The sequence below is a fragment of the Caretta caretta genome, chromosome 6, assembly GCF_965140235.1.
Source record: "Caretta caretta isolate rCarCar2 chromosome 6, rCarCar1.hap1, whole genome shotgun sequence".
In the NCBI taxonomy this organism is placed as follows: domain Eukaryota; kingdom Metazoa; phylum Chordata; order Testudines; family Cheloniidae; genus Caretta; species Caretta caretta.
Window position 1 is genome coordinate 1,737,056 of NC_134211.1, and position 139,874 is coordinate 1,876,929.

A 139,874-nucleotide genomic window follows, 5' to 3' on the forward strand; every position below is an offset into this window, starting at 1 on the left:
CGGGAATAGCCGATGGGCCAGCCCAGCGGCAGTCTGGGTAACTGAGAGGCAGCAGAGCAAAGGAGCAGCTGGATTCAGCCTTATCCCACAGGGTCTGGTGCGGGAGGAGCCATGGGAGAGCCGTTGCACGTACTACAGCGGGAGCAGAGGAACTCACAGCAGCCGAGCGACTGGTGAAGCCTCCCTGTCCTAGCTGCTGCAACCACTATCACAGGGCAGGGGGTAGAGCCCCGGAGCTGCCAACAGACCAGAGACCCTGACTTTCCTGATCTCCTGGAACCCCAAACTGTGGACAAGGAAGTTGGGGAGACATGAGGGGAGGGGAGGGGGGGGGCAGAACAAACTGTGTTCAGGGTCCCATTTGTTTGGGACTGTGACTGATGCAGCCTGAGGTACACAGCGGTGGAAGGCGTAAAACCGTAAATATACGTCCCCAGTTCGACCCGGCCCTTCCCTTTTCTCTCCTGCCCCCAGCAAAGTTCATCCCTTCAAACCTCAGTGCTGGCAAGTGGGTGCAGACTTGCCTGGCAAAGGCCCCCAGAGTGGCTACAGCTTCCCAGACGAGAGTGAGAACAATCGACACCTTCCCGCCCGGCCCGGCCCCGCATTTACAGGCAGGACCAGCCGCAGGCCTGCGCATGGACAAAGGAAAAAGCACCCAGGGAAAGACTCTGAGTCAGGACCCTTGGGGCTCAGCTGAAGTGAATGCCCTGGACCTGAGCAGTCTGAGCCTGTATAAGAGAAGAAAAAGGGGCCCAAGATGGGATCTGTCATGGTCGGAGGTGATGCTCTGCCTGTGGGAGGGTCTCATGAGAAGTGGGTACCAGCCCTCTGCCCTGGCCAGCCACTGCACGGACTGGCCGCGGGCGGCGGGATCCCTTATTAGACAGGAAAGGAGCTGGGTAATACAGGAGGCTCAGGATTGCAGTTTATGTTTGTCGGTACCCTGGTGTTCCCAGCCCTTCTCTTGGACTCTTTGCATCTCTGTCTCCAGCTCTGTGAAATAAACCTCTGTTTGGTTTTACCGTGGCCACATCTAAGTGTCGGGTGTGAAGGAGAGCGTGGAACTGAGGCAACGCCCATCACCTGTGGGGGGCGCCGCTGGGAGTCAGCGGATCAGGGGGCACTGCAGGTGTCCAGAGAATGAGAGATGGGGCACGTTAGTGCAGCAGAGAGGGGTGTGTGGCAGGGGAAAGCGCAGGGCTTGGGGAGCCCAGAGCGGAGAGTAAGTGCTGTCAGTATCTGGGAGTTAACGGTGAATTTCCCCCAACTGGCCCCAGGCTCGTCTCTCCCACACTGTGAGCAGGGGATAGTGGTTCACCCTGGACACCTTGGGTAAACTCACAGTGTCACAGGCAGATCCCACCTCTCCGAGCGATGGGCTCAGGCTCTCTGCAGACTCAGGCAGTGACGCTGTGTCAGTTACACTGGGTGCAGTTCACACCTCTCTGAGCTGCGGTTTTGGGCTCTCTGCAGACACAGGCAGACATTCCTGCTCTGATCGCCCTTGAAGGAGAAAAAGGAGCAGGATACTGGTCAAGTGACCAGTGAACTGGAGCAGTTTCGTACCCAATAGCAGGGAAAAGCCCGAAAAAGGAAATGCTCCTGGAGCCCTCTACAGCTGTCAGCTTCAGAACAACCTCTCGTGACAGCAATGTCCTCACTGAGAAAACCGCCGTGTGACTCTGCAGCTGTCACCCAGCCACTGCACGCCAGCATCCGCTCAGTGCTGGTTGTACGTCCCCTGAGAAACATTGCAACGGGGCAGGGCTTTTTGAGGGCTTTGCTTGCTCTCTTCTTTTGCAGACAGTATGAATTCTGCTAACCCGCTTGTTTCTCGGAAAGAGCAGTTCCCACACTGCTTTCGGTTTCCACCTGCGGGAGACAGGAAACAGACCCGGTGGAGGGTGTGACAACCAGCTACTGATAAACAACATCTAAACCTGACAGCTCTCACCGATGGCTCTGCAGCTCTTCCTAGCATGATCGCTGCCCTCTGGCCTCGAAGCCTGGGATCCACAGCGAAGACATTGGGATGTTGAGAAGTGAGATGCCCTTAGCAGGGATCAGAGTTAGCACCACGTTCTGGATTGGGGCCAGCTTGCTCCCCTCTCAGAGCTGATGGGCCAGGCTCTCTGCAAACCCAGGGGAGTTTAAGGAGTGGTCCAGCCTGCATTGAAAGCACATTAAACACAGGGAGACACGATTCCCTGGCGTCGCCCTGGGGTAACAGTCCCATGCAGAGCGAGCCAGGGAGCTCAGCGTGGGGCATCCGGACCGGCGGCAGATGAAGCCAGGATGAGCTGTTAGCCCTTCCCTGCCCAGACGTCATTGCCAGCGTGTCCCTAAGGAGTGCCAGGTCGGCAGGGCCGCTCTGAGAACCCCACTCTGGGCAGGGACCCTTCATTCCTCGGCTCCCCCCACGGGCCCTTTGGCCGGGTCTGGTGGAAACGCATGTGCTTTAATGGGCACTGGAAGTGCTGGAGTTGTGACTCCCCTGGACCTAAACAGTTTGGCCAGAGCCCTAGCGGAGAGAAAGCTCCTCGTCAGCTCGACACCTTCAGGGAGTCACCACTACTTCTCCCTCCAGAGACCACACCCCAGCAGCTGCCTCTTCTCAGAAACGTGGGATTTCTGGAACTGAAACAAAAACCCTCAGCAAATATTCAACTCTCCCAGAGCTGGGTAACAGTCACCCAGCTCCCGGGGCGGAGATGCAGCCACTTCTGGGGCAGGGCAGGTGGGGTGCAGCCATGAATAATGTTGCACAGGGATGGCTCACCCAGCACTGAGCTGCAGCCACCTCTGGGATAGAGCAGCTGGGGAACAGCCGCACATAACACCACACCGTGAGGGCTCACAACTGTGAAAATGTAAATCAGTAAAAACTGAGAGAAAATATAGATTCATAGATATTAAGGAGAGAAGGGACCATTCTGATCATCTAGTCTGACCTCCTGCACAACGCAGGCCAAAGAATCTCACCCACCCACTCCTACAAAAAATCTCTCACCTATGTCTGAGCTATTGAAGTCCTCAAATCGTGGTTTAAAGACTTCAAGGAGCAGAGAATCCTCCAGCAAGTGACCCGTGCCCCATGCTACAGAGGAAGGTGAAAAACCTCCAGGGCTTCTTCCAATCTGCCCTGGAGGAAAATTCCTTCCCGACCCCAAATATAGTGATCAGCTGAACCCTGAGCACATGGGCAAGATTCACCAGCCAGATACCCAGGAAAGAATTTTCTGTAGTAACTCAGATCCCACCCCATCTAACATCCCATTGCAGGCCATTGGGCCTATTTACCATGAATATTTAAAGATCAATTAATTACCAAAATCATGTTATCCCATCATACCATCTCCTCCATACACTTATTGAGTTTAATCTTAAAGCCAGATAGGTCTTTTGCCCCCACTGCTTCCCTTGGAAGGCTATTCCAGAACTTCACTCCTCTGATGGTTAAAAACCTTCATCTAATTTCAAGTCTAAACTTCCCAATGACCAGATTATATTAATTAAAATATGCTTCAAAATCCATCAGAATTATAAGACAAGTAAAAATTGGATTCTGCCAAACTGTGCCAGGCCTTGCCACGGTGGCTTTTCCCAACAGACACGTGCCGGGACGTCGACTCGTCGTTCCAACGGTCACTGTTTTCTGATACGTTCGGGAGGCAAATGTCACAGTCTGGAAAAATCCCGGTTTCCAGTCCAGAAACCACTTGGATGGGAAATTTCTGCCCCGCCCCCTCACTGCCTGTTTTGCAGCTCATCTGAGCTTGGAGCCGGGCAGTGAGGACAGGTGCAAGGTGCTGTGAGTAGCGCCTTGTTTGGGGGTCTCCAGTGGGTGGTTCCAGCTGTGTAAGGAGTTCTGGGGGTGTCACCAATTTCCCCTTCCCCAGGTCAACCCCCGATACACCAGTGCTGAGGGGAGAGGCCCTGGGCAAGAGTCCAGGGAATGTGCCCAGGCTCGGCCCATGTGCCAAACTTAGTGGGGGTTTTAGCTGTCCCTGTCCCAAAAGAAAGGGGAAGGATTGAAGAGAAAGTACCAATGGGGAGAGGCCAAAGCTCCCAGTCAGCCTGATTGACAGGGCAGGCGGGCCAATGAGGGAGTCAGGAGCCCAGAGGCCTGTTCTCTGTGTGAGCTGGAGCTGCCTGAGCCAGAAGAGGGCAGAGTTAAGGGGAAAGCAGCAGCCTGAGCTGGGCTGGAGGCTGAGCTGTGGCTGTGCAGAGCCGGGAGCTGGGACAGCGGAGACCAGGGATACAGGGTCGACCTGCAGGAGGAGCCGTGGGGCCAGAGTCGGGATACCGGACGCTGGCCGTGCCCCATGTAACACTGCAGCTGAGCCTGGTGAGTGGCTGGGGAGAGCGGGGTGGTGGGGGGCTGGGCAGGGAGACGTCGCCTGATGAGGGGCCTCACTGGCCATACTCGGAGGACATGAACTCACCAGGCGGACCAATGCTGGGGAGAAGGGTTCCTGCCCCCCTAGAGCCTGAGGGCATAGGTGCCGAATTTCTAATCTGCCAAGGGGGGCTCTGCCCATGCCCCACCCCCACTCCACCCCTTCCCCCAATGTCCCATCCCTGCCCTGCTTTTTCCCACTCCTGCTCTGCCCCTGCCCCTTCTTCCTGCCCCTCCCCTGAGTGCGCTGGGCCCTCGCGCCTCCCCCCAGTGCCACGGAACAGCTGATCCGTGGCAGGGGGAGCTGCTGGGAGGCAGGAGGCGCTGGGAGGAGGGAGAGGAGCTGATGGGGGGCTGCCGGCGGGTGCCTAAGCCTGAGGACGTGTGGGCACCGCCAGAGCAAAGGTCTGACCCGTGGTAAGACTGCAGCGCAACCAGGGCCTGGGCAGGAGGCCTGGGACATGTGAGGAGCAGACTGTGAACTTTCCTTCCAGCCCCATAGATGGTTGTTTCTAGTCTCCCGGGGCCCTTTGGGTGGGGCCCCTTGTTCCTTGAACTGTGCCCATTTTCCCCTCTGGGTCAAGGGATCTGGTGCCAGGACTCAGATCCGTTCGCCGTCCAGTGCTACTGGGGGCCTGCAGAACCAAACCGGTCTAGGGAGCCGCCCCAAGAGCCCGGCCTCGCTCATGGCTCCGGGTTACAAAACTAGAGAGTGAAAGTGGAACTGAGCAGGCAGCGGCCAGCCGGGCTCTGTGCAGAGCCAGACACGCAGAGAGCCAGGGAGGCGGTGGGGGACACCCAGAGACAACCGGAGAAACTGAATTAACCGCAGGGTCTGCGCTGGAGTCTGCTCACCAGGGTGAGCTACAGGGGAAGAGGGAGCCCAGGGCTGGGCTAGGTGGGGGCTGCGGGTCGGGAGTGAGGGGCACCGGCAGGGCTGGGGGGGGCAGTGCTGGGCTCACAGGGGGCTAAGGGTCGGGAGTGAGGGGCACCGGCAGAGCTGGGGGGCAGGGCTGGGCTAGCAGGGGGCTGCAGGTCGGGAGTGAGGGGCACCGGCAGAGCTGGGGTGGGGGGGCAGGGCTGGGCTAGCAGAGGCTGTGGGTCAGACATCAGGGGCACTGGCATGGTTTGCTCTGGCCAGATGCCATTTATCCAGAAGCCCCAGTGCCCTGTAAGCAGGGGTGGGGGGCGGATTCAGGAGGCCCAAAACAGCCCCCCTCTAATAAGAACTGGACCAACTGCAGCTGGCGTTTCCGAGGCCCCTTGGCCGGCTCGTACAATCTCACCCCACAGCTGAACCCACATCCTGGCGGGTCGGGTGCTTCTAGCGGGCTGAACTGGGAGGTGGGGGGGCAGCAATGGCTGTATCATTCCCTGAACTCCCAGGGCCCCCAGGAATCCCAAAACCCCAGAAGCAGAGAGACACTTGCCAGCCCTGCCCCAAAATGGGAGTGGCCAGCGCACAACAGCCGAATGGAAACTTACCCAGCCAAGTGGTGAAAACTAACAATAGAGCCCGGGAGTCCTGGCTCCCAGCCCCTCTGCGGTAGCATCTTAGCCCCGGTGTTCCCATGTGCTAGCTCTTGACCCAGTGGATCTCCCCAGGCCTGTGGGGTCAGGGGGATGGAGCAACTCTGGGAGGACGTCACCTGCTCCATCTGCTGGAACGTGTTCAGCGACCCCGTCTCCATCGAGTGCGGCCACAACTTCTGCCGGGGCTGCCTCTCGACTCACTGGAGCCAGATCTCAGCCCAGGGGCACCGCTGCCCGGAGTGCCGGGCTCCCTTCTCCAGGGACAGGATGATCCCAGACACACGTGTCAGAAACCTGGTGGAGAAAATCACCAAGCCTCAGCAGGAAGAGCCGGAGCCGGTGAGACCAGACGGGCCGGATAAGGGGAAAAGGAGCTTTCTCTTGTAGGGGATTCTGGGCCCAATCCAGCCCCAGGGCAGGGACTGCCTGGCTCAGGGGAGCAGGGAATGGGACGTAGGGCCTGTCCCCTTTAGAGGGAGCCAGTCCTGATCTGGCCCCAGAGTGGGGACTGGCTGGCTCAGGGGGTGGGGAAGGGGACACACAGACTCAGACTTGTAGGCCAGAAGGGACCATCATGATCATCTAGTCTGACCTCCTGCAAGCTGCAGGGCACAGAACCTCACTCACCCTCTCCTGTAATAGACCCATAACCTCTGGCTAGTCACTGACATCATCCAGTCGTGGTTAAAGGACTTCAAGTTACAGAGACTCCACCATTTATACTAGATCAAACCTGCAAATGACCCGTGCCCCATGCTGCAGAGGAAGGCGAAAACCCCCCAGGTCTCTGCCAGTCTGAGCTGGGGGAAATTCCTTCCCAACCTCAACTATGACGATCAGTTAGACCCTCAGCATGTGGGCAAGACCCACCAGCCGGACACCTGGGTGTCTCTAGTAACACAGAGCCCTTCCCATCTAGTGTCCCATCACTGCCCGTTGTGGGATATTTGCTACTGGCACTCGCATTTGGGCTACATGCCATCGTAGGCAGTCTCATCAGACCATCCCCTCCATAAACTTACCAAACTCAGTCGAGAAGCCTCCAGAGCCGGGTGGCTGGAGAGCGGCGGCTGCTGGCCAGGATCCCAGCTCTGAAGGCAGAGCCACCGCCAGCAGCAGCGCAGAATAAGGGTGGCCTGGTACGGTATTTCCACCCCTACTTCCACGCTGCTGCTGGCGGGATGCCGCCTTCAGAGCTGGGATCCCAGCCACCAGCCGCCGCTCTCCAGCCGCCCAGCTCTGGAGGCAGTGCAGAATTAAGGGTGGCAATACTGTGACCCACCGAAAATAACCTTGAGACCCCGCTCCTCCCCCTGCAACTCCCTTTTGGGTTAGGACTCCCAATTTGGGAAATGCTGTTTTGCCCATGAAATCTGTATAGTTTAGGGTAAAAGCACACAAAATAACAGATTTCCCAGGTGAAGACCAGATTTCACCATCTGGGAGGCATTTTTCATGGCTGTGAATTTGGTAGGACCCTAGATATTACCCTTGACTTTTGCAGATTAATTAGAAATCCTTGCTATTGGGCTTGCAATTTCATGTGCTAATTTCCTTAATATTCGAGGATGGAAATGATCCAGGTCCCCCAGTTTGCTCCCATTAAGTTGTTTGACTCTGGTTTCCGTTTCAACCAATTCAGTGACAATTTCTACTCCCGTATTCTTGTTCTCATTAGCTATCTGGCCACAAGCTTCTCCTTATGCTTCTTAAAAACTGAGGCCATGCCCATATCTTTAGGTGTTGGCCCATGCAGCCTGTATCTTTTATCTCCACCCCATCCTCAGCGCTTAGTGGTCCCACTTCTTCTTTCCTTGTTTTCTTTTTCTTTATGAGGCTAAAGAACGTTTTCCTGTTGGTTTTAATTTTTTTGCAAGTTCAAATTCTGCTTGGCCTTTGGCAGTTCTCATTTTATCCCGACATGGATTCCTCCCAGTTTCCATTCCTCAGAGGCTTTCTGCTTTCTCTTAATCACCTCTTTGAAATCCTGGTTCACCCAGTTTGCTCAGCAACCCTTCCCTATGGGCTTTTTCCTGGATGCAGACTGCAGAGAGTTCCTGCATCTTTGACAAACCCTGTCCACATCCAGATGTGCAGGCCAGGTCACTTCCCTGCCTAATTCCCTTAATTTTTTGCAATCCAGGATCTTCAGCTGCCGACCTGTTTTCGTTTATCCTTCCATTTAGTTAAATGGAATTAGCTCATGGCCACTTGAACCAAGGCTGTCCTCTACAGCCAGTTCTTCAGTGCGGTCCTCGCTACTTACCAATACCAAATCTAAACTGGCATCACCTCTTGTTGCTTTGGTCACTGATGAAAAAACCTCTCAGCTGTCTCACCTCCAGGATTATCTGGGCCCTGCCATGATGAGCAGCACTTCTCCAATCTCTGTCACAAAAATTAAAGTCTCCCATGATCACACAATTCCCAGTGGTATTTATTTCATTCAAGCTATGAAAGGGGTCTCCATCCATATCCAAACCAGATCCTGGGGGTCTGTAGCAGACCCAAGACACTCTCCCAGGGGAGCCCCTGGTACCTTTCTTCCCCACAGTGATCTTGACCCAAAAAGATTCTGTTTCACCCATTTCATCCCTTCTCATTTCTTTCCACTCCACCTCTTCATTAACACACAATGCTACTCCGCAACCTCTGCCTTTTGTCTTTCTTCCCTGTACCCCGGTCATGGCTGCTACTGCACCATGTGTCTGGTTTCCTGTCCCACACCCGTAGTTTTAGTTCCTTCCCTTTTGTCACCCGGGCTCATCCCGTTGCTGGGCAGACACCTCACTGCTTCCACTTGGCTTTGCTGCCGGTATCGGCCACCTGACTCTCAGCGTTGGTGCTCTTGGCACTATCGTTCCTCTTCTCATCTCTTCTCCTGCCCTCTGTCGTTCCTTTCTCCGTTGCTCCTACCCTCTCCTCCTGCCTCCTGCTCGGTGTGAGAATCAGGCCTGGAGGTTCCATGAGCATCTCCCAGAGTTCCTAGTTTAAAGCCCTTTTCATCAGCTGTGCCAACCTCCACCCCGGAAGTGTATCCCCCACCCTGTTCAGGTGGCGTCCGTCCCATGAGACCAGTCCTCTGTCCGTGAACGCCTCCCCGTGACCGAACATCCCCACGCCCACCTTAGCCCCACTGCCTGAGCCACCTGTTGATCATCAGCGTCTTGTCTCACCTTTGCTCTTCTCCAGGGACAGGTAGAATCCCACTGAAGATCCCCTCCAGGGAGTGCTGCCCCTGATCCAGCCCCAGGGCAGGGGACTGGCTGGCTCAGGGGGTAGAATGGGGCACAGGGCTCTGATCCAGCAGGGAGCAGGGGACTGGCTGGCTCAGGGGGTAGAATGGGGCACAGGGCTCTGATCCAGCAGGGAGCAGGGGACTGGCTGGCTCAGGGGTGGGGTCGCAGCTCTGACGCTGCTCTCTCCCTGCAGCAGGGGCCGGGGGCTCAGCCGGAGCCGGGCCACCCGGTGCAGCTGGTGCGTCTGGATGAGGAAGAGAACCTGATCCTGGACAAGAAGGCCCTGAGCCGCTGCCTGGAGCAGGGTGGGGCGGGGGACGCCCCCGTCTGCGTGGTGTCCATCGTCGGGGGGCAGCGCCGGGGCAAATCCTTCCTGCTGAACTACCTGCTGCGCCGGCTCCGGAGCCCGGTGGGTGTGAACGGGAACAGGAGTGAGATGGGGTGTGAGCAGCCCCATCCTGCCTCCTGCTGGAGGGCTCAGAGTTGCACATGTGTGTGGGAGTACACACACCTCATTGCATGTCGGTCAGCCTGTCTGCCTGGGACTCTGTCTGGTAATATTGTCTGTCTGTCTGTCTATCTGTCTGAACCCGAGCAAGTCTGTCTTTCTGTCTGTGTGTCTGTCTGGAATGCAGCGTGTCTCTGTGTCTCTGACTGTTTATCTGTCAGAATCTGAGCACGCCCATCGCCCTGTGTTCCTCCCCGCCCCACCCTAGTAAATTAACCCCCAGCCCTCTCCCAGGGCTTACAGTCTGGAGGTGTGGGGGGACCAGTCACTCTTCTCCTCCACCCTGCACTGACCCCTCTCCCTGCATGTTCCTTTCCGGCAGGACGCGAGGGACGGGTCGTGGATGGGCCAGGAGGATGAGCCCCTGGAGGGGTTCGAGTGGCGCGCCGACATGCAGCAAGTCACCAACGGGGTGTGGATTTGGAGTCAGCCCATCTGGGTCCCCACCCAGGGCGGGAAGGTGAGTGGGGGCACTGGGGGTGCATAGGAAAGGGGGAAGGAGACATGGGGATGCTGGGAGAAGGGAAAGGGGGAAAGGGCTGGGAACAAAGGCAATGGGGAAATAGGGAAGGATGGAGACATGGGGAAGGAGGCCCCAGGGGAATCTGATGGAGTCATAACGGGGGGGGGAATGGAGAGGAGCAAGAGGAGGGAGCTAACACTGGGGTGGGCAAAAATGAGATGCCAGGGGCCATGGGGGCGGAGCAGGGGGCAGGCTCTGGGGGCGGAGGGGCCGTGGGTGGCTGAACAAAGCCGGAAACTGACCTGGGGCTCTCCCTCTTGGCCCCCAGGTGGCCGTGCTGCTGGTCGACACCGAGGGCTCCATGGGCATTGAAAGGAAGAAGGAGACCAGCATCAAACTCTCCGCCTTCTCCATGCTGCTCAGCTCCTATCAGGTTGGGGGTCCCCGGGGGGGCGCTGTGCTGCAGAGCACAGTCTGGGGGCTCCGCAGGGGACATTTCCCCCAGCAGTCCGGGCTGGCCCCAATGTCTCACTGGGGCACTAGGGGGCGCTGTGCTGCAGGGAGTGGGGCAGGGGCTCAGCAGGGGGCGCTCTCCCCTGGCAGGCCGGGGTGGCCCCGATGCCCCCTGCGGCACTAGGGGGCGCTGTGCTCGGGGCGGGTGACGTGGCTGGGAAGGGGCCTGGGGTGGCCGTCCCTGCTCGTTGCTGTAGCTCTGTCTGTCTCCTGGCTATCTGCAGATACTGAATATTTCGAATGAGGTGAACGACACGGATCTTGAATACCTGGAGGTGAGGCCAGGCAGCCTGACACAGAACGTGGCTGGGCCAGGTTCTCCCATTTGCCCCACAGGGTTATTATCCCTCCCCATAGCTCCTGTGGGGAAACTGAGGCCCAGATAAAGAAACCGACTCTCCCACGGTCACGTGGGCTTCTGGATTCAGCACTGTCACCCTTAGCCCAGCCTGGCTGTCTGCTTCCAGGTGTCCGGCGTGGGCCCCTGGGTCAAAGTTAGGACCCCTCCCTCCCCTCCAGCCCAGCTCCACAGTCAGTGGGAAGTCTGCTGGGGCCAAGTCCTTGGGCGGTTGTTCTGCCCCCTGATCTGCTCTGCTCTTACCCAGCCCCAGCCCCGCCGGGTCGAGCCCCTGGCCGTCACACCCTTAGTGACATCTCTGCCACCTGCGACATACTGCGTGTCCTGCCCCTTTACTGCACCCCAGGGGGGATTCTCTGTGGGGGGGAGGGGTTGGCTCTGGGAGGGTTTTTATCTGTCCACACGGCCCTGGGTCCAGTGGGGGGCAGAAACCTGGTTAACGTGGAGCTAGAGCAGTCCAGGGAGAGCTCGAGTAATCGCCACGTGGCCGAGATTGTTGGAGGCGCGAGCAGAGCCGTGGTGTCACCCCCGGGGCTGGGCAAACAGTGCTGGTGGCGTCTGTCAGCCGGAGGCAATGGGGCTCTGTGGGTTGGAGGGTTCATCTCAGGAACCCCTCAGGGAAAAGACCTCACATTGGGCTCACTGACCCACCCCCCACCTCCACGGGGCGCCCTGGAGTGAAGGAGGGAACCCTGGAACAAGACTGGCTCCTCTGTGGGGCATAGGATCCCACAGCCGCCCCCACCACCCTCTTGGCTGGGTGCATCCCACTTCTCTTTCCACCCCGTGGAAAATATCTCCATCTCTCTCCAGCTTCGTTTTGCACTCGCTGGGCCTCGCTCTCTGCGATGGGCGGAGGGAGCGGCTCAGATGGGGATGGGGGGCAGCGATCAGGCCCCTTTCTGTTCACCTGCAGGATGACCCCGCAGTGTAAATGCCTCCCATGCCCCAGACTCGTCCCCCACCCCTGTTCTCTTTGCTCTACAGATGTTTGTGCGTGTGGCCGAAGAGGTGGGAAAAGCGTACGGACTGAAGCCTGTTCAGGTGAGACGGCTTCCGCCATCCTCACCCGCCCTGCCCCATGTATCCCCACATGGCACCCCCTCCCCTGCGGGCATTGGGATAGGGACGTTATGGGTAACTCCGCTGCTGCGGCTGACAATACTTATAGACACAGCACCACCCCGTATTCACCATGAGGGGGCCTCCGTCATGCCGCTGGCCAAGATCCGTGAGAACAGCGACCTGCCTTTGTACACAGGCCTCTTCAGCTCCCTGCCAGCCCCCCTGTCTTGTAGACTCCCTTCAGGGTCATTTCCGCCACTACAGGACATGACAGTGCAATCGCCTCGGTGCAACGAGTGGTCAGCGATGACCGTCATTAATCACTGACCCCACCATTGGTCCACCACATTTCGAGCTGCCAAGGCACCTGGGCTGGTTCCTAACAGGACAGGGCAATTGTGCAGCCCGTCTCTTCAGATGGGGTTTCTCTGATGACCAGGGATGTAGCTGTGGTCAACTTCAGCCTATGTCGCATATCCTTGACGAGTGCCCACGGACTTCGAGGGTGGGCTACTGGCTCTGCACCTGGCTGATGACTATGCTGTCAGATGGCTGGGGACTTTGAGCATATGCTGAAGACCCCTCCCCCACTCCACAGCCTGCTCCAGCCCCATGCACCCTCTGCCCCATTCCCTCGGGGCTGAGGTCTTCCCTCCAGACATCAACCTTCTCCCCAACCCAGCATCCCCCCACCCCCAGAGACCCTCACTCCCCTCCTGTCTCCCCTGCAGCATCTAGACCTGCTGGTGCGGGATTGGAGCAGCTCCCCGGACCTTGGAGCCGAGGGTGGGGAGCAGCATCTGAGATACATCCAAGAGGTGACTGTGGGACTCAGAGAATGGAGGAATGGGACATGGGGCCTTTCCCCTCGAAGGGATGATGGCTCCAGTGTTTCCAACCTGGGGGAGGTGGGACCGCAGGGAGGTTGTGTGAAGGGTGGTGGGGGGGGGGTCCCAAGTGCAGGGCTGGAGTTAGGGTGTGGCAAGCAGAATATTTGTCCAGGGCCCTGCACCATAGGGGACCCTGCAAAGCTAAATTACTTGCTTCAGCCCTGGATGTCCGGGCCTCAGGCATCAGCTTCAGCCCACAGCGGCCGGAGCTGAAGTTGAAGTCCAAGTTTAAGGTGGAAGTCACCATTTTTTTTCAAGTACAGGGGTCCAGATTGTCTATTAAGGCCAAAGGGAGTCACCAGCACAACCAGGCTGAGAAACACTGGGCGTGAGTTTAGCTGATGACGTCTCCAAAGAATCCATCCGCATGGAACAACCTCCAGCCGGTGGCTGCAGATGCAAAGCTGGACTTTCCCTGCAATTGCTTCTCCAGGCCGGGCACCTGTTGCTGCCCTACGCTCAATGAGCCCAGGCAGCGTGGAGGGGGAAGCAGCTTGATTGCAAAGGGGAGAGGAGAAAAACCAGGCCAGGGGGAGTGAAAGGAGCAGGGTGGGACAAGAAGTCTGCAGAGACTGGGACCTGGGGTGGGGAGACAGGGGCTTGGAGCGGGGAGACTGGGACTGACGGACACTCCTTTCGCTTCCTGCCATCCCCTGCCTTGTTCACTGCCCCCCTTCCAACATCTACCACAAATGAGGCCGGGCCCCTCCAAACCCTCTCTGACTGCCTGGCAGGTCTGGCTAATGTTAACACAGGTGTTTGTGTGTTAATGTAACCATTGCCCCTGGCTCTGGCAGATTCTGGAGGCGAGGAACCCTTGCAAACACCCCAAGGCCCTGGAAGCGCTGAAGAGAAGCAGCAGCCGCTGTTACCTGATGCCCTTCCCTGGCAGAGGGATCACGATGGGGAGCGAGGGAAGGCTGAGAGGTAACGGACCCAGGACAGCAGCTCTAAGCCCCCTGCCCTGTGCAGAGCAATGTGACTGGGGCGCTGATCATGCCCGTGCGTGGTAGGTAGAGAGAAGGGGGATCAGACAGGCCCTGTATTCCCCCACCATCGTCCATCTCTCTCCCCTTTGCAGACATGGATGATGATTTCCGGGGGAGCCTGAGGGACTACGTCACCGCCCTGGTGAGCTCGGCTGGTCAACACATCCGGATGGACCAGCATGGGGAGATGCTCACTGGGACACAGCTCGCTGCCAAGATAAAGGTGGGGACTGGCCAGCTGTGCTGGAGGGAGCAGGAAGGGGATGCTCTCTCCTGCAGTCAGTGATGACCCCAATACCCCCTATTCCCCAGCTGCCCCACCCCAGAGGTGGTTGCATCTCAGCTCCAGGTGAGCTGTCCCCATGTTCCCAGCCTTTCTAAGCCCTGTGGAGTCTGTGACGTGATGATTTGTTTTGGTTCCTTTGCAGAATTTATCTGATGTGATGAAGAACCATCGCTCCGGCTTCTCCTCTCCCTGTCAGGTACCGTCTCTGTCTCTGACCTGATCATGGGGTGTGTCCCCTCACCCGTCCACGTCAGGGTTGGGGCAATGTTGGGATCTGGGTCCATGCTGCGGGAGGTGACTGGGAAAGAGTCTGGGTGAAATCTTATTTTCTTGGACTCCAGGGTAGAAGAATTTCACTAGCCTGGAGAGCTGCTGGTGCTAGAGTGTTCATCCCACCTACAGACACGTCTCCACTCCTTGAGACCCATAGCACCAAACCCTGTTTTTCCCCAGGCAACTCCTGTTGGTGTTTAAATGAGAGGAGTTTTTTAGAGCAGGTCTGAAAATGGGGGTGTTTTTCCTGCAGAAAACTTGGAGTTTCCAGCAAAACCCCAAAATATCTCTTGTGTGGAAAGGCCATTGCCACAGCTCTTGGGAATTGTAGGTCTTGTGCCTCACGCTCTCCATTCTCCTCTACGGGTTGGGCACCTGGTGGAACTACTCATCCCATGATGCACTGCAGGTACCAGACACCATCACTCCCCTCCGCAAGAGATAATCATTCTCCTCTGTGGGTTGGTCTTGCAGCTTGCACCACACCTCCCATGAGACCAGCCCACAGAGAAGAATGGGAGGCTAAGGCAACCAAACTACATCTCCCACCAAGCGCCATGGTATCCTTTCCTGGTGAGGGTGCAGTGCATCAAAGCTGCAGGGCACCATGGGAGGTGTAGACTGACCTGAGTGCTGGGGGTAGAGAGGAGATTCAGGCATCTCATGAACCACAACGCATCAGCATCTCCTCTCCTGGTGCATTTATCATGGCCCTGGTGCATCATGGGAGGCACATGCAGTGGCAGGGGAAGGGGGCAGGACAAGGTGGATTCAGGGGCTCTGTTTGCTGGCCTCTCTGGGGAGTGGGGCGTAACCACGGCACAGCGTGCTCCAGCCATGCCCCCAGCCCACCCCCTGTGCTGGGGCCGGCAGCATGGACCTTTCCACCCGGCCTCATGGGGCCTCTGGGGAGCTGGGAATCGGGCCGGCTGAGCAGAACTTCTGCCCTGGCTCCTTCGGTCTGATCTGCCAGCCGGGCAGCGTCCCAGCACAGCCCTCACCGAGCCCTCCACGTCCGAGTCACGCCACCTTCCCCCGCAGCCGGGCAGGACCCAGGGTAGACAGACCCTTTGACATCGTCTGTCAAGTTCTCTTGGGCGTCAGCCTCAGATGGGCTGCGATAGGAGCTACGTGAGGAGAATTCGATGCGGGAGCTTCTCTGCCTGGGGGGAATAGACCGGCCCAGCTAGAACAGAATAACTACTCCACAATAGCCAGTCCACAACAGCTGCACAGCAGAGACCGTTCCAGAGTCCACAAGAAGATTTAACCCAGCCCCCACCCCCAAAGGAGAGCTGAGATTCACCTGGCTCCTGGAAATCAATAAAAAAACCCGAAATCCCACCAGACCTACGAGAGTCGCTGTCACTGATGCTCTCTCGGGCATGAGCCTCAGGCCGAGCCCGGGTGGGACAGGGGTTTCCAAAGTCCTCGGCTCCAGGAAAGTGCCACAAGGGCAAAGTGCAGGTCGGGGCAAGGAAGGGAGCCAAGGCCGGGCTGCTGCGGGGATTGAATTGAAAAGTGGTGGCACCAGCAGCCCCAAGCAGCTTCCACACGGGCTGGCGATCTCGCTTTGTTCCATGAGGTTGCTGCGGTGGAAGGGGCAGCCCCTAGGTGGAGTCGGGGCCCCATAAACTGCGGCTCACCCCAGCCTTGTCTTCCCGGCACAGATGGCCATCACCTTCCACAACCAGAGAGTCCTGGACAGGGCCCGCGCAGACCACGCTGTGTTTCTGAAGGAGAAGGTGAGTCCAGGGGTGTCGCTGTGCCCCCAGCCAGGGGAACCCCAGGGAAACATCCCAGCCAACCCCGTGGGTTACGGGCTTTGTGGCGGGAGAGGAGACCTCATATCCGCTTTCAGGGGGCTGCGGAGATGGGAGACTGCAACCCCGGCACAGCAGTGGCCTGGATCTCGGTCAGGAGGGTGGAGGAAGTTGCTGTGCTGTAGCCAGAGGGTCTATTGGTGAGACGGGGTCGCGCACCCGCCCCTTCTAGCCCCTTGCACCCCACTATTGTCCCCTCCTCTCCGGCTCAATGCAGGACGGCCTGTCCCGGCGCATGGACGACTGTCTGACGGTGGATCCGAGTGCAATGGCGCATCAGTTCATGGAGCAGCGCAGGTCACTGCTGGAGCGGTGCCGGAAGGAGGTGAAGGAGCTGAAGGAGGAGACGCTGCTGACGGCCCTAGAGGCGGAGCTGACTCGGGAGGCCGAGACCTTTCTGGAGACCTACCGAAGGCGCTATCAGCATCACACGAACCAGAGAGCCCTGGCCAGGGCCCACGCAGCCCACGCTGAGTTTCTGAAGGAGAAGGTGAATCTGGGGCAGGAGGGCTCTGCCTCCCACCCGGGGAACCTCAGGGAACCATCCTGGGCAGCCCCCCGGGCTGTGGGCTTTGGGGATGAGGTGGGAGTTCAGATTTCCAGCTCCCAGGGTGGCTGAAGAGATGAGAGACTCCAATCCCAAACCTTGGGGGGGGAACTCAGTTTTGGAGGTTCTGGGCAGCACCTGGCATGATGGCAGCCCCGATCTCAGTCCAGAGAACTGTGCCTCACCCAACATAATGGGGGCCCAGTCTCAGTCATGGGGATAGGGGTGTGCAGCACCTCGCACAGCTGGGGCCCCGATCTCACTTCGGGGGTTGGTCTGTGTAGCAGCTGGCATGACGGGGGGTCCAATTTGAGTTGTGGGATCCTGGCACGATGGCAGCCCTGATCTCAGTTGGAGGGTGTTTGTACAACAAGGCCCCCATCTTGGTCAGGTTCTGTCACGGAGTCCCCGGGCGATGCTCGGGAACTGCTCCCTATGCAGCCAGGCAAGACTCTGGGGAAGTCTCCTCTCGGGGATCAGCCTGTCTTCAGGACACACAGCTCACACAGCTTCCACCTTCCTGGGTCTGACCTCGGAGCATTCAGCACCCTCTCTGCCCCTCCGTGAGCTTCCAACAGCGAGTCCCCCCATGCCGGGTCCTGGGGAAGCCAGGGGGACCTGCCCCCCCAACTCCGCAGTCAGATGTGACTCTCAGCCAGCCAGTAAAACAGAAGGTTTATTAGACGACAGGAACATGGTCTAACACAGAGCTTGTAGGTGCAGAGAACGGGACCCCTCAGCTGGGTCCATTTTGGGGGGCAGTGAGCCAGACAACCACGTCTGCACTTCACTGCATGTCCCCAGCCAGCCCCAAACTGAAACTCCCTCCAGCCCCTCCTCCTCTGGTCTTTGTTCCTTTCCTGGGCCAGGTGGTCACCTGATTCCTTTGTTCTCCAACCCTTCAGCTCTCACCTTGCAGGTGGGGAAGGGCCCAGGCCATCAGTTGCCAGGAAACAGGGTGTCGGCCATTCTCTGTGTCCAGACCCCTGCACACACCTGCCCTCTAGGGCTCTGCAATGATCATACACCCTTATCCCGCCACCTAGAGACTTAAGAACTGCATGGGGGAAACTGAGGCACCCCCACACTATTCAGAGGAAACATTAAGAACAGTCCCACTTCGTCACATCTCTCCCCCCTTCGAGATCGAACTGAGTGGGGTCACTTCAGCTGGTGACCTGGGGAAGATCGAAGCCACCAACATTCCAGTGATGCCCCAGCATCTCTCCCATTCCTTGGTGGGAGTTACACCAGGCCCTTCCAGTTTCATGCTCTCCCTTAGGTTGCGGTGGTCAATAGTACTCTCATGCCGCATGTGGGAAGGTTTATGTGGCCCGTGCACTTTTGCCACCCCAAAACCCCCGGGCATCAAACTGGGATCGGGTCTTCTCCCAGCGCTCCAGTCTGGAGGCCTGCAATTCGGGCTCTCTTGGTTAAGAGCCCCCATCTTGACCTGGGCCACATTCACAACAGAAAATTTCTGGCTGTTAGGAACTGAAACTTTCTTGATTAAATCACTTTCACACGCTTCAGTTGCAGTAAACTGCTTGCAAAGACTCCATGAGGATTCCTTTCCCTAGGGCTTTTCTATGCAACAATTCACCCTTCACAGAAATTCTGCCCTTACCCTCTTCACCTAGGGCTTGCTCTAGAGGAACACTTTCCTGAGCAACAACAGACTCTTTCTGGGTCTCCCTTACATCCAGAATTACCTCTGGCCCATCCGGCGGATTCCTACACAATCCTCTTTCAGGCAAACTTACAGACTCCCTAGATAAAAGGTCAGAAGCCTTCTCCTTCCCTTTGCCACACACAAGTTCAGGAATCTTTTCCTTCTTGCTACAGGTTTCCACACCCTCAGTAGGTAACACAGTCAAATCATCTTTCTGCTCTCCTTGTGCCCTGGCTAGGACCTCACCCTGATTACACAGAGTTGCGACACCCTTTCCCAGCCACACACTAGCAACGGGCAAAATACAAGCACCAGAATTGTCTGGTCTCTGGGATTTTACATAGACACTAACTGGATGCGACCTAGTTACAGGGCCATTCTCCCGAGCAGACACAAACTTAGGACCCTTCCCTTCCTGGGCTTTAGCTGGATCCAGAACCAGCTCTGAGACAACGGCACGACCCTCAACCATCACAGGCTGAAAGGCCCCTTCTGTCTGCTCCACAGACAAAGAAGAGCCGGACACACTTTCTCCTTTCCCAGACACACAGCTTGGGATCTCATTCCCCTTGTCCCAGCACACAAGGATAGTCACAGACAACTGCTTGGAGACCAGGGTAGCTCCCTCCACAGGCAAGTCAATACCCCAGACAGACACAGGCACGTTTCCTTCCCTGTCCCAATTCTCCACCCAGCTGACAGGTAAGGTCCAGGGACTCTCATCTTCCACTCTCCTCGCCTTCCCACCCTGCTGACTAGACACAGCCATCAGCTCACAAGGCTGCCTAGGCTCATCCAGACTTTCCTTACCCAGCACCTTGCCACTCCCCACAGATCCCCTGCCCTGCCTGTGTCTCCCCCCACTCAGCTGGGGTCTCAGCTCCCACTGTGCTCAGCGCTGCCCTTGCTGTCCCAGTGGGGTAGGCAGCGAGCTCGCTGCTTTCCTCACTGCATCAGAGCCAGCGTGAGCCCCTTCTCCAGTGTGCAAGGGGGCAGGGAGCATCTCTCTGTCCCACCCAGCCCCAGGGGTCTGGTTACAGGCAGGCAGGTAGCCTGAGCCTAGCAGCTCCTCCCCGCTGCCAACCAGGTCATCTGCATTTTCACTGACCATTTCCCTCTCCACCGATTGGTTCCCTGGATTCAAATTCAAACCCTTGGCCGTTACTGGAGCAAGGCCTGGATCCTGTCCAAAGAGACACAGTCACCCCACAACAGGGTCTCGCAGCTCGTATCCTGGAGAACCCAAACGACCAGCCAGCCCCACCCCTCCTGGGTCTGCACAGGGATCTGGGCCATAGGCAGGGCGAGGGGCTTCGTCCCTGGGACCCTCACCCAGCTCACACAGGCCCTCGGCATCTGAGACTGCACCACCCGGGGCCTGACAACAGTTCTCTCTGTCCCAGGATCTCGCCACCCCAGGAATGTCTCCCCATTGACCATCACCTCCCGCTCCCACTGGGGGTCCAAGGGGCCTGGCCCCAGGAAACTCCACACAGACAGATAGGTTGGGACCAGGAGTGGGAGCCTGTCCACCTCCCCACCCATCTGGCTGACAGAGTCTATGGCCTTGGGACCCAGCAAGGGAGCTAGACACCGGGGCTTTTCCGCAGGGTCCCCCTGGTTCAAATCGCCAGCCTGCTCAAAGGCAGTGAGGTGGGCATCCACATCCCCCTCCCCTTAACCAGGGGCAGCAATTTAGTCTCGAGGCTCCCTGCGGAACTGGCCCCCCGGGGTCTATCCCCACTCACCCCGGGGAGGTCCCCTGAGCCTCTCTGCTCCCCCACCGCCAGTTCATGCTGCTGGTGCTTCTGCCGCTCTTTCTCGGGCTCTCCCTGTCTCTCACAGTCCTCTTGCTCTCTCAGACTCAGCTCCAATCCCGTCGGTCTCCGATCCCCCGGTGGGGAACCCGATCATGAAGACCCTCATCTGGTCAGGGACAGGAGTCTTGGGGATGCCTGGCTCCCACTCCAGCTGCTCCCAGATCCTGCTATAGCTCCATTTGGGTCAGGAATCTGTCCCTTAGAGCGGTCATCCTCCTCCAGCTGCACGATGAACTGTGCTTTGGTGAACTTTCCAATGCTCAACCCTCTCTTTTTGCACAGGGTGACAATGTCCTTCTTAAGGAGATGGTGACAGGCCATCACTCCGCTCCTCCCAAGTTGTTGTGGACTCACAGGCCCGTGTGTTCTCAGCTCCCCACGGTTTCCAGGGAGAACCCCTAGTGCACCAGCCCTTCTCCAGGTCACCACCTCTTTGCCAGGGTCGCGCGGCAGACTCCTCTGCTTCTTGGACTGCTCACTGCAATCCCCAGGGGAACCCTGTTACTGCAAAAGTCCTTCTCTCTCCAAGGGCCAAGCCACAGGCTCCTCTGCCCCTGAGACTGCTCCGCGCAGTCCGCAGGGGGACCCCATTACTGCACAGTCCTTCTCGCTGGTCACACACTCCCAGGGGTTAACCGCCCCCCGAAACCGCTCCTCTCTGAGCCTTCATTAGGCCTGGTCCTCGTCAATCCCCCTTAGTTTTACTGCTCCCCAGTCACTTACTGCAGAAAGCACCATCCACGGGGTGCAGTACATCCCACCGCTGCCACCAGTTGTCACGGAGTCCCTGCGCAATGCTCTGGAACTGCTCCCTATGAAGCCAGTCAGGACTCTGGGGAAGTCTCCTTTCTGTGAGCAGCCTGTCTTCAGGACACACAGCTTCCACCTTCCTGGGTCTGACCTCAGAGCATTCAGCATCCTCTCTGCCCCTCCGTGAGCTTCCCACAGCGAGTCCCCCCATGCCGGGTCCTGGGGAAGCCAGAGGGTCCTGCCCCCCCAGTTCCACAGTCAGATGTGACTCTCAGCCAGCCAGTAAAACAGAAGGTTTATTAGATGACAGGAACATGGTCTAACACAGAGCTTGTAGGTGCAGAGAATGGGACCCCTCAGCCGGGTCCATTCTGGGGGGCAGTGAGCCAGACATCCCCATCTGCACTTCACTGCATGTCCCCAGCGAGCCCCAAACTGAAAAGCCCTCCAGCCCCCTCTTCCTCTGGGCTTTGTCCCTTTCCCAGGCCAGGAGGGCACCTGATTCCTTTGTTCTCCAACCCTTCAGCTCTCACCTTGCAGGGGGGAAGGGCCCAGGCCATCAGTGGCCAGGAAACAGGGTGTCGGCCATTCTCTGTGTCCAGACCCCTGCACACACCTGCCCTCTAGGGCTCTGCAATGATCATACACCCTTATCCCACCGCCTAGATACTTAAGAACTCCCTAGTGGAAACTGAGGCACCCCCCACAATATTCAGAGGAAACATTAAGAACAGTCCCACTTCTTCACAGGGTCTATGCAGCACTTGCCACATCTAATAGTCTTGGCTGTCTCCTCTCCCTGCTACTGCAGGACACCGACTCCAGGAACCCACTTAAATGCCTGAAGGTGAGGCCGGGCAAGATGGCCGAGCAGTTCGCAGAGCGGCGTGGGGACTTGCTGCGGCAGTGCCAGACAGACATGCTGCCGAAGAAAGAGGCCCTGGAGACGGAGATGGAGGTGGAGCTGAGGCAGAAGAAAGAGGCCCTGCTGACGGAGCTGGAGAAGAAGCTGATGCGGGAGGCCGAGAGCTTCCTGGAGACCTACAGGAAGCGCTTCAAGAGATTTGCCATTGCAGCGGGCGTTGGGGTGGGGGGGCTGGTCCTGGCACCGGTGGGTGGAGGTGCTGCGGCGGGAATTGCCGCTGGTGCCATTGCTGCTGAAGCTGCGGCGCTCGGCATTGCTGAGGCGGTGGCCATTGGTGCTGGGGCGGGTGCCGTGGCTGGGGGGTGCATGGGTGGGGGCGTGGGATGGGGAGTTGGTAAGAAGATCGCCCAGAAGGATAAGAACCGGGCCGAGGGCACCGCCAGCCAAGGGGAGGAGGAGGACGGCATTGACGAGCAGTCTGATAAGGCCCACCTGATCACAGAGTCATAGAATCATAGAATATCAGGGTTGGAAGGGACCTCAGGAGGTCATCTAGTCCAACCCCCTGCTCAAAGCAGGACCAATCCCCAATTAAATCATACCAGCCAGGGCTTTGTCAAGCCTGACCTTAAAAACTTCTAAGGAAGGAGATTCCACCACCTCCCTAGGTAACACATTCCAGTGTTTCCCCACCCTCCTAGTGAAAAAGTTTTTCCTAATATCCAACCTAAACCTCCCCCACTGCTTCTTGAGACCATTACTCCTTGTTCTGTCCTCTTCTACCACTGAGAACAGTCTAGATCCACCCTCTTTGGAACCACCTCTCAGGTAGTTGAAAGCAGCTATCAAATCCCCCCTCACTCTTCTCTTCTGCAGTCTAAACAATCCCAGTTTCTTCAGCCTCTCCTCATAAGTCATGTGTTCCAGACCCCTAATCATTTTTGTTGCCCTTCGCTGGACTCTCTCCAATTTATCCACATCCTTCTTGTAGTGTGGGGCCCAAAACTGGACACAGTACTCCAGATGAGGCCTCACCAATGTCGAATAGAGGGGGATGATCATGTCCCTCGATCTGCTGGCAATGTCCCTACTTATACATCCCAAAATGCCATTGGCCTTCTTGGCAACAAGGGCACACTGTTGACTCATATCCAGCTTCTCGTCCACTGTCACCCCTAGGTCCTTTTACGCAGAACTGCTGCCTAGCCATTCGGTCCCTAGTCTGTAGCAGTGCATTGGATTCTTCCGTCCTAAGTGCAGGACCCTGCACTTATCCTTATTGAACCTCATCAGATTTCTTTTGGCCCAATCCTCCAATTTGTCTAGGTCCCTCTGGATCCTATCCCTCCCCTCCAGCATATCTACCACTCCTCCTAGTTTAGTATCATCCGCAAATTTGCTGAGAGTGCAATCCACACCATCCTCCAGATCATTTATGAAGATATTGAACAAAACCGGCCCCAGGACCGACCCTTGGGGCACTCCACTTGATACCAGCTGCCAACTAGACATGGAGCCATTGATCACTACCCGTTGAGCCCGACAATCTAGCCAACTTTCTACCCACCTTATAGTGCATTCATCCAGCCCATACTTCTTTAACTTGCTGACAAGAATACTGCTAAAGTCAAGAAACAATACATCCACTGCTTTCCCTTCATCCACAGAACTAGTAATCTCATCATAGAAGGTGATTAGATTAGTCAGGCATGACCTTCCCTTGGTGAATCCATGCTGACTGTTCCTAATCACTTTTCTCTTGTGTAAGTGCTTCAGGATTGATTCCTTGAGGATCTGCTCCATGATTTTTCCGGGGACTGAGGTGAGGCTGACTGGCCTGTAGTTCCCAGGATCCTCCTTCTTCCCTTTTTAAAAGATGGGCACTACATTAGACCTTTTCTAGTCGTCCGGGATCTGATCTGAACAGTCCCCCCCCAGCCCAATCTGTGGGTGATGAATGCGGTGACAGGGCTGTAGCGTGGCCCAGACATGTCAACCACAAACCACTCCACAGCGGGGCAGCCATCGCCCACAGATTCTAAGAGGGGACATTGGTCCAACCCGCTCCTGAAAACTTCCAATGACTGTGTGACACCCAGGCCCATCGGTACCTGCTGGCAGCGGGTTCAGTGCCCTGTGTCAGTAACTTCTAAGAGGCCGGACAAACTCGTTGCACCTAACACACCACTGTCATGGTATTTAGCCACAAATAGTGTCTTGTAATGCTTCAAATGCATCCCAGGAGCACACGGTATTGATATCTGTGTGAAATGTAGACCCTGTCATGAGGTGAGGAGCTACGCGCATATGTGCATATGGAAAACACGTTTTCAAGTCTGAATAAAGGCAGGGTCAGCAGACAAGTTTCTGCCAGATGTAGGACGTACATTTGTCAGTCCACCTCAGTTGACGTCAATTAAACTTTGTAAGCCAGCCTCATGCATGCCCCATGGACATAGGAAGGTAACACAAAGCTATGGGGTCATCATGCTGGAGAATAAACCACGGCGGGAGGGGAACGTGCTCCTGACTTTCAGGCCAAACAAACTTTTGGTGGGTAGAAGGAGAAGGTAAATGGATGCCCCTGTATCCTTCACCGCTGAAGCAAAGGGGCAGCGAATCGGCAAGAGGGGGCCCAGCAGTGCTGGTCCGAGATGCAAGGAGCTTGGTTTAGGTGAGGTAACCTGCTTTAGCCTGTTCCATTTGGACTCAAGGAAGCACGTTACAATTTTGCTGTATGTGCCACCCTTCTGCCAGCGGCATCAGCAGCTACCAGGGCCAGGTCGAGGTCGAGCCCTTCCTCTCTCTGCCCCCAGTCATCTGGGAATCTGTAACAACTCTGGGCACCTTTGCCAGGCAAGTCTCTACCCACTCTCCATTGCAGAGGTTTGAAGAAATGAACTTTGCTGGGGACAGCAAAGGGAAGGGAAGGGCTGGGTTGAACTGGGGACGTATATTTACAGTTTAACTCCATCCACCATTGTGTACCTCAGGGCGCATCAGCCACAGTCCCAACAGTTGGACCCTGAACGCAGTTTGTTCTGCCCCCACCCTCAGCTCATGGCTCCCCAACTTCTTCACTCATAATTTGAGTTTCTGGGAGTTCAGGAAAATCAGAACCTCTGGCCCATGAGCAGCTCTGGGGGTCTATCACCTGCCCAGCAATCGCGGTTCCAGCAGCTAGGACCGGGAGGCCTCACGGGAGTCGCTAGGCTGCCATGGATGGCTGCAGTGAATTCTTCTGCTCCCGCTGTAGTACGCGCCATGGCTCTCCCATGGCGGTTCCCCCACCGAACCCTGTTGGGCTATGGCTGAATCCAGCTGCTGCTTTGCTCTGCCGTTCAGTCTACTTGTCCAGGGCCGGAAAACTGGCCTTTGTGGTGAGCTCTGCCTAGCCAAGGCAATTCCAGCTCTTCACTCAACTCTTCTAGATGCAAGGGGGTTGCGGGTTTTTATGTACCAGCCATGTCTCTACCACCCAAAGAGTTATTCCCACCAAGGCTGTGAAGCCCCTCCATCTTTGCCCCCCATCTCCGTCCAGGGCTCTCACCCCGCCTTGGCCAACATCCACGTCATCAGCGTGACCCCACACCTGGTTCTTGTCCAGGCGGGTTGCCCGCAGGGTAAGCTAAAAAATATGGACCCCAAGAACAAACCTTAGTCCCGGTATACCCCAATGTCCCTCACCCGTGCTGAGGGTCCAGGCCCTGGCCAAGGGTCCAGGGAACCTGCCCAGGGCTCCACCCTTGCGCCAACTGTCCCCTCCAAAAATATTTCAAGGGAGACGAGCCAAGATTCCTCAGCCACGTCCAGGGCATCCAGTGACCAAAGCCAGAGCCTGAAATAAAAACTGAGGCGGGAGCAGCCATCCCGTCACACTGTGCGGAGAGAGATGCAGAGAGCGAGGGAGGCAGGGAAAACATCAGAGACAAACGGGTCTGCGCTCGAGTCTGTTCTCCAGGGTGAGCTACAGCAGCAGAGCTGTGGTGGGGAAAGGAGAAGCCCAGGGCTCGGCTAGCAGGGCCTGGGGGTTGGGTTTGAGGGGCACTGGCAGAGCTAAGATCCATGGCTGAGGTTATCTCAGCAGCAGGACAGTCCGAGACCTGCCAGGAGGCAGAGCAGAGCTGGCTCTGGCCGTCAGAACTGCCAGGCTTGGTGCCCAGATCTGCTCCAGTGACGTTCCGTCAATCCCCTCTCCCTGCCTGTGGCTAATGCCTGGCCGGGGCGGTGAGCTCTGGCCGGCTGCGCTTTGTCCAGGAGCCCCGGGGCCCTGTGAGCTGGGGGAGAGATTCAGGATGCCCAAGGCAGCCCGCCTGCAATAAGAACAGGAGCAATGGCAGCTGGCATTTCTGAGACTCCCTGGCGGGCAGGGTGTTTCCAGCGGGCTGAGCTCAGTAACCGCTGTATCATTTCCATTACAGTTTGGGGTGCTGCCCTCCTGGTGTCCCAGGCAACCCAAAACCCCACCAGCAGCGGGTACAGCAGGAAGTGCCTTCTCCTTGGCACTCACCAGAGAATTGGATTGGCCAACTCATAGCAGCCCAATGGAAACTTACCCAGCCATGGGGGGCTCGGTCTGAGAGCAGGCCAAGGGCACGACTCCAGCCCATGAGAGGTAATGGGGATGATGCCTGCAGGGCTGCACTGAGGGTGCACCCAGCCCTGTACCCCACATGTCCAGGGGAGGTTACCAGGTGGGGAACCCCATGGGGAAATCCCTCTTCCGCCTTCTTCTGACAGTTGCCTACCATGTCCCTGGCTGAGCAGCTGGTACCAGCAGCTCCCTTAGCTCCATAAAGGGCTTTGGGATCTTCCAGGGCAAAAGGTTCCAGAAAGGCCATGAAATGTACAAGTTCCCAAGGATATGATGCTGGACATGTCAGCCAGGATACTGGGGGCAGGTTCCTGTGGAGGTGAATGACCAGGCCATGAGAGATCGGCTGGGATCCACCTTTGGGAAGAGCTAGAGCAAAGTGCCAGGCCCCTCTGGTGAGTGGAAACCCAGAGCTGTCCCTCCCACTCCCAGCCAGTGAAAGGAAGGGCAGGTTGTGTGTGTCTGCTAATGCCATGTAATGGGACGCACCCAGAGACAGTGTCAGAGGAGCAGTGAGAGCCCTGTAACCATGACACATGGCAAAACAAAGTTGTTCCCCCTCCTAGCCTCATTCTCAGCAACTGTTGACCCATTTTAGAGAAACTTTCCCCAAAACTTTGGATGGAGGCAGACAGCCGGCCTGGGAAATTTCAGCCCCAGCGTTTACAGTTCAGCAAAGTTACAGGCAACTGAAACCAAGGTCTTAAAATAGAAAGTGTTGGGCAGCCTTGGCTAGTGGCATCTCTACCATCCTCACCTATAAAGAGATAGAGATAAAGCATATAGAGGTCGAGACAGAGCTTATAAGGTAACCGGAGACAGGGATTGTAGAGAGGGGACGTGGTTGGATAGCTGGACAGAGCATAGTCCATAGATAGCTCTAACTAGTTAGCTAGGTGTTTATACCACACCCATCCTCACGCTGCCTTGCTAGGCCATTCCAGCTCTCAGTGGTGGCTGGTTTCTTCTTAGCTATGTGGAGGGCAGGATTTGAATTCAAGGTGATCTTGACACTTTGGAGAATTGGTCTGAAATGAACGACATGAAATTCCATAAAAACGTGGGCCAAGTGCCACATTTAGGAAGGAAAAATCAAAGGCAGGGCTACAGACTGGGGTATAACTGGCTAGGTGATCATACGGCTGGAAAGGATCAGGAGGTACAGTGGATGACAAATTGAATATGAGTCAAGAATGTGATTCAGTTGCCAAAAAAACCCCGTATTGTCCTTCTGTCAGTTTTTCCTAACTTTCTCATGCTAACATCTCCCACTAACTAAGCATTTTTGTCTGGGGCTAGTGTGGATCAGCTCCTCAAAACCACCAGCCTCCACCCTCACAAGCACTGCCTGCCTGGGCCCCGCAGGCCTCAGCCTGTGTGGGCCGGTTAGTGTGAGAGGTAGCCCCTGACCCCCTGTGTTCTCTGAGTGTCCCCCTGGAGCATCCAGCCCCGATCCACTGGACACGCACAGAACTACCAGGTGTGCTGTCCCACAGGGACTGTCATAAATATCAAGGGAAGGGTAAACACCTTTAAAATCCCTCCTGGCCAGAGGAAAGACCCTTTCACCTGTAAAGGGTTAAGAAGCTAGGATAACGTTGCTGGCAACTGACCACAATGACCAATGAGGAGACAAGATACTTTCAAAGCTGGAGTGGGGGAGAAACAAAGGCTCTCTCTGTCTGTGTGATTGTTTTTCCAGGGACAGAACAGGAATGGAGTCTTAGAACTTAGTAAGTAATCTAGCTAGAGATGCGTTAGATTCTGATTTCTTTAAATGGCTGAGAAAATAAGCTGTGCTGAATGGATTGGATATTCCTGTTTTTATGTCTTTTTGTAAATTAAGGTTTTGCCTAGAGGGATTCTCTATGTTTTGAATCTGATTACTCTGCAAGGTATTTACCATCCTGATTTTACAGAGGTGATTCTTTTACTTTTTGTTCAATTAAAATTCTTCTTTTAAGAACCTGATTGCTTTTTAAATTGTTCTTAAGATCCAAGGGTTTGGGTCTGTGTTCCCCTATGTAAATTGGTGAGGATTTTTATCATGCCTTCCCCAGGAAAGGGGGTGTAGGATTTGGGGAGGATTTTGGGTGGAAAGACGTTTCCAAGCGGGCTCTTTCCCTGTTATATATCCATTAGATGCTTGGTGGTGGCAGCAATAAAGTTCAAGGGAAAAAGGAAAATAGTTTGTACCTTGGGAAAGTTTAACCTAAGCTGGTAAAAAACATGGTCGCAGAGTGGTGGAATTAACTTGAAATAATTTTGAGATCAATTTGAGATTTTTTGAACCAAAAGTACAGATTTTAAAAGGAAATATTTTTTTCCCCTTTCGGCTGCTGGAAAGCAGGTTTTAAGCTGAAAGCAGTTAGAGGAGTTTTTTTTGTCTCTGCTTGGGGGCCAGAATTGTCTTTAGTGAGCTGAAGTTTTCTCTACCTAAAAGCAGGGTAGTTAACCTCCTGCAGGGAAATTCATTAGTCTTCACAGACATGAAAAGGTTTTTTTTTACCTAAGAGCAACTAGAGGGGTTTTCTGCCTATTTGCCTGGAGATAAAGGTGTTAGGATTTTTCTGTAGGCTGACAATCACTATCAGAGAATGTAGGTATCATATTACAGCACAGCAAAATTTTACAAGCCAAGGTTTTTTTGTTTGTTTCTTTTATTTCTATCTCTTGGGTGTAAAGTTAGTTAAAAACAGAGAGGCAAAGATGGCAGAAACCAAGACACAACACAAATTGAAGTTAATCAGACTGGAGGCAGTGAAAGAGGCAGAAAAAGCCCAAGAATCTGCCCACAGGAGAGCTATGGAGATAAAGGACAAAGATATGGAGGCAGCGAAAGAGGAAGAAAAAAACCAAGGGGCTGCCCACCGGAGAGCTATGGAGGCAAGGGACAAAGAAATGGGAGGAGAAGGAAAAAGAGAGGAAGCATGTGGAGGAGGAGAAGGAAAAAGAGACGAAGCATGCACTGGAGATGGAGAAGGCAAAGGCTAAGCAGAATATACCAACAAACCCTAGCAATCCTTCTCCAGGTACCACTTCCCATCCCAGACAGTTCCCCACTTACAAGGTAAGTGATGATGGTGAGACCTTCTTAGAAAACTTTGAAAGGGCCTGCCTTGGGTACAGCATCTCTACCGACCAATACATGGTAGAGCTGAGGCCGCAGCTCAGTGGACCCTTCGCTGAGGTGGTGGATGAAATGCCTAAGGAATACATGAACAAGTATGAACTGTTTAAAACCAAGGCAAGAGTCAGAATGGGGCTAACACCCGAGCATTCCCGTCGATGGTTCAGAGCTCTAAGGTGGAAACCAGACGTGTCATTTACCCGACATACCTACCACATTGTGAAACATTGGGATGCCTGGATATCAGGAGCAAGTGTTAAATCTCCAGATGATTTGCCCTTCCTAATGCAAATAGCTCAGTTCTTAGAGGGTGTTCCTGAGGAAATAGAAAGATACATCCTAGATGGGAAGCCCAGAACTGTAATCGAGGCAGGGGAGATTGCAGCTGTCAAGGTTCCTTCCCCACTCTGAACTCTAGGGTACAGATGTGGGGACCTGCATTAAAGCCTCCTAAGCTTACTTTTACCAGCTTAGGTTAAAACTTCTGCAAGGTACAAACTGATTTTACCCTTTGCCCTTGGACTTCCACTGCCAACACCAAACTTTATCTGGGTTTACTGGGAAACGTAGTTTGGACATGTCTTTCCCCCCAAAATCCTCCCAACCCTTGCACCCCACTTCCTGGGGAAGGTTTGGTAAAAATCCTCACCAATTTCCATACGTGACCACAGACCCAAACCCTTGGATCTTAGAACAATGAAAAAGCATTCAGTTTCCTTACAAGAAGACTTTTAATACAAGTAAAGGAATCACCTCTGTAAAATCAGGATGGTAGATACCTGACAGGGGAATTAGATTCAAAACATAGAGAATCCCTCTAGGCAAATTCTTAAGTTACAAAAAAGACACACAGACAGGAATAGTCATTGTATTCAGCACAGTTCTTTTCTCAGCCATTTAAAGAAATCATAATCTAACACATACCGAGCTAGATTACTTACTAAAAGTTCTAAGACTCCATTCCTTTTCTGTCCCCGCAAAAGCAGCATACAGACAGACACAGATCCTTTGTTTTTTTCCCTCCTCCCGGCTTTTGAAAGTATCTTGTCTCCTCATTGGTCATTTTGGTCAGGTGCCAGCGAGGTTACCTTTACCTTCTTAACCCTTTAGAGGTAAGAGGATTTTTCCTCTGGCCAGGAGGGATTTTAAAGGGATTTACCCTTCCCTTTATATTTATGACACGCCCCACAAATCTCAGCTAGGGTGAAACGCTGGCTGGGATATCTTCCTGGAGCTCTAGGAAAAAACAGAGTTAATAAGACACGTGCACCTCTAAATATACTACCAAGTACATAAAGACTAACAATATTTTCCACATCTCAAGGACGATTTTAACCAGTTGATTCTGGGAAACTTTCACGGGAGAGTGCATCAGCCACTTTGTTAGAAGCTCCTGAGATGTGTTGGATGTCGAAATCAAAATCTTGGAGAGCTAAACTCCACCGAATAAGTTTTTTGTTATTTCCCATGGTGGTATGAAGCCACTGTAGTGTAGCATGGTCGGTTTGCAGGTGGAAACGCCGTCCCCAAACATATGGGCGTAGCTTTTCCATGGCATAGACAATGGCGTAACATTCTTTTTCACTGACTGACCAGTTGCTTTCCCTCTCAGACAGTTTTTTGCTGAGAAACACAAGTCTCCTCCCTGGGCTGTAAACTGACAAACCTTGAATTGTCTGGAATAAAAGGGCTTTAGAGAATTAATATGGTACACCTTAGGCTTTCGGTTGGAGGTGGGGAATGCTATGAGATAATTAACAGTTCCCAGGCGCTCCTGGACCGTGAATGGCCCTTCTCACGATGCTTCCATTTTATGGGCCTGGAGCACCTGTAAGACCATGACCTGGTCTCCTACTTTGAAGGAACGCTCTCTGGCATGTTTATCATACCAGGCTTTTTGCTCTTTTTGAGCATCCTGTAAGTTTTCTCTAGCAAGGGCTAAAGAGGTTCGGAGGGTGTTTTGTAGGTTGGTTACAAAGTCCAGAATGTTAGTTCCTGGAGAAGGTGTAAATCCCTCCCATTGCTGCTTCACCAACTGCAATGGCCCCTTATCCTCACGGCCATATACAAGTTCAAATGGGGAAAACCCTAAACTGGGATGTGGTACAGCTCTGTAGGCAAAGAGCAACTGCTGCAACACTAGGTCCCAATCGTTGGAGTGCTCATTTACGAATTTACGTATCATGGCCCCCAAAGTTCCATTAAACTTCTCCACCATGCCATTTGTTTGATGGTGGTAAGGAGTGGCAACCAAGTGATTTACCCCATGAGCTTCCCAAAGGTTTTTCATAGTTCCTGCCAGGAAATTAGTCCCTGCATCTGTGAGGATGTCGGAGGGCCAACCTAACCTGGCAAAAATATCTGCTTGTGCCTGGCATACACTTTTAGCCCTGGTGTTGCTTAGAGCTACTGCTTCCGGCCATCGGGTGGCAAAATCCATGAAAGTCAGTATGTACTGCTTTCCTCTGGCTGTCTTTTTCGGAAAAGGACCCAGAATATCCACAGCTACTCGCTGAAATGGAACTTCAATGATGGGGAGTGGCTGGAGAGGGGCTTTGACCTGGTCTTGGGTTTTTCCCACTCTTTGGCACACCTCACAAGACTGGACATAGGTAGAAACATCCTTGCCCATTCCGTCCCAGTGGAATGACCCCCCCGAAACGGTCTTTGGTCCTGTTCACCCCAGCATGGCCACTAGGGTGATCATGGGCTAAGCTCAAGAGCTTGGCCCGGTATTTAGTTGGAACTACCAACCGTCTCTGAGGATGCCAGTCTTCCTGGTGTCCCCCAGAAAGAGTTTCCTTGTATAAAAGTCCTCTTTCTACAACAAACCTGGATCGATTAGAAGAGCTGAGAGGCGGTGGGTTGCTCCGTGCCGCCGTCCAAGCTCTCTGGAGGCTTTCATCTGCTTCCTGTTCGGTCTGGAACTGTTCCCTTGATGCTGGAGACATCAGTTCGTCATTTGATTGTGGACCTAGGCTTGGTCCCTCTGGAAGCGATATAGGGGATGGAGCTGTTTCTGTTGACTGTGAACCGCTCTCCGCTGGTGCACTATGTTGGGATTCAGGCTCCGGCTGAGCCTCTTGGGTCGGGTTATCGGCTGCTGCCAGTTCAGGGTCGGTGGGGCCCTCTGGTGTTGAGGTTGCAAGTATTGGATTCAGTGCTGACACTGGGTCTGGTGTTGGTTGTTCGGCTGGTTCCGGTTCTGGGACTGGTTCCGTCTGGGTCTCTGGAACTGGATCCACTACTGCTGTTGCAGACATTGGCCTGGGGTCCGGGTCCATCACCTCTGACTGGGTCCTGATAGAAGTTTCCGGAACAGAGCTAGGCCTCACGGCTTGTTTAGCCTGGCTGCGGGTGACCGTTCCCACCCTCTTGGCCCGCTTCACATGATTGGCCAAGTCTTCCCCCAACAGCATGGGGATGGGATAATCATCATAGACTGCAAAAGTCCACATTCCTGACCAGCCCTTGTACTGGACAGGCAACTTGGCTGTAGGCAAATTGAAAGAGTTGGACTTGAAGGGTTGAATCGTCACTTGGATCTCTGGGTTGATTAAATTGGGGTCCACTAAGGAAGCATGGATAGCTGACACTTGTGCTCCGGTGTCCCTCCACGCGGTGACCTTCTTCCCGCCCACACTCACAGTTTCCCTCCGCTCCAAGGGTATCTGGGAGGTATCTGGGCCTGTGGACCTCTGGTGTGATTCCGGTGCAATGAACTGTAATCTGTTGGGGTTCTTGGGGCAGTTGGCCTTTACATGCCCCAGCTCGTTACATTTAAAACATCGTCCAGCTGACAGGTCACTGGGGCGAGGAGGGTTGCTGGAGAACAGGGTGGTGGGACGATAAGGGGTCTGGAGGGTTCTTTGGGAGGTAGGTGGGGCCTTGGGCGGCCCCCAGTAATAGGGTGTGGTCTGGGGTGGTCCCTTCTGGTCTCCGCTCCAACTGCGACCAGTTTTCTTCTTCTCTGCCACCTCCACCCATCTGGCTCCAATCTCTCCTGCCTCGATTACAGTTTTGGGTTTCCCATCTAGGATGTATCTTTCTATTTCCTCAGGAACAGCCTCTAAGAATTGTTCCATTTGCATTAGGAAGGGCAAATTTTCTGGAGATTCAACACTTGCTCCTGATATCCAGGCATCCCAATGTTTCACAATGTGGTAGGCATGTCGGGTAAATGACATGTCTGGTTTCCACCTTAGGGCTCTGAACCATCGACGAGACTGCTTGGGTGTTATCCCCATTCTGACTCTTGCCTTGGTTTTAAACAGTTCATACTTGTTCATGTGTTCCTTAGGCATTTCAGCTGCCACCTCAGCTAAGGGTCCACTGAGCTGCGGCCTCAGCTCTACCATGTATTGGTCAGTAGAGATGTTGTACCCAAGGCAGGCCCTTTCGAAGTTTTCTAAGAAGGCCTCAGTATCATCGCCTGCCTTGTAGGTGGGGAACTTTCTGGGATGGGAAGTGGTACTTGGAGAAGGATTACTAGGGTTTGTTGGGATATTCTGCTGAGCCTTTATCTTCTCCATCTCCTCCACATACTTCCTCTCTTTTTCCTTCTCCTCCAGTTCTTTGTCCCTTGCTTCCATAGCTCTCCTGTGAGCAGCCGCTTGGTGTTGTTCTGCTTCTCTCGCTGCCTCCCTTTCTTGTTCCTTCTTCAGCCGCATGAGTTCTATCTGTCTTTCATGTTCCCTTTGTCTTTCCTCAGCCTGAAATTTGGCTAATTCGAGCTGTAGTCGAGCCGCGGATTTTGTCATTCTAACCTCTCTGTTTTTAACTAACTTTACACCCGAGGTTTAGAAATAAACAAACAAAACTTGGCTGTAAAATTTTGCTGTGCTGGAATAGAATACCTATTCTCTGATAGTGATTGTCAGCCTACAGAAAAAGACAATTCCCTTGTCTCTGCTCTGGGCCCAAATTAAAGCAAAAAACCTCCAACTACTTGGAAACCTGCTTACCCAGCCCAAAGAAAAAGCAAATGGGTAGAACACACACCCCCTATTTACTTTTAGGAAGAAAAGAAAAAAAAACTCTGGGTTGGAAGACTGTGAATTTCCCTGCAGGAGTTAAGTACCCTGCCTCCAGGCAAAGAAAACCTGCAATTCACAAAGATAATCCCCTTTTGTCTCTGCTTGGCCACAAAGCAGAGAAAAAACAAGCTGCTTTCAGTTTCAGCTGCTTTCTGGACTTCCTTTCCAAAGGAAAAAAAATTCCTTTTTAAAATCTGTATTTCTAGTTCAAAAAATCTCAACTGGATCTCAAAATGATTTCAGGTTAATCCCACCACTATGCCACCATGTCAAGGTTCCTCCCCCACTCTGAACTCTAGGGTACAGATGTGGGGACCTGCATGAAAAACCTCCTAAGCTTATCTTTACCAGCTTAGGTCAAAACTTCCCCAAGGTACAAAATATTCCACCCGTTGTCCTTGGACTGGCCGCTACCACCACCAAACTACTACTGGTTACTGGGGAAGAGCTGTTTGGACACGTCCTTCCCCCCAAAATACTTCCCAAAACCTTGCACCCCACTTCCTGGACAAGGTTTGGTAAAAAGCCTCACCAATTTGCCTAGGTGACTACAGACCCAGACCCTTGGATCTTAAGAACAATGAACAATCCTCCCAACACTTGCACCCCCCCTTTCCTGGGAAATGTTGGATAAAAAGCCTCACCAATTTGCATAGGTGACCACAGACCCAAACCCTTGGATCTGAGAACAATGAAAAAGCATTCAGTTTCTTACAAGAAGACTTTTAATAAAAATAGAAGTAAATAGAAATGAAGAAATCCCCCCTGTAAAATCAGGATGGTAGATATCTTACAGGGTAATTAGATTCAAAAACATAGAGAACCCCTCTAGGCAAAACCTTAAGTTACAAAAAAGATACACAGACAGAAATAGTTATTCTATTCAGCACAATTCTTTTCTCAGCCATTTAAAGAAATCATAATCTAACACATACCTAGCTAGATTACTTACTAAAAGTTCTAAGACTCCATTCCTGGTCTATCCCTGGCAGAAACCAGCATATAGACAGACACACAGACCCTTTGTTTCTCTCCCTCCTCCCAGCTTTTGAAAGTATCTTGTCTCCTCATTGGTCATTTTGGTCAGGTGCCAGCGAGGTTACCTTTAGCTTCTTAACCCTTTACAGGTGAGAGGAGCTTTCCCCTGGCCAGGAAGGATTTCAAAGGGGTTTACCCTTCCCTTTATATTTATGACACCTGGGGACAGGCATGTTGATGTTACAGGCCTCATGAACTGGAGATATATCCATTGACTGGGCAACCCCTCCAGTATTAGTGACATTGCACCCCATATGTTTATGGAAATATGCTTATGAGTGAATATGATGTAACTGGAATATGCTTCATGCAAAAAGGTCTCTTGTAAGGTATCATTACAAAGCTTATAATCTACTGAGTGTGGTCATCCTATTTGTATGAACGTATCGTTCTTGTACCTGAAGTTAGAATTATGAAGTTTTACTCTGAAGTCCTATTGTAACTATGCAAAGGGCAGGCCATTAATGGTGGTTTGGAATCTTGATGGCTTCCATTAACTAGGACAATTGGTTGTAAATGGCTCTGTTTACTTGAAAGCCTTCCTGTGTTCCTATAAGTCAGGCCGGGAAGAATGGAGGCTTGAAGTCTCACAGGACATGTGAACATGTCACATGACACTGGAATCCATCTTAAACCTGGTGCTTTTCCATTTAGAAGGAACGGTGGGAACCCAGAGAGACAAAGGATTCCCGCCTTGTGCCAAAGATATAAAAGGGGGTGGAATAGAACAAAGGGGGCTGCCAGTCATGAGAAATCCCTAGTTACCACCTGAGCTGGAACTAACGAGAACTGTACCAGGGAAAAGGATTGGGCTCAGACTAGGAAGGAGTCTAGTCTGTGAAAGAAGCTTATTGGAACATCTCTGAGGGTGAGATTTACCTTTATTCAGTTTCTTCATGTATTATGCTTAGACATGTGTGTTTTGTTTTATTTTGCTTGGTAACTTACTTTGTTCTGTCTGTTATCACTTAAAACCACTTAAATCCTACTTTTTTTACTTAATAAAATCACTTTTCTTTATTAATGAACCCAGAGTAAGTGATTAATACCTGGGGGAGCAAACAGCTGTGCATACCTCTCTATCAGTGTTATAGAGGGCAGACAATTCATGAGTTTACCCTGTATAAGCTTTATACAGAATAAAACAGGTTTATTTGGGGTTTGGATCCCATTGGGAGCTGGGTGTCTGGATGCTGGAGATAGGTGACTTGCTGAGCAGTTTTTGGTTAAAGTCTGCAGCTTTGGGGGCATGGACCCAGACCTGGGTCTGTGTTGCAGCAGGCTAGTGTGTCTAGCTCAAGAAGGCAGGGTTCTGGAGGCCCAGGCTGGAAGTGTAAAATGGGCTCAGAGGTAATTCCAGCACATCAGGTGACAGTCCCAAGGGGGTCTCTGAGACCGAACCAGTCACACCCTCCAGCATCACCCACCAGCATCAGTACCAGCCACCCTCTAGTCTAGTCAAATTCTTCTACCTTAGAGTCCAAGAACCCGAGACCCTTTCCCAGTCACCTCCAGTAGGATGGCCCCAGCTCCAAGCACCTCACCAGCCCTGGCATGGACAAATAGGGGAGACACCCTGTGATCAGGTCAGAGGCAAAGATGGTACCTGACAGGGAGAGGAGAAGCCGGAGCGATGTTTCTTCATCACATCAGATAAATTCTGCAAAGGAACCAAAAGAAATCATCACGTCACAGACTCCACAGGGCTTAGAAAGGCTGGGAACATGGAGATGGCTCACCTGGCGCTGAGATGCAGCCACCTCTGGGGTGGGGCAGCTGGGGAATTGGGGGTATTGGGGTCATTACTGACTGCAAGGGGAGAGCATCCCCTTCCTGCTTCCTGCAGCACAGCTGGCCAGTCCTCACCTTTATCTTGTCCTCCCGGCGCAGATGGCCATCACCTTCCACAACCAGAGAGTCGTGGACAGCGCCCGCACAGACCACGCTGTGTTTCTGAGGGAGAACGTGAGTCCAGGGGGCGGAAGGGTCTGCGCCCCCAGCCAGGGGAACCCCAGAGGGAAACATTCCGGCCAACCCCGTGGGCTTTAGGCTTTGGGGAGGTGATGGGAGCTCATATCTCCAGCTCCTAGGGTACTTATGGAGATTGGTGAATCCAACCCATGTACAGTGGAGGCCCTGATCTCAGTCACAGGAGTGAGGGGAAGTTTCTGTGCTGTAGCCGGAGGGTCCATGGGTGAGACAGGGTCACACACCCGCCCCTTCTAACAGCCTGGGCCCCTCCTCTCCCCCTCCTCTCCCGCTCAACGCAGGACGGCCTGTCCCAGTTCATGGCCGACTGTCTGACGGTGGATCCGAGCGCAATGGCAGAGCAGTTCGAGGAGCAGCGCAGGTGGCTGCTGGGGCGGTGCCGGGAGGAGATGAGGGAGCCAGAGAAGGAGACCCTGCTGATGGCCCTAGAGGCGGAGATGAATCAGGAGGCCGAAACTTTCCTGGAGACCTACCGAAGGCGCTATCAGCATCACACCACCAACCAGAGAGCCATGGACAGAGCCCGCAGAGACCACGCTGACTTTCTGAGGGAGAAGGTGAGTGAGAGGGGTTGTGGCCCCATGCAGGGGAACCCCAGCGAACCATCCCAGCCATCCCCAAGGCCTATGTTTTTTTGGAAGGAGATGGGACCTCGTATCAGCTTCTGAGGTGGCTGCAGAGATGGGAAACCCCAACCCCAGCACAATGGGCATCCTGATCTCAGGCACGGAGTTCAGGGGGAGTGGCTCTCCTGTAGCCAGAGGGTCCATGGGTGAGATGGGGCCGCACACGCACACCTTGTAACAGCCTTGTGTCCCCCCTCTCCCACTACTCTCCCGCTCAACGCAGGACGGCCTGTCCCAGCGCATGGCCGACTGTCTGACGGTGGATCCGAGCGCAATGGCGCAGCAGTTCATGGAGCAGCGCAGGTCGCTCCTGGAGCGGTGTCAGAAGGAGATGAAGGAGCCGGAGGAGACCCTGATGACGGCGCTAAAGGCGGAGTTGACTCGGGAGGCCGAGACCTTCCTTGGGACCTACCGAAGACACTATCAGAGTCACAACATCAACCAGAGAGTCATGGACAGAGCCCGCCAAGACCACGCTGACTTTCTGAGGGAGAAGGTGAGACAGGGTGAAACTGTGCTCCAGCCCGGGGAACCCCAGGGAAACATCCCGGCCAGCCCCGTGGGTTGTGGGTTGTGGGGCAGGAGACAGGAGTTCATATCTCCATCTCCCAGGGTGGCTGCAGAGATGGGAGACTCCAACCCATGCACGGGATGGGGCTCTGATCTCGGTCAGGGGGGTGGAGAGAAGTTGCTGTGCTGTAGCCAGAGGGTCCATGGGTGAGACGGGGTTCAACCCCCACCTTCTAACAGCCTTGGGCCCCCTCCTCTCCGGCTCCACACAGGACGGCCTGTCCCAGCGCATGGGCGAGTGTCTGATGGTGACGCCGAGTGCAATGGCGGAGCAGTTGGTGGAGAAGCGCAGGTCGCTGCTGGGGCGGTGCCGGGAGGAGATGAAGGAGCCGGAGGAGACCCTGCTGACGGCGGTGGAAGCGGAGCTGACTCGAGAGGCCGACATCTTCCTGGAGACCTCCAGAGAGCGCTATCTGTGTCACTTAACCAATCTGGGCCAGAAGTTGGGGCAGGGGCTGATATTGTTGTTGGCAGCGAAGGCAAGTTTTCGTCACTGAGGCTGCAGAGCTAAGCAGCAGCTGTTAGGGTGGGGCTGGGGGTGGGAGTGGGGTGGACACTACAGCCAGGATGTACATGTGCAGGGAGGTGGGTAGCAACATCGGGCAGCAGGAAACGGCGAGAGCTGCAGCTGCCCACATCGACAGGGCATCACCATCGACACAACAGTTGGACCGTGAGCCCCTGCTCTGTGATTTTCACTAAAACACCTTCCAGGGAGGCCTCCAGCCAGGATGGGAAGCCATCAAGGCACAGAAAATTCACATCTGCCCTCAGAAGTTAGTCCCAGTAGTTATCCTCCCACAGTCTGGATTACAGTGGGAAGGAAAAGAATGGCTTAAGACACACCTGTCAGCTATCACTTCAGAGCTTAGTTGAGCTGGGCGAACTATGGGGATTTTTGTTCTCTGGTATGAGGGAGTAGGGATCATTAACCTTTTAATGTTGCACGGGAGTTTTACTAGTCTACTTGTAGGCATTTTACTAGCTGCTTGTAGGCATTGTGTGTATCCTCTTTGCAACTGGTTGTGAACTTGAATGTTCTTTCCAGGGTACCATAGTTTTCTACAGAACTTCTGAATTCTACTAGGTTAAAATATATAAAAGGAGAAGAATTTTTTCAATATTTTTATTAATCTTTTTCTAAAACAAAAAAGCAAATTCCTCCTGTGCTGGCTGAGGAAAGTCGTGGTTTCATTTACCTTCAGCTTTACATTTACAGTGTTCTGAAGAGGTTTAGCGAATAGCTCAGTGGTTGGTGAGCCTGTCGGGAGGAGAGGCAAATTCATGCACAGGTATAGTGTGTGCACATGCTGTAAAAAGACATCAGCCTCTGCCCCCCTGCATCTCTGCCTTCCCCAGGATTGCTGGGCCTCCCCCAATCACCTGCTAACTTATTTTGTTTGACTTGAACAGTTCCTGTTTAGTAACCCCCTAAAGTTCATTTCAACTCCTCATGTAAATAAAAATAAAATAAAATTAAATAAAAAAAAACAGTATCCCTCATAATGTCATGGCAAACCTGGTGGCTGAACTTTGTGACTTTGTCCTCATCAATAACTATTTCACATTTCGGGACAACGTATACCTTCAAATCAGCGGCACTGCTATGGGTACCGGCATGGCCCCACAGGATGCCAACATTTTTATGGCTGACTTAGAACAACGCTTCCTCAGCTCTCGTCCCCTAATGCCCCTACTCTACTTGCGCTACATTGATGACATCTTCATCATCTGGACCCGTGGAAAAGAAGCCCTTGAGGAATTCCACCATGATTTCAACAATTTCCATCCCACCATCAACCTCAGCCTGGACCAGTCCACACAAGAGATCCACTTCCTGGACACTACTGTGCTATTAAGGGATGGTCACATAAACACCACCCTATACCGGAAACCTACTGACTACTATGCCTACCTACATGCCTCCAGCTTTCACCCAGACCACACCACACGATCCATCATCTACAGCCAAGCTCTACGATAAAACCGCATTCGCTCCAACCCCTCAGACAGAGACAAACACCTACAAGATTTCTATCAAGCGTTGTTAGAACTACAATACCCACCTGCTGAAGTGAAAAAAACAGATTGACAGAGCCAGAAGAGTACCCAGAAGTCACCTACTAAAGGACAGGCCCAACAAAGAAAATAACAGAACACCACTAGCCATCACCTTCAGCCCCCAACTAAAACCTCTCCAGCGCATCATCAGAGATCTACAACCTATCCTGAAAAATGATCCCTCACTCTCACAGATCTTGGGAGACAGACCAGTCCTCACTTACAGACAGCCCCCCAACCTGAAGCAAATACTCTCCAGCAACCACACACTACACAACAAAAACACTAACCCAGGAACCTATCCTTGCAACAAAGCCAACTCTGTCCACATATTTATTCAAGTGACACCATCATAGGACCTAATCACATTACCCACACCATCAGGGGCTCGTTCACCAGCACATCTACAAATGTGATCTATGCCATCATGTGCCAGCAATGCCCCTCTGCCATGTACATTGGCCAAACCAGACAGTCCCTATGCAAAAGAATAAATGGACACAAATCTGATATCAGGAATCATAACAATCAAAAACCGGTAGGAGAGCACTTCAACCTCTCTGGCCACTCAGTAACAGACTTAAGGGTGGCAATTTTATAACAGAAAAGCTTCAGAAACAGACTCCAATGAGAAACTGCTGAGCTTGAATTAATATGCAAACTAGATACCATTAACTTGGGTTTGAACAGAGACTGGGAGTGGCTGGGTCATTACACATATTGAATCTATTTCCCTATATTAAGCATCCTCCCACCTTCTTGTCAATTGTCTAAATGGGTCATCTTGATTATCACGACAAAAGTTTTTTTCTCCTGCTGATAATAGCTCATCTTAATTAATTAGCCTCTTACAGTTTGTATGGCGACTCCGACCTTTTCATGATTCTCTGTATGTATATATCTATCTTCTTACTCTATGTTCCATTCTATGCATCCGACGAAGTGGGCTGTAGCTCACAAAAGCTTATGCTCTAATAAATTTGTTAGTCTCTAAGGTGCCACAAGTCCTCCTGTTCTTTTTACTAGTTTGCTGTCTGCATTAATACTAGATGTTCGTGGGATATAAGGGTGTGACTTCACTGAGGGCTGATACTTGACGGCCAGCATGTAACCTGAGCCCAGGAGGGGGTTGGGGCCAGGTGACACCTTCTGCCTGAAAACTGGACAAAGGCTGGAGGGGCAGCTAGGGTGTGTGGCTGGGGGAGACTGCTGGAGGCAGTTTCAGTTTGGAGCTGTCTGGGGAGATGGGAGAAGGCCCAGAACCTGGGTCTGGGCTTCCCACACACCCCCTCCCCAAGATGGACCTGACTGTGGGGTCCTGTTTTCTGGACCTACAAGCTCTGTTTTAGACTGTGTTCCTGTCGTCTAATAAACCATTTGTTTTCCTGGCTGGCTGAGCGTCACAGTGAATCACAGGAAGTTGGGGGTGCAGGGCCCTGACTCCCCCACGCTCTGTGTCATCTGGCTATTCTGAAAAATTGGAAAAAAATGGCAGATTGAGAAGTCAAAAAAATTCCATTTAGGATCAAATGAAACATTTTGTTTGAGCTGAAATTAAAGGTTTTTTTTTTTTTTTTTCAGTTTCAAGCAGGGTTTTTTTGTTTTTATTTTTTTCTTTAATTTTTAATTTTAAAAAATGGAAGTAAATTTCAAAACTGAACATCATTTGGAACTGGAAAAATTGTACTGTTCCATTTTGAAAATGTCAACATGGGATTTTTGGAATTTTGGCTGTTATTTGTTTGTTCCCAAAATGAACAAGTTGGCAAAACTGACAAAAAAATTTCAACCTGTTTCGTTGTCTCTCGATCTACTTTTTCACTGGGGGTGGGGGGAGGGGGGTAAGAAGGGGAGTTTGGGCCCAAAAGCTTCTGCCAGCTGCAATGTTAAAGGGAGAGTTATTAGCTTTGGTTATCAAAGCCAGAATTATTAGCTTTGGTTCTCATTCTGGTCTCCCTCCAACCTACAAAATTGTTTTCATTGGAAAAGGCCAATGCCTGTGAATTCAGAAGAAGAAAGGACCCCAGAAGGGGTTAAATGGGGCCCCACTCTTGGGGCGGGTGGGGGAGCAATGGGAGGCAACTGGATTCATGCACAGGAGGCTGCTGGAGAAGCCAGATGTTCCTGGGCTAACATCAGGGGATGGTAGGACTCTAGGTTTTAACAACATTTTCTCTTAGGCTACATTTCTGCTGCTAAATAAAGAATGCTTCAGTTGTTTGGTCACTGGATACTGCTGGTTACAGACTCCTGAAGGGCAAGGCAGCACATGCTAACCCCATTGGTTCCGCTAGGATACAACTGTATATCCATGGGGGGCTCAGTCTGAGAGCAGGCCAAGGGCCTGACTCCACCCCAGAGATAATAGGGACAAAGCCTGCAGGGATGCACTGGGGTGCAGCTAGCCCTGTACCCCATATGTCCAAGGGAGGCTACCAGGTGGGGAACCCCATGGGGGAATCCTTCTTCCTTCTTCTCCTGATGGTTGCCCACCATGTCCATGCCTGACCTGCTGGCATCAGTAGCTCCCCTCGCTCCATGAATCTTCCATGACAAAAGGTCTCAGAAAGACCTTAGAATGGGCAGGTTCCCAGGGATGTGATGCTGGGTGTGACAGCCAGGATACTGGGGATATGTTCCCAGGGAGGTGTATGACCAGGCCATGAGGGATTAGCTGAGATCCACCTGTGCAAATTGCTAGAGCGAAGTCCCAGGCCCCTCTGGTGAGTGGAAACCCAGAGCTGTCCCTCCCAGGCAGTGAAAGGAAGGGCAGGCTGTGTGTCTGTCTGTGCTATGAATGGCAGGTGCCAGGGTGCACCCAGAGATGGTGTCAGAGCAGCAGCGAAAGCGAAACCATGACACTTGGGAAAACAAAGTTTTTCCCCCTCCTAGCCTTATTGTCGGCAACTCCTGGCTTATTTTAGTGGAAACTTTCTCCAAAATTTCAGCTGGAGGCACACACCCCCAGGCCAATATCTGCAACATCAGTAGAGGATCCAGTCTCAGAGACCCAGATGGAACCAGTCCCAGAACCGGAACCAGCGGAACGACCAGCACCAGACCCATTGCCAGCACTGGATCCAGTACTTGCAACCTCAACACCCGAGGACCCCACCAAACCTGAACCGGCAGCAGCCCCAACATAACCCCAACATAATGTCCCAGCGAAGAGCGGTTCACAGTCAATGGAAACAGCCCCATCCCCTACATCGCTTCCAGAGGGACCAAGCATAGGTCCACAATCCAATGAGGAACTGATGTCTCCAGCATCAAGGGAACAGTTCCAGATCGAACCGGAAGCAGATGAAAGCCTCCAGAGAGCTTGGACGGCAGCAGGGAGCAATCCACCGCCTCTCAGCTCTTCTAATCGATCCAGGTTTGTTGTAGAAAGAGGACTTTTATACAAGGAAATTCTTTCTGGTGGACACCAGGAAGACTGGCATCCTCAGTGACAGTTGGTAGTTCCAACTAAATACTGGGCCAGGCTTTTGAGCTTAGCCCATGATCACCCTAGTGGCCATGCTGGGGTGAACAGGACCAAAGACCGTTTCGGGGGGGTCATTCCACTGGAAGGGAATGGGCAAGGATGTTTCTACCTATGTCCGGTATTGTGAAGTATACCAAAGAGTGGGAAAAACCCAAGACCAGGTCAAAGCCCCTCTCCAGGCACTCCCCATCATTGAACTGCCATTTCAGCGAGTAGCTGTGGATATTCTGGGTCCCTTCCTGAAAAAGACACCCAGAGGAAGGCAGTACATACTGACTTTCATGGATTTTGCCACCCGATGGCCGGAAGCAGTAGCTCTAAGCAACCCCAGGGCTAAAAGTGTGTGCCAGGCACTAGCAGACATTTTTGCCACAGTAGGTTGGCCCTCCGACATCCTCACAGATGCAGGGACTAATTTCCTGGCAGGAACTATGGAAAATCTTTGGGAAGCTCATGGGGTAAATCATTTGGTTGACACTCCTTATCACCATCAAACAAATGGCATGGTGGAGAAGTTTAATGGAACTTTGGGGGCTAAGATACGTAAATTCGTAAATAAGCACTCCAATGATTGGGACCTAGTGTTGCAGCAGTTGCTCTTTGCCTACAGAGCTGTACCACATCCCAGTTTAGGGTTTTCCCCATTTGAACTTGTTTATGGCCGTGATGTTAAGGGGTCATTACAGTTGGTGAAGCAGCAATGGGAGGGATTTACACCTTCTCCAGGAACTAACATTCTGGACTTTGTAACCAACCTATAAAATACCCTCCGAACCTCTTTATCCCTTGTTAAAGAAAACTTACAGGATGCTCAAAAAGAGCAAAAAGCTTCATATGATAAACATGCCAGAGAGTTTCCTTCAAAGTAGGAGACCAGGTCATGGTCTTAAAGGCGCTCCAGGCCCATAAAATGGAAGCATCGTGGGAAGGGCCATTCACGGTCCAGGAGCGCCTGGGAGCTGTTAATTATCTCATAGCATCCCCCACCTCAAGCCTAAAGTGTACCATATTAATTCTCTAAAGCCCTTTTATTCCAGAGAATTCAAGGTTTGTCAGTTTACAGCCCAGGGAGGAGAGGACGCTGAGTGGCCTGAAGGTGTCTACTACGAAGGGAAAAGTGCTGGTGGTGTGGAAGAGGTGAACCTCTCCATGACCCTTGGGCGTATGCAGCGACAGCAGATCGAGGAGCTGTGCACTAGCTACACGCTAACGTTCTCAGCCACCCCAGGACTGACTGAACGGGCATACCACTCCATTGACACAGGTAATGCTCACCCAATTAAAGTCCAACCTTACCGGGTGTCTCCTCAAGCTAAAACTGCTATAGAACGGGAGATCCAGGATATGTTACAGATGGGTGTAATCCGCCCCTCTGGAAGTGCATGGGCATCTCCAGTGGTTCTAGTTCCCAAACCAGATGGGGAGATACGTTTTTGCGTGGACTACTGTAAGCTAAATGCTGTAACTCGCCCAGACAACTATCCAATGCCACGCACAGATGAACTATTAGAGAAACTGGGACGGGCCCAGTTCATCTCTACCTTGGACTTAACCAAGGGGTACTGGCAGGTACCGCTAGATGAATCTGCCAAGGAAAGGTCAGCCTTCATCACACATCTCGGGCTGTATGAATTTAATGTCCTCCCTTTCGGGCTGCAAAATGCACCCGCCACCTTCCAAAGACTTGTAGGTGGTCTCCTAGTGGGTTTAGGAGAATATGCAGTGGCCTACCTTGACGATGTGGCCATATTTTTGGATTCCTGGGCAGAACACCTGGAACAACTACAAAAAGTCTTTGTGCACATAAGGGAGGCAGGACTAACTGTTAAGGCGAAGAAGTGTCAAATAGACCTAAACAGAGTGACTTACCTTGGACACCAGGTGGCTCAAGGAACTATCAGCCCCCTACAGGCCAAAGTGGATGCTATCCAAAAGTGGCCTGTCCCAAAGTCAAAGAAACAGGTTCAATCCTTCTTAGGCTTGGTCGGTTACTACAGACGATTTGTACTGCAATACAGCCAAATTGCCGCCCCACTGACAGACCTAACCAAAAAGAAACAGCCAAATGCCGTTCAGTGGACCAAAAAGTGTCAGAAGGCCTTTAACCACCTTAAAGCAACACTCATGTCTGACCCTGTACTAAGGGCCCCAGACTTTGACAAACCGTTCCTAGTAACCACAGATTCATCTGACTGTGGTGTGGGAGCAGTTTTAATGCAGAAAGGACCTGATCAAGAATTCCATCCTGTAGTGTTTCTCAGCAAAAAACTGTCTGAGAGGGAAAGCAAGGTCACTGGTCAGTCAGTGAAAAAGAATGTTGCGCCATTGTCTATGCCCTGGAAAAGCTACGCCCATATGTTTGGGGATGGCGTTTCCACCTGCAAACCGACCATGCTGCTCTACAGTGGCTTCATACTGCCATGGGAAATAACAAAAAACTTATTCGGTGGAGTTTAGCTCTCCAACATTTTGATTTCGACATCCAACGCATCTCAGGAGCTTCTAACAAAGTGGCTGATGCACTCTCCCATGAAAGTTTCCCAGAATCAACTGGTTAAAATCATCCTTGAGATGTGGAAAATATTGTTAGTCTTTATGTACTTGGTAGTATATTTAGAGGTGCATGTGTCTTATTAAATCTGTTTTTTCGTAGAGCTCCAGAAAGAAATCCCAGCCAGCGTTTCACCCTAGCTGAGATTTGGGGGGTGTGTCATAAATATAAATGGAAGGGTAAACCCCTTTAAAATCCCTCGTGGCCAGAGGAAAAATCCTCTTATCTGTAAAGGGTTAAGAAGCTAAACTCACTGGCACCTGACCAAAATGACCAATGAGGAGACAAGATACTTTCAAAAGCTGGGAGGAGGGAGAAAAACAAAGGGTCTGTGTCTGTCTGTATGCTGCTTTTGCCGGGGACAGAACTGGAATGGAGTCTTAGAACTTTTAGTAAGTAATCTAGCTCGGTATGTGTTAGATTATGATTTCTTTAAATGGCTGAGAAAAGAACTGTACTAAATAGAATGACTATTCCTGTCTGTGTGTCTTTTTTGTAACTTAAGGTTTTGCCTAGAGGGATTCTCTATGTTTTGAATCTAATTACCCTGTAAGGTATCTACCATCCTGATTTTACAGAGGTGATTCCTTTACTTCTATTAAAAGTTTTCTTGTAAGGAAACTGAATGCTTTTTCATTGTTCTAAGATCCAAGGGTTTGGGTCTGTAGTCACCTATGCAAATTGCTGGGGATTTTTACCAAAGCTTCCCCAGGAAGTGGGGTGCAAGGGTTGGGAGGATTTTGGGGGGAAAGACGAGTCCAAACTACGTTTCCCAGTAAACCCAGATAAAGTTTGGTGGTGGCAGTGGAAATCCAAGGGGAAAGGGTAACATTAATTTGTACCTTGGGGAAGTTTTAACCTAAGCTGGTAAAAATAAGCTTAGGAGGCTTTCATGCAGGTCCCCACATCTGTACCCTAGAGTTCAGAGTGGGGAAGGAACCTTGACAGCTCCAATCTCCCCTGCCTCAATTACATTTCTGGGCTTCCCATCTAGGATGTATCTTTCTATTTCCTCAGGAACATGCTCTAAGAACTGCACCATTTGCATTAGGAAGGGCAAATCTACTGGAGATTTAACACTTGCTCCTGATATCCAGGCATCCCAATGTTTCACAATGTGGTAGGTATGTCGGGTAAATGAAACATCTGGTTTCCACCTTAGAGGTCTGAACCATCGACAGGAATGCTTGGGTGTTAGCCCCATTCTGACTCTTGCCTTGGTTTTAAACAGTTCATACTTGTTCATGTGTTCCTTAGGCATTTCAGCCGCCACCTCAGCTAAGGGTCCACTGAGCTGCGGCCTCAGCTCTACCATGTATTGGTCGGTAGAGATGCTGTACCCAAGGCAGGCCCTTTTGATGTTTTCTAAGAAGGCCTCTGTATCATTGCCTGCCTTGTAAGTGGGGAACTTTCTGGGATGGGAAGTGGTACCTGGAGAAGGATTGCTAGGGTTTGTTGGTATATTCTGCTGAGCCTTTGCCTTCTCCATCTCCAGTGCATGCTTCGTCTCTTTTTCCTTCTCCTCCTCCACATGCTTCCTCTCTTTTTCCTTCTCCAGTTCTTTGTCCCTTGCCTCCATAGCTCTCCTGTGGGCAGCTTCTAGGACTTTTTCCGCCTCTTTCACTGCCTCTAGTCTGATTAACTCCAATTTGTGTTGTGTCTTGATTTCTGCCCTCTTTGCCTCTCTGTTTTTAACTAACTTTACACCCAAGAGATAGAAATAAAACAAACAAACACAAAAACCTTGGCTTGTAAAATTTTGCTGTGCTGTAATATGATACCTATATTCTCTGATAGTGATTGTCAGCCTGCAGAAAAGTCCTAACACCTTTGTCTCCTGGCAAATAGACAGAAAACCCCTCTAGTTGCTCTTAGGTAAAAAAAAACGTCTTCAGATCTGTGAAGACTAATGAATTTCCCTGCAGGAGGTTAACTACCCTGCTTTTAGGTAGAGAAAACTCCAGCTCACAAAAGACAATTCCCTTTTGTCTCTGCTCTGGCCCCCAAGCAGAGACAAAAAAAAAACCAAAACAAAAAACAAAAAACCCCAACAACTCTAACTGTTTTCAGTTTAAAACCTGGGTTCCAGCAGCCCAAAGGAAAAAAAAATTCCTTTTAAAATCTGTGCTTCTGGTTCAAAAAATCTCAAATTGATCTCAAAATGATTTCAAGTTAATCCCACCGCTCTGCCACCATGTCAAGGTTCCTTCCCCACTCTGAACTCTAGGGTACAGATGTGGGGACCTGCATGAAAACCCCCTAAGTTTATGTTTACCAGCTTAGGTTAAAATTTCCCCATGGTACAAACTATTTTACCTTTTGCTCTTGGACGTTTTTTGCTGCCACCACCAAGCGTCTAACAAATATATAACAGGGAAAGAGCCCGCTTGGAAATGTCTTTCCCCCCAAAATCCTCCCCAAACCCTACACCCCCTTTCCTGGGGAAGGCTTGATAAAAATCCTCACCAATTTACATAGGGGAATCATAGAATCATAGAATCATAGAATCATAGAATATAAGGGTTGGAAGGGACCCCAGAAGGTCATCTAGTCCAACCCCCTGCTCAAAGCAGGACCAATTCCCAGCTAAATCATCCCAGCCAGGGCTTTGTCAAGCCTGACCTTAAAAACCTCTAAGGAAGGAGATTCTACCACCTCCCTAGGTAACGCATTCCAGTGTTTCACCACCCTCATAGTGAAAAAGTTTTTCCTAATATCCAATCTAAACCTCCCCCACTGCAGCTTGAGACCATTACTCCTCGTTCTGTCATCTGATACCATTGAGAACAGTCTAGAGCCATCCTCTTTGGAACCCCCTTTCAGGTAGTTGAAAACAGCTATCAAATCCCCCCTCATTCTTCTCTTCTGCAGGCTAAACAATCCCAGCTCCCTCAGCCTCTCCTCATAACTCATATGTTCCAGACCCCTAATCATTTTTGTTGCCCTTCGCTGGACTCTCTCCAATTTATCCACATCCTTCTTGAAGTGTGGGGCCCAAAACTGGACACAGTACTCCAGATGAGGCCTCACCAATGTTGAATAGAGGGGAACGATCACGTCCCTCGATCTGCTCGCTATGCCCCTACTTATACATCCCAAAATGCCATTGGCCTTCTTGGCAACAAGGGCACACTGCTGACTCATATCCAGCTTCTCGTCCACTGTCACCCCTAGGTCCTTTTCCGCAGAACTGCTGCCTAGCCATTCGGTCCCTAGTCTGTAGCTGTGCATTGGGTTCTTCCGTCCTAAGTGCAGGACCCTGCACTTATCCTTATTGAACCTCATCAGATTTCTTTTGGCCCAATCCTCCAATTTGTCTAGGTCCTTCTGTATCCTATCCCTCCCCTCCAGCGTATCTACCACTCCTCCCAGTTTAGTATCATCCGCAAATTTGCTGAGAGTGCAATCCACACCATCCTCCAGATCATTTATGAAGATATTGAACAAAACCGGCCCCAGGACCGACCCTTGGGGCACTCCACTTGATACCGGCTGCCAACTAGACATGGAGCCATTGATCACTACCCGTTGAGCCCGACAATCTAGCCAGCTTTCTACCCACCTTGTAGTGCATTCATCCAGCCCATACTTCCTTAACTTGCTGACAAGAATACTGTGGGAGACCGTGTCAAAAGCTTTGCTAAAGTCAAGGAACAATACATCCACTGCTTTCCCTTCATCCACAGAACCAGTAATCTCATCATAGAAGGCGATTAGATTAGTCAGGCATGACCTTCCCTTGGTGAATCCATGCTGGCTGTTCCTGATCACTTTCCTCTCATGCAAGTGCTTCAGGATTGATTCTTTGAGGACCTGCTCCATGATTTTTCCAGGGACTGAAGTGAGGCTGACTGGCCTGTAGTTCCCAGGATCCTCCTTCTTCCCTTTTTTAAAGATTGGCACTACATTAGCCTTTTTCCAGTCATCCGGGACTTCCCCGGTTCGCCACGAGTTTTCAAAGATAATGGCCAATGGCTCTGCAATCACAGCCGCCAGTTCCTTCAGCACTCTCGGATGCAACTCGTCCGGCCCCATGGACTTGTGCACGTCCAGCTTTTCTAAAAAGTCCCTAACCACCTCTATCTCCACAGAGGGCTGGCCATCTCTTCCCCATTTTGTGATGCCCAGCGTAGCAGTCTGGGAGCTGACCTTGTTAGTGAAAACAGAGGCAAAAAAAGCATTGAGTACATTAGCTTTTTCCACATCCTGGGAACACAGACCCAAACCCTTGGATCTTAAGAACAATGAAAAAAAGCAATCAGGTTCTTAAAAGAAGAATTTTAATTGAAGAAAAAGTAAAAGAATCACCTCTGTAAAATCAGGATGGTAAATACCTTACAGCGTAATCAGATTCAAAAGATAGAGAATCCCTCTAGGCAAAACCTTAAGTTACAAAAAGACACAAAAACAGGAATATCCAGTCCATTCAGCACAGCTTATTTTCTCAGCCATTTAAAGAAATCAGAATCTAACGCATCTCTAGCTAGATTACTTACTAAGTTCTAAGACTCCATTCCTGTTCTGTCCCCAGAAAAACCATCACACAGACAGAGAGAGCCTTTGTTTCTCCCCTGCTCCAGCTTTGAAAGTATCTTGTCTCCTCATTGGTCATTGTGGTCAGTTGCCAGCAACGTTATCCTAGCTTCTTAACCCTTTACAGGTGAAAGGGTCTTTCCTCGGGCCAGGAGGGATTTTAAAGGTGTTTACCCTTCCCTTGATATTTATGACAGTCCCTGTGGGACAGCACACCTGGTAGTTCTGTGCGTGTCCAGTGGATTGGGGCTGGATGCTCCAGGGGGACACTCAGAGAACACAGGGGGTCAGGGGCTACCTCTCACTAACTGGCCCACGCAGGCTGAGGCCTGCGGGGCCCAGGCAGGCAGTGCTTGTGAGGGTGGAGGCTGGTGGTTTTGAGGAGCTGATCCACACTAGCCCCAAACAAAAATGCTTAGTTAGTGGGAGATGTTAGCATGAGAAAGTTAGGAAATACTGACAGAAGGACAATACGGGGATTTTTTGGCAACTGAATCACATTCTTGACTCATATTCAATTTGTCATCCACTGTAGCTCCTGATCCTTTCCAGCCGTATGACCACCTAGCCAGTTATACCCCAGTCTGTAGCCCTGCCTTTGATTTTTCCTTCCTAAGTGCGGCACTTGGCCCGCATCTTTATGGAATTTCAAGTCGTTCATTTCAGACCAATTCTCCAATGTGTCAAGATCACCTTGAATTCAAATCCTGCCCTCCACATAGCTAAGAAGAAACCAGCCACCACTGAGAGCTGGAATGGCCTAGCAAGGCAGCGTGAGGATGGGTGTGATATAAACACCTAGCTAACTAGTTAGAGCTACCTATGGACTATGCTCTGTCCAGCTATCCAACCACGTCCCCTCTCTACAATCCCTGTCTCCGGTTACCTTATAAGCTCTGTCTCGACCTCTATATGCTTTATCTCTATCTCTTTATAGGTGAGGATGGTAGAGATGCCACTAGCCAAGGCTGCCGGACACTTTCTATTTTAAGACCTTGGTTTCAGTTGCCTGTAACTTTGCCGAACTGTAACCGCTGGGGCTGAAATTTCCCAGGCCAGGTGTCTGCCTCCATCCAAAGTTTTGGGGAAAGTTTCTCTAAAATGGGTCAACAGTTGCTGAGAATGAGGCTAGGAGGGGGAACGACTTTGTTTTGCCATGTGTCATGGTTACAGGGCTCTCACTGCTCCTCTGACACTGTCTCTGGGTGTGTCCCATTATATGCCATTAGCAGACACACACAGCCTGCCCTTCCTTTCACTGGCTGGGAGTGGAAGGGACAGCTCTGGGTTTCCACTCACCAGAGGGGCCTGGCACTTTGCTCTAGCTCTTCCCCAAGGTGGATCCCAGCCGATCTCTCATGGCCTGATCATTCACCTCACAGGAACCTGCCCCCCAGTATCCTGGCTGACATGTCCAGCATCATATCCTTGGGAACTTGTACATTTCATGGCCTTTCTGGAACCTTTTGCCCTGGAAGATCCCAAAGCCCTTTATGGAGTGAGGGGAGCTGCTGGTGCCAGCTGCTCAGCCAGGGACATGGTAGGCAACCGTCAGAATAAGGCAGAAGAGGGATTTCCCCATGGGGTTGCCCACCTGGTAACCTCCCCTGGACATGTGGGGTACAGGGCTGGGTGCAGCCCTGCAGGTATCATCCCTATTACCTCTCGTGGGGTGGAGTTGTGCCCTTGGTCTGCTCTCAGACCGAGCCCCCCATGGCTGGTTAAGTTTCCATTGGGCTGCTATGAGTTGGCCAATCCAATTCTCTGGCGAGTGCCAATGAGAAGGCACTTCCCGCTGTACCTGCTGCTGGTTGGGTTTTGGGTTGCCTGGGGGAGGGCAGCACCCCAAACTGTAATGGGAATGATACAGCAGTTACTGAGCTCAGCCCGCTGGAAACACCCGACCCGCCGAGCAGTCTCAGAAATGCCAGCTGCCATTGCTCCTGTTCTTATTGCAGGCGGGCTGCCTTGGGCATCCTGAATCTCTCCCCCAGCTCACAGGGCCCCGGGGCTCCTGGACAAAGCGGAGCCGGCCAGAGCTCACCGCCCCGGCCAGGCATTAGCCACAGGCAGGGAGAGGGGATTGGTGGAAAGTCACTGGAGCAGATCTGGGCACCAAGCCTGGCAGTTCTGATGGCCAGAGCCAGCCCTGCTCTGCCTCCTGGCAGATCTCGGACTGTCCTGCTGCTGAGATACCCTCAGCCATGGATCTTAGCTCTGCCTGTGCCTCTCAAACCCAACCCCCAGGCCCTGCTAGCCGAGCCCTGGGCTCCTCCTTTCCCCACCACAGCTCTGCTGCTGTAGCTCACCCTGGAGAACAGACTCGAGCGCAGACCCGTTTGTCTCTGATGTTTTCCCTGCCTCCCTCGCTCTCTGCATCTCTCTCTGCACAGAGTGACGGGCTGGCTGCTCCCGCCTCAGTTTTTATTTCAGGCTCTGGCTTTGTTCACTGGATGCCCTGGGCATGGCTGAGGAATCTTGGCTCGTCTCCCTTGAAATATTTTTGGAGGGGACAGTTGGCGCAAGGGTGGAGCCCTGGGCAGGTTCCCTGGACCCTTGGCCAGGGCCTGGACCCTCAGCACTGGTGAGGGACATTGGGGTATACTGGGACTAAGGTTTGTACTTGGGGTCCATATTTTTGAGCTTACCCTGGAGGCAACCCGCCTGGACAAGAACCAGGTGTGGGGTCACTCTGATGACGTGGATGTTGGTGAAGGTGGGGTGAGAGCCCTGGACTTAGATGGGGGCAAAGATGGAGGGGCTTCACAGCCTTGGTGGGAATAACTCTTTGGGTGGTAGAGACATGGCTGGTACATAAAAACCCGCAACCCCCTTGCATCTAGAAGAGTTGAGCGAAGAGCTGGAATTGCCTTGGTTAGGCAGAGCTCACCACAAAGGCCAGTTTTCCGGCCCGGGACAAGTAGACTGAACGGCAGAGCAAAGCAGCAGCTGGATTCAGCCATAGCCCAACAGGGTTCGGTGGGGGAACCGCCATGGGAGAGCCATGGCGCGTACTACAGCGGGAGCAGAAGAATTCACGGCAGCCATCCATGGCAGCCTAGCGACTCCCGTGAGGCCTCCCGGTCCTAGCTGCTGGAACCGCGATTGCTGGGCAGGTGATAGACCCCCAGAGCTGCTCATGGGCCAGAGGCCCTGATTTTCCTGAACTCCCAGAAACTCAAACTGTGAGCGAAGAATTTGGGGAGCCATGAGCTGAGGGTGGGGGCAGAACAAACTGCATTCAGTGTCCAACTGTTGGGACTGTGACTGATGCGCCCTGAGGTACACAATGGTGGAAGGCGTTAAACTGTAAATATACGTCCCCAGTTCAACCCGGCCCTTCCCTTCCCTTTGCTGCCCCCAGCAAAGTTCATTTCTTCAAACCTCTGCAATGGTGAATGGGTAGAGACTTGCCTGGCAAAGGTCCCTGCCGTGGTTACAGGTTTCCAGATGACTGGGGGCAGAGAGAGGAAGGGCTCGACCTCGACCTGGCCCTGGTAGCTGCCGATGCCGCTGGCAGAAGGGTGGCACATACAGCAAAATTGTAACGTGCTTCCTTGAGTCCAAATGGAACAGGCTAAAGCAGGTTACCCCACCTAAACCAAGCTCCTTGCATCTCGGACCAGCACCGCTGGGCCCCCTCTTGCCGAATCGCTGCCCCTTTGCTTCAGCGGTGAAGGATACAGGGGCATCCGTTTACCTTCTCCTTCTACCCGCCGAAAGTTTGTTTGGCCTGAAAGTCAGGAGCACGTTCCCCTCCCACCGTGGTTTATTCTCCAGCATGATGACCCCATAGCTTTGTGTTACCTTCCTATGTCCATGGGGCATGCATGAGGCTGGCTTACAAAGTTTAATTGACATCAACGGAGGTGGACTGACAAATGTACGTCCTACATCTGGCAGAAACTTGTCTGCTGACCCTGCCTTTATTCAGACTTTAAAATGTGTTTTCCATATGCACATATGCGCGTAGCTCCTCACCTCATGACAGGGCCTACATTTCACACAGATATCAATACCGTGTGCTCCTGGGATGCATTTGAAGCATTACAAGACACTATTTGTGGCTAAATACCATGACAGCGGTGTGTTAGGTGCAGCGAGTTTGTCCGGCCTGTTAGGAGTTGCTGACACAGGGCACTGAACCCGCTGCCAGCAGGTACCGATGGGCCTGGGTGTCACACAGTCATTGGAGGTTTTCAGGAGCGGGTTGGACCAATGTCCCCTCTTAGAATCTGTGGGCGATGGCTGCCCCGCTGTGGAGTGGATTGTGGTTGACATGTCTGGGCCACGCTATAGCCCTGTCACCGCATTCATCACCCCCAGATTGGGTCGGGGGGGGGCGCTGTTCAGATCAGGCGGGCCGTATCAGACAGCTCCTCAGTGCCGTCCTCCTCCTCCCCTTCGCTGGCAGTGCCCTCGGCCTGGTTCTTATCCTTCTGGGCCATCTTCTTACCAACTCCCCATCCCACGCCCCCACCCACGCACCCCCCAGCCACAGCACCCGCCCCAGCACCAATGCCCACCGCCCCAGCGATGCCGAGCACCGCAGCTTCAGCAGCAATGGCAGCAGCGGTGCCCTCGGCCTGGTTCTTATCCTTCTGGGCCATCTTCTTACCAACTCCCCATCCCACGCCCCCACCCACGCACCCCCCAGCCACAGCACCCGCCCCAGCACCAATGCCCACCGCCCCAGCGATGCCGAGCGCCACAGCTTCAGCAGCAATGGCAGCAGCGGCAATTCCCGCCGCAGCACCTCCACCCACCGGTGCCAGGACCAGCCCCCCCACCCCAACGCCCGCTGCAATGGCAAATTTCTTGAAGCGCTTCCTGTAGGTCTCCAGGAAGGTCTTGGCCTCCAACATCAGCCCCTCCTCCAGCTCCTGCAGCAGGGCCTCTTTCTTCTGCCTCAGCTCCTTCTCCAGCTCCGTCCCCAGGGCCTCTTTCTTCGGCAGCATGTCTGTCTGGCACTGCCACAGCAAGTCCCCACGCCGCTCTGCGAACTGCTTGGCCATCTTCTCCGGCGTCACCTTCAGGCATTTAAGTGGGTTCCTGGAATCGGTGTCCTGCAGTAGCAGGGAGAGGAGACAGCCAAGAGTATTAGACGTGGCAAGTGCTGCTTAGACCCTGTGATGAATTGGGACTGTTCTTAATGTTTCCTTTGAATAGTGTGGGGGTGCCTCAGTTTCCCTAGGCAGCTCTTAAGTCTCTAGGTGGTGGGATAAGGGTGCGTGATCCTTGCAGAGCCCTAGAGGGCAGGTGTGTGCAGGGGTCTGGACACAGAGAATGGCCGACACCCGGTTTCCGGGCCACTGATGGCCTGGGCCCTTCCCCCCTGCAAGGTGAGAGCTAAAGGGTTGAAGAACAAAGGAATCAGGTGACCTCCTGGCCTGGGAAAGGGGCAAAGCCCAGAGGAGGAGGGGGAGTCAGTTTGAGGCTGGCTGGAGACATGGAGTGAAGTGCAGACGTGGTTGTCTGGCTCACTGCCCCCCAAAATAGACCCAGCTGAGGGGTCTGGTTCTCTGCACCTACAAGCTCTGTTTTAGACCATGTTTCTGTCATCTAATAAACCTCTCTTTTACTGGCTGGCTGAGAGTCACATCTGACTGTGGAATTGGGGGTGCAGGATCCTCTGGCTTCCCCAGGACCCCGCCTGGGTGGACTCGCTGTGGGAAGCACACGGAGAGGCAGAGGATGCTGAATGCTCCGAGGTCAGACCCAGGAAGGTGGAAGCCGGGTGAGCTGTGTGTCCTGCAGACAGTCTGGTCCCAGACAGGAGACTTCCCCAGAGTCTTGCCTGGCTGCATAGGGAGCAGTTCCCGAGCATCGCCCGGGGACTCCGTGACAGACCCCGACCAAGATGGGGCCCTTATTGTACAAACACCCTCCAACTGAGATCAGGGCTGCCATCATGCCAGGATCCCACAACTCAAATTGGACCCCCCGTCATGCCAGCTGCTACACAGACCAACCCCCTAAGTGAGATCGGGGCCCCAGGTGTGCGAGGTGCTGCACACCCCTCTCCCCATGACTGAGACTGGGCCCCCATTTTGCCGGGTGAGTCACAGTTCTCTGGACAGAAATCGGGGCTGCCATCATGCCAGGTGCTGCTCAGAGCCCCCAAAACTGAGTTTCCTCCCCCCGCAGGGTTTGGGATTGGAGTCTCTCATCTCTCCTGCCACAAAGCCCATAACCCACGGGGTTGGCTGGGATGTTTCCCTGGGGTTCCCCTGGCTGGGGGCACAGCGACACCCCTGGACTCACCTTCTCCTTCAGAAACACAGCGTGGTCTGCGCGGGCCCTGTCCAGGACTCTCTGGTTGTGGAAGGTGATGGCCATCTGTGCCGGGAAGACAAGGCTGGGGTGAGCCGCAGTTTATGGGGCCCCGACTCCACCTAGGGGCTGCCCCTTCCACCGCAGCAACCTCATGGAACAAAGCGAGATCGCCAGCCCGTGTGGAAGCTGCTTGGGGCTGCTGGTGCCACCACTTTTCAATTCGATCCCCGCAGCAGCCCAGCCTCGGCTCCCTTCCTTGCTCCGACCTGCACTTTGCCCTTGTGGCACTTTCCTGGAGCCGAGGACTTTGGAAACCCCTGTCCCAGCCGGGCTCGGCCTGAGGCTCATGCCCGAGAGAGCATCAGTGACAGCGGCTCTCGTAGGTCTGGTGGGATTTCGGGTTTTTTTATTGATTTCCAGGAGCCAGGTGAATCTCAGCTCTCCTTTGGGGGTGGGGGCTGGGTTAAATCTTCTTCTGGACTCTGGAACAGTCTCTGCTGTGCAGCTGTTGTGGACTGGCTATTGTGGAGTAGTTATTCTGTTCTAGCTGGGCCGGTCTATTCCCCCCAGGCAGAGAAGCTCCCGCATCGAATTCTCCTCACGTAGCTCCTATCGCAGCCCATCTGAGGCTGACGCCCAAGAGAACTTGACAGACAATGTCAAAGGGTCTGTCTACCCTGGGTCCTGCCTGGCTGCGGGGGAAGGCGGCGTGACTTGGATGTGGAGGGCTCGGTGGGGGCTGTGCTGGGACGCTGCCCGGCTGGCAGATCAGACTGAAGGAGCCAGGGCAGAAGTTCTGCTCAGCCGGCCCGATTCCCAGCTCCCCAGAGGCCCCGTGACGCTGGGTGGAAAGGTCCGTGCTGCCGGACCCAGCACAGGGGGTGGACTGGGGGACATGGCTGGAGCACGCTGTGCCGTGGTTACGCCCCACTCCCCAGAGGGGACCCTGAATCCAACTTGTCCTGCCCCCTTCCCCTGCCACTGCATGTGCCTCCCATGATGCACCAGGGCCATGATACATGCACCAGGAGAGGAGATGCTGGTGCATCATGGGAAATGTGGTTCATGGGATGCCTGATTCTCCTCTCTACCCCCAGCACTCAGGTCGGTCTAAACCTCCCATGCTGACCTACAGCTTTGATACACCGCACCCTCACCAGGAAAGGATACCATGGAGCTTGGTGGGAGATGTAGTTTGGTTGCCCTAACCTCCCATTCTCCTCTGTGGGCTGGTCTCATGGGAGGTGTGGTGCAAACTGCGAGACCAACCCACAGAAGAAAATGAGGAGCCCGAGCTACAATCCCCATGATACAGCAGCAGGGTCTTATCTCTTGGGGAGAGGAGTGGTGGTGTGGCCTTTCCACACTAAAAGATATTTGGGTTTTTTTTCTGGACACTCCAAGTTTTCTACAGGAAAAACACCCCCATTTTCAGACCTGCTCTTAAAAACTCATCTCTTTTAAACATGAACAGGAGTTGCCTGGGGAAAAACAGGGTTTGGTGCTATGGGTCTTAAGGATTGGAGCTGCCCTTCAGGCTAGTGAAATTCTTCTACCCTGGAGTCCAAAAAAATAAGATTTCACCCCAACTCTTTCCCAGTCACCTCCAACAGCATGGACCCAGTTCCCAACATTGACCCAACCCTGACATGGAGGGGTGAGGGGACACACCCCATGATCGGGTCAGAGACAGAGATGGTACCTGACAGGGAGAGGAGAAGCCGGAGCTATGGTTCTTCATCACATCAGATAAATTCTACAAAGGAACCAAAAGAAATCATCAAGTCATAGACTCCACAGGGCTTAGAAAGGCTGTGAACACAGGGATGGCTCGCCTGGTGCTGAGATGCACCACCTCTGGGTGGGGCAGCTGGGGAATTGGGGGTATTGGGGTTATCACTGACTGCAAGGAGAGAGCATCCCCTTCCTGCTCCCTCCAGCACAGCTGGCTGGTCCCCACCTTTATCTTGGCAGTGAGCTGTGTCCCGGTGAGCAGCTCCCCATGCTGGTCCATCCGGACATGTTGACCAGCCGTGCTCACCAGGGCGGTGATGTAGTCCGTCAGGCTCTCCCGGAATTTCTCACCCATGTCTGCAAAAGGGAGAGAGATGGACGATGGTGGGGGAATACAGGGCCTGTTTGATCCCCCTTCTCTCTACCTGCTGCGCACGGGCATGATCAGCGCCCCAGTCACATTGCTCTGCACAAGGCAGGCGACTTAGAGCTGCTGTCCTGGGTCCGTTACCTCTCAGCCTTCCCTCGCTCCCCATTGTGATCCGCTCGCCAGGGAAGGGCATCAGGTAACAGCAGCTGCTGCTTCTGCTCAGCGCTTCCAGGGCCTTGGGGTGTTTGCAAGGGGACCTCGCCTTCAGCATCTGCCAGAGCCAGGGGCAATGGTTACATTGACACACAAATACCTTTGTTAACATCAGCCAGACCTGCCAGGCAGTCAGAGAGGGTCTGGAGGGGCCCGGCCTCGTTTGTGGTAGACATTGGAAGGGGGCAGTGAACAAGACAGGGGACAGCAGGAAGCAAAAGGAGTGTCCTTCAGTCCCAGTCTCCACCGCTCCAAGCCCCTGTCTCCGCACCCCAGGTCCCAGTCTCTGCAGACTCCTTGTCCCACCCTGCTCCTTTCACTCCCCCGGCCTGGCTCTTCTCCCCTCCCCTTTGCATTCAAGCTGCTTCCCCCTCCACGCTGCCTGGGCTCATTGAGCGTAGGGCGACAGGTGCCCGGCCTGGAGCAGCAATTGCAGGGAAAGTCCAGCTTTGCATCTGCAGCCCCCGGCTGGAGGTTGCTCCGTGCGGATGGATTCTTTGGAGACGTCAGCGGCTAAATTCATGCCCAGTGTTTCTCGGCCTTGTTGTGCTGGTGACCCCCTTTGGCCTTAAAAGACAATTTGGACCCCTGTACTTGAAAAAAATGGTGACTTCCACCTTAAACTCGGACTTCAGCTTCAGCTCCGACCGCCGGGGGCTGAAGCCGATGCCTGAGCCCCGGGCATCCAGGGCTGAAGCATGTAATTTAGCTTTGCAGGGTCCCCTATGGTGCAGGGCCCTGGACAAATATTCTGCTTGCCACACCCTAACTCCAGCCCTGCACTTGGGACCCCCCCCAGCATCACACAACCTCCCTGCGGTCCCACCTCCCCCATGTTGGAAACACTGGAGCCATCATCCCTTCGAGGGGAAAGGCCCCATGTCCCATTCCTCCATTCTCTGATTCCCACAGTCACCTCTTGGATGTATCTCAGATGCTGCTCCCCACCCTCGGCTCCAAGGACCGGGGAGCTGCTCCAATCCCGCACCAGAAGGTCTAGGTGCTGCAGGAGAGACAGGAGGGGAGTGAGGGTCTCTGGGGAGGGGTGCCGTGTGGGGATACATGGGGCAGGGCGGGTGATGATGGCCGAAGCCGTCTCACCTGAATGGGCTCCAGTCCGTACGCTTTTCCCACCTCTTCGGCCACATGCACAAACATCTGTAGAGCAAAGAGAACAGAGTGGGGGACGAGTCTGGGGCATGGGAGGCATTTACACTGCGGGGTCATCCTGCAGGTGAACAGAAAGGGGCCTGATCGCTGCCCCCCATCCCCATCTGAGCCGCTCCCTCCGCCCATCGCAGAGAGCGAGGCCCAGCGAGTGCAAAACGAAGCTGGAGAGAGATGGAGATATTTTCCATGGGGTGGAAAGAGAAGTGGGAGGCACCCGGCCAAGAGGGTGGTGGGGGCGGCTGTGGGATCCTGTGCCCCACAGAGGAGCCAGTCTTGTTCCAGGGTTCCCTCCTTCACTCCAGGGCGCCCCGTGGAGGTGGAGGGTGGGTCAGTGAGCCCAATGTGAGGTCTTTTCCCTGAGGGGTTCCTGAGATGTACCCTCCAATCCACAAAACCACCATTGCCTCCGGCTGACAGACGCCACCAGCACTGTTTGCCCAGCCCCGGGGGTGACACCACGGCTCTGCTCGCGCCTCCAACAATCTCGGCCACGTGGCGATTACTCGAGCTCTCCCTGGACTGATCTAGCTCCACGTTAACCAGGTTTCTGCCCCCCACTGGACCCAGGGCCGTGTGGACAGATAAAAGCCCTCCCAGAGCCAACCCCTCCCCCGCACAGAGAATCCCCGCTGCGGTGCGGTGCAGGGGCAGGACACGCAGTATGTCGCAGATGGCAGAGATATCACTAAGGGCACGAGGGCCAGGGGCTCGACCCGGTGGGGCTGGGGTTGGGTAAGAGCAGAGCAGATCAGGGGGCAGAGCAACCGCCCAAGGCCTTGGGCCCAGTAGACTTCCCACCGATGGCGGAGCTGGGCTGGAGGGGAGGGAGGGGTCCTAACTTTGACCCAGTGGCCCACACCAGACACCTGGAAGCAGAGACCCGGGCTGGGCTGTGTGGTGACAGTGCTCAATCCAGAAGCCCACGTGACCGTGGGAGAGTCGGTTTCTTTATCTGGGCCTCAGTTTCCCCACAGGAGCTATGGGGAGGGATAATAACCCTATGGGGCTAATGGGAGAACCTGGCCTGGCCACATTCTGCGTCGCGCTGCCCGGCCTCACCTCCAGGTATTCAAGATCCGTGTCGTTCACCTCATTCGAAATATTCAGTATCTGCAAATAGCCAGGAGACAGACAGAGCTACAGCAATGAGCAGGGACGGCCGCCCCAGGCCCCTTCCCAGCCACGTCACCCGCCCCGAGCACAGCGCCCCCTAGTGCCGCAGGGGGCATCGGGGCCGGCCCTGCCTGCCAGGGGAGAGCGCCCCCTACTGAGCCCCTGCCCTGCTCCCTGCAGCACAGCGCCCCCTAGTGCCCCAGTGAGACATTGGGGCCAGCCCGGACTGCTGGGGGAAATGTCCCCTGCGGAGCCCCCAAACAGTGCTCTGCAGCACAGCGCCCCCCCGGGGACCCCCAACCTGGTAGGAGCTGAGCAGCATGGAAAAGGCGGAGAGTTTGATGCTGTTCTCCTTCTTCCTTTCAATGCCCATGGAGCCCTCGGTGTCCACCAGCAGCACGGCCACCTGGGGGCCAAGAGGGAGAGCCTCAGGTCAGCTCCCGGCGTTGTTCAGCTACCCACGGCCCCTCCGCCCCCAGAGCCTGCCCCCTGCTCTGCCCCCATGGCCCCTGGCATCTCATTTCTATCCACCCCAGTGTTAGCTCCCTCCTCTCGCTCCTCTCCATTCCCCCCCGTTATGTCTCCATTAGGTTCCCCTGGGGCCTCCTTCCCCATGTCTCCATCCTTCCCTATTACCCCATTCCCTTTCTTCCCAGCCCTTTCCCCCTTTCCCTTCTCCTAGCAACCCCATGTCTCCTTCCCCCTTTCCTATGCACCCCCAATGCCCCCACTCACCTTCCCACCCTGGGTGGGGACCCAGATGGGCTGACTCCATGCCCACACCCCCTTGGTGACTTGCTGCATGTCGGCGCGCCACTCGAACCCCTCCAGGGGCTCATCCTCCCGGCCCATCCATGACCCGTCCCTCGCGTCCTGCCAGAAAGGAACATGCAGGGAGAGGGGTCAGTGCAGGGTGGGGGAGAAGAGTGACTGGTCCCTGCACACTCCAGACTGTAAGCCCTGGGAAGGGGCTGGGGGTTAATTGTACAAGGGTGGGGCGGGGAGGAACACAGGGCGATGGGCGTGCTCAGATTCTGACAGATAAACAGTCAGAGACACACAGACACGCTGCATTCCAGACAGACACACAGACAGAAAGACAGACATGCTCGGGTTCAGACAGATAGACAGACAGACAGACAATATTACCAGACAGAGTTCCAGGCAGACAGGCTGACAGACATGCAATGAGGTGTGTGTACTCACACACACGTGTGCAACTCTGAGCCCTCCAGCAGGGGGCAGGATGGGGCCGCTCACACCCCAGCTTGCTCCTGGTCCCGTTCACACTCACTGGGCTCTGGAGCCGGCGCAGCAGGTAGTTCAGCAGGAAGGATTTGCCCCGGCGCTTCACCCCGACGATGGACACCACGCAGACGGGGGCGTCCCTCGCCCCACCCTGCTCCAGGCAGCGGCTCAGGGCCTCCTCATCCAGGATCAGGTTCTCTTCCTCGTCCAGACGCACCAGCTGCACTGGGTGGCCCGGCTCCGGCTGAGCCCCCGGCCCCTGCTGCAGGGAGAGAGCAGGGTCAGAGCTGGGACCCCACCCCTGAGCCAGCCAGTCCCCTGCTCCCTGCTGGATCAGAGCCCTGTGCCCCATTCTACCCCCTGAGCCAGCCAGTCCCCTGCCCTGGGGCTGGATCAGGGGCAGCACTCCCTGGAGGGGATCTTCAGTGGGATTCTACCTGTCCCTGGAGGAGAGCGAAGGTGAGACAAGACGCTGATGATCAACAGGTGGCTCAGGCAGTGGGGCTAAGGTGGGCGTGGGGATGTTCGGCCACGGGGAGGCATTCACGGACAGAGGACTGGTCTCATGGGACGGACGCCACCTGAACAGGGTGCGGGATAGACTTCCGGGGTGGAGGTTGGCACAGCTGATGAAAAGGGCTTTAAACTAGGAACTCTGGGAGATGCTCATGGAACCTCCAGGAATGATTCTCACACTGAGCAGGAGGCAGGAGGAGAGGGTAGGAGCAACGGAGAAAGGAACGACAGAGGGCAGGAGAAGAGATGAGAAGAGGAACGATAGTGCCAAGAGCACCAACGCTGAGAGTCAGGTGGCCGATACCGGCAGCAAAGCCAAGTGGAAGCAGTGAGGTGTCTGCCCAGCAACGCGATGAGCCCGGGTGACAAAAGGGAAGGAACTAAAACTACGGGTGTGGGACAGGAAACCAGAAACCAGGGGCAGTAGCAGCCATGACCGGGGTACAGGGAAGAAAGACAAAAGGCAGAGGTTGCGGAGTAGCGTTGTGTGTTAATGAAGAGGTGGAGTGGAAAGAAATGAGAAGGGATGAAATGGGTGAAACAGAATCTTTTTGGGTCAAGATCACTGTGGGGAAGAAAGGTACCAGGGGCTCCCTTGGGAGAGTGTCTTGGGTCTGCTACAGACCCCCAGGATCCGGTTTGGATATGGATAGAGACCCCTTTCATAGCTTGAATGAAATAAATACCACTGGGAATTGTGTCATCATGGGAGACTTTAATTTTCGTGACAGAGATTGGAGAAGTGCTGCTCATCATGGCAGGGCCCAGATAATCCTGGAGGTGAGATAGCTGAGAGATTTTTTCATCAGTGACCAAAGCAACAAGAGGTGATGCCAGTTTAGATTTGGTATTGGTAAGTAGCGAGGACCGCACTAAAAAACTGGCTGTAGAGGACAGCCTTGGTTCAAGTAGCCATGAGCTAATTCCATTTAACTAAATGGAAGGATAAACCAAAACAGGTCGACAGCTGGGGATCCTGGATTTCAAAAAATTAAGGGAATTAGGCAGGGAAGTGACCTGGCCTGCAAAGCTGAAGGATCTGGATGTGGAGGAGGCTTGTCAAAGATGCAGGAATTCTCTGGAGTCTGCATCCAGGAAAAAGCCCATAGGGAAGGGTTGCTGAGCAAACTGGGTGAACCAGGATTTCAAAGAGGTGATTAAGAGAAAGCAGAAAGCCTCTGAGGAATGGAAACTGGGAGGAATCCATGCAGGGATAAAATGAGAACTGCCAAAGGCCAAGCAGAATTTGAACTTGCAAAAAAATTAAAACCAACAGGAAAAAGTTCTTTAGCCTCATAAAGAAAAAGAAAACAAGTAAAGAAGAAGTGGGACCGCTAAGCGCTGAGGATGGGGTGGAGGTAAAAGATTCAGGCTGCATGGGCCAACACCTAAAGATATAGGCATGGCCTCAGTTTTTAAGAAGCATAAGGAGAAGCTTGTGGCCAGACAGCTAATGAGAACAAGAACACGGGAGTAGAAATTGTCACTGAATTGGCTGAAACGGAAACCAGAGTCAAACAAGTTAATGGGTGCAAACTGGGGGGCCTGGATCATCTCCATCCTCGAATATTAAAGAAATCAGCACATGAAATTGCAAGCCCAATAGCAAGGATTTCTAATTAATCTACAAAAGTCAGGGGTAATATCTAGGGTCCTACCAAATTCACAGCCATGAAAAATGCCTCCCAGATGGTGAAATCTGGTCTCCACCTTGAAAATCTCTTCTTTTGTGTGCTTTTACCCTAAACTATACAGATTTCACGAGGAAAACAGCATTTCCCAAATTGGGAGTCCTGACCCAACAGGGAGTTCTGTGTGTGTGTGGGGGGGGGTGGGTCGCAAAGTTATTTTAGGTGGGTCACAGTATTGCCACCCTTAATTCTGCACTACCTCCAGAGCTGGGATCCTGGCCAGCAGCCGCTGCTCTCCAGCTGCCCAGCTCTGGAGGCTTCTCGACTGAGCTTGATAAGTTTATGGAGGGGATGGTCTGATGAGACTGCCTACGATGGCATGTAGCCCAAATGCGAGTGCTAGTAGGAAATATCCCGCAAAGGGCGGTGATGGGACACTAGATGGGAAGGGCTCTGTGTTACTAGAGACACCCAGGTGTCTGGCTGGTGGGTCTTGCCCACATGCTGAGGGTCTAATTGATTGTCATATTTGGGGTTGGGAAGGAATTTTCCCCCAGGTCAGACTGGCAGAGACCTGGGGGTTTTTCGCCTTCCTCTGCAGCATGGGGCACGTGTCATTTGCAGGTTTGAACTAGTGTAAATGTGGATTCTCTGTAACTTGAAGTCCTTAAACCATGACTGGAGGACGTCAGTGACTAGCCAGAGGTTCTGGGTCTATTACAGGAGAGGGTGAGTGAGGTTCTGTGCCCTGCAATGTGCAGGAGGTCAGAATAGATGATTATGATGGTCCCTTCTGGCCTACCAGTCTGAGTCTGTGTGTCCCATTCCCCACCCCCTGAGCCAGCCAGTCCCCACTCTGGGGCCAGATCAGGGCTGGTACCCTCTAAAGGGGAAAGTCCCCATGTCCCATTCCCCGCTCCCCTGAGCCAGGCAGTCCCTGCTCTGGGGCTGGATTGGACCCAGCATCCCCTACAAGAGAAAGCTCCTTTTCCCCTTATCTGACCCATCTGGTCTCACCGGCTCCGGCTCTTCCTGCAGGTGCTCGGTGATTTTCTCCACCAGGTTTCTGACACGTGTGTCTGGGATCATCCTATTCCTGGAGCAGGAAGCCCGGCACTCCGGGCAGCGGTGCCCCTGGGCTGAGACCTGGCTCCAATGAGCCGCGAGGCAGCCCCGGCAGAAGTTGTGGCCGCACTCAATGGAGACGGGGTCGCTGAACACGTTCAAGCAGATGGAGCAGGTGACGTCCTCCCGGAGTTGCTCCATCCCTCTGATCCCGCAGGCCTGGGGAGATCCACTGGGTTAGTAGCTAGCACATGGGAACACCGGGGCTAAGATGCTACCGCAGAGGGGCTGGGAGCCAGGACTCCTGGGCTCTATTGTTAGTTTTCACCACTTGGCTGGGTAAGTTTCCATTCGGCTGTTGTGCGATGGCCACTCCCATTTTGGGGCAGGGCTGGCAAGTGTCTCTCTGCCCGTGGGGTTTTGGGATTCCTGGGGGCCCTGGGAGTGCAGGGAATGACACAGCCACCCCCGCCCCCAGCTCAGTCTGCTAGAAACACCCCACCAGCCAGGACGTGGGTTCAGCCGTGGGGTGAGACTGTCAGAGCTGGCCAAGGAGCCTCGAAAATGGCAGCTGCCGTCACTCCTGTTCTTATTAAAGGGGGGCTGCCTTGGGCATTCTGAATCCCCCCCCCCACCAAGCTCACAAGGCCCCTGGGGCTCCTGGACAAAGAGCAACTGGCCAGAGCAAACCCTGTCAGTGCCCCTGATCTCCGATCCACAGGCCCCTGCTAGCCCAGCCCTGGGCTTCCCCCACCCAGTTCTGCCAGGGCCCCTCACTCCCGACCCACGGCCCCCTGCTAGCCCAGCCCTGGGCTCCCCCTTCTCCCAGCTCTGCTCCTGTAGCTCACCCAGGTGAGAAAACTCCAGCGTAGACCCTGTGGTTAATTCTGTTTGTCTCTGGTTTTTCCGCTCTGCCTCCCTTGCTGTCTGCCTGTCTCTCTGTGCACTGAACGACGGGCTGTGCGCTCCCCTCTCAGTTCCACTTTCAGTCTCTTGTTCCGTAACCCGGAGCCATGAGCGCGGTTGGAGCCGTTTGCTTCTGCAGGGCCCCAGTAGCACTGGACGGCGAACGGATCCTCGCGCCAGTTCCCTTGACCCAGAAGCCTGCCTGTCCTGGAGGACTGCCTATGGGGCGAAGTCCTCGTAACCCTGACAGGTCTGGGCTCAAAGTTGCTGGGAGACCACCCCCAGTCTGGCCGTGGGTCGCTCAGGAGAGGGACCAGGGCATCCTCGCTGTGGGGTGCTCACTCCGCACCAGCCGCTTCCCCGACCCACTGATCTCTGCAGACAGTTCAAACCAAATACCACTGAGCGAACAGCAGTGGTAAAAAAATAAGGGGAAAATGGGAAAAGCTCAAGGAACAAGGGGCCCCACCCAAAGGGCCCAGGGAGACTAGAAACAACCATCTATGGGGCTGGAAGGAAAGTTCACAGTCTGCTCCTCACATGTCCCAGGACTCCTGCCCAGGCCCTGGTTGCGCTGCAGTGATATCATGGGTCAGACACTTGCGCTGACTCTGTGGGTGCTCTGGGGCTGGAGCACCCACACGGGGGGAAATGGTGGGTGCTTAGCACCATGGGCCTCTCCCCCCTTCCCAGCACCTATCGCCTGCCACGGATCAGCTGTTTCGTGGTGTTAGCAGGTGCTGGGGGGAGGGGGGAAGAGAGAGGGCCCAGCACACTCAGAGGAGGGGGGGAGGGAAGAAGCAGGGCAGGGGTGGGAGATTGGGGGAAGGGGAGGAGTGGGGGTGTGACCTGGGTGGAGCCGGGGGGAGAACCCCCTGGCAGATTAGAAACTTGGCGCCTATGCCCTCAGGCTCTAGGTGGGAGGACCCTTCTCCCCAGCATTGGCCCTCCCAGTGGGGTCATGTCCTCCGAGTATGGCCATCGAGGTCTCTCATCAGGCAACATCTCCCTGCCCAGCCCCTCCACCCCCATTCTCCCCAGCCACCCCCCAGGCTCAGCTGCAGTGTTACATGGGGCACGGCCAGCATCCGGTATCCCGACTCTGGCCCCACGGCTCCTCCTGCAGGTCGACCCTGTATCCCTGGTCTCCGCTGTCCCAGCTCCCGGCTCTGCACGGCCGCAGCTCAGTCTCCAGCCCAGCTCAGGCTGCTGCTTTCCCCTTAACTCTGCCCTCTTCTGGCTCAGGCAGCTCCAGCTCACACAGAGAACAGGCCTCTGGGCTCCTGACTCCCTCATTGGCCCGCCTGCCCTGTCAATCAGGCTGAGTGGGAGCTTTGGCCTCTCCCCATTGGTAGTTTTTCTTCAGTCCTTCCCCTATCTTTTGGGACAGGGCCAGCCAAAACCCCCACTAAGTTTCAGTGAGGGGCCAACAGCCCCTGACACTTGGCACATGGGCCGAGCCTGGGCACATTCCCTGGACTCTTGCCCAGGGCCTCTCCCCTCAGCACTGGTGTATCGGGGGTTGACCTGGGGAAGGGAAAATTGGTGACACCCCCAGAACTCCTTACACAGCTGGAACCACCCACTGGAGACCCCCAAACAAGGCGCTACTCACAGCACCTTGCACCTGCCCTCACTGCCCGGCTCCAAGCTCGGACAAGCTGCAAAACAGCCAGTGAGGGGCGGGGCAGAAATTTCCCATCCCAGCGGTTTCTGGACTGGAAACCGGGATTTTTCCAGACTGTGACATTTGCCTCCCGAACGTATCAGAAAACAGTGACCGTTGGAACGACGAGTCGACGTCCCGGCACGTGTCTGTTGGGAAAAGCCGCCGTGGCAAGGCCTGGCACAGTTTGGCAGAATCCAATTTTTACTTGTCTTATCATTCTGATGGATTTTGAAGCATATTTTCCCTCAGTTTTTACTGATTTAAATTTTCACAGTTGTGAGCCCTCACGGTGTGGTGTTATGTGCGGCTGTTCCCCAGCTGCTCTAACCCAGAGGTGGCTGCACTCAGTGCTGGGTGAGCCATCCCTGTGCAACATTATGCATGGCTGCACCCCACCTGCCCTGCCCCAGAAGTGGCTGCATCTCCGCCCCGGGAGCTGGGTGACTGTTACCCAGCTCTGGGAGAGTTGAATATTTGCTGAGGGTTTTTGTTTCAGTTCCAGAAATCCCACGTTTCTGAGAAGAGGCAGCTGCTGGGGTGTGGTCTCCGGAGGGAGAAGTAGTGGTGACTCCCTGAAGGTGTCGAGCTGACGAGGAGCTTTCTCTCCGCTAGGGCTCTGGCCAAACTGTTTAGGTCCAGGGGAGTCACAACTCCAGCACTTCCAGTGCCCATTACAGCACATGCGTTTCCACCAGACCCGGCCAAAGGGCCCGTGGGGGGAGCCGAGGAATGAAGGGTCCCTGCCCAGAGTGGGGTTCTCAGAGCAGCTCTGCCGACCTGGCGCTCCTTAGGGACACGCTGGCAATGACGTCTGGGCAGGGAAGGGCTAACAGCTCATCCTGGCTTCATCTGCCGCCGGTCCGGATGCCCCACGCTGAGCTCCCTGGCTCGCTCTGCATGGGACTGTTACCCCAGGGCGACGCCAGGAAATCGTGTCTCCCTTTGTTTAATGTGCTTTCAATGCAGGCTGGACCACTCCTTAAACTCCCCTGGGTTTGCAGAGAGCCTGGCCCATCAGCTCTGAGAGGGGAGCAAGCTGGCCCCAATCCAGAACGTGGTGCTAACTCTGATCCCTGCTTTAACTGGGAATTGGTCCTGCTTCGAGCAGGGGGTTGGACTAGATGACCTTCTGGGGTCCCTTCCAACCCTTATATTCTATGATTCTATGATTCTATGATTCTATGCTAAGGGCATCTCACTTCTCAACATCCCAATGTCTTCGCTGTGGATCCCAGGCTTCGAGGCCAGAGGGCAGCGATCATGCTAGGAAGAGCTGCAGAGCCATCGGTGAGAGCTGTCAGGTTTAGATGTTTATCAGTAGCTGGCTGTGACACCCTCCACCCTCCACCGGGTCTGTTTCCTGTCTCCCGCAGGTGGAAACCGAAAGCAGTGTGGAAACTGCTTTTTCCGAGAAACAAGCGGGTTAGCAGAATTCATACTGGCTGCAAAAGAAGAGAGCAAGCAAAGCCCTCAAAAAGCCCTGCCCCGTTGCAATGCTTCTTAGGGGACGTACAACCAGCACTGAGCGGATGCTGGCGTGCAGTGGCTGGGTGACAGCTGCAGAGTCACACGGCCGTTTTCTCAGTGAGGACATTGCTGTCACGAGAGGTTGTTCTGAAGCTGACAGCTGTAGAGGGCTCCAGGAGCATTTCCTTTTTCGGGCTTTTCCCTGCCATTGGGTATGAAACTGCTCCAGTTCACTGGTCACTTGACCAATATCCTGCTCCTTCTTCCCCTTTTAAGGAAATCAGAGCAGCAATGTCTGCCTGTGTCTGCAGAGAGCCCGAAACCACAGCTCAGAGAGGTGTGAACTGCACCCAGTGTAACTGACACAGCGTCACTGCCTGAGTCTGCAGAGAGCCTGAGCCCATCACTCGGAGAGGTGGGATCTGCCTGTGACACTGCGAGTTTACCCAAGGTGTCCAGGGTGAACCACTATCCCCTGCTCACAGTGTGGGAGAGACGAGCCTGGGGCCAGTTGGGGGAAATTCACCGTTAACTCCCAGATACTGACAGCACTTACTCTCCGCTCTGGGCTCCCCAAGCCCTGCGCTTTCCCCTGCCACACAGCCCTCTCTGCTGCACTAACGTGCCCCATCTCTCATCCTCTGGACACCTGCAGTGCCCCCTGATCCGCTGACTCCCAGCGGCGCCCCCCACAGGTGATGGGCGTTGCCTCAGTTCCACGCTCTCCTTCACACCCAGCACTTAGATGTGGCCACGGTAAAACCAAACGGAGGTTTATTTCACAGAGCTGGAGACAGAGATGCAAAAGAGTCCAAGAGAAGGGCTGGGAACACCAGGGTACCGACAAACATAAACTGCAATCCTGAGCCTCCTGTATTACCCAGCTCCTTTCCTGTCTAATAAGGGATCCCGCCGCCCGCGGCCAGTCCGTGCAGTGGCTGGCCAGGGCAGAGGGCTGGTACCCACTTCTCATGAGACCCTCCCATGGGCAGAGCATCACCTCCGACCATGACAGATCCCATCTTGGGCCCCTTTTTCTTCTCTTATACAGGCTCAGACTGCTCAGGTCCAGGGCATTCACTTCAGCTCAGCCCCAAGGGTCCTGACTCAGACTCTTTCCCTGGGTGCTTTTTCCTTTGTCCATGCGCAGGCCTGCGGCTGGTCCTGCCTGTAAATGCGGGGCAGGGCCGGGCGGGAAGGTGTCGATTGTTCTCACTCTCGTCTGGGAAGCTGTAGCCACTCTGGGCGCCTTTGCCAGGCAAGTCTGCACCCACTTGCCAGCACTGAGGTTTGAAGGGATGAACTTTGCTGGGGGCAGGAGAGAAAAGGGAAGGGCCGGGTTGAACTGGGGACGTATATTTACGGTTTTACGCCTTCCACCGCTGTGTACCTCAGGCTGCATCAGTCACAGTCCCAAACAAATGGGACCCTGAACACAGTTTGTTCTGCCCCCCCCCCTCCCCTCCCCTCATGTCTCCCCAACTTCCTTGTCCACAGTTTGGGGTTCCAGGAGATCAGGAAAGTCAGGGTCTCTGGTCTGTTGGCAGCTCCGGGGCTCTACCCCCTGCCCTGTGATAGTGGTTGCAGCACCTAGGACAGGGAGGCGTCACCAGTCGCTCAGCTGCTGTGAGTTCCTCTGCTCCCGCTGTAGTACGTGCAACGGCTCTCCCATGGCTCCTCCCGCACCAGACCCTGTGGGATAAGGCTGAATCCAGCTGCTCCTTTGCTCTGCTGCCTCTCAGTTACCCAGACTGCCGCTGGGCTGGCCCATCGGCTATTCCCGGGCTGCACAACTGGCTCCCCTGGTGACATGTGACTTGCCCAGGTGGCTACAAACCTCATCTTCTTGCTGTGACTTTGCAAAGAAGAACAAAGGCCCACAAGAGAGAGAATATAAAGGGCCTTGGAAGCCCCTCCATTTGGTCTGCAGCTGGCTCAAGAGACAGACTCTCCACCCCAAGGAGATGCCTGAAAGAAATTGGAACAAAGGACAGTAACCGCGGGGGGTGTTAGTGATTGCTGGACAGAGTCCAGTCTGTGAAAAAAACTTATCGGAACGTCTCCAGGGTGAGAATTCATCTATGATCAGTTTCCTAAATGTATTGGTTTAGACTTGCGTATTTGCTTTATTTTACTTGGTGACTTACTTTGTTTTGTCTGTTCTTACTTGGAACCACTTAAATCCTACTTTTTATATTAATAAAAACACTTTTGCTTATTAATTAACCCAGAGTAAGTAATTAATACCCGGGGGAGCAAACAGCTGTGCAGATCTCTCTATCAGTGTTATAGAGGGTGGACAATTTATGAGTTTACCCTGTATAAGCTTTATACAGGGTAAAACTGATTAATTTGGGGGTTGGATCCCATTGGGAACTGGGTATCTGGGTGCTGGAGATAGGAGTACCTGCTAAGTGGTTTTCAGTTAAAGCCTGCAGTTTTGGGGGATGTGGTTCAGCCCTGGGTCTGTGTTTGCAGCACGCTAGCGTGTCTGGCTCAACAGGGCAGGGTTCAGAAGTCCCAAGGTGTAACAGGGAAAACGGGCTCAGAGGCAGTCTCAGCACCTCAGGTGACACTCCCAAGAGGGTCTCTGTGACCCAACCTGTCACAATCTCCCCCTCCTCCATACAGTCACGGTCGATGTAGTTAGGCCGACGCACTGTCAGTGTAGATGCTGCGTTGCTTGCGATCCACTGTTGTGAGCCTTCCCACAATGCCCTGCACTGTCAGTTCAGTCGATACAGACGCTATGAGGATGCGCATCGCCGACACAAGGAGCAAAGTCTATCCAGGCACAAGCGAAGCAATTACTGCGGTGACTCTAGGCCAACATAAGTTAGGTCGACTTCATTTGGTCGTGTAGACACGGCCATAGTCTTGCTTTCACTACATCTGTAGCTCCGTGCTGTGCTACCGTGAAGCACAGCGTGGGTTCTGAGCTGAAGTTGTTCCAGCCGCTGTGTAGCCTCCCTGTGGGACAGCACACCTGGTACTTCTGTGCCTGTCCAGTGGATCGGGGATGGATGCTCCAGGGGGACGCTTGGAGGATGCAGGGGTCAGTGGGTGCCTAATCCTAACCCAGATACGGCCTGCGGGGCCCGGGCAGGCAGTGCTTGTCGGACCAGAAGCAGGTGGTTTTGGGGAGCTGATGCACACTAGCCCCAGACAAAAATGCTTCACGTGGACGGCAGGGAGAGGAGAACCTTACGGCGAGAAAGCTTTTCCTAATGTTCAGCGTAAATTTCCCACGCTGCCAGCTAAGCCGGTGCCTTCTTGTGCTGCCTATGGAGACTGTTCCATCTCCGTCCTCTTTATAACAACCTAGCACATATTTGAAGCCTATTCTTAGGTCCCGCCTCAGCCTCCTTGTCTCTAGGTTCTTTCAATCTTTCCTTGTAGGTCAGGTTTTCTAAAGCTCTGATAATTTTTGTTGCTCTCCTCTGGACTCTCTCCAATTCGTCCACTTCTCCTAAAAGTGCGGCAGTCAGAATTCAACACAACACTCCAGCTGAGGCCTCCCCACTGCAGAGTAGAGCGGGACAAACATCTCCTGTGTCTTACATACGACTCTCCTGTTAACACAGCCCAGAATGACATTAGGGGGGTTTGCAACTGCATCACACTCTTGACTCAAATTCAATTTGTGACCCACTGGAACCCTGTCACGGAGTGTGGGGGAGTCCAGGCCCTGCACCCCTCTTCCTGGGATCCACTGAGACTCTCAGCCAGCCAGTAAAACAGAAGGTTTATTGGACAACAGGAACACAGTCCACAACAGAGCTTGTGGGTACAACCAGGACCCCTCAATCACGTCCTTCTGGGGGAGCAGGGAGCTTAGACCCCAGCCCTGGGGTTCCCTGTGTTCCTCCCCCCAGCCTCCAAACTGCCAACTCCACTCACCCCGCAGGTTCCCTGCTGCAGCCTCTGTTCACATTCCTGGGCAGAGGTGTCACCTCCCCCTCCCCCTCCTGGCTCAGGTGACAGGCTCTCAGGTCTCCCATCCCCAGGGCACATTCCCAGGTCAACACTCCCCCCTCCCTGCTGAGTCACATCGTCACATCTCTCCCCCCTTCGAACTGAACTGAGCGGGGTCACTGTGACCAGTGACCTGGGGAAGTTCGGGGCCCCCTCTCCGGGACAGCGCATCCGCTATCAGGTTGGCACTTCCCTTCACGTGGACCACGTCCATGTCGTAATCCTGCAGGAGCAGGCTCCATCTCAGGAGCTTGGCGTTGGCTCCTTTCATCTGGTGCAGCCAGGTCAGGGGCGAGTGGTCGGTGTACACGGTGAAGTGCCGCCCGAAGAGATAGGGCTCTAGTTTCTTAAGGGCCCACACCATGGCCAGGCACTCCTTCTCGATGGCCGCGTAGTGTTGCTCCCGGGGTAGCAACTTCTTGCTCAGGTACACGATGGGGTGTCTCTCCCCCTTTTCATCCTCCTGCATTAACACCGCCCCCAGTCCCGTGTCGGAGGCGTCGGTGAACACCACAAAGGGCTTGTCAAAGTCTGGGTTTGCCAGAACTGGGCCACTGACCAGAGCCTCCTTCAGCGCCCGGAAAGCCTCCTGGCACTGCTCGGTCCAGACCACCTTGTCTGGCTTCCCCTTCTTGCATAGCTCAGTGATGGGGGTGGCTATGGCGCTAAAGTGAGGCACAAATCTTCGGTAGTATCCTGCCATCCCAATAAAGGCTTGGACCTGCTTTTTGGTGTGGGGAGCGGGCCAGTCTCTGATCACCTCCACCTTGGCTGGTTCCGGCTTTAGGCGGCCGCTCCCCACCCGATGGCCCAGGTAAGACACTTCCGCCATCCCCACCTTGCACTTCTCCGCTTTTACAGTCAGCCCAGCCCCCTGGAGTCGGTCCAGCACTTGTCTAACCTGGGACACGTGGTCCTCCCAGGTCTGGCTAAAGACACAGATGTCATCAATATACGCCACGGCAAAACTCTCCATCCCCCTCAGGAGCTGGTCCACTAGGCGCTGGAAGGTGGCCGGCGCTCCCTTGAGGCCGAAAGGCAGGGTCAGGAACTCATAGAGCCCCAGAGGGGTGATAAAGGCCGATTTCAGCCGGGCCTCTGCATCCAGCGGCACTTGCCAGTAGCCCTTTGTAAGGTCCATGGTGGTAAGGTACCGAGCTCCTCCCAGCTTGCCTAGGAGCTCGTCCGGCCTGGGCATGGGGTAGGCATCAGATACAGTGATGGCATTGAGCTTCCGATAGTCCACACAGAACCGGACCGACCCATCCTTTTTGGGGACCAGCACCACCGGCGAGGCCCAAGGGCTGGCAGATGGCTGGATCACCCCCAAAGCCAGCATGTCCCGGACCTCTCTTTCCAGGTCCTGAGCAGTTTTCCCTGTGACTCGGAAGGGGGAGCATCTTATCGGCGGGTGCGACCCTGTCTGCACCCGGTGGACAGTCAGATTAGTGCGTCCAGGCTGGTTGGAAAACAGCTGTCGGTACGGATGCAGCACCTCCCTGACCTCATCTTGCTGGGCAGGGGTTAGCTGATCCGAGAGGGGAATTGTTTCCAGGGGGGAACCAGCTCTAGTCCCAGGGAATAGATCCACTAAAGGGTCATCTCCCTGCTCTTCCCACTGTCCACACACGGCCAACACCACATTCCCCCTGGCATAATATGGCTTCATCATATTCACATGGTACACCCGGCGGTGGTGCGCCCGGTTCGACAGCTCCACCACATAGTTTACCTCATTGAGCTGCTTGACGACCTTGAAAGGGCCCTCCCAGGCGGCCTGTAGTTTGTTCTTTCTCACTGGGATGAGAACCATCACCGGATCCCCGGTGGCGTAGGCACGGGCCCTTGCCGTGCGGTCATACCAGACCTTCTGCTTCTTCTGGGCTCTGGCCAGATTCTCCCTGGCCAGGCCCATGAGTTCAGCAAGTCTCTCTCGGAAGATCAGGACATACTCCACCACTGACTCTCCATCGGGAGTGGCCTTCCCCTCCCACTCGTCTCTCATCAGGTCCAGGGGGCCCCTCACCCTCCTTCCATATAACAGTTCGAAAGGCGAAAATCCGGTAGACTCCTGTGGCACCTCCCTGTACGCGAACAGCAGGTGAGGTAAGTACTTGTCCCAATCCTGTGGGTGCTGGTTCATAAAGGTTTTCAGCATCATCTTTAGCGTCCCGTTAAACCTCTCCACCAGCCCGTTGGACTGGGGGTGATAAGCTGAGGCCCAGTCGTGCCGGACCCCACATTTCTCCCACAAGCACCGGAGCAGGGCCGACATGAAGTTGGAGCCTTGGTCTGTCAAGACTTCCTTGGGGAACCCCACTCGGCTGAAAATGGTCAGGAGCGCATCGGCCACGGTGTCTGCTTCAATGGAAGCTAAGGGCACTGCCTCGGGGTAGCGGGTGGCAAAATCTACCACCACCAGAATGTATTTCTTCCCCGACCGGGTCGTCCTGCTGAGAGGCCCCACGATGTCCATGGCCACCTTCTGGAAAGGCTCCTCTATGATGGGCAAAGGTCTCAAAGCCGCTTTCCCCTTGTCCCGGGCCTTCCCCACCCTCTGACAGGGGTCACAGGATCGGCAATACTGCCGGACCGTGGTAAAGACCCCGGGCCAGTAAAAGTTCTGTAGCAACCTCTGCCGGGTGCGCCGGATTCCCTGGTGCCCTGCGAGGGGGATGTCATGGGCCAGGGACAGGAGCTTGCGGCGATACTTCTGGGGGACCACCAGCTGCCTCCTGATCCCACAGGACTCTACTTCCCTTGTGGGAGCCCATTCTCGGTATAGGAACCCCTTCTCCCACAGGAACCTCTCCTGGCAGCCTCTGCTCATGGTCCGTACCACCCTGAGGTCGGCCAGGTCCCTGAGCTTCCGCAAGGAGGGATCTTTCCTCAACTCGGCCTGGAACTCAGCAGCTGGGGAAGGGATGGGGACCGGTTCCCCCTCAGTGGCCAGGTCTGAGGCCTCAGCCTCTCTGAGCCGTGCCCCTCGGCCCTCCCTTCCCACCAGGGTAGGGTCCTGCGCCTCCGGTGCGGTACCCTCCCCGAGGTCAGGGAGCAGTGGCCCTCGCCGGCTCTGGCTACGGGTCACAACCAGGGCGGTCTGGGGCTTGCTTGGCCAGTCCTCTAGGTCTCCCCCCATCAAAACTTCAGTGGGCAAATGGTGGTGTACCCCCACATCCTTGTGGCCCTCCTTGGCCCCCCATTTCAGGTGTACCCTTGCCACGGGCACCTTAAATGGGGTCCCACCCACCCCTGTCAGGGTCAGGTAGGTGTTGGGCACCACCCGATCTGGGGCCACCACCTCGGGCCGGGCCAGCGTCACCTCCGCACCCGTATCCCAGTATCCATTGACCTTCCTCCCATCCACCTCCAGGGGAACAAGGCACTCTCTCCGGAGGGACAGCCCCGCGCCCACCCTGTAAACTGAGCGCCCTGAGTCCAGAGCCTCCAGCCCTCTGGTGGAGCTGGCCTGGGGTACTCTTCCCTCCGGGGCAGGTGGTAAACTGGCAGCCCCCCTTTCCTGAGTCGTCTGCCCCTCGTCCAGCTGGGTCCCTACCCAGTTAACCCTGGGTAGGTTGGGTCTGCTCAGTTTGTCCCTGAGCCCAGGGCACTGGGACCGTACGTGGCCTCTCTGGCCACAGTGATAGCAGCTCAGGTCACGTTGGTCCCCTCGAGCGGGTCGGAGGGGCCCGACGCCAGGCGTTCCCCTCGGGAGGGGGTTCTCCCTATTTCCCCGCTGGGAGGCCCCCTGGTGACTCTCTCTCTGCATCGGGGGGGGCCTGTTCTTTTGGGACTCCTCCCGGCTACCCCCTGACCGACTGTTCACAAACTCGTCGGCCAGCTGCCCTGCGTGCTGGGGGTTCTCGAGCTTTTTGTCCACCAACCACAGCCTCAGGTCGGAAGGGCACTGTTCATACAGCTGCTCCAGTACAATTAGGTCAAGCAGGTCCTCTTTAGCTCGGGCCCCCGCTGTCCACTTGCGGGCATACCCCTGCATCCGGTTGGCCAGTTGTAGGTAGGTGACCTCAGGCGTTTTACGCTGACTCCGGAACCTTCTCCGGTACATCTCGGGGGTCAGCCCAAACTCACGGAGCAGGGCCTGTTTGAACAGTTCATAGTCCCCTGCCTCCGGCCCTGTCATCCGGCTGTACACCTCCACGGCTTTGGGGTCCAGTAAGGGGGTGAGAAACTGGAGCCTGTCTGCAGGGTCAACCCTGTGCAGCTCACAGGCATTCTCAAAGGCCGTCAGGAAGCTATCTATGTCCTCCCCCTCCTTACGCTGGGCCAGGAAGCACTTATCAAAGTTCCTTGCAGTCTTGGGTCCCCCCTCACTCACCACAGCCGGGGCCCCACTGCTCTTCAGCCTGGCCAGCTCCAGTTCGTGCTGTCTTTGTTTCTCCTTCTCCTCCTGCTCATGTTGACGTTGTTTCTCCTCATGTTGACGTTGTTTTTCATGATCCTCCAGCTCCCTCATTTTCATCTCCCTCTCCCATTCCAGCCGCCTCCGCTCCAGGGATGGGGAGCTCCGCCGGGAGGATCCCCTGCTGGGTGCTGGGGTCAGGGTGCCCTCGGTATCCGCTGGGCTTCCCCCAACCCCTCCCCCAGACATAGGTAGGAAGGGTCTCGGGATGTCCTCGGCAGCAGTCTGACCCCTCCCAGCCCGGTCAGGCCCCAGGGCCCACGCTGCGTCTGCCGGGCGGCTCCCCTCCGGGATAGGGATCGGGTCATCCAAGCGATCCCTCTCCTCCAACTGGGCAATCAGTTGTTCCTTGGTGGACCTCCCGATGCGCAGCCCCCTCTGCCTGCACAGCTCCACCAGGTCACTCTTAAGGCGTTTAGCGTACATCTCCCTGCTGGCCACTCGCAGGCCGGGCAGCTTCCCACGGTTTCCAGGAAAAGCCCTTAGTGTGCCAGTCCTTCTTGAGGTCACCACCTCTTTGCCAGGGTCGAGCTGCAGACTCCTCCGCCCCTGGGACTGCTCGCTGCAATCCCCCGGGGGACCCTGTTACTGCAAAAGTCTTTCTCTCTGGTCACACATTCCCAGGGGTTAACCGCCCCCCGAAACCGTCTCTGAATCTTCAGCACGCCTGGTCCCCGTCAATTCCCCTTCGTTTTACTGTTCCCCAGTCACTTACTGCAGGAAGCGCCGTTCACGGGGTGCAGTAGATCCCACCGCTGCCACCAGTTGTCACGGAGTGTGGGGGAGTCCAGGCCCTGCACCCCTCTTCCTGGGATCCACTGAGACTCTCAGCCAGCCAGTAAAACAGAAGGTTTATTGGACAACAGGAACACAGTCCACAACAGAGCTTGTGGGTACAACCAGGACCCCTCAATCACGTCCTTCTGGGGGAGCAGGGAGCTTAGACCCCAGCCCTGGGGTTCCCTGTGTTCCTCCCCCCAGCCTCCAAACTGCCAACTCCACTCACCCCGCAGGTTCCCTGCTGCAGCCTCTGTTCACATTCCTGGGCAGAGGTGTCACCTCCCCCTCCCCCTCCTGGCTCAGGTGACAGGCTCTCAGGTCTCCCATCCCCAGGGCACATTCCCAGGTCAACACTCCCCCCTCCCTGCTGAGTCACATCGTCACAAACCCCAGATCCTTTCCAGCCGTATGACCCCCTAACCAGTTGCTCCCCAGTTTGTAGCCATGCATTTGATTTTTCCCTCCAAATGCAGCACTTGGCTCTTGTCTTTATGGAATTTTTTCTCATTCATTTTGGACCAATTCTCTAATGTGTCAAAATCACCTTGAATTAAAATTCTGCCCTCCACGTAGCTAAGAAGAAACCAGCCGCCATTCACAGCTGGAAACCATCCTAGCAAGGATCCTGCCCATGTGAGACTTTGTGTCAGTTGACTTGTCAGCATCTGCACGATTGTCCCAGTGAGGAAGATGATCTCACGGGCATATTTGTGTGATGCTGTCCCTATCTGGAGAGCATGAGGATGGGTGTGGTATAAACCGCGAGCTAACTAGTTAGATCTTTGTATGTACTGTGCCCTGTCCAGCTATCCAGCCATGTCCCATCTATAATCCCTGTCTCTAGCTATCCCTATCAGCTCTGTCTCGATCTCTATATCTTTTCTCTCTGTCGCATTATAAGCGAGGGTGGTAGAGAGGCTACCAGTCAGGGCTGTCCGACACTTTCCATTTTAAGACCCTGTTTTCAGTTGCCTATAACTTTGCCAACTAACCATTTGGGCTGAAATTTCCAAGGCCGGGTGTCTGCCTCCAGCTGAAGTTTTCGGGAAAGTTTCCCTAAAATGGGTCAGTGGTAGCTGAGAATAAGGCTAGGAGGAGAAAATACATTGTTTTGCCCTGTGTCTTGGTTACAGGGCTCTCTCTGCTTCTCTGACACTGCCTCTGGGTGCACCCTGTCATGGGCCATTATTAGCACAGACAGACACACAGCCTGCCCTTCCTTTCACTGGCTGGGAGGGACAGTTCTGGGTTTCCACTCAGCAGAGGGGCCTGGCCCTTTGCTCTAGCTCTTCGCACAGGTGGATCCCAGCTGATCCCCCGTGACGTGGTCATTCCTCCCCGGGAACCTGTCCCCCCGTATCTTGGCTGACACGTCCAGCATCACATCCCTGGGAACCTGCCTATTCAAAGGTCTTTCTAGGATGCATGATGCAAGAACCTCCTTCAGCACCTCCATTCTTCTCTTCATCACTCTCCATATGTCACTGTAATCCCCCCCCTTCCATCTGTCCCTCTTCCATTCATCCAGTAATGAAACTCCTCTGTCTGGGGGCAGTGTGAGATGACTACAGGAGAGGATCTGAGATCTACCAGCAATGCCCACATGCCTGAGTCTGCAGAGACCCTGAGCCAATTGCTCTTAGAAGGGGGAGCTGCTCCAAAGATGACTGAATCTGGTTCAGGTGGGATCCCTCAAGGGTCTGTTTTTGGCCCTATGCAAAGAACGCAAGAACATAGTAACAGTCATCTTGGGTCAGACCAATGGTCCACTGAGCCCAATTTCCTGACTTCTGCCAGTGGCCAGTGCCAGGTCCTTCAGAGGGAATGAACAGAGCAAGGCAGTTATCACATGATCCATTCCCTGTCATCCACTCTCAGCTCCTGGCAATCAGAGGTTTAGGGGCTCCCAGACCACAGGATTGCATCTCTGACTATCCTGGCGAGTAGCTATTGATGGATCTATCTGCCAACAATTAGTATAATTCTTTTTGAACCCATTTATACTTTTGGCCTTTGCAACGTCCCCTGCAAACGAGTTGTGTGCTTTGTGAGAAGAAGTACTTCCTTTGTTTGGTTTAAACTTTCTGCCTACTAATTTTATCAGGTGGCCCCAAATCTTGTGTTACATGCCAGAGTAAATAACACTTCCCCATTCACTTTCTCCACACCATATATGATTTTATAGACCTCTATCATATGCCCTCTTAGTTGTTTCTTTTCTATGCTGAAAAGTCCCTGTCTTTTTAAGTTCTCCTCAAATGGAAGCCGTTCCGTAACCCTAATAATTTTTGTTGCCCTTCTCTGTACCTTTTCCAGTTCTAATGTATCTTTTTTGAGAGGGGGTGACCAGAGCTGCACACAACACTCAAGGAGTGGGCGTGCCATGGATTTATATGGTGGCATTCTGAAATTTTCTGGTGTCTTATCTATCCTGTTCCTAATGGTTCCTAACATTCTGTTAGCATTTTTGTCTGTTGCTGCCCATTGAGTGGATGTTTTCAGAGAACTATCCACAATGACACTGTGATCTCTTTCTTGAATAGGAATAGCTCATTTTGATCCGATCATTTTGCATGTATAGTTGGGATTATGCTTTCCCATGTGCATTAGTTTGCATTTATCAACCTTGTATTAACATTGTTGTCAATGCCCTGGAAGAAAACATAAAATTGTTGCTAAAGTTTGCAAATGACCCCAAAATTGAGGGCGTGGTAAATAAGAAAGAGGACATATCACTCACACCAAGTGATGTGGATCCCATGAGAAACTGGGTGTGTTTTAGTATGGCTAAAGGTAAATGTATCCATCAAAGAACAACAAATGTCAGCCTTACTTACAGGGTGGGGGACATGCTCCTGGGAAGCAGAGATTCTGAAAAAGATTTGGGGGTCGTGGTAGATAATCAGCTGAACATAAATGCCCAGTGCGACACTGTGGCCAAAACAGCTAATGTGATCCTGGGATACATAAGCAGGAGAAACCTGAGTAGGAGCTGTGACGTTGCACCCCATATGCTTTATGAAAATATATGAATATGATGTAAATAGAATATGCTTTATGCAGAAGGTCTCTTGTAAGGTATCATTACAAAGGTTATAACCTACTGAATATATTCATCCTATTTGTATTCGTGTATCATTCTTGTACCTGAAGATAGAAATACGAAGTATTACTCTGAGGCCCTATTGTAATTATGCAAAGTGTGGGACATTAATGCTGGTTTAGAAACTTGATGGCTCCCATTGACCCAGACAATTGGTTGTAAATGGCCTTATTTACCTGAAATCCTTCCTTTCAGCCCATGTGTGGGCCAGCCCATGGGTAATGGGGAATGAGGTCTCAGAGACATGTGACCATGTCACATGATACTGGAATTCATCTTAATCCTTATACTTTTCCATTGAGAGGCAGGAGTGGGGGCCAAGCACAGACAAAAGACTACTGCCTTGTGTCCAAGCTATAAAAGGGGGTGGAACAGGACAAAGGAGGCTACCAGTCATGAGAAAACCCCTGCTTACCACCTGAGATGTCTGCTGGAACTGATCCTGGGTCTGTGTTGCAGCTGGCTAGCGTGTCTGGCTCAAGAAGGCAGGGTTCTGGAGGACCAGGCTGGCAGGGAAAATGGGCTCAAAGATAATTTCAGCACATCAGGTGGTAGTCCCAAGGGGATCTCTGTGACCGAACCCATCACCCATCACAGGAGCAGAGAGGTTATGTTGTGTCCACTGCTGGAAACCCGTGTCCAGTGCTGGCACCAATAATTTAAGAAGGATGTTGATACATTGGAGGGGGGTCAGAGAAGAGCTAAGGGAACAATTAAATTATTAGTTAACCTGCCTTAGAGAGATAGAGTCAAGGAGCTCAATCTATGTCTATATTTTAAGAAAGAGACGGTTAAGACGTATCTTGATAACAGTCTATAAATTCCTACATGAGGAACAAATATTTAATAATGGATTCTTCTGTCTAGGACAGAAAGGTCTAACATGATCCAATCACTGCAATTGAAAGCTAGAGAAATTCAGACTGGAATTAAGGTGTAACCTTGTAACAGCAAGAGTAACTAACCACTGGAACAATTTACCAAGGATTGGATTTTCCATCACTGACAATTTTTAATTCAAGACTGGATGTGTTTCTGAAAGTGCTACTCTAGGACTTATTTGGGGGGCAGGTCTCTGGCCTGTGTTATACAGGAGATAAGACTAGATGATCACAGTGGTGCCTTCTCACCTTAGAATCAACGAACCACCTTCACCCTAACATTCATTATAACATTCACTCCATGATAACGTTCACCGAACCACATTGATAATCTCAATCCCATCATACCTCTATGTCCTTGGCTAGTCGTCCTTTACACATTCAGCTGCTAACAAAACAGGGAAGTGAAAATCACCATGCGCCTCCCCTTTTCTTGTTTTTTTTTTTTTATTTATTTCGCAGGACGCCCATAGCGGGAAATTCCAGGCAGAGCAGAATGAGAATGCTGGTACCCTGTTTGCTGGCCAAACAAACAGCACTAAGTGTCTCATTGTGGGATCAGTCACATCTGTTCTCTGTCGATCTGGGGAGGGTGGAGGCAGGAGCCATGTCTATAAAATCCTGCCTCAGTGTGTTCATTCCCCAGCCGGTCTTTGGTCAGAGCGATGGAGGAAGCTGGGTTTGGCCAAGATAGGGCCAGGAGGGCCATAGCACTGCTGTCGGCGAGCCTGGTGCAGGGTGAGTTTGGGGAGGAGTGGCGATGGGAGACGGGACCCGACCTGCCATGGGAGGGAGAGAGAGATATGGGCTTGTGAGGGAGGGAATTGAGCTAGTGAATAACAAGGGGATCCAAAACCTTCATCCTTCATAGATACCCCTGCCCACCTAGCCCTGATTTCTGCATTCAGTCCTGAGCCATCCTATTCAGGTCAATGGTGAATGTTAACTCTGGAACCTGTAAATGGTGAGTTGAATAGCAACTGTGCTAAGATTTTTAACTGTGGCTGAGGATAGCAGGGAAGTTTCAGGAGAGTGGGTGGAGCCTGGGAATTGTGGTTGGAGCTACTGGCACTCAATCCCCCAGATACACCGGGAAATGACTGTATATAACACCCTGTCATAAATATAAAGGGAAGGGTAAACACCTTTAAAATCCCTCCTGGCCAGAGGAAAAACCCTTTCACCTGTAAAGGGTTAGGAAGCTAAGACAACCTCGCTGGCACCTGACCAAAATGACCAATGAGGAGACAAGATACTTTCAAAAGCTGTGGGGAGAGAGAAACAAAGCCTCTCTCTCTGTCTGTGTGATGCTTTTGCCGGGGACAGAACAGGAATGGAGTCTCATAACTTAGTAAGTAATCTAACTAGATATGCGTTAGATTCTGATTTCTTTAAATGGCTGAGAAAATAAGCTGTGCTGAATGGAATGGATATTCCTGTTTTTGTGTCTTTTTGTAACTTAAGGTTTTGCCTAGAGGGATTCTCTATGTTTTGAATCTAATTACCCTGTAAGGTATTTACCATCCTGATTTTACAGAGGTGATTCTTTATACTTTTTCTTCTATTAAAATTCTTCTTTTAAGAAACGGAATGCTTTTTCATTGTTCTTAAGATCCAAGGGTTTGGGTCTGTGGTCACCTATGCAAATTGGTGAGGATTTTTATCAAACCTTCCCCAGGAAAGGGGTGTAATGTTTGGGAGGATTTTTGGGGGGAAAGACGTTTCCAAATGGACTCTTTCCTAATAATATAATACCGGTGAGACGTTTGGTGGTGGCAGCAAAAGTCCAAGGGCAAAAGGTAAAATAGTTTGTACCTTGGGGAAGTTTTAACCTAAGCTGGTAAAAGTAAGCTTAGGAGGTTTTCATGCAGGTCCCCACCTCTGTACCCTAGAGTTCAGAGTGGGGAAGAAACCTTGACACACCCCCTTATTAATATCTTTGTCTTCTCTTTCTTCACTCCATAGGTGCTCAGGGGAGTCAGAATCAGGCAGGTAAGACACCCACTGCAAAATGCCAGTTTTACCTGCCCATGGCATGTGGAATGAGAATGAAAGTAGAATCCTGGGTCCGATTCCCTGCTCTGAGAATTGAGTGGCATCTAGTATGTCAGAGGAGGCAGGGGGAGGGATAAAGTGATAAACTTGGAGTTAGGGATAAGGGTTAAGGTTATCTTGGGGTTAAGGTAATAATTGGGTTAAGGTTATTGGATGAAGATTATCATTGAGGTTATAACAAAATTTATCCTGGAAGTTAGGGTTAAAGTTTCCACAAGACGGCTTGTGTTAATTTGATTGGCCTATGTAAATAACTCTTTTACCTTTAAGTGCCCTTGTGCTGGGCCCATGAATTGCAAAGGAAGCCAGGTGTTTCCAGCCTCATTGTATTCTGCCTCCCAGAATTAGCCCTGATGACCTTAACCCCAGGATAACTTGAATCGTAACCCAATGATAACTGTATTCCTAATTTCATGAGAACCTTAAGCTAACTTCCAAGATAGCCTCAACCCCATAATAATCCCAGCTCTGCCCATTCTTTCTTCACTCCCTAAGCACTTGTGATGTAGACATGCCCAGACTCACCCAGCCATGTGCTGGTGGGGTATTATCTCAGTGCCTGACCGTGTACAATGAAAGGGGCGTGTGGGGTCTCTGAGGTCCAGCTGATTGCAGTTTATGCTTTGTGTGGGGAATGATTTTAGAGCTAGGTGACTTAGGATGTTTTGTTCCAAATCTGATGGGGAGTCTGAAGACTGGGCACCCGTGGAAACAGCCTCTGATTACTGCCTGGAAAAGATGCATATTGGAGATTCACAAAGACAAATGAACCCCTGGAGAGTGCAAAAGATTGGTCCCCGTGGTTATCCATTATGGGGTGGGGGAGTCTGAAGAACAGTGGATCCCAGCTTTATGGACTAGACAAGCGTTGAAAGAGCTAACCATCGGATATGTAACACCTTATTAGACAGCACAGTACCTTGCTAACAGGTACAGGCTGTAGACTGTATTTTATGTTTTTCTTCTTCTGGTAACCTCATGTTTCCACATCCTGTTCCTCACCTTTATTGTGAATCTCTCCCTCAGCCTCTGTTAAATCAACTTCAGTCTGGGTTTACTTAAGACACGTCTGTGATGTACCCAGGGTACAATCCAGACCAATGCGTAGCTGTGTCACCCCTGCCCTCTTCTCTAGGGTACCCATTACGATGCCTTGTCACTGTAGCTTCCAGTCTGGACTGCTCACAAACAGCGTTCAGCATGTGAGTCACTCCCAGCTATGTCTGTATGTGTTGCAGCCAGCCAGCCAGACGCTGGCTCTTACCAACTTCAACGACTACCATATGGTGACCCCAATACATGCCCAGTCCTAGATTTCCCCCCAGAAATGTATGTCCTGTACTGCCCAGCCCTCTCCTGGATGGTGAAAATATACTGAGTCTCGTTATTCCTTTAAGGGAAAGATATGCACACAACTTGTTATCTAAATGGAGTTACCCAGACACTTCAGTGTGAACACACTGGATAAGATAAAACAAGTTTATTACCTACAAAGGGATAGATTTTAAGTGAGTACAAGTAAAGAGACATAAAAGTCAGAAATGGTTACAAGAAAAATAAAGATAAAACACAACCAATGCCTAATTGAACAGAAAAGAAGAGGAGGACTTGTGGCACCTTAGAGACTAACAGATGTATTAGAGCTTAAGCTTTCATGAGCTACAGCTCACTTCATCGGATGCAACAGATTATGTTAAATTCAAAGGAAAGCTTTTCTCATCACATGCTCTCAACTGTATTACTGGCCAGACTTCTTAGGTGAGGACCCCTGCTTTTGTTTAACAGCTACTTCCTTTGTCCCTTCATCTGCAGTGAATCAATGGACAGAGAGAGAGAGGCAGGGGGAGGGGATGCCTTGGGGTGTCTACCCTTTCTTTTTATAGTCCTGTCCCCATTTTCAGAAGCAGTTCCCACTGGGAGAAGGGCAACAGGCAGTCCTTTTAGATGGGAAGTCCAGGCTGTTTCTCTGCTAAGATGTAGATTTTTCACCCCTGCCCCTTTTCCTGCCAAAGAGTGGCCATTTAGCAGGCAATGGCCCATTGGCCTTGCTGACACCTGGCTGAGGCTTCAGCTTGCCCTTTGTCTCTGCGGAGCTGGTTCGGCCAGTCCCCAGGCATAGAACATGCTTTAGTATCATCATACAGGGGAATCTGATAACTTCACATACAATGTGGCCACACACATTTTACCAAGACAGTAATGACCTGCAAATTATGAGTTTGCAAAGGATACCTCGCATGGCAAACTTTGTACAGAGATTATTACGATAGAGGATCCAGGCATATATTCTGTCACAACGTCTAAGTGCCTGGTAATAAGGAAAGGATTGAACTGAGGTGAAAACAGCAAGTTGTGGAGAACTGTTTCCATGGAGGCAGCGGATCACTGTGCATGGCGGGTGTGCGGAAGGCAGGGGACTGGGCACTGGAGTGTAACGGAGTCGGGTGTGTAAATTGCTGCCTGCAGAAGGATAGAGCGGGGCTCGCTGCCCGCCTGGGATACCAGCAGCTGATGGCTGGGAGAGTTTCTCTGGTGGGCACAGACAGGGCAGGAGGCATTGGTGCAACCCACATACGGCAGGTCACCCTGAAAAGTGTCACAGTGTTTGTGGGAGTTGGAATCCCATGTAAGATGCCCCCAAGAAAATGGCAGTGTTACCTGCCCTGGATTCATGAGCAAAGAATGCAGCTGGGAGCCGGGCCTCCTGGGTTCTTTCCCAGGCTTGGGGAGTTGCTCTCCTGTCATCGGGTAACACACATAACTATTTACACTCTCCCCCTTTAGCTCCCTTGCCCGGGGATAATGCAGCTTCCCTCTTCTCTTCCCAGGCTGTGGCAAGCAGTTGGTCTCAGGGAGCATCTTCAGTGGTCAGGTTGCACAGGACAGGGCCTGGCCCTGGCAGGTCAGCATGCAGAGATATGGCTCCCACATCTGCGGTGGTTCGCTCATCTCAAGAGCTGGGGGGTGTCAGCAGCTCTTTGCTTTGATCCGTGAGTACCCCAGGCAGGGCAGAGACAGTGACTGTGGCTGCTCTGAACAGATTCTCTCTCCCTTTTCACTGGCTTTCCTGCATGGCCTTTCCACAGCTTCCCTGCCCCAGAGCTGGCTGCAACTGAGTGTTGTGTGAGCCATCCATCTGTGGCTGTTCCCTAGTGGGATTTTCTTATGTCTGGGCCTGTGGTCAATTCAGCATATCGGGTGCAGCTGGGTGAAAAGCAGATTTTCGATCAGACCCACAACCAGACGTTCTCAGTGGTGAAGCAGGTCGTCCTCCATCCCAGTTACGACAATGTCACAGTCTAGGGTGACATCGCCCTGGTGGAGCTGGAGAAGCCAATTGCATTCATGGCAGCCATCAGCCCCATGTGTCTGCTCGACGCCTCTGTCCGTGTGCCCGCTGGGAAGCCCTGCTGGGTGACTGGTTGGGGGAACACTCTCCCACAAGGTGAGGCAGACTTGCAGCTGTTAGAGAGGGGAAGGGGAGGGGAAGGACCCAGCACTGCGTGAAGGTTATGGCCTGGGTGATAGCAGCCTCTTTTGTACACCGATGGAGTGAGAGTTACCCAGGTATGGAGGCATTAGCACAGCTGGTAGACCCGGATCCACCAACTGCAAATCCCCGGTTTGCAATGCAGTCTGCACGCTCAAGCACTAGCTTGGAAATGCAGAGGTGAGAAGCCTGGGTCCCACAGATGCGAACTTTCATGCACAGTGTAGAAATGGAAGGGCAGGAACAGTTGGACCGGGAAACCCTCTACATGTGTGAGACCCTTTCTATTCTTTGTTACATATTCTCTGTCCTGCCTTTGTCTTTAAATAAGTACCCTCTGCTTTGGAAAGCTGCTTGGATACTAGTAATTGCTGGTGTTCCTATGCTGTATCTGCTGGAGAGAAGGTGTTGGTCTCTGTCAAGTTTTCCGGGATAAATACTGTGAAAGGCAAGGGGACGGTCATTCATGAGGGACATGGGTTGTTCGTCTCCAGACAGCAGTGACGGTTGGAGGCCAAAGACTCAAGAGGGCATTCCCGGAGCAGACCACATTCCGAGCAGACCTTGGAATCAGGATGATGAGAAATTGAGATTTCAAGGTGGAACTGGGATTCTGGAGTAGACCTAGGGTTTGATGGGGAATTAAAATGTTGAAGGGAAATTTTCCTGAAAAGCACCTGATTCCTGCGGGGAGACGGGGGTGGATTCAATTTTTGGCCCCAATATTTTTGGATTTAGTTTTTCCAACGAGAAGTCAGCATTTTCCATAGGAAAAAGACCCCTGCGCTTTTATCAGCACCCTTGGCTATTTTTTTTTGTCTTTTAAATGGGAAAACCGGGTGTTGGACTCAACAGATATTTCCCCACAGAAGGCATCTGTTCAGGGAGACAAATTTTATTTCATTGTATTTCGTTGTTTGGAAAACTCGAAAGCTCAAGAAGTTTTGAATTCCTGACAAAAACGTTGCTTTTTGTTTTATGAGGAGAAATCCAAATTTTTGATGGAAAAAGGCCTCTTTTCAGAGCGGTGCATAGGCTATATTACATGGGTGTTACAGTAACTGCACTCATGGATAACGGTTACCGGTCAAAGGAGCGGTGCGACACAACTTATAAAGAGAGATTTCGTTAATCAAAAGAGCTGTGACAGGGTAACACCAACTGAGACTGGGGTTGGGGGGAGACATCATGACAGAAGCTGAATAGATCCTGAGTGCGATCAGGGCCATCATTGTTGTGCGAGGTGCTACACAGACCACGGCCGAGATCAGGGCCCTCGTCATGCCAGGCAATACAAAGACCCCGACTGAAACCAGGTCTGTGATTGTCCAGTTTTCATTTAGTTTCATTTCCAGTTTCATTTCCAGTTTCTTTCTTTCTTTCTTTCTTTCTTTCTCAATCCCCTTTTTATGAACATCTTATTTTTTTTAAATACAAATCTAGCTGCATTTCAAAAGACAGTGGTACTTCAAAGTGACATGTGCAAATGGTTTGTCTGGAATATGTCAAAGAAACGGCACCACTTTTCTGAACTTTTTTTTTTCATCTGAAACTATATGGCAAGAGAGTAGTTTGGGGAGGTAGATGGGGACAGGGAATTGTGAGGCATGGGGGTGGGTTGCGGGCAGGGTCATCTTAACTCTTCTGGGGGCCCAGGGATATTAGATTTTGTGGGGGCCCCTAGGCTCTGGATACGGCCAAAAATGCAGGGTTCAGAGTGTGGGAGGGGGCCGCGGGTTGAGGCAGGGGGTTGGGTGCAGGAGGGGGTGAGACCTCCAACTGGGGGTGCCGGCTCTGGGGTGGGGCTCCTGATGAGGCATTTGGGGTGCAGGAGTGGGGCTCCAGGCTGGGGCCAAGGGGTTTGGAGTGCAGGAGCGGGATCAGGACAGAAGGTTGGGGTTGGGTGTGGCATCTGGAGAGGTTTCTGTGGGGTCCACTTAGCCTGGGGCCCTGTGCTGCGACCCCTAAAGCCCCTGCATTAATCCGGCCCTGGTTGCGGGAGGCGATGGATCCAGTGTCCCGGCTCTCTCCCTCTTCCCAGTTTCTCTCCCACCCCAAAAGATGCTGAAGCTTGGCAGGGACCCCGTCAAACCCAACATGACCTGTGCTGGCTACACTGAAGGGCAGAGGGACCCCTGCCAGGTGAGAGAGGGCTGCGGGTCGGCTGGATGCAGGTGAGCCCCAGTGCAGCTCCCCATCGCCATCTAGGGACTGTAGACGGTAGAACGGCTGCTGCAGTTGCAAAGCCCCAGACTTGGCTTCCTCCCAGCAGGCAGGTGCATCTCTGGCTTTTAGAGCTAAGTGAAGTCAGAGCCCTGTGACTAGGCCCCAGCTCCTGGAGTCCTGTGATTAGGGCAGAGCCCCAGCTTTTATATTTTCTTAAAATAATAGTTGAATCTTTGTGGTTGGGTAGAAAAGAGGAAGAATGTGGCTAGAGGGTAACTGAGGCCTGCCTGAGTCTGCAGAGAGCCTGAGCCAGTCACTGTGAGATGGGAAAATACCCCATGCCTCAATATTCAGGGTGCCAACTCCCAGCCCCACTGCTCTGGGCAGTTCTGCCAGTGGTCTCTGTCTAGGGCAGGAGAAGAAGAACACAGCCACCGCAGCACCTGTGAATGTACTGGGGGAATCTCACCTCCGCTACCAAAGCCTCCTTCAGAAAAAGTGAGCTGGAAAAGCACACCATACTCCTTTCACTTCTCATGTTGGTGTGGACAAAATTTGTGGGTGGGGCCATGGGATAGCCTATATGCCTACAATCCCAAGGGGCTGGATTGTGGATGCTTGGGGATAGGGCTGGTGGAGGGCTGGGGGTGGGGGAGAGGGGCAGGGAAAGCCCTCGCTAATCCCAATTTGTCTGCTCCTCCAGGGTGACTCTGGAGGGCCACTGGCCTGTGACCACCATGGGACCTTCTTCCTGATAGGGGTTGTGAGTTGGCGGGAGGGTTGTGGCCAGCCCAATCGTCCCAGTGTCTATGTCCAGATAGTGGCCTGTGGTGAATGGATATGGGGGCACGTGGTCTCCGGGGGCCAAGCCACCACCACAGAAAACAGCACCTCTGGAATAAATGATGCCAGACCCTCCTTCAGCACCTACACACTTCTCTTCGCCACTCTCCTGATGGCACTGTGACCCCGCCCCACCTCATCTCTCCCTCCTCCGTTCACCCAGCAATGAAACCCTCCACTGTCTGTGGACGGTGTGAGATGGAGTTGGGAGAGGATCTGAGACCTATCAGCAATGCCTGAGTCTGCAGAGAGCCTGACCCTATTGCAATGAGAAGGGAGAGCTGCCCTGAGTGCGATTGAGAGCAACACTGCTTGAGTCTGCAGACAGCCTGAGCTGATTGCTTAGAGAGGTGTGAACAGTGGATCCCTAGAATCTCAGCAACTTGTTGAAACACTTTGGAGTCAAAGCTTCACCCATGATCTCTGTGTAACCCACCTGGGAGCCCAGACCTGGTGACGGATTCATTCCCTGGGACCCCGGCTACTGTCACAGGCTCGGGATTTCTTAGGCGCCAGTTTGTGAAGGTGTCCATAGCGACCAGCCAACGTTCTTCACGAGAGTCTGTCTGAGGCAAATTCTGAGGCACTAGCCTTGCCCGGATCCCTTCCGGCGGTCGAGGATTGCAGCAACAACCGATGCCCAGCGCGCACCAGTGAGTTCATCGGGGGCCTCGGAGGAGACGTAGTTGGATCGACCCCAGAGGGCTCAACGGTGCAATGCACTCACATAGTGGAGAAGGAGCTGTGGGGGACGGTGAGGAACCGGTCCCTTGGACATAGGGGAGGAACAGCTGCGGGCGACGGTGGGGAACCGGTCCCTTGGATAAGGTAGGAACCTTTTGAAATCCAGATTGTATGCTCTGTTGGAACCTGGGGACGCCCAGAGTTACCCTGTAGGTATGGGACAGGAACAGAGCACGGGAGATAGGGTATGGTGCACGCCCCTAGAGTGTATTTTAGTAAATTGGAAGGTATTTGGATCAGATCCAATGACTAAGGGTAAATTGAAGTGATTTTGTACGGTTGACTGGCCTCAGTACCAATTAGAGGACCAGGAACAGTGGCCTCCCGGAGGATCATTAAATCATAATACAATCCTCCAGTTACTCCTGTTCTGTCAGCGAACGGGGAAGTGGAATGAGCATTCATATGCTTACTTGTTTATGACCTTGTGGTCTCGTACTGATATTTTACAAAGCTGTAATTTAACCCCAATTGGCCTGGTAGCATTAATGTCGGTCCCTGGACCCCCACCCCAAATGTAATGGCAGATCCGGTGTCCCCTTCGGCCCCTACACCCACACAGAGCGAGGCCCCTTCGGCCCCTACACCCACACAGAGTGAGGCCCCTTTGGCCCCTACACCCACACAGAGTGAGGCTCAGAGCAAGATTCCTAGTGAAGCTCATAGTGAGGTTCGGGCTCCATCTGCTGGACTATACCCGTTACTTACCGAGACTAACATCGCCCGTAATGCAATAGAAAGAACAAGCTGCTCTTACCATGCAGGTCTATACTCATGCACCTTTTAATCCTATGCACCTGGCCGCTTTCAAAGCACAGGCTGGAGAATTTTCTATCAACCCAAGCAAGTTTATATCGGTTTTTGAGGGTGTCTTAGTAGCTACAAGCCAGACTGGGATGATTGTAATGTCCTTCTGCGAACATTATTGACTGAGGTTGAACGAGAACAGGTCATAGCTAAAGCAAGGGAGGAAGCAAAGAGGCGATATGACCAGGACTGTAACAATGTCCCGACCCCAGATGATCAGGTTCCTATAAAGGATCCTAGGTGGGACCCAAATGACAATCAGGCTGTGACCCACCTCACCTCCTATAAGGAGCTGCTACTGTATGGACTCCGTCATGCAGCTGTCAGACAGAATAATTGGACTAAACCATATGAGGTAGTGCAGGATCCAAAGAAAAGCTCTGGAGCCTTTTTACCGCGCATTCGAGACACGATCCGACAGTATACCAATGCAGATCCTAATGATCCGCAAACTGAGGCAATTATTAAAGGAGTATTTACAAGCAGGGCAGCCCCCGACATTAAGAAAAAGCTACAGAAAAAGGAGGATTTGATGGGTCTGACCATGGCACAGACTTTAGAAGCAGCAAATCGAGTGTACAGTTTAAGAGACGTGGAAAGGAGAAGAAGCAAGTGAGATTGATGGTAGCGGCGGTGCAGGCAGGTACGAAGCGAGAAGGAAGGGGCCATGGACACGGACGTCCAGGCCCGCGGGAGAGACGACTGGGGCGCAATCAGTATGCCCTGTGTAGGCAAGAGGGACATTGGAAGAATGAGTGCCCAAACAAGAAGGAAAGGGGGGGTATCTCTATGATGGCAATAGAAGAACAGGAATAGGGGTGTCAGGGGAGATGGATCATCCTACCCCTGGAACCCCGAGTAAAAATGCGGGTGGGAAATGAAGAAATAGATTTTTTAGTGGACTCTGGAGCAGCACGAACTGCTGTAAATCAGCCCCTTCAGTTGCCAGTAGCAGACTCCCTCACTGTGATAGGAGCCACAGGCAAAGATACCAAGTGCCCAGTGTATGCCCCAGCAGAATGTGCTTTGGGAAACAGAACCATATCCCATAAGCTGGTTTACCTCCCTGAATGCCCAGCACCGCTGCTGGGACGGGACCTGCTGTGTCGCCTAGGTGCCACCCTGCATTTTACTCAAGATGAAATAACCCTTACCTTACCCCCTGAAAATGCATGGATTATGGCCCTTGCAGTTGAACCCTCGGCTATGCAAGCCCCAGAATGGGACCAGTGGGAAATCCAAGTGTATCCCCTTGTGTGGGCATCAGGGATCCCAGGAAAAGATACTCACCAAACCCCCATTCATGTCCAGCTTATACCCGGGAAAGGCCCGGTGCGGGTAAAGCAATATCCAATCAAGAAGGAAGCCAGAGAGGGGTTACAGGAAACCATAGATCAATTTCTAACGTACGGTATTCTCCGGGAATGTCAGTCAGCCTGGAACACTCCCATTTTACCTGTTCAGAAACCTGATGGCACGTACCGGCTGGTACAAGACCTAAGGGCAGTTAATGAACGGGTTAAGACTCTGCACCCTCTTGTCCCTAACCCGTATACCCTATTGGCTTCTATAGGGGGACAGTATACCCGTTTTTCAGTTCTTGATTTAAAAGATGCTTTTTTTGCCATCCCAGTTGACACCTCATCACAGGAGATTTTCTCCTTCGAATGGGAGGACCGGAATAGAGTTAAAAAGCAACTTTGCTGGACAGTGTTAGCCCAGGGGTTTAAAAATTCCCCCACCCTCTTTGGCCAGGCTCTGGCCAGGGACCTAGAGGAGTGGGATAATGAGGAAGCCCTCCTTTTGCAATACGTAGATGATCTGTTAATTGCCACTGTGGGCTCAACCCCTTGCCTTAAAGCCACTGTGCGTCTCCTGAATTTTGTGGGACTCCGAGGATATCGGGTAGCACGAAGTAAGGTTCAGATTGCTCTCCCGCAGGTACAGTACCTCGGGTTCTACATACGTCAGGGGGAACGCCAGCTTTCAAATGAGAGGAAGGAAGCCATATGCCAAGTTCCTATCCCGAGTAATCGCAAGCAGCTCAGAGCATTTCTGGGGATGGCAGGCTTCTGTAGGATATGGATCCCAGAGTTTGGACTATGGGCTAGACCCCTGTATGACTGTGTAAAAGGACCAGACCATGACCCCTTTCATTGGACCCCAGAGGCTGACAGGGCATTTAAAATCCTAAAAAGAAAGCTGATGGAAGCCCCGGCTCTAGGTCTGCCAGATCTCTCCAAGCCATTTCAGTTGTATGTACATGAACGAAAGGGGGTGGCCCTGGGAGTACTCACACAGCTGCTAGGAGCATGGAAACGTCCGGTGGCATATTTTTCTAAACAACTGGACCAAGTAGCCAAGGGCTGGCCAGCGTGCCTGCGGACAGTGGCAGCCACCGCCCTGACCCTGGCAGAAGCAGAGAAACTGACACTAGGGGGAACAATACAGGTTTTTACACCACACATGGTACGCGCTTTACTGGATGTTAAGGGCGGCCTCTGGCTCACACAAGCGCGTATGGCAAGATACCAAGCAAAGCTCTTAGAGAACCCTGAGGTCACGCTGCAGCCTTGTCCATCCCTTAACCCTGCCACCCTCTTACCAGAAACTGAGAAACAGGAACATGACTGTTTGGAGATCATAGATGCCTCCATGTTTTCTTATTACCTAGCCAATACAACCCTTGCCCCCTCTTGTATGGGGTTTGTAAATGCTACTCACATTGGGGAAAACCTCACCAATGAAGAACTTAAATGTAATAACAGTGTGGAAATCTCCTTTGCCTACGGGCACATGAAATTGCCAGCAGGGTGGTTCCTTATATGTGGCAGACATGTGTATTCCTATGTCCCGGACAATAGTTCTGGGGGTCCCTGCTCTCTTGGTTGCATGGCCCCATTGATTTTTCCATACCCTCCGCAGTTATCTGCCTGCCATAAAAGGGATGCTATTCCCCTTGATTCCACCTGTAGGTCAGAGGTAACCTTATTTTCAGAGAGTGAGGCAGCAGCTCTGGCCTTTTCTTTAGTTGGTATCCCTGGGCTTGTGGTGCATAATTATCACGCAGTAGAGCACCTTGCCTGCATGATGGCAAAGGCCATTAACTTAACCCCAACCGTCTTGGCCCAACTCTCACATGAGTTAAGGGAAGTACATCAGGGTATGCTACAGAACGGGCTGGCTGTGGACTATTTGCTTCTACGCCATGGTCACCTATGCCAGGAGTTTGCAGGGATGTGTTGCTTTAATATAACAGATGCAGGGCCATCCGTAGAAGCTGATTTACAACGCCTAAAGCAGCTGGTAAAGGGCATTCATCAGCAAACTGGGGAGGATTGGCTAGGATCTCTATTTTCTGGTTGGGGCCTTTCCCCGTGGCTAAATGGGTTGTTTAGACTATTATTTAAGTTTTTTTCCCTGTATTAATCATGTTCTGTTTACTGTGTTGTATGTGGTCCTGTGTAAAAATGCTTATTTTGCATAGTTTTGAAATTTTTAATTTTATGCATAGCCCGCTAGTAAGTACATAAAGATGAGAAGACTCAAACAATAGAAATGAGTATTCTCAAAGGAGGGAATTGTTGGAGACCCCAGGGCATGGCCACTAGTTAAGTCGAGAGGATGGAAGGCCATAAGGGTCGAGGAGGTCTCCCTGCTGAAGGCCTAAGGGCTTCTTCTCAACCCCCCTTAATAGAATTCAGGCCTGGCTGGTTTGAGTAAGCTCTTTTGCTCTTAAAACAATGTTGCAGCTGCAGATAATGCCTTATAGTGTAAGGTTTGCTGACGCCAAGTTAAAGATAATAGGAGAGAGCGCTACAAGGCCAGACAGAATGCGCTCATTGTTTAAATTGCTAGGAATGCTTGTTAGAGGTTGCAGGAAATAAACATTGTTGTAACCCATATAAGGAAGGCAGAGCATTTGTGCAAAGCTTTAATTGGCTGATGTGTAGTGCAGTAGCATTAAGGAATATAAAAGTGTGTGTAATGACCTGCTCTGATGTGCAGGATTTGAGATTCTATTCTCACTGTACCTTGTTTGCAGCTGCAAATAAACTTTTCTGCTTCTCCACCCTGTTATGATTATTGAGTGACGCATACCGGGCAATGAACCCCTGCTGTTGTTTTGCCTCTCGGCACTGGGTGCCGGCAACAAAGGTGTCCATAGCGACCAGCCAACGTTCTTCACGAGAGTCTGTCTGAGGCAAAGTCCAAACCACATCATCATCATCAGCAGCGTGCCTCATTGGTGCCCCCTCAAGTTAACGCCGCACAGGGGGTCTGCCTGTTTTAGGGGAGCTCTCTTTTGCAAGCAGCATTAAAATCCACCCAGCAGAAATTCGCCCTTCCCTTGGCTAAGGTTTTACACCCCTGAAATGTCCAGTAACTTTAAGATCATGGCATGACCCTTTTCAGTGTATCTGGTACAAGCAGCTGATCCCTGGACTCATCCCTCACCCCTTGACTCTTCACTTCTATCACTAGAGGGCTGCAGAGAGCTCCTTGCCCCAGGCCACTTCAGGGTAAGGCTGGATGAAAGATTTCGGTGGACACGTTTGTCAGCTGAAAAATGGCAATTCTCTGAGCTGTCTCAGACCAAGTGGAAAGAAATCCCACAAATCGCAAAAGGTTTCGACAATCAATTTTACCTCCATTTTATGAAAGAAAGAGCACCAGGAACTCTACACCCCCCACCCACTCCCATCCCCCCCTCCCCTCCCAGGGCTGGGGAGAGAACCCAGGAGTCCTGGCTCCCAGCCCTCCCTGCTCTAACCCACTAACCCCCACTCCCCTCCTAGAGCTGGGGAGAGAACCCAGGAGACCTAGCTCCCCGTCCTGCTGCCCCCACCTACCAGTGGCTATTAACAGCCTCCCCTGTGGCTACACCTCCCCCCCCCCATGGCCTGGTAGCCAATCTCCTTCGGGGTCAGAGCCCGGCTGCTGGGCAGGAGGAAATAGAAACCAGCTGAGGTTTTACTTTCATTTTTGCCAGTGAAAAGTCCGCTGAGACAGAGTGAGCTGGGGGCAGGTAACGGGGGTAGGGGAGGGGGGGACACACCACCATCCCCGGGGGGGCAGAATCGCCCCTTCCAGTCTATTCCCCCTAAGGGCAGATTTGCCCCTCCAGGCTATCCCCCGCCTATAACTCTGAGTCTCTCTAGATGGGATGCTTTGGTCCCCTCTTAGCTTGTGACATGTACCAGCACCAGCAGCCAGGCCAGCTGGGAGCACAGCCCCTCCCACCCTCATGGGCCAGCCTCACCTGAGCCCTGGGTCCGGGCAGCTCGAAGATGGGGGGTGATTTGGGCCGGACCCTGGCTGTGTGAGTCGGTGGGTAAGAACAGCAGGACAGGGGAATGGACCGACTCCCAAGATGCCTTGGGAGGGTGCGGAAGCTCCTTCACTGGACGGTTTCAGGAAGAGGCTGCGTGAACCATCTGACCTGGATGGTTGAGACGGAACAAATCCTGCCTCTCGGCAGGGGGTTGGACTAGATGACCCTTGGGGTCCCCCCTAACCCTGTGGCTCTCTGCTGAGAAGCTCCCGGCACTTCTGATCCGGGGTCCGTATCTCTCCTCCCCTCCACCACGAGGACCAGAGATTTGCAGTGGAATCGGCAGCAGAGTGTTTACACCCGTTTCCCCATTTTGGCGGTTTATCTGACTTCCAAGTGGCTTCCCTTTGGAGGAGAAATCGGCACTATGAACCAGGCCTATTCTTTGCTTTCTGTGATCCCTTTCTGTGATCTCCAGGATGCCTCCTGGGTCACGTCCAAAAGGTTAGAGAAAAACGCCTCGATTCTCAAGCCATACAGGACCGTTGTGATCACCTCGCCTGAGCTCCTGTGTTCCCAGCCTTGGAAGGATTTGAGTTGTATCGGTAAAGGTCGGTTTCACCATAGCTGATAGCAGTATTGAAGTTGAGTTGGTCCCAGGATATAAGAGATGAGGTGGGGAAGGGAATGTCCTTTGTTGGACCAGCTTCTGTTGGTGAGAGAGACAAGCTTTCGAGCTACACAGAGCTCTTCTTCAAATCTCCTTCTGGTGCCTCCCGCACCTTGATTTCACTGCACACACACACAGACCACCACCGAAATATTTCCATTGGTGAGCATCGAAATACGCCACCAGGCACAGTGAGAAAAAACTTTGCTTTAAGGCTATTGACTTTGTACTTTTTTGATGAGGGAGGTTGACAATCTGGATTTGGACAGTTCTAAAGCTTTAGCTTTTAATTCTTGTCAGACCCCCACATTGTCTGACCCCTTCTCCATAATTTCCCACAACTCTGAAAATTTAAAATAAATCAAAAACAATTTTTAAATGCTCAAACCCCACAATTTTGCACAGGGGGCACCTGGGGACCCAGCCAGGGGCCATGCCCGGACTCTGTTGAGCCATAGGATTAAAGCACCTGGGGCCCAGTGCATTGAGACCCTCCCACCATAGCCCGGTGAGTGCCCAGCAGGGAAGTTCTACCAGGGTGGTGGGTGAGTGACAGTGGGCCGAGAACAAAGCCCGTCACGGTGACCAGCATTGTCCCGTTGTTCCCTGGTGCTTCCCCGTCTGTCCGTGTGTCTCCAGCTGGTATCTTTTGTCTTTAATTGTAAGGGCTGGGATTGTTTCATACTGTGTGTCTGGGCAATGGCTAGCACGATGGGGCACCGATCTTGATCTAGGAGATCCGTGCAGCTCCCGGTGTGATGGGGTTCCCAGTCAGTAGGGAGGGTCTGCACAGTATCCAGTGTGACAGGTGCCCCATTCTCGTATGGGGGGAGTATATGCAGCGCCTGGCGTGATGGGGGCCCTGATCTTGATTGGGTGGGTGTGTGGAGCACCCAGCATGACAGGGGCTCTGATTTCGGACGGGGATGTCTGCAGCGCCCAGCGCGATGGGCGGCCCCTGTGCTCTGCCAACCCACAGCTAATACCAACCCATGGAGCCCATGGGAGGCTGTTGCCATGGCAGGAATGGCCCTAGCGGGAGGTGGCACCAGCTGCTTTGGGGAGGAGACAGAGTTTGCAAAGCTGATTTATTGAAGATTTTCAGAGCACAAGTCATGGGATCAAAGCGGCTCCTGGGCCCTTCCCCGTCAGCTTCCCAGTCAGAGCTGTAGGAAAGGCAGGAGATAACCCCCCACCCTTTGCCCTCGCCTTCCGCATAGTGCCCCTGTGCTTCCATCCACCAGCCTCTCCCAGCCGCGTCCCACAGACCCCAGCAACACGGGGCCCAAACCCAGTGTCAAGGGGGGCGGTCTATAGACATCCTGAGAGGGGCTGGCTTGGCAGTGCCAGGGGCAGGTCCGTGTGCGGCTCACGGGGCGGTGAGGAGGAGGGCGGCGAGTATCAACGCGGCTGGAGAGACTCTGGCAGAGGGGCCGTGCCTCTCATGTGTCTCCGGATCCAGCTGTTGTAGGCCGTCACCCGGGTGAAGACCCCGGGGAACCTGCAGTCAGCACAGATGGTTCCATGCACATATTTGGTCATAAACCAGCTCACGACTCCAGCCAGGTACCAGGTGCCGTCCTGCTGACAGGCCAGAGGCCCCCCGGAGTCTCCCTAGAGAGAGAAACGGGGGTCAGGGCCCCAATTCCCATCGCTGTCACAGTGAGAGTGAAGGCTGGATGAGGGGGTCAGAGAACATACCCAGTCTAAGCAACAAAGAGCAGCGACCTGTGTCAGGGATCTGGGCAGCGCCTTGCACAAGGGGGCCCTGATCTCGGCTGGGGTCTGGGCAGCACCTGGCACAAGGGGGCCCTGATCTCACCTGGGGTCTGGGCAGCGCCTTGCACAAGGGGGCCCTGATCTTGCCTGGGGTCTGGGCAGCGCCTTGCACAAGGGGACCCTGATCTCGCCTGGGGTCTGGGAAGCACCTAGCACAAGGGGGCCCTGATCTCGCCTGGGGTCTGGGCAGCGCCTTGCACAAGGGGACCCTGATCTCGCCTGGGGTCTGGGCAGCACCTGGCACAAGGGGGCCCTGATCTCGCCTGGGGTCTGGGCAGCGGTGCTGTAATACCCACAATCAGCTGGGAGGAAAGGCTCTCACTTTGCAGAATCCCTTGGGGCTGTCCATGTACCCGGCGCAGATCATGCTGGGTTTGATTATGTTTGGACCCAGAGGTGAGTGTGGAGCCAGGGTCTTGTAACGATCGTTGCAGACTGCTGTTTTGATGATGGGAATCTCCAGCTCCTGCAGGGTCTTGGGTTTTGGGAGAGGCTCTGGAGGGGGACAACCGGGAGTGTGTCAGGGTTATTCCTGCGCCCCGTGGGCCGGGGTCTGGACGAGCCCTTTGTGCCTGTGGGCAGCTTCCCCCATGCCTGTGCCATTCTGGAGACAAGTCTATGAAGACTATGGCTAAGTCCAGGCATGTCCCTGTGTGGTGCCCCACAAGGAATACACAGACACACACACACAATCCCCTCCAGCAGGGGGCAGTGCTGCCCCCCCCACACACTCACATGGCCCCGATCATCCGGGACCCCAAGCCTCTAACTCAGGAGCTCAATTGATTTGATTTAACAAAGAGAAGGTTGAGGGGTGAATTGAGCCCAGTCTATAAGTATCTACAATGCGAAGAAGTGTTTAATAACGGGCTCTTCAGCTGAGAGAGAAAGATCTAACATGATCCAGTGGCTGGAAGTTGAAGCCAGACAAACTCAGACTGGAAATAAGGTGTCAGTTTTTAACAGTGGGAAATTTACCAAGGGTCGTGGTGGGTTCTCCATCACGGGCAATTTGTAAATCCAGATCCAAGAGATCTGGTCTAATTTGAGCAGCAATTCAATCAGGGATGTTCTCTGCCTTTTGCTCTCCAGGAGGTCAGCCGAGATGGTCACAGTATCCATGACCACCAGAGCCCTCCCGTCCATAGGATGGTTTGGGGCAACTGCCCTGGGCCCTGTGCTCTGGGGGGCCCTGTGGGGCCCAGGGTAGTCCGGGGAATTAGTGGGGGGCCTGGAACCGGCAGCAGGGGTCGGGCCCGCCTCCCTGGACTCACCGGCAGTGGTGGGAAGTGGAGCGACTTGGCTGGGAGGCCGGTCACTCCGTTTCCCGCCACCGCCGGTGAGTGTGGGGCGATTCCACTCCTGCTGCTGGCATCAGGCCCCCACTAACCCTCCAGGCTGCGTCGTTCAGGGGAGGGGGATTGGGAGAAGGGGTGGAATGGGGCTGGGGAGGGGGCAGAGCAGCGGTGGGGACAGAGCCGGAAACTGCTCTCCCCAACCCCTAACAGTTATGGACTCCCAGTGCCTCTCTGAGACTTCTAACACTTACTGGTCATTTCAACTTTTCCCCAGCCGGTGACCCAACACTTCGTCTTCTCGGGGAACTGGCAGAAGGCCCCCGGCAGGGAGATGGGCCGGATGAACTTGGTGTATTTCACGGGCTTCTCCAGCCTCACCAAGGCGATGTCAGCAACTTTGGTCTTCTTATTGTAACTGGGGTGGAGGATGATCTGCTTCATATTGACCAGGATCTGATTTGGGGAGGGTTTGAGGAGCTGGTGTGCCCCCAGCACCAAACGGTACTGGGAACAGGACTGAGAGCTGGAGGAGAGAAAAAGAAAAGGGGAAGACAGGGGGATGCTGAGATGCAGCCACCTCTGGGGGGGGAGGGCAGTTGGGGAACTCATGCACAGCAGGAGGCCAGGGAAGAGTCATCACCCCCTGCCTGGGTTACTCACCAACTGAAGCAGTGAGCGGCTGACACCACCCACTGGGCTGAGATGAGGGAGCCTCCACAGATGTGGCGGTAGTCACGTTTTTTGGCATCAAAAAACTGCACACTGACCTGCCAGGGCCATCGACCCTCCTGGGCATCCTGCCCCTCTATGATACGGCTGAACACTGCACAAAACAGGGGCGCCATGTGAACATGGGACAAAGTGCACATCTTCCACCCAGAGCCAGGGATAGAACCCAGGAGTCCTGGCTCCCAGCCCCGCCCATACCCCACTCCCCCCCCACTCCCAGGGTGGGTGACAGAACCCAGAAGTCCAGACTCTTTACCTGGCTGGTCTTGACTCTCCTCTGCACCTGCGGAGGAAATGGAAATGTTGGGGAGACATGACAGAGTCAGGGCCATTGTGGGAGAAGCGTCACTAGGGTCCGATTGGGGAGAGTGGAAGGTGGGGAAAAGAGCTGGAATAAAAGCCCCATCCACTGTCCCACAGCTCCTCCCATACACTAAATACTCTGCCTCAAATCGTAGGTGGCTACAGTGCATCAGTAGGTTTCAGAGTGAATGCTGACATGAGATGAAAGGGGGCTGCTCCCAGCTCTCTCAGGGCCACACGTCCTCCCTCCACCCTGCAAAGCCCAAGGGCGGGAGAGGGTTCGGGCGCAGAAGCTGAGAGGGTGCTGGGGCTGGGACTCCTGTGGGAGTGAGTCAGAGGGGCTGGAGGGGTCATGCCAGCCCCGGGGGTGTGTGCCTCAGAGGTGGGCTCAGGGTCCCTTCACTCACAGCAGGGCCTGGGGACCGGCACATCATTTCTGCCCCTCAGTGCACAGAACCTGGTTTGCTCATGTCCCCACCAACCCTTGACCCCAGGCCCTGGGAAAGAGGCAGAGCCAGTCTACTGGGGCAGGATCATCCCCCTGAGTCGATTCCAGCCCGAGGGGGGCAGGATTGTCCCCTCCTGTGAGTTCCCCCTGCAAGGGGCAGGATTGTCTCGTCCAGTCGACTCCCCCCCGGGGAACAGGATTGCCCCCTCAGATCTATTCCCCACCCCAGGCTGCAGGGTCGTCCTCTGTGGTCTGTTCCCCGCGGCTCTGCATCGCTCTGGATCCCTTGGTCTCTCTTACCATGCGCTGGGGAAGGCAGCATCACCACCAGCAGCAGCAGGGCCAGCCGGGAGTAGAGCCCCACCATGATCCTGCCCCACAGACGCTCTGGGTTGGGACAGCCCAGTTCAGCCTCCAGCCAGCGGAGCAGACAGCCCCTGGCTTCAAGGCAGCAAGTTATAGACCCAGCTGGAGCCGCCCCGTGGGTTTGGGGTGTGATTTCAGCCAGACCACCAGTCGTGTGCCTCAAGAAGCCACGGCACCCCTGAGCCCTTATCTCCTGTCCCCAGCATTTTCCTGTTTAAAATTGTGAAGTACGGGAAAGTGAAAGCAGAAGCTCACGGACCCTCATCCTTCCCCCTTCCCCCCCTCACCGCTTATGTGGCTTAGCTGAGATCAGGTCCTTGCTGGACCATAGCTGTTGAGAGGAGAAGTCAGGGCTGTGAATCAGGCCTGCCCTGTGGAGCCATCCCCAGTCCGGGGGCCACCTGCCCAGGTTCTCCTGGGACTGTCCCGTTGCTGGAGGTAGCCAGGCTGGGCCTTCTGTCCGGTGCTCAGTGCCCATGGCTGGCCAGTGCTCTGGGGTCAGGATCCCCCCGGCCGGCCCGTTCTTCTGCACCTCCCTCTGCTCCCCTCCACTTCCAGGGAGTGGAGCACTTTTCCCTGGCAGCTATCGCAGGGAGCAGCCTCCCATGCTGCTCTCTCTCGTTGGCCTCCAGCAGCCGGGGGCACCAGAGAGATTTCCTGCCCCCACAGCAGTTTGGTGGAAGGGGGGTAGTGGGCGGGGAGGGATGGTACATGGGGGGGCTATAGAAACACTCCGCCACCATTGAGCTCAGAGAAGTTCTTTTCTTTACCCTGCCGTGGCTCCTTCACTTCTGCCCAATCCCCCAAAACTTCACACCCTCCCACCCTCCCACAACCCTGGCTGGCACATCCTGGCCGCAATCGCAGTCAGTCTCTGCAGCATCTGGAACAACGGGTCCCCGATCTCAGTCGGGGAGGGGGGGGGTCTGTGCAGCACCTGGCATGACTGGGGCCCCAATCTCAGTCGGGGGGGCCTGTTCAGGGCCTGGTGTGACGTGGCCCTGATCTCAGTCAGGGAGGATCTCTGCAGGGCCTGGCGTGTCAGGGGACCCGATCTAAGTCGGGGGGGGGGGGGTCTGTGCAAGGCCTGGTGTGACAAGGTCCCAATCTCAGTCAGGGGGGGTCTGTGCAGGGCCTGGTGTTTCAGGATCCCTGATCTCAGTCAGGGGCAGGGGTCTGTGCAGGGCCTGGAGTGACAGGGACCCTGTCAGGGTTCCCTGCCCACTCTGAACTCTGGGGTACAGATGTGGGTACCCGCATGAAAGACCCCCTAAATTTATATTCCACCAGCTTAAGTTAAAAACTTCCCCAAGGCAAAAATTCCTTTCCTTGCCCTTGGATGGTATCGCTGCCACCACCAAGTGATTTAAACAAACATTCAGGGAGGGGCCACTTGGAGTCCTATCCCCCCCCCCCCCGAATATCCCCCCCAAGCCTCTTCACCCCCTTTCCTGTGGGGGCTTGAGAATAATATACCAACCAATAGGTTAACAAAGTGAGCACAGACCAAATCCCTGGTTTTTAGGACACTGAAAATCAATCAGGTTCTTAAAAGAAGAATTTTATTTAAAAAAAAGTAAAAGAATCACACCTGGAAAATCAGGATGGAAGATAACTTTACAGGGTAAATAAAAAATTTAAAACCCAGAGGATTCCCCTCTGACTCTGCTTCCCAGTTACAAAACAGGAATAAAATGACCTCTTAGCATAGGGAAAATTCACAAGCTAAAACAAAAGATAATCTAACGCATTTCCTTGCTATTACGTACAATTTCTGTAATTTTAGATGTATCATTCCAGGATCTTTTTAGGAGATGTTTTTTCCTGCCCTGGTCCCCCTCTCTGTCCGAGAGGGCACACACAAAGAGAGCACAAACAATACCTTTCCCCCCCTGAGATTTGAAAGTATCTCCTTTCCCCATTGGTCCTTCTGGTCAAGTGCCAACTAGGTTAATTGAACTTTTTAACGCCTTACAGGTAAGTGATTCTGTACCTCCAGCTAAGAGGGATTTTATACTACTGCTACAAAAAAGTTGTTACCCTTCCCTTTATATTTATGACACGCCCCCCAAATCACACATGGTGCTGGACAGCCTGTTGCACACTGGCTGTGATTTCTTCCAGAAGCTCTAGGGGAAAACAGAGTGAATAAGACACATGCACCTTTAGATATACTACTGATTATATAAAAACTAACAATATTTTCCACATTTCAAGGAAGATTTTAACCAGTTGATTCTGGGAAACTTTCATGGGAGAGTGCATCAGCCACTTTGTCAGAAGCTCCTGAAATGTGTTGTATGTCGAAATCAAAATCTTGGAGAGCTAAACTCCACTGAAGAAGTGTTTTGTTATTTTCCTTGACGGTATGAAGCCACTTCCGCGCAGCATGGTCAGTTTGCAGGTGGAAATGCCGTCCCCAAACGTGTGGGTGTAGCTTTTCCAGAGTATAGACAATGGCGTAACATTCCTTTTCAGTGATTGACCAGTGGCTTTCCCTGTCAGACAGTTTTTTGCTGAGAAACACGACAGGATGGAATTCTTGATTCGGTCCTTCCTGCATTAAAATGCTTCCACACCATGCACGGACACATCAGTGGATACTAGGAAAGGTTTGTCAAAGTCTGGGACCCTTAGCAAAGGGTCAGACATGAGTGTCACTTTAAGGTGGTTAAAGGCCTTCTTCGGTCCACTGAATGGCATTTGGCTGTTTCTTTTTGGTTAGGTCTGTCAGTGGGGCGGCGATTTGGCTGTATTGCGGTACAAATTGTTTGTAATAACCGGCCAAGCCTAAGAAGGATTGAACCTGTTTCTTTGACTTTGGGACAAGCCACTTTTGGATAGCATCCACTTTGGCGTGTAAGGGGTTGATAGTTCCTTGACCCACCTGGTGTCCAAGGTAAGTCACTCTGTTTAGGCCTATTTGACACTTTTTAGCCTTAACAGTTAGTCCTGCCTCCCTTATGCGCTCGAAGACTTTCCAGAGATGCTCCAGATATTCTTCCCATGAATCAGAAAATATGGCCACATCATCAAGATAGGTGACTGCAGGTTCTCCCAATCCCACTAGGAGACCATCTACAAGTCTTTGGAAGGTGGCGGGTGCATTTTGCAGCCCAAAAGAGAGCACATTAAATTCATACAGCCCGACATGGGTGATGAAGGCTGACCTTTCCTTGGCGGATTCATCTAGCGGTACCTGCCAGTACCCCTTGGTTAAGTCCAAGGTAGAGATGAACTGGGCATGTCCCAGTTTCTCTAATAGCTCATCTGTGCGTGGCATTGGAAAGTTGTCTGGGCGAGTTACAGCATTTAGCTTACGGTAGTCCACACAAAAACGTATCTCCCCATCTGGTTTGGGAACTAGAACCACTGGAGATGCCCATGCACTTCCAGAGGGGTGGATTACACCCATCTGTAACATATCCTGGATCTCCCGTTCTATAGCAGTTTTGGCTTCAGGAGACACCCAGTAAGATTGGGCTCTAATTGGGTGAGCATTACCTGTGTCAATGGAGTGGTATGCCCGTTCGGTCCGTCCTGGGGTGGCTGAGAACGTCGACGCGTAGCTAGTGCACAGCTCCTGGATCTGCTGTTGCTGCATATGCCCAAGAGTCATGGAGAGGTTGACCTTTTCCACGCCACCGTCACTTTTTCCTTTGTAGTAGACACCTTCAGGCCACTCAGCGTCATCTCCTCCCTGGGCTGTAAACTGACAAACCTTTAATTCTCTGGAATAAAAGGGCTTTAGAAAATTAACATGGTACACTTTAGGCTTTAGGTTTGAGGTGGGGGATGCTATGAGATAGTTAACAGCTCCCAGGTGCTCTTGGACCGTAAATGGCCCATCCCGAGATGCTTCCATCTTATGGGCCTGGTGCGCCTTTAAGACCATGACCTGGTCCCCTACTTTGAAGGAACACTCTCTGGCATGTTTATCATACCAGGCCTTTTGCTCTTCCTGAGCATCTTTTAGGTTTTCACTAGCTAGGGCTAAAGAGTCTCAGAGGGTGTTTTGTAGGTTGGTTACAAAGTCCAGAATGTTAGTTCCTGGAGAAGGCGTAAACCCCTCCCATTGCTGCTTTACCAGCTGTAATGGCCCCTTAACCTCACGGCCATATACAAGTTCAAATGGTGAAAACCCTAAACTGGGACGTGACACAGCCCTGTAGGCAAAGAGCAACTGCTGCAACATTAGGTCCCAATCATTGGAGTGCTCATTTACAAATTTACGTACCATGGCCCCCAAAGTTCCATTGACCTTCTCCACCAGGCCATTTGTTTGATGGTGGTAAGGAGTGGCAACCAAGTGATTTACCCCATGAGCTTCCCAAAGGCTTTTCATGGTCCCAGCCAGGAAATTAGTTCCCGAATCAGTAAGGATGTTGGAGGGCCAACCTACCCTGGCAAAAATGTCTGTTAATGCCTGACACACACTTTTAGCCCTAGTGTTGCTTAGAGCTACTGCTTCTGGCCATCAGGTGGCAAAATCCATGAAAGTCAGTATGAATTGCTTTCCTCTGGGTGTCTTTTTTGGGAAGGGACCCAGAATATACACAGCTACTCGCTGAAATGGAACCTCAATTATGGGGAGTGGCCGGAGAGGGCTTTGACCTGGTCTTGGGGTGTTCCCACTCTTTGGCACAGCTCACAAGACCGGACATAGGTAGAAACATCCTTGCCCATTTCCTCCCAGTGGAAGGACTTTCCCAAACCATCTTTGGGCCTGTTCATCCCAGCATGGCCACTAGGATGATCATGGGCTAAGCTCAAGAGCTTGACCCAGTACTTAGTTGGAACTACCAACTGTCTCTGAGGATGCCAGTCTTCCTGGTGTCCACCAGAAAGAGTTTCCTTGTATAAAAGTCCTCTTTCTACAACAACCCAGGATCGATTAGAAGAGCTGAGAGGCAGTAGGTTGCTCTGTGCCGCCGTTCAAGCTCTCTGGAGGCTTTCATCTGCTGCCTGTTCCATCTGGAACTGTTCCCTTGATGCTGGAGACATCAGTTCCTCACTGGATGGTGGACCTGGGCTTGGTCCCTCCGGAAGCGATACAGGGGATGGGGCTGTTTCTGTTGACTGAGAACCGCTCTCCGCTGGTGCACTATTTTGGGGTTCAGGCTCTGGCTGAGCCTGTTGTGTAGAGTCATTTGCTGCTGCTGCCAGTGCAGGCTCGGTGGTGCCCTCTGGTGACGGGGTTGTAGGCGGGGTTGCAAGCGCTGGATTCAGGGCTGGCAATGGTTCTGGTGCTGGTTGCTCCGGTTCAGGGACTGGCTTTGGCTGGTTCTCTGGGTCTGAATCCACTATGGGTGTTGCAGTCATTGGCATGGGGTTTGGTTCCACCACCTCCATCTGAGTCTCTGGTAACACAGACGGGGCCCTGGTGGAAGGCTCAGGAACAGGGATAGGTTTGGAGGCGTGCTTAGCCTGGCTGCGGGTGACCATTCTCACCCTCTGGGCTCGCTTCACATGATTGGCCAAGTCTTCCCCCAGCAGCATGGGGATGGGATAATCATCATAGACTGCAAAAGTCCACGTTCCTGACCAGCCCTGGTACTGGACAGGCAACTTGGCTGTAGGCAAGTTTAAAGAGTTTGACATGAAGGGTTGAATCGTCACTTGGGCCTCTAGGTTGATGAATTTGGGGTCCATTAAGGATTGGTGATAGCTGACACCTGTGCTCCAGTGTCCCTCCATGCTGTAAACTTCTTCCCGCCCACACTCACAGTTTCCCTTCACTCTGAGGGTACCTGGGAGGCATCTGGGCCTGGGGACCTTTGGTGTGACCCCGGTGCAATGAACTGTAATGTGTTGGGGTTCTTGGGGCAGTTGGCCTTTACATGCTCCAGCTCGTTACATTTAAAACATCGCCCAGCTGATGGGTCATTGGGGGGAGGGGGGTTGCTGGAGACTGGTGTGGTGGGACAATTAGGTGTTTGGCGGTTTCCTTGGGATGTAGTTGGGGCCTTGGGCTGCCCCGGTAGCAGGGTTTGGTCTGAGGTTGCCCCTTCTGGTCTCCGCTCCAGCTGCTACTAGCTTTTTTTCCCCCCGCCACCTCCACCCATCTGGCTCCAATCTCCCCCCCCACCTCGATTACAGTTTTGGGCTTCCCATCTAGGATGTACCTTTCTATTTCCTCAGGAACACCCTCTAAGAACTGCTCCATTTGCATTAGGAAAGACAGATCTTCCAGAGATTTAACGCTGGCTCCTGATATCCAGGCATCCCAACGTTTCACAAGGTGGTCGGCGTGTCGGGAAAATGCCACGTCTGGTTTGCACCTTAGGGCTCTGAACTGCCAACGGGCCTCCTCGGGTGTTAGCCCCATTCTAATTTTGGCCTTTTTTTAAAAAAGTTCATAACTGCTCAGGTGTTCCTTAGGCATTTCAGCTGCCACCTCTGCTAAGGGTCCACTGAGCTGCGGCCTCAGCTGCACCATATATTGGTCAGTAGAGATGCTGTACCCAAGGCAGGCCCTTTTGAAATTTTTTAAGAAGGCCTCTGTATCATCGCCTACCTTGTAGGTGGGGAATTTTTTGGAATGGGGAGCGGTACCTGGAGAAGGACTGTTAGGGTTATCTGGTAGACCCAGCTTAGCCCTTTCAAGATTTAAGCGCTTCAGCTCTAACTCTGTATCCAAGCGTTTCATCTCCATTTCGGTCTCCAAGCGTTTTGCCTGTTTCCTCTCCTCTGTTTCCATTCCAAGCGCTTTAAGGCCATCTGTCTTTCATGTTCTTTCTGTCTCTCTTCAGCTTCCAATCTGGCTAATTCTAGTTTCTTTTGGACCTCACTTTCCGTCATCCTAGCCTTTCTGCGCTTAGCCTAGCCTAACCCAAGAGCTAGAAAGAAAAAAAGAACCCAGCTTGTGAATTCCCTTGCAGGAACTTAACTACTCTGCCTTCAAGCAAAGAAAAAAAACTCCAGCTGCTCTCAGCTAAAAATAATTAAATAAATAAATAAATAAATAAATAAGTGTCCTTTTTAAAAAAAAAACCTCCCTTGTTTTCAATCAGCCAAAAGAAAAAATCTTTTTAAAATCCTGAGGTCTGTGCTTCTGGTCCAAAATGATCCCACCACACTGCCACCATCTCAGGATTTCCTCCCCACTCTGAACTCTGGGGTACAGATGTGGGGACCCACATGAAAGACACCCTACACTTATTTCGATCAGCTTAGGTAAAAAACTTTCCCAAGGCACAAATTCTTCCTTGTCCTTGGACAGTATTGCTGCCACCACCAAGTGAGTTAGACAAAGATTCAGGAAAAGGACCAATTGGAGTTCCTGTTTCCCCAAAATATCCCCCCCAAGTCCCTTCACCCCCTTTCCTGGGGAGGCTTGAGAATAATATACCAACCAAATAGGTAAACAAGGTGAGCGCAGACTAGACCCTTGGGTTTTTAGGACACTAAAACCCAATTAGGTTCTTAAAAGCAGAACTTTATTATAAAGAAAAAAGTAAAAGAAGCACCTCTGTAAAAACAGGATGGAAGGTAATTTTACAGGGTAATAAGATTTAAAACACAGAGGATTCCCCTCTTGGCAAGACTTCAAAGTTACAAAAAACAGGAATAAATCATACAATTATAGAATCATAGAATATCAGGGTTGGAAGGGACCTCAGGAGGTCATCTAGTCCAACCCCCTGCTCAAAGCAGGACCAATCCCCAACTAAATCATCCCAGCCAGGGCTTTGTCAAGCCTGACCTTAAAAATATCTAAGGAAGGAGATTCCACCACCTCCCTAGGTAACGCATTCCAGTGTCTCACCACCCTCCTAGTGAAAAAGTTTTTCCTAATATCCAACCTAAATCTCCCTCTTAGCATTGGGAAAATTCACAAGCTAAAACAAAAGATAATTTAACGCATTTCCTTGCTTTACTTACAATTTTTGTAATCTTAGATGCTTATTTCAGGTAGGGTTTTAGGAGAAGTTTTTTTTCCTGCCTGCTCCTTCTCTCTGTCCTGAGAGAGCACAACAAAGAGAGCACAAACAAAACCTCCCCACACAGATTAGAAAGGATCTTCTTCCCTTATTGGTCCTTTTGGTCAGGTGCCAACCAGGTTATTTGAGCTTCTTAACCCCTTACAGGTAAAGGAGGGATTTTATCACCAGGAAGCTTACATAGATTCCTGGGGCTCTGTGTGCGTGTAGCTTAGGGAAACCACGTTGGTTTGGGGAAGGTTTGCAGGCAGTCTGCTCGGAGGATGGGTGTGAAGTTTGCTTTGTCTCTTTGAACCCCTTCTTGATCTAGGTCAGTTTCAAGCAGTCCCTGAATGACCCTATTCATTCCTCCCAGACAACGTGGCCACAGGCACACCTCTGTGCCTCTTGGTCTGCCCTGAGAGCAAACTGGAGCTGTTTTCCCCTGGGGGAAACTGAGGCTTTCTAAAAATATTACAAAAAATCCCCATGTTGTCTGCCGGAAGTTGAGAATGGTTACGGCAAGGGGTTTGTCAGAAGGGAGACGTAAAATGCAGAGTATTGTGTTCCAAAGCCGTCGGAGCCAGGCAATTGCCAACAAACCCATCCAAAATTGTGACTAACTCCCCAAAACTGTGAAAAAAAATCAAATAAGCGGGGGTGGGGGGGAATTTGGGTCCCAATGTCAAGATGCTGGGCAGGGATTTGGGTCCAAACATCATGTGTCATGGGGGATTTGGGGCCCAAGGTCATGATGGTAGGTGAGGATTTGGGTCCAAACATCATGATTCAAACAAGAGTGAGAACAATCGACGCCTTCCCACCTGGCCCAGCCCCGTGTTTACAGGCCAGACCAGCCGCAGGCCTGCTCATGGACAAAGACAAAAGCACCCACAGAAAGACTCTGAACCGGGCCCTTTGGGCTGAGCTGAAACACCCTGAATGTGGAAAGAGAAAAAGCCGGAGGCTGTGTAAGAGAAGGAAAAGGGGCTGGAGCACCCACCAGCAGCTCCCCGCCCCACCCCCCACCCAAGCTCACCTCCGCCTCTACTCCGCATCCTCTGCGAGCCTGCCGTGTGCCCACTTTCCCCCCCAGCTCCCAGCACTTGCCACCACAAAACAGCTGTTTCACACGGCAAGCGCTGGGAGGGAGGGGGAAAGAGGGGGAACGCAGTGCATTTGGGGAAGAGGCGGGGCCGGGGCGGGGACTTGGGGAGGGGTCCAAGAGGGGCAGGGAGGGGATGGAATTTGGGCGGGGACTTCGGGGAAGGAGTTGGAATGGGGGGGCAGGGATGGAGTCGGGGCAGGGGCGGGGAGGCGCGAGCGCCCACCGGTGCCCAGGAAAGTTGGTGTCTATGGTCCCAACATGAGGCTGCTGCTTATAGAACCATAGGATCATAGAATCATAGAATACAGGGCTGGAAGGGACCCCAGGAGATCATCTAGTCCAACCCCCTGCTCAAAGCAGGACCAATCCCCAACTAAATCATCCCAGCCAAGGCTTTGTCAAGCCTGACCTTAAAAACCTCTAAGGAAGGAGATTCCACCAACTCCCTAGGTAACCCATTCCAATGCTTCACTACCCTCCTAGTGAAATTTTTTTTCCTAATATCCAACCTAAACCTCCCCCACTGCAACTTGAGACCATTACTCCTTGTTCTGTCATCTGCCACCACTGAGAACAGTCTAGATCCATCCTCTTTGGAACCCCCTTTCAGGTAGTTGAAAGCAGCTATCAAATCCCGCCTCATTCTTCTCTTCCGCAGACTAAACAATCCCAGTTCCCTCAGCCTCTCCTCATAAGTCATGTGTTCCAGTCCCCTAATCATTTTTGTTGCCCTCCACTGGACTCTTTCCAATTTCTCCACATCCTTCTTGTAGTGTGGGGCCCAAAACTGGACACAGTACTCCAGATGAGGCCTCACCAATGTCGAATAGAGGGGAACAATCACGTCCCTCGATCTGCTGGCAATGCCCCTACTTATACAGCTCAAAATGCCATTGGCCTTCTTGGCAACAAGGGCACACTGTTGACTCATATCCAGCTTCTCGTCCACTGTAACCCCTAGGTCCATTTCTGCAGAACTGCTGCCTAGCCATTCGGTCCCTAGTCTGTAGCGGTGCATGGGATTCTTCCGTCCTAAGTGCAGGACTCTGCACTTGTCCTTGTTGAACCTCATCAGATTTCTTTTGGCCCAATCCTCTAATTTGTCTAGATCCTTCTGTATCCTATCCCTACCCTCCAGCGTATCTACCACTCCTCCCAGTTTAGTGTCATCTGCAAACTTGCTGAGGCTGCAATCCACCCCATCCTCCAGATCATTTATGAAGATATTGAACAAAACCGGCCTGAGGACCGACCCTTGGGGCACTCCACTTGATACCGGCTGCCAACTAGACATGGAGCCATTGATCACTACCTGTTGAGCCCGACAATCTAGCCAACTTTCTGTCCATTCATCCAGCCCATAATTCTTTAACTTGCTGGCAAGAATACTGTGGGAGACCATGTCAAAAGCTTTGCTATAGTCAAGGAACAACACGTCCACTGCTTTCCCCTCATCCACAGAGCCAGTTGTCTCATCATACAAGGCAATTAGATTAGTCAGGCACGACTTGCCCTTGGTGAATCCATGCTGACTGTTCCTGCTCACTTTCCTCTCCTCTAAGTGCTTCAGAATTGATTCCTTGAGGACCTGCTCCATGATTTTTCCAGGGACTGAGGTGAGGCTGACTGGCCTGTAGTTTCCAGGATCCTCCTTCTTCCCTTTTTTAAAAATGGGCACTACATTAGCCTTTTTCCAGTCATCCGGGACCTCCCCCTATCCCCATGAGTTTTCAAAGATAATGGCCAATGGCTCTGCAATCACATCCGCCAACTCCTTTAGCACTCTCGGATGCAACGCATCCGGCCCCATGGACTTGTGCTCGTCCAGCTTTTCTAAATAGTCCCGAACCACTTCTTTCTCCATAGAGGGGTGGTCACCTCCTCCCCATGTTGTGCTGCCCAGTGCAGAAGTCTGGGAGCTGACCTTGTTCGTGAAGACAGAGGCAAAAAAGGCATTGAGTACATTAGCTTTTTCCACATCCTCTGTCACTAGGTTGCCTCCCTCATTCAGTAAGGGGCCCACACTTTTCTTGACTTTCTTCTTGTTGCTAACATACCTGAAGAAACCCTTCTTGTTACTCTTAACATCTCTTGCTAGCTGCAACTCCAGGTGTGATTTGGCCTTCCTGATTTCACTCCTGCATGCCCGAGCAATATTTTTATACTCTTCCCTGGACATTTGTCCAATCTTCCACTTCTTGTAAGCTTCTTTTTTGTGTTGAAGATCAGCAAGGATTTCACTGTTAAGCCAAGCTGGTTGCCTGCCATATTTACTATTTTTTCTACACATCGGGATGGTTTGTCCCTGGAACCTCAATAAGGAGTCTTTAAAATACAGCCAGCTTTCCTGGACTTCTTTCCCCCTCATGTTATCTTAGCTAGCACACCCATCCCGACTGCAGCACCCTGAATGGCAAGCCCCTATTTACAACTCACTCTCCCAGTTCCCTTTCCAAGCACGGCCACTAAGAAATGAGGCAAGTTACTAATGTCAAGCCAGGCCTACACCCAGGGGCAGGATCATCTCCCGTCTATTCCCCCCTCCCCAGGGGGCGGGATCGTCCCCTCCAGTCCATTGCCCAGAGATGTGCACCTCTCTGATGGGAACAGAGCCAGTTGAGAGGGTGTTAAGGGCCAGACAGGAGGCTAGAACTGAAGGTTCAGAGTGGGTTAAGTTACACAGACCCTGAACGCATCCCAGGGGAACCTCACCTGCAGCACATCCTGGTCCTGGAAGAAGACACCAGACTCGTAAATTTGTTGTGACTGTAAAGTTCATTGCACTTCAGAGACTGTTGCACTGAACCTCAGCCAAGCCATTTCCTCATGGGGTGCAACCTGGACTGTGGGACCACGGAGACCTGTGTCCCACTAACCTGGGGTGTGCCTCTCACACTGTGATGCTGAGACAAGCTACAAGCCTCTGGCAGGCGCTGCACTCACACAGACATCCAGGGGAAGGGATGCACCCACCTGAGTTACATGAATGCTTCTCCCAGCCACGCATGAACCAACAGTTGAGAGGCCCCAGCCAATTCCCCCTCAGCCTTGCACCCCCGAACTGTCCTGTCCTGCAGTGGTCAGAAGCCTGTCCAGTGCAAGTTCATTACCCAGTTTGCCCCTCCCTCAATTTGCAGAGGACCTGCACCAGTCTTTGTAAACTGAGCTGAGATTTCCCAAGTACTTCAACCGAAACTTACTTTTTAATGTAAAATATAAAACAGGTTTATTAACTACAGACAGATCAATCTTAAGTGATTATAAGTACCAAGCGCAGAAATCAGAGTTGGTTACTTAAGAAACAAAAATAAATTTGAGGTCAATGCTCTACAAACTGTGGTAAAGACGAGGCCCTGAAACATAAACCCTTGTATCAGAGGCCCGGTATGAAGCCTAAGGCCTGAACTAAAGGAGTGGTCAAGACTTTGTTAACATGAAGCAAAGTTAAGCTGTGAGCCAGAGGAAGGCCCTTCTCACAGAAGCTGGCAAGGAAAGGGCTGATGTTGCAAAAACACACATACCTAAAAGATACTGGACACTAGAGGTACAGACATGTGCCAGGATGGTACCAGAACACTCCGATACTTGCACGTTCCACACAGATAACAAGGAAAAGGCCGACCCATCCTAAAGACAGGGGCAAAAGGATAATAGGATGGATAGAGTTGTTCTGATTGAATCAACATGTGCAAGATAATAGGCAGCACCTTGACACGGAGAAGGGCCATACCTCAATACGTCAGGAGTGATGTGTAACTTGTTTGTACCTGTGTAAAAAAATGGACCCCTGAGGAGTTGTCTTTGTCTGGCCTATGGGGCAGTGGTGAGTCCCGCCACTGATTGAGCTGGTCCATTGTCAGAGGGCACATATGTACTAGGAGACCTGTAGATATCTGATCTGGGGAAGGAGAGACTGTGTTTCGTTTGGCAATAAACCTGGCTGGGTGCCTTCGTACCTTATCGGAGTCTGTGGTCATAGGGCAGTTTGCTCGAGATCTGCTGTGCCAGTGATCTGCAGAGCCGGGGCAGCACACAGAGGGAACACACGCACGCAACCGACTGTTATCAACATTGAACAGAGCAGAGCACCACACCGGTGGCGTCTGATGACATTGGTGACCCCGACCGCTGATCTGGTGAGTAAGCGAACTGTCCGTTGTAGGAATCGTTATCTAACATGACAGGAAACCGTGAGCTAGGAAACCCGCTTAACCCCTCTCTGCAAATCCCCACATAGTTTGATAACTCGTGGACCCTCTGGGTTGCTAGCAAAAGAGGTCCACATGAATTTAAAAAATATAGTGGGGAAGAAACCTGGAATGAAATTTGTAAGGCTAAGGCAGAAATGTAGAATATTGCAAACAATAACCATGGCTGTTCAATGGTTAGACAACATACCACAAAATTGGCGGGGCAAGTAACAGAAACAAAGAAAGTGTTACAAGAATCAGAAGACCTGACCAGAAAGCCCTGGAACCAGCACAGGAACAGAATAAAACATTGAAAACAGCTGTAAGAAACCAACAAAAAAAGATGGGCTGTCCCCTGTTATAAATATCTGTGGTCAACAGCAGGCTTAAGGTAGCTCCCTTGTGCCCGAAGAATGGGGACAGAAATGGAAAAAGGGGGCCCCAGCAAAATTAAAAGATGAAATGGAGTCCACTGCATTGCAACCAGCAGCTTATAATAAAAGCCAGGCTCTGGTTAAACTTCCACTGAGAGCTAGACGGGTGCCTGTCAGAACGGGAGAAGTAAGCGCACAGAAGGAAAGACTAGCACACAATGCTGTCACCGAATTGGTAAATCAGACGAAGGGAAAAAATGGAGCAGCTCACCGAGCACATTCGGAGACAGGATCTGTGACTCGATCGCAGGGGGGTAAATAAACGAGAACTTCAAAGTAAAAATCCGAAATGAAGCAGGTTAACACCTAGAATTGATGCATTAACACATGGAGTTGCCCCAAAACAGTTAACTGTGGCAAAAAAGGGCACTCCTGCCATCCATTTGGCATGCGCACAAATGCAACAGACACTGGGGGAATAAATTCAAGGTTTTACAAGAGCAGGTAACGACCCCCACTCTCCTCTCAGAGCCAGGATAAAACCCCAGGGTGGGGATTCCCAACAGCGTTAACCGACTGAACCACACTCCTCCCTCAGAGCTAAACACAGAACTTTCTTTCTCAAATATTTTGACATACCAGTTAAGTTTTCCTTTATATCCTTTCTCAGTTTGCTAAGCTTGCTGCTTCTGCCTGTACTTGAAGAGACCTTCTTGGCTCAGGTCTCCCTACCTCCCTAGGTTGCTCTTCACCCCCATTCCCCCACCTCTCCTCACTTCTGCTCTCTCTCTCTCTGTTTTAAAAGTCATAGTTTTTAGAGAAACCTCCAAAAGATAAAGCAATTGAAAACAGAACAAAATAACAAGCAAACAAAGAGAAAATAAGGTAAAACTTTACTTTAAGTAAATCCAGCATACTAATGACTGTAACGGCTCAGGAATGCAAGAGCTGGAATTACTCCAAACTTTCTTGCAGATATGGATGCCATGCAGTGGAAATGCAGACTCTGATTCTAATCCTAATCACGAACTAATATTTGAAACATGGGCTATCCTTATTTCCACATAGCACAGTTTTAAAATAAGGTTAATATAAAGTCATGGAAAATGTCTTCAGTTACTAAATTAATACAATAAATTTTGCAAATCGTAATATGAATTGTGTCAATTTGTATTAAAAGTTTTAAATAACAAGGTAATAACTTGCTTATTTAAATGTTTAACCCTTTTGTTTATTTTGTATTTTTGTTTGCCTTATTTTGTATAGTTATAAATAGAATTCTGGCACCATTTGGTCTTAATTGTAAGTTAGTCCTGTATGTCATGTATTTTGTTCTGTGTTGTATGTGTCACATGACTACTTTTTATTTATTTTATTTTGTTGCAAGAAAAGTCAAGTTTTTACCCTTTAAAATATATATATATATTGTGACAGGGTCAGGCCAGATGGCTACCGGAGAGTGATCCTATTGGGATCCGGGAAGTGGGCGGGCTTTGCTAAAGGATCCCCCCCAGCCTAAGAGGGGGATCCACAGGACCTGAACAGCAAATGATTACGGGGGACAACTAATGAAATAACAGGGACAGGAGTGCAGTCAAAGGGTCAAATGAAGGGAACCGGACGAGGACACCGAGCAGAGAACCCCGGACAACACGCACTGTACCTCAAAGGCGTCAAGGGAGTCAGTGGATGCTGCCCAAAGGAACTCTGCCCGGATATGTGAATGGACGGAGGATCGGAAATAGGCCCCACAGTCACAGGAGACTCCATTGGCCAACCTCCTTACTCTGGTTTTATAGATGACCATTTTAGCCAGGGCCAGGAAGAGGTTGACCAGGAGATCCCGCGACTTTGTGGGGCCACGGATTGGGATTGCATAAATAAGAAGGTGAGGGGAAAAGTGCAACCAAAAGCATAACAAAATATTTGTGAGGAGCTGGAATAGGGGCTGCAGCCTAGCACACTCCAAGTATATGTGTGCAGGGGTTTCCCTCACACCGCAAAAGGGGCAGGTGTCTGGGATGGGATGAACCGTGCCAAGTACACTCCCGTGCTCATGGCTCCATGAAGGAGCAGCCAAATGATATCCCCGGCAGGCCTCGGGACCAAGGTGGAATATAAGCTGGCCCACCGGGGCTCCTCACCCTCCAGAGGTGGCAGGAAGTCCCACCATTTTGTATCGGGGCAGGACGCGAGGGTGAGGACATGAAGGGAGTGGAGCACGAGTGTGTATAGATGTTTCCTTGGCGCGATCTGGAAGCAGACCGGCTGCATCTTGTGGAGCCATCTCAAGGTGAAGGGGGGGCAGTTGGGTCCATGGGGCAGGGGTCCGAAGAAAAGGTCCTGCGGGCCTGGGGTAGAGGGTGGCCGGGGCGCGCCCTCGTGCAGGACCTGGTCAAGGTAAACCCGAGTAGTGGGGGGCAAAGCGGCCTTCACCTGAAGTACGCAATGCGGAGTACGAGGTCTGGAGAGCCCCATGCGCTGAGCGAGCGTCAGGAGATCCAGCCAGTCTCCCCAGTCGTAGTTCAGGAGGTCTCCGATTCTTGTGACTTCTGCCAGGACCAACCTCTGGCGCAACGAGGGGGACTCCGCCACCTGCACGCAGAGCTGGGGGTTGTGTAGCAGGGGCTCTGCGAGGAGATCTGCCCCCTTGGTGGCCGCCACGGACCTGGTCATTGAAAGCAGTTTCCAGGTCCGGAGGAGGTCCTGGTAGAAGACCGGCAGTCCGGAGAGGTCTCACAGAAGACCTCTCGGATGGAGGTAAAGGAGCTGCCGGTCGTATCAGAGCCCTCGGAAGCGGCACAGGAAGGCGTGCGCCAGTGTGCTCCACGCCGTACTTCCTGCACCATAAAGGAGTCTCTGCAGGGCCTGGAGGCGGAAGACATGAACCTGAATGTGCAGACACTTCAGGCCCTGCCCTCCCTCCTCCAGGGGTAGATGGAGAACCCCTGCAGGGACCAAGTGCAGTCCTGACCAAAAGAACTCCAGAATCGATGTCCGGAGGTGGGTCAGGAAACCCGAGGCCAGGACCAGGGTGTTGAGCCAGTACCAGAGCATGTATAGGACTAGCTGATTAAGCACCAGCGCTCTCCCTCGAAGGGAGAGGCACCAGAGTAGTCCTGTCCATTTCCAGAGCTGCTCTATCACCCTGCCCTCTAAATCGTGCCAGTTCTCCGGTGGAGAGGGATGCATGGCAGAAAGGTAAATGCCGAGATAGAGCAGCAGACCCGTGCTCCACTGGATGGCCTGAAGCGTGGGTGGGAGGGAGCTCGCCTGCAGCCGTCACCGACCACCAGGCCAGAGCTCTTGACTCAGTTGACCCGGCGGAGGAGGCTGCCAAATAGATGGCCTGGCAAGCCTCCATCCACGCCAAGTCGCCCGGGTCCTGGACCGCGAGGAGTACGTTGTCGGCATATGCCGACAGGACCAGCCGCAGCTCCGGCTCCCGCAGCACCAACCCTGTCAACCTCCTGCGGAGGAGACAGAGGAAGGCCTCGATCGCCAGAGTGTACAGCTGGCCCAAGACGGGACACCCCTGCCGTACTCCTCACCTGAAGCTGACCGGTTCGGTCAGAATCCAGGTGAGGCTGACCAGACACTCTGCGGAGGTGTACAGCACCCAGAGAAAACCCAAAAACTGGGGTCCAAAGCCAAATGCTCGCAGAGTGCTCAGGAGATACCTGTGGTCCACCCTGTCGAATGCCTTCTCCTGATCCAAGGACAGGAGGGCGAACAACAGACCATCCCTTCACCCGAGTTCCAAGAGGTCCCGGACCAGATACAGGTTGTCAAGGATGGTGCAGCCCGGGACGGTGTAGGTCTGGTCTGGGTGGACCACATCTGCCAGCACGGACCCTAGATGTAGCAAGATGGCTTTTGCTATGACTTTCTAGTCCGTGCTGATGAGCGAGACAGGACGCCAATTTCATAAATCACAGAGGTCCCCCTTCTTCGGCAATAAGGTGAGCACAGCTCACCTGCACGAAAGAGGCAAGACCCTGTTCTGCAAAGACTCAGCCCAGATGGTGACTAGGTTTGGGCTCAGGACGTCCCAGAACACATGGTAGAACTCCATGGTCAGCCCATCCGTGCCTAGAGATTTATTGATGGGCATGCAATAGAGGGCTTCCAAGAACTCGGCCAGAGTGAGAAGCAGCTCTAGCCGGTCTCAGTTGCCCACGCTGACCATAGGGAGCTCCTCCCAGAGCACTCTGCAAGCGTTAGGATTGGTCAGATCTGGGGAGAAAAGGCTTGGTGTTGGTCCAGGCAGGCAGAAAGGACCCCTCTCAGGTGGTGGTGGTGGTGGTGTCCACAGCAGCAACGGCTGGGGCTGGGGTCCCTCACTCCATAACTCTGGGGAGCGGGCCAGCAGCCCCCCCACTCAGGGGCTGCAGTTGGAACAGTAGCAGCACCCGAGGGTGGGGGGTCCAGCAGCTGGCCAGCAACCAGGTAGCAGAGAAGTGGGGTGGTGTCTGGCCAAGCCTGGGGAGCAGCTGGAGCAGCAGCAGCAGCAGGGAGAGCCCAGGGCCTAACAGTAGCAGGAGTAGTAGGAACAGCAGCCCTCTCCCTCCTTCTCCCTCCAGGCCAGAGGGCTACAGGAGAGTGATAGAATGCAGATATATTAGCCCCAGGTTAAGTAGGTCCCTTTTCCCTGGGTAAGGTAACAGGGAAGTTTCCAGAACAATCAGGCACTTTCTGGAAACAATTAAGGCAGACAGGCTGATTAGAACACCTGCAGCCAATCAAGAAGCTGCTAGAATCAATTAAGGCAGGCTAATCAGGGCACCTGGGTTTAAAAAGGAGCTCACTTCAGTTTGTGGTGTGTGTGTGAGGAGCTGGGAGCAAGAGGTGCAAGAAACTGAGAGTAAGAAGGCGTACTGCTGGAAGACTGAGAAGTACAAGCATTATCAGACATCAGGAGGAAGGTCTGTGGTGAGAATAATGAAGGTGTTGGGAGGAGGCCATGGGGAAGTAGGCCAGGGAGTTGAAGCTGTCACACAGCTGTTCCAGGAACCACTGTAGACAGCTGCAATCCACAGGGCCCTGAGCTGGAACCCGGAGTAGAGGGCGGGCCCGGGTTCCCCCCATCCCTCCAACTCCCTACTTGATACCGGAGGAGTTGAACCAGACTGTGGGTTCCACCAGAGGGGAAGGTCTCTGGCCTGTTCCCCGATCCACTAGGTGGATCAGCAGAGACTGCGGGGATTGTTCTTCTTCCTTTCCGCATGCTGGCCAGTGATGAGGTGAACTGAGTGAACTGCAGATTGGCCAAAGTGAGGGCTTCCGTGAACCTCTGAGGCGAGCAAATCCGCCAGTAAGCACAGGACCCACCAAGGCAGAGGAGGAACTTTGTCACAAGTGGTACCACACTATTTAAGTGGTATATATAAGTGGTACCACACTATTTTGATATTACGGTTGGGGTATAACCATCATAATATTATTAATTCCATTTTTTTTCAAAGTTCAACAAGGTCTCAGTTATAAATATATATACATATATTTCTGCCTTAACGAATAATGCAATCGCTAACAAAAAGAATTCTCTTTTATTAATCACAGTTTTGTTTTTCATTTTTATTCAAAGAAATAAATAGGTAGGGAAACGTCAACCTTAAGAGTCAGGTAATATTAACAAAATTGTCAATTTCTTGTTTGGGCTCTTTATAAACTTGTTTGCACTTTTGAATATAGTTATAAGAATGTCATAACAAAAATGTTTTATAATAACAATTTATGCATAAATCTAACCAAACAATTTCAACAGGTTTCCACCTTTGTCTCCCAAACACAACCAAGCATCATAAAAGTATAATATCCTCAAAGTATTTGCATAGACCTGTATTTAAAATTCATTTTGGTTTAATTTTTATTTTCTTTTATATTATGTTAATGGGAAGCAGTGGTTGTTAGGGTTTGTGCTTCTAAACAGTTAAGAAAAGTGGAATTTGTGTCACAAGCAAATTAAATCTAAAAAGCTTAGTAAAAATTCTATTATTAACTCTTGCTAAAACAGAGTGCTCGGCAAGGGAAAGCAATACACCTTCTCATAGAAGATTGTGAGCATCTATTTGAGCAGTTAAGCATTTTATTTAGTATAAAATATTAGTAATGCACCTCAAGTGAAAATGAATGTCTACTCAACAATTTGAAAAGTACCTGCTCAGAACCCTAAAATCAGTCTAAGAGTCTAATCTTTCCCTGTTTGCTAACCGCACCAACGTTACCCTTAATACCTCTGGAGCTGCTAATGTGGGCGGCAGAGATTAAATCTGGTTATGACGACTTTGAGATTTACTCCCTGGAGCATCTTTGCTCCCAGGACAACAGGTGTGCTTGTGTGATAAAAGACTTGGTCCCCATCACATCATAAACAAACTACGTTCCTCAGTGTATTAAATTTGGATTACTGAAAACAAGAAGAGATGTAAAACAAACAAAAATCTTTATTATGCTAACTAACTAGCTGTTTAAGGTTGCATCTCACAGACCAAAGACACCAGAAGTTATCACACCAAAGACACCAGAAGAGATCAGTATACAGTGAAGAAACCCCCCAAGCATCAAGAAAAGAAAAATGAAGTTGGCAATCAACTAGAAATCGCTGTCAGTTAATTTGAATTTGGCCACTGTGTAAAAGCAGGTTTCAGAGGAGCAGCCGTGTTAGTCTGTATTCGCAAAAAGAACAGGAGGACTTGTGGCACCTTAGAGACGAACCAACTATTGTTGCTGTATTATTGTTGAAGTGTTGTATTGTTGTTATATTATTGCTCTAGATCATTTACAACATGCATAATATCGCTAAACCGTTTAACCAACACACAGGTAAAAAGCAACAAATGAACGGCAGCAAACAACACGAAGGCAAGAAAATTGGTAAAGAAATTAAGTTGCCCAGTAACTACCAATTGGGTTACTGACACCGCATCCTAACTAAGGCACGTGTTATTCAAAACAATCTCGTTCAGTGTCTGGATACCAACACTACATCCCGACACAGCACTATTTGATAAATTGGTTACTGCCCATTCGGTAGGTTATCTGTACGACAGCATCCATAAGAAACAACTGTATCTACGTCAGCTACGGGTGTACCACAGAGCAGTTCAACCAATGGAACAGAGAAGCTCGCCACTTGTGTTTCCTGCCCGGTGAAGCGTCCCAGAGGGTGACAACCAGCAGTAAGGGGTAATCTATAACATGGATGGACAGTCCTGGGTAGTAACTAATTACAATATATTTATATTTAAAGGCCTCAGTGATAGTGTCACTACTCCAACTTTCTGTTTTACTTCTCATATACACAGCACTGTGGGACACATGATCACAATCCCTATCCCAGGATTTCAAAACACTCAGCCTACTGCTACTAATGATACAGATGGCAACTGTAATTGCCCTAATAAAAGTGGGTTGCTATCTGCAGTACCACAAGGGCTAAACTACAACACCAGATTGGAAAAGAATTGTTATGCCTGGATATCAAGTGCGGTTATACGTCCACATACATACTATGCATATATGCCAATATACACTACAAATATATACACTATATCCATATTACTGATATATATTAATTATTTGGGAGTGCCTCTAAGACTCAATTATAAAACTACGTTCCTCAGTCGAGGTCCTGGGCCTAACATTCCCAGGCCCACCATAAGGGACTACAAATAATTGGATAATAAAATCTATCAGTTGTACGAGGGAATGTACAGACTAAAGGACAGACGGGGCATGAGTGTATGGATGGTAAAATAAGATAACCACATAACAATGTTGAGCCCACTGGGTTATGTTTAGTCCATGCATTATGCCTTTCCGAGATGATGGGTAAACGTCCTCCCCATAAAAAGACAAAAAGTGGGGGAATGTGGTAAGATGAGGCCCTGAAACATAAACCCTTATATCAGAGGCCCAGTATGAGGTCTAAGGCCTGAACTAAAGTAGGGGTCAAGACTTTGTTAACATAAAGCAAAGTTCAGCTGTGAGCCAGAGGCAGGCCCTGCTCACAGAAGCTGGCAAGGAAAGGGCTGATGTTGCAAAAACACACATACCTAAAAGATACTGGGCACTAAAGGTATAAACATGTGCCAGGATGGTACCAGAACACTCCGATACTTGCACGTTCCACACAGATAACAGGAAAAGGCCGACCCATCCTAAAGACAGGGGCAAAAGGATAATAGGATGGATAGAGTTGTTCTGATCAAACCAACATGTGCAAGATAATAGGCAGCACCTTGACACGGAGAAGGGCCATACCTCAATACGTCAGGAGTGATGTGTAACTTGTTTGTGCCTGTGTATAAAAAAGGACCTCTCCGGGATTGTCTTTGTCTGGCCCAGGGGGCAGTGGAGAGTCCCGCCACTGACCAAGCCGGTCCATTGTCAGGGAGCACATATGTACTAGCAGAACTATAGACATCCGATCTATAGACATCCGATCTGGGGAAGTAGAGACTGTGTTTTGTTTGGCAATAAACCTGGCCGGGTGCCTTCATACTTTATCGGAGTCTGTGGTCATTGGGGGTTCTCTCAGGGTCTGCTGTGTCAGCGATCTGCAGAGCCAGGGCAGCACACAGAGGGAACACACACATCCTACCAACTGTTATCAACATTGAACAGACCAGAGCATCACACCGGTGACGCTGACTGCACAAACTAAACAGGATTTGAATGAAGCAGTGTCTCCCCCTGACAGATGGTACAAACAGGTCACAGATCCTCAATACACAGGCTGGGATTCTTTCCCAGCCTGGGATCAGCCCCTGCTAGTTCAAAGTCTTTGTTCTCCAGATGTGTTTCCAGGTGTTGAGTTGCAGGGGGAGTGAGGCCAAGTGATGATGTCACTTCCCCTCTTTTATAGTTTCTTCCAGCTTGCTGGAAAGATCCTTTGCTGTGACATGGGGGTCAGGCAGTCCCCATTGGTCAAGCAGTCTCCACATGTCCCACTGAGAAGTCTCCATTGTATCCAGTTCCCAGGACAGTGGATTCTTTCCTTGGTGGGTTTTGATGAGCCATTAACCCAATGTCTAACTGTTTATGGCTACGCCTTTGTTGTACCTGAAAGGCTGGTTATGGGTGTCTGCCAACATTTTTCAGAAACACACACAGAGCAAAACTTCATAACTTCACATACAGAGACAGCACACACAATCCAACAGGATATTAATGTTCAACAGATGAAGACTTTTCAAATGATACGTCACAAGGTATGCATTTTACGAAACATACCATAATCATATCATAGTGGTGAATATGGGGGTTCCAGGGTGCTACTTTGTAGTACATAGGAAGGTGGCCAGGCAAAGGATCTTGGATGCGGGACCATCCCAGAGTGACAGAGGCATTTAACATTCTCCTTTCTACCCATCATCCGGAGAGATTGAGGCTGGGTCTGCACTTTCCATTCAGGTCAGTAGATCTACATCTCTCAGGGGGTGAGAAATCAACCCCCACCTGAGCATCGCCACTAGGCCGACCTGACCGCGTGCAGCTAGGTGGACGGAAGGTCGCCTCCGTCGATGTAGCTACTGCAGCTCGGGGAGGTGGGGTTTGTACCCCCTGCCACCGCTTTGGGCTGTGTCCGTAGGACAGGGTTATGTTGGCGTAGCCGTGGTGCTGTTGCTCTTGGAGCAGAGCAGGGTCGAGCCCTTGCTAGCTTAAGGCTCTGATTCTTTCTTCTCCTACGTTCACTGGGAGGCGGCCCAGTCGCTGTACTGTGTTATGGTGGGAATGACTGTGCTCCCCCATGAGCGCCTGCAAAAAGCCACCATGGGGAGGTGCTCAGGAGTGATCTCCCAGTTTGAAACACCCTCAGACCCAGGAATAGGGGGTTCCTAGTTTTCAGGAAAGTGTCCACAGAGACCAAGAGCTGCAAGTTGTTATCACCCACAAAGAGGTGTTCAGTGTGCGGCTCGCTGGGGAGAACGATGGGGCAACAGAGCCCCTGGCCTGGGGGGGAGGGGAAATTGGGGGCACACAGAGCCCTGGTAGGCTGCATGCCATGGATTCTGTTACCCCCTATTGCCTCCATTATTATCTATTTCCTTGCTGGCTGAGCACTCACCCATTCAAGGTGTCAGCATGTTAACCCCGAACTTGACTCTGGGGCCCAGCTGAGACCAAGGGGCTGCAGTGTAGGGACACGTTCATTGCTCCTGGCGACCGGCTCTCTGATCTCCAGCCACCTGCAGAGGTAGTTGAAGCTGCTAGCTGACCCACCAGATGCCCAGGACCCTGCATGTCCCCCATTTCTGGTTTTCCAGTTTTCACCAAAACCCACCAGGCTCTGGCCATTGACGCGTAGAACAGCCCTGGAGATTTTGGGCAGGATCAGAGGTGATGTTGGGAAGGGAGTGTGTTGCAGCCGGCCGGCCAAGGGGAGAAACCCCAGCACGGGAAGCGGAGCCCCTCGATTCACATGTCCAGTTAGTTTTTAAAACCTCTTCCGGGTGCGTAATTTCCATCTCACACTGACTGGGAACAGACGCCTGCCACTGGATCTCCTGGTGCATGCCCAATCAGTCCAATGATGCTAACACTGCCAGGCTGTGAACTCAACTAGTCAAATGGGGCATGAGGACGTGTTGGGCAAGGTTCAAATTAGTGTCAGTTGGGGATCAGAGTCACTGTTCACATTTCTAAATTGTAATGGCAGAACGCCCCCATGGCTGGCATGCGGCCAACATGGCACTGACATGGGAGAAAGGAAAAGCGGGGGATGTTTCACAGGTCAAGCAAGAACCTTAAAAATTCTCTTTCCATTGGAAAACTGTAGGAGCCAGTAGGCTTGGCTCCTTCTCCCCCCTGCTCCAACCACTAGATCCCCTCTTCCCCCTGCTTTAACCCACAAGACCCCACTCCCCTCCAAGAGCTGGGGATAGAACCCAGGAGTCCTGGCTTCCAACAGTGCCCCACTCCAACCAGCACCTCCCGTTTCCCCTCCATACCAGGGCTGGGGAGGTGTGGGGAACTGGGTCCCTCCTGCTGGAGGTGACAGGGGAAGGGTCTGGGTGAAATCTCAGGTTCTTGAACCCCCGGGGTACAAGAATTTGACTGGACTAGAGGGCGACTGGTGATGGAGGGTTTGCCCAGCCTGTGGAGGCATCTCCACCCACAGAAACAAACCCTGTTTTCCCCCAGGAGACGCCTGTTGGCATTTAAACAAGAGGCGTTTGTCAGAGTCCGCATCCTCTCCCTTCTCCTCAGTGGGTTGGGCTCCTTGCTTGGACAGCAGCCCCCATGAGCCCGCTCTACAGAGAGGAATGGAAAGTCGGGGCACCCAAACTACATCCCCCATGATGCCCCACAGTCTCCTCTCTTGGGGAGGGGAGGCGGTGCATGACTGCTGCAGGGCACTTATGGGAGGTGTAGTTCACACTGAGTGCTGGGGGTATAGGGGAGAATCAGGCCTCTGAACCACATTTCCCATGATGCACCAGCATCACCTCTCCTAGTGCATATATCATGGCCCCGGTGCATCATGGGAGGCACCTGCAGAGACCGGGGAAGGGGGCAGGATTAGGTGGATTCAGGGGCTCTGTTCACTGGCCCCTGTGGGGAACAGGCCAAAGTCACAGCACAGCATGCTGCAGCTGTACCCTCAGTCCTCCCCCTGTGCTGGGGCCGGCAGCACGGACCTTTCCACCCGGCGTCACGAGGCCTCTGGGGAGCTGGGAATCGGGCCGGCTGAGCAGAACTTTTGCCCTGGCTCCTTCGGTCTGATCTGCCTGTTGGGGCCGTGTCCCAACACAGCCCTCACCAAGCCCTTCACGTCACTGTCATTCCTCATTCCCCTGCAGCCGGGCAGGATGCAATGTCAACAGACCCTTAGACACAGACTGCAAAGTTCTCTCGGGTGTCAGCCTCAGATTGGCTGGGACGGGTGCTAACCAGGGCCTCTTCTAGAGCTGAATGGGGGGCCAGGCTGGGCTTCTCTGCATAGGGGGACTAGACCGGCCTTGCTATTCCTGAATAACTCCTCCACAATAGCCACTCCAGAATAGCACCACAGCAGAGACTGTTCCAGACTCATTGCTTCTCCATGACAAGATGAGGTGAGGATGTGTTCGAGGTCTATAAAATCATGAATGATGTGGAGAAAGTGAATCAGGAAGTGTTATTTACCCCTTCACATAATAGAGAAAACCAGGGGGTCACCCAATGAAATTAACAGTCAGCAGGTCTAACACAAACAAAAAAAAGTATTTCTTCACACAGTGCACAGTCCACCTGTGGAACTCATTGCCGGTGGACATTATGCAGGCCAAAAGTGCAACTGGGTTCCAAAAAAAATTAGATAAGTTTATGGAGGATAGGTCCATCAATGGCTATTAACCAAGATGGTCAGGGACATAACCCCAGGCTCTGGGTGTCCCTAAACCTCTGACTGATAAAACTAAGATCAAACTTGATAAGTTTATGGAGGAGATGGTATGATGGGATAACATGATTTTGGTAATTAAATATTCATGGTAAATAGGCCCAATGGCCTGTGATGGGATATTAGATGGGGTGGGATCTGAGTTACCTAGGAAAGAATTGTCTGTAGTATCTGGCTGGTGAATCTTGCCCATATGCTCAGGGTTTAGCTGATCGCCATAGTTGGGGTCGGGAAGGAATTTTCCTCCAGGGCAGATTGGAAGAGGCCCTGGAGGTTTTCCGCCTTCCTCTGCAGCATGGAGCACGGGTCACTTGCTGGAGGATTCTCTGCTCCTTGAAGTCTTTCAACCACGATTTGAGGACTTCAATAGCTCAGACATAGTAGGTGAGAGGTTTTTTGCAGGAGTGGTGGGTGAGATTCTGTGGCCTGTGTTGTACAGGAGGTCAGACTAGATGATCGTAATGGTCCCTTCTGACCTAAATATCTATGAATCTATGACTGCCAGAAGCTGGGACTGGATAATAGTGGATGGATCACCCCATAGACAGCTACATAGTATTACAGCTCTGTAGTTATCCAGGTATGGTTGTACATGGGACAGTTTTACAAATATACAAGTATGCAGCTACAGTGATGTGCTCATACATGTCTATGGTTAGAGAGGTTCAGCTGTAGAGTTCTACGTTATACAGTTACACAGACACAGTTATATAGTTAAGCAGTTACATAGCTACACAGGAACAGCGTTATGTACAGACACAGTTATATGGTTACACAGGTACATTGGTACCCCAAATTTCCTGGTGCCCTACACAGCTGCGTATTTTGCATGTGCGTAGGGACGGCTACTTGGCTTGTGGGGGCAAAGCTGGGGCTGCTTGAAATTGTCTGGCCCATTGTTCTGTTTGCAAACATTGGCCCTTCCTCCCCCATGCCCCAAAAAGGCCCAGGCGGGTGATGTTTTAATTTGATCTTCTCCCGTGTCTCATTGCCAATGAAAGCGGGTCTCCCAGCAGCAGTGCATTCTGGGAGACCTCAAAAGGCTCCGTAGGAGGAGAGAGGAACTCTCCAAGCTCCAGCCCTGCTGAACTGGGACAGGTCTGACTTGACCTGAGCTTAATGCCAGAGGAAACGGATCAAGTGATGGTAGTAGCTCTGCCCCAGCATGGAAGGAGGCCATGGCATAAGAAGAAAGTGGGGTTTAATGGTTAGAGCTGGGGGGTGGGGGCTGGGAGCCAGGACTCCTGGGTTCTATCCCCGGCTCTGGGAGGGGAGTGGGGTCTGGTGGGTTAGAGCAGGGGGGTTGGGAGCCAGGACGCCTGGGTTCTCTCTCCGGCTCTGATAGAGCAAAATCAGGAGCCTCTTTGTGGGAAGGGAGGCAAAGGAGTCAACCTCGCTGACCAGAAAGTCCTTCTCTCTCTCCCTTATGAAGACTCCGGGGCGGGGCCTCTGGTCTGCCCAGGGAATGGCAACTTCATCTTGGCTGGGATCGTCAGCTGGGGGGCTAACTGCACGGACTCCTCAACCCCCAGTCCTGGGGTGTATATCCGGGTCTCGTTCTATGCCAACTGGATCCAGGAGGTCACTGGTGGCACCAACCCTTCGGCCTTCTCTCCTGTCCTACTGCTGCTTGCTGGGCTCCTCCGGACAGCCCTGTGACCTGCCCCATCAATGCTGCCCCCCCCAGCACAGATGCCCCCTGCAGCTCACCTGGGACAGCCACCCCCTCCCCAACTAAGAGGGTGTCAGAACCCCCCTCTGGGCAGGGGCTACTCTGTCTGGGCATGAGCTGCAGGGAGATTGGAGCCGACAGCCCCGCACCAGCCGGGGTGTCTACACACCCCCCTTGGCACCGGGTGTGGGCCCCGTGTTGCTGGGGTCTGTGGGACGCGGCTGGGAGAGGCTGGTGGATGGAGGCACAGGGGCGCCATGGGAATGGGGAGCGCAGGGGATGCGGGATTATATCCAGCCCTTCCTGCAGCTCTACAGTGCCCCCCGGGGGTGACTGGGAAGCCGACGGAGAAGGGCCCCACAGCTGCTTTGGTCCCGAGACCCATGCTCTGAAAATCATCAATAAATTGGCTTTGCAAATTCTGTCTCCTCCTGGCAGCAGCCACGACCTGCCCTGCAGCAGCCGGTGCCTCCTCCCGCTAGGGCGAGTCCTGCCACCGTCACAGCCTCCCACGGGCTCCGTGGCTTGGCGTTAGCTGTGGGATGGCAGAGCATCGGGGGCCGCCTGCTGCACAGATCCCTCCCCAATCAAGACTGAGGCCCCCATTGTGCCAGGTGCTGCACAGACCCTGACCAAGATCCAGGTTATTGTTGTTCCTGGCCCTATTCAGACCCCCCTCAAATGAGATCTGGCCCCCTGTCATGCCGGGCACTGCACACAGACAAACTCAGTCACCTGAGGTCAGTCGTCCCCCGCTGCCATCATGCTGGATGCTGCATGGACACCCCCCACCCAACTAAAATCTGGGTCCCCATCATGCCAGGCATGGCAGTGACTCCCCAGAGCAAGTGTGACAAAGCGGGAATTTCCTGTAATATTTTTATGGTCCCTAGCTATGCCTCAGTTTCCCCTGTATGCTGCATTGTTACCCCACGTGTGGGAAAGGACTGTTTGCTCGCAGGGCAGGCAAGAGACACAGGCCTGGCCTGCACTGGGAAATTCAGCTGGTATCACTATGTCACTCAAGGGTGTGAAAAATCCTCCCCCGGCCCGGAGCAACCTAGTTAAACTGACCTATCCTGGAGCAGACAGTGCTAGATCAATGGGTGAATTCTCCCATCACCCCAGCTGCTGCCTTTTGGGGGGGTGGATTAACTACGCTAGCAGGAGAACCCGTCCCACTGCCGTCGGTCGCAGCATTTCAAGTCTAGACAAGCCCTTAGGTGTGGAAAAGGACGGGCTGACCCCACGTCAGTGGAGAATCCACGAAGATGATGGCAAATCCAACCACCAGCCATTGACACCTGGCGACCAGCGCCCCAGCGGGAGATGGATTTCCCCATATCTCAGAAGGGAAGATGAGAAGCACCCCGCAGCTCCAGAACAAAGGACTGGGGATGAAGTTTGGGTGCTGGAAGGAGTCGGGGCTCTCACCTGGGGACTCAGGAGGTCAGATGGAGAGACAGACAGAGCTTCAAACATGGGGTTCACTGCAGTTTACCTGGGCTCTGGGCTGCCCAAGAATGGGCCGTGCATTACCCTTCAGTTCTCTGTGCTCCACAAAGGACTCTCTCTCCCCCTGTGCTGGTGTGCCAGCTGACTAGCCCGACAATTTTGACAGCACTGCAAATACTGGGTGTGAGTGTCGCGGCAAATACCGGGTGAGGTGCATTAGTCCCTGCAGCATTGACACGTCTCTGCCAGGCCTCTGGCTCAGTTGGCTGTGCTAAGCAGAGCTCACGGTGTGAAGCAGGAGGGCTGGAGCCCCAGAGGTTCAGTTGAGGGGGATGAAGCCATCTGACTAACCCTGGAGGAAGAGTGAGACCCCAAGAGGGTCGGGCACATTGAAGTGGTTCATCCTAGAGAGAGTTCCAAAGATGGGGCCGTAGAAATGATCCTGTGGCTCCGTGACAGGTGGTGACAGAGGTGGGATGCTGAATGCACCAGGAGTATTTTGCAACAAGTGACCTGCCGCAGTAAAACTAGGGTAGTCAAAGGAAACAGCAAGAGAATGGTGTATAATCACCTCCCTAACAAGGACTGGCTACAGGTGTTGTCTTTGGTGTCGGATCTAAAGTACCAACTGATCTGGAGTAAGTGACTGGTGTCTTGGGACTGTAACCAACCTGAGTGTGGTGTGATTTTTCTGACCATTTATTACTACATCTAGTTTGTCTGGGTGGCAAGATAGACCAGAGAGTCCAAGGGGACTGTCTGTGACTCCGTGGTGAGACAGTCATATTTGTTACTGGTTTGGTGAAATTACTCATAGAGCATGTCACCAGTTTGGAGTGTCTGCCCTGTTTTTCAGTCTGCCCTGTTTTTCAGTGCCTGACGACATGACAATGGGAAGAACCCAGAACCCAGAATCTGGACTCTCAGCCCCCCTGCTTTAACCCACTAGCTCCCAGATCCAGGGGTTGAACCCAGGAGTCCTGGCTCCCAGCTTCCTTCTCATGTGTCAAGGGAAGGTAAGGCTGGAGTTTTGCAGTGGGTGTCTTGCCTGTCTGATTCCAACTCCCCTGAGCACCTAGGGAGAGAAGAAAGAGAAAGCACAGATATTAATGTGGGGTGGGGGGCGGGATATCCGCAGGCATTGCTGGGCCCTGAGAACGTGTGTGGAGGGGAATGAGTTCAAGTAACTCCACCCATAATTCCCAAGCTCTGCCCTTTATCCCAGAAGAGCCCTGCCATCCTCAGCACCAGCCAAAATCCTTACCTGCCCGTGGCATGTGCAGTGAGAATGAAACTGGGAGTCAGAACTCCTGGGTCCAATCACAGCTGTGGGAGGGGAGTGGGGTCTTGTGGGTTAGATCAGAGGGGATAAGGTGGTATCATCAGTGTTAGGGATAAGAGTTAACGTTATCATAGGGCTACAGTTATAATGAGATGAGGATAAGGGTATCATTGGGTGAAGTTTATCATGGAGGTTAGAGCAGGGGGTTTCGTCAGGACGAGGGTCAGGGTTGAAATATGGGATTTCTTTCTTTCTTTCTTTATCCCTTTTTATTTAGATTTTCTAAAAAAATACAAATCTAGTTAAATTTCAAAATAAAGCACGGCTTCGACGTGAAAAGAGAAAATGTTTTGTTGGGAACGTGTCAAAGAAATGATTCCACTTTTCCAAGTTTTTTCATCTTAAACTATTTCCCGAATTCAATCTGAATTTGTGAATAGTTTTAGTAGACTCCAAACTGCATATTTCCACGAATAAACTATTCCTCCAAACAATGTCAGTCAGCTGTGCTTATTAGCACAAGAAAGAAACAGCTCTAGACAAAATAGCCAGCACACCTACGTGCATTTCCCTGGCTCAGGTTCCTCGCTGCTGGGGAGCGTGTAGTGCTTTGGCTTTGAACAGAGTACCGTGGGGTGCCCCATATCCTTTCCCCACAGCTTGTGGCTTTTCTCCAAGTCACAGTGTTTTTCCCACTCAGCTAGGTTTCTCTGACCTTGGCTGATCCACAGTTAAACAGGAATCCCCTCCTGGCTATCAAAGCATCTCCACCTCCTCCACTCTCCTCCCCATCTCTGCCCTCCCTCTGCCCAAAGTATCCTGTACAATGGGATCTGCAGGGTGCAGCCTGGGCTCTCTCTCACAGAGCTTTGCCAGTGCCAAGCAGCAAACCCCTCCAGGTGCTGTGATCACTCAGCCACCGGCATGTGGAGCCCCCACACTCAGCTGGATTGCACGAATGCTTCCAGAGCCACTCATGAATCATACAGAGAAAGGCACCAGCCAAATCCCCCAAGCTCCCAGTCTTGCACCTCAGGAATATACCGTCTTGCACTGCTCAAGTGCACCACTTCATCAACGGAAAGTGGATAGACACCAGCCTTTGTAAACTTGAGCAGATTTACCAAACACTTCAGGCAAACTTAATGGGAAAGATAAACAGTAAAACAAGTTTATTGACTACAAAAGACAGATTTTAGGTGATTATAAGTGATAGGCAAAAAGTCAGAGTTAGTTACCAAAATAAAATAAAAGTACACAGTCTAAACTCTCAGCCCTATTAGACTGGGCAACATCTATCCTAAGCAGTTTTTTCTCACCCCACTAGATATTGCAGTTCATAGTACACAGGTTTCACCCTTGAAATCTGGGACAGTCTCCTCTGTTGGGGTCTTTGGTCTTCTGAGCGTCCTTGTTGCTTGCAGCATAGGTGGGGGCAAGAGAAAGGCCAAACCTGGGGCCTTTGTGTTCTGTTTTATACCCTTAGTCCCATGTGCATGGAGAACACAAGTCCAGGCATGTCTGGTGGGCATTGCTGAGTCCCCAGGCAAGGTTGAGCAATTCCCCTGGAGTGGCCTTATGCAGGTGAGTCATTGCATTGTAGCTCTTTTTCTGGACAATGGCTGTTGACGGTTGTTCAACACCCACCCAGGCATTGGTTCTCCCCCTGGTGATTGTGTTTGGGGAACTAGTATCTGGGCAATTCCCCAGTTCACAGTATATTTTAGTGACAATCCTCCAACACAATTCTCATAACTTCATATGCATTAATGATGAACATATTTAGAGGTTTAGTGGATTTCAGCAGATCCTAACCTTTCCCATGACAGCTTACAAGGCCTGCTTTGTATGCAATATCAGAATTACATACAAATGATGAATATGGGGGTTACAGGGCCCTCCCCTAGGGTGTAGAGCATCACATCCTGCTTTTGTGATTCTTCCCTTCAGTTAATGTGTCCACATCCCAAAACCTGGTTTCTTTGTTCCTCCATGGTCGATATTTTGCTTCCACCCCCCTGCAGAAGAGTCAGAGAGGTAGATCTTGGTAGTCTCAGAGGACAACATTTCCAAGGTGTCCCCGCCTGAATGGGTGACCATTTAAGGTTGAACGAGTGACCATTGTCCCTAGTCTTGATGACCAAGCCCTCCCCAGTCAAGAAATGTTGGATTCCACATAAAGGCTCCGTGTCCAAACTATTTCACAAGAACAACTTCATAGGATCAATTGGAATTCTCAAGATGGATGGGGCAGATCCCCAAATTGTCACTGGAGTGAAGCCAAGGGCGACAGGGTCCAAAAAACGGGGTGGAAAATGACACTTAAACCTAAACCCCACTATAAACTCAACCCCAGCTCCCATGATGCCCTTAACCTTAACCCCATGATAGCCTTAACCCTAAAAGCCATGATATCCTTCATGTTAACCCCATGATACTCTTAATCCCATGATAACCTTAACCCCAATCCGCATGATACCCTTAACCCTAACATCATGATAACCTTTACCCCACAATAACCACATCCCTGACCTAGGTACTATCTTTGTCACTCTCTTCTGAGCACACTCAGTTGGCAATAACACGGGGAAGTGAAAATCACCACGCAGTGACCTGGGCCATCACAAGTTTTTGTTTGGTTTTCAAGGACGCCCGTACTGGGGTGACACCAGGCAGAGCAGAATGAAAGCGGTCACAACCTGTTCAGCACATCAAATTTAGCAGCTGTTATTTCCTGGCTTAGGTTCCCAGGAAATCAGTCCCCATTATTCTGTGTAGATCCAGGGAGGGGCACACAGGTATCCATAAAAACCTGCCCCGGCACTTGCATTTCCCAGTCGGGCTTTGGTCGGAGCAGTGGAGGCTGCTGTATTCAGCCAAGACAGGTCTGGGGAAGGCTGAACCATGGGGCGTCTCTGCTCCCCACTGGCCCTAGAACTGCTGGTGATGACCCTGCTGTAGGGTGAGTGTGGGGTGGGGATGCAGGGACCAGCCTCTACCTCCCGGATGGAGAGGAGCGAGATGCAGGTTGTGAGGGAGGGAATTGGGCTAGTGAATAACAGGGGGATCCAACCCTTTGGCCCTTCATAGATCCCCTGGCCCATCCAACCTGGATTTGTGAATTCAGGCCTGAGCTGCCCCTCTCCAATCAACGGAGAGTGTTGATCCTTGCACCTACTGGTGGTGAATCAAATAGAAACACTGCTAAGAATTGTGGCTGGCGCTGAGGATGGCATGACAGGGCTGTTCTGGGGATAATGAACGGAGCTTGGGAATTATGGGTGGAGCTACTGGCACTTATTCCTCTCCACACACCTTCTCAGGTCCCAGCAATGCCTGTGAATAACCCACCCCCCCCCAAAACACACACATTAATATCTTTCCCTTCTCTTTCTTCACTCACTAGGTGCTCAGGGGTGTTGGAATCAGACAGGTAAGACACCTTCCACAAAACTCCAGCCTTACCTGCCCTAGACATGTGCCATGAGAATGAGGCTGGGAGCCAGGACTCCTGGGTTCTAACCCCAGGTATGGGAGGAGAGTGGCGTCTAGTGGGTTAGAGCAGGGCAGGATCTTTGAGGCAGGACACCTTGTTCTTTTCTCATCTCAGCCTGCCTGTCATGTTAACCTCGGGGAGCGCCAGCTGTCCAACCCCTCCCTGAGCCGGGTCTCATCCCCTGTGCGCCAGATCGTCGTCCACCCCAATTACAACGGGGGGGGGGGAACACCCAGTTCAGCTGACATTGCCCTACGCAGCTGGTGGAGCCAGTGCGATACTCCGATGAAATCCTCCCCCTCTGCTTGCCAGGCCCCCTCCGACTCCTTCCCTGGCAACCACACGTGCTGGGTCACCAGCTGCAGGACAACAGCCTCTGCAGGTAGGACCATCCCCCGGGGGGAGGTGCTATCACTCCACTCCTCAAGCCCCATGTTCCTGGAGTCCTGTGATTCCTGCCGCATCTTGAAATAATCCCCACCCAGCTCTCTGCTGCCCCCTGGCTACCCCAATTGGCTGTATCCCTCAGAGCCATCTGTGAGGCAGCTAATCTATTGATCTCAGGCGGGAACCTTGTGTTTTAGATACAGATGGCCCCCGGATTTGAATCCTGCAGAGGAAATCCTCTCTCGGGGCCGCGCTGCACAGACTGGGTCCTATGGGGATCGGTGCAGCTCTGGAAGCTGGGTGGAGATGGGGAACGGATGCAGGGAGGTGATGGGGAGGGGGACATGGGGAGGAGATGGAATGGGTGGGGGAGCAGATGGGGACAGGAAATTGTCAGGCATGGGGGTGCATTGCGGGAGGCAATGGCTCCAGGACCCTGGTTCTCTCCCCTGCCATCTCTCTCCCACCCGACAAGGCGC

General features: G+C 52.6%; 3 protein-coding genes and 1 pseudogene across 4 annotated transcripts; 2 read left to right on the plus strand and 2 right to left on the minus strand.

The window, feature by feature from the left end:
* The first annotated feature begins 3,343 nt into the window (after nt 1-3,343).
* On the plus strand, nt 3,344-24,359 carry LOC125637823 (RING finger protein 112). 2 transcript variants are annotated; one of them, XM_075129154.1, is made up of 14 exons: nt 3,344-4,351; nt 6,008-6,274; nt 9,368-9,583; nt 10,005-10,142; nt 10,474-10,578; nt 10,883-10,933; nt 12,004-12,060; nt 12,813-12,899; nt 13,769-13,898; nt 14,053-14,183; nt 14,389-14,442; nt 16,190-16,264; nt 16,560-16,832; nt 21,943-24,359. In XM_075129154.1, exons 2-14 carry the CDS (start codon nt 6,026-6,028, stop codon nt 22,504-22,506), a joined length of 2,130 nt encoding a protein of 709 aa, XP_074985255.1. In that variant the 5' UTR covers nt 3,344-4,351; nt 6,008-6,025; the 3' UTR covers nt 22,507-24,359. The 2 variants fall into 2 exon arrangements, with proteins under 2 accessions (XP_074985255.1, XP_074985254.1); XM_075129153.1 differs by lacking the exon at nt 3,344-4,351 and adding an exon at nt 5,060-5,261.
* A 31,088-nt stretch (nt 24,360-55,447) lies between these two features.
* Nucleotides 55,448-68,039, minus strand: LOC125637824 (RING finger protein 112). Its single transcript, XM_075129156.1, has 13 exons — nt 67,796-68,039; nt 66,900-67,166; nt 63,782-63,997; nt 63,223-63,360; nt 62,789-62,893; nt 62,434-62,484; nt 61,306-61,362; nt 61,121-61,207; nt 60,133-60,262; nt 59,848-59,978; nt 59,590-59,643; nt 57,876-57,950; nt 55,448-56,677 (listed from the first exon to the last, which is right to left on the minus strand). Exons 2-13 carry the CDS (start codon nt 67,146-67,148, stop codon nt 55,961-55,963), a joined length of 2,010 nt encoding a protein of 669 aa, XP_074985257.1. The 5' UTR covers nt 67,149-67,166; nt 67,796-68,039; the 3' UTR covers nt 55,448-55,960.
* Nucleotides 68,040-84,813: 16,774 nt separating this feature from the next.
* On the plus strand, nt 84,814-92,826 carry LOC125637825 (serine protease 33-like; annotated as a pseudogene).
* An 8,496-nt stretch (nt 92,827-101,322) lies between these two features.
* LOC125638473 (serine protease 27) lies at nt 101,323-105,246 on the minus strand. The gene is made up of 6 exons (XM_048854287.2): nt 105,056-105,246; nt 104,261-104,287; nt 103,936-104,098; nt 103,527-103,798; nt 102,300-102,472; nt 101,323-101,812 (listed from the first exon to the last, which is right to left on the minus strand). The coding sequence occupies exons 1-6, from the start codon at nt 105,120-105,122 to the stop codon at nt 101,600-101,602; spliced, it is 915 nt and encodes a 304-aa protein (XP_048710244.2). The 5' UTR covers nt 105,123-105,246; the 3' UTR covers nt 101,323-101,599.
* Between the last annotated feature and the right edge of the window lie 34,628 nt (nt 105,247-139,874).

Excerpts from the sequence above, each read along its gene's own strand:
- LOC125637823 (XM_075129154.1), top strand. The coding sequence starts at position 6,026 with ATGGAGCAACTCTGGGAGGACGTCACCTGCTCCATCTGCTGGAACGTG. Across the intron at positions 10,143-10,473 it reads TCCCCACCCAGGGCGGGAAG|GTGGCCGTGCTGCTGGTCGA; the intron begins GTGAGTGGGGGC and ends CTTGGCCCCCAG. Across the intron at positions 16,265-16,559 it reads CTGTGTTTCTGAAGGAGAAG|GACGGCCTGTCCCGGCGCAT; the intron begins GTGAGTCCAGGG and ends GGCTCAATGCAG.
- LOC125637824 (XM_075129156.1), bottom strand. The coding sequence starts at position 67,148 with ATGGAGCAACTCCGGGAGGACGTCACCTGCTCCATCTGCTTGAACGTG. Across the intron at positions 60,263-61,120 it reads ATCTGAGATACATCCAAGAG|ATGCTGAAGGCGAGGTCCCC; the intron begins GTGACTGTGGGA and ends TGGCTCTGGCAG. Across the intron at positions 56,678-57,875 it reads CTGTGTTTCTGAAGGAGAAG|GACACCGATTCCAGGAACCC; the intron begins GTGAGTCCAGGG and ends CTGCTACTGCAG.
- LOC125638473 (XM_048854287.2), bottom strand. The coding sequence starts at position 105,122 with ATGGTGGGGCTCTACTCCCGGCTGGCCCTGCTGCTGCTGGTGGTGATG. Across the intron at positions 104,288-105,055 it reads GCTGCCTTCCCCAGCGCATG|GTGCAGAGGAGAGTCAAGAC; the intron begins GTAAGAGAGACC and ends TTTCCTCCGCAG. Across the intron at positions 103,799-103,935 it reads GCCGCTCACTGCTTCAGTTG|CTCTCAGTCCTGTTCCCAGT; the intron begins GTGAGTAACCCA and ends TCTCTCCTCCAG.